Consider the following 144,179-nt stretch of genomic DNA (forward strand, 5'->3'; position numbering starts at 1 on the left):
AGTGCCCTATCTTTGTAACGGATCCCCTACTGTGCCCTCCAGCCTAGCTGTCTAGATAAATCAGAAAGCAGCCTGATGGCTAAGAAGCAGATGCTTTCTCCTGTGTGATTAGTAGTAAGCAGTCAGCTGAGATCTGTTTTCCATTTTCCCTTGCTTTATTTTTTTTTTTATGTTGAGCAATTATCTGGAGGCAAATGGATTTTTCTTAATGTACGTGCACCAGTCACCATGGCAGCTCTCAGTAAAAGTGACTAATGCAAGGACTGTGATTGGTCACCTAAAAACAGAGATTGCTGTTTTTTCCCCTGGCTGGTTGATGAGACTGTTTCTAAGATGGAGGCAAGAGCTTGTAATGTGAAGCATGAATGACCACAAGAATAGCTCTAGTTGAAGGAATAGCAGTAAAGTCTCTGTATGGGGGGAGTGAATCTTGCTGAATGGGGGAGAAAAAGACTTGCATCTCCAGAGACTGTCCCCGTTTTGGGAGGAGGCCAAAGAGATTAACCAGTGGAGGGTCAGGCTGGTGGCACTCAATGTTGAGCTGAAGTAGGAGAGAGAAAGCCCAACCTTGATTGCCGTTTTCAAGAGCAATAAATACTTGGCATTGGTAGGCACAAAAGCAATGCAGTGACAGGGCTGTACTAGAGAGCAAGCATCAGGCTATGCCTCCTTGCTGGCTTGGAAAAATCAAAGCATAGTTGAGTTGATGGGGAAAGAAGATCTGTAAAAGCGAGCAGAGATGAGCTGAATGGCTGAAAACCAGAACACAGCAGTCAATGAAACACTCTTAAGGAGATAAGGCAGGTACCTTTATAAGACTATTAGGCCAAAGCACTGCAGCCTGGCAGCAGCAGAGAGAAAGGCATCTCTAGTAATAGCTTCTGACTGCAACCATATTTTCAGTCTACTAAAATAAGAACTAGCTCGCTGCATAGTTAAATCTGAACACTTTGCAACTGATGGCTTGTTTTTGGATTTCAGAGGGCTTAGAATTTACTTCATCACTTTTCCTATGGCTTTCTCAGCTGGTAATGCAGAGGTGGTTACAGTTTCTGTGGGCTGGTAAATAGATGTTGAGTATATTTGGTCTTGTTTGCTCCGTTTTGAATAATTTAGAAAGCAGCACTACAAATGTATGTGACTGGGTTGCTGGCTTGAAGTGTGTTTAACCTCTTTCTTTGCCTCGGATGCATTGAAATGATTTGTCAAATTGTGACTTCAGATTCCACAAGAGGTTACTTTTACTTGCAAAGCCCAGAAACAGGCCAGCTGTACTACAGAACAAACCAGACGTGGCCCCGGAGATGAAGAGATTAAAATATAATTTGTAGTATTCATATTTCTCCCTAAAAGATTATCTTGGTTTATGTCTCTAATCTCACATGGAGCACATTTTAGCCTCTTCCTTCGTTCGTAACTATTAACTAGCTCCCTTGCCTTCTGTCCACGTAGGCTTGACTCTCTTACTGTATCAGTGGTACAGGATTATCTGGAACTTGTATCCCAAGCAAAGGGGGATGGAGGCAACTTTGGGTTAGGAACACTTTCCCTAGAAGATGCCTCAAAGGCAACGAGCTTAAAAGCATTGGGGGAAAAGAGGCTGATCATCAAAGGAAGCTCTGTCTTGGAGGTCAGGAGGCTTAGGGAAAAGTGAAAATTGCCTGAAGCTGATCTGAACCAGGCCTTAAAAAAATCTCATAGCTAAGCCAGAAGCAGAACTTTGTGCAGGAGCTCAGCCTACAGCGGGAAGAGACCAGAGACCTGCATCCCGGCGGTCTGAGACCTGGCGCACGGCATCGCAGGTTCTGTTCATGAATAAACCCACATAGTCAGTGGTATCTTGTGATTGGATGATGTTGAACATAGAAACTCTTTCTATATAACAAAGGGACGGGGGGAAGGGGAAGGATGATCTTAATAGCATATACAACTTGAATTGCACTTTGACTCTTTGGGAGGGTCCTCCAAAAAAAAATTAAACCAGTTCATTAACTAACAAGTCCACCTATGTGAAGGAGCAGTCCAGTTGGAGACACTACCCCCACAGGTTATGGCTTTAAAATCTTACCGGGGGAGGGTCTTGTCCCTTATGGGGGGCTCAGCCCCGCCCCCCCAAGTTCCCCCTTAATTTGCACCCTGAACTTGGGTAATACTTTTCCTCATTCGCATCCTTGTCTTTAGAAGAAAAGAATGCACAAAGGCTTAACAAAGAAACCATAGTAGCCTATTATTTATCTTGGATTACTTTGTCTGGAAAATCCTTTCTTATATGGACTTGAATAAAATATTTGCAACCCCATTGCATGGGAAATTATTAAGCGGAGATGCAGGTATTTAGATGGATGAAGAATTGACTAGGGGGTGGGGGATGACGGCAATAGATGATGATAAAAAGGGGAAACATCAAGCACGAGGGAGTTTACCAGTGAAGCTCCTTGTATTGAAGATGGAGCTGATTGTGTGCATGCGTGTTTGTGGATGCTATTGAAGGATTTTTTTTTTTTTTTAAATTGATGATCTTGGCATAAAAAGAAAGTGCAAGCTATTGGTGTCGAGGCAAAGGAGGCCTGAAACATCCTACAGGAGGAAATGGATGCTCTTACTAACCAGGCTGTCCTACTGAATTCCATTTCATTACTAATAAAGTACACGGTCATACATTTAGAGGCTGTTTTGTTCTCTGCTGATAGTAGAAATTATTAGTGGCTCTCAAATGGCTATGAGTAAAGTTAGGCTGGGAACTAGAAAAGGGTTTCTAACCACCAGAGCAATCGGGCTCTGGAACAGTTTTCCAACAGCAGCAGGGTCGAAAACCCTAACTATGGTTCTGATGAAGCTTGGCCGGGTCCATGCCTGCAGAACACATTGTCTGTGCATCTTCAGTTTTCTCCCTTCCCTCCCAGTCCACGGTCTAAATATCTGTCTAATTTGGACTCTTTGAGACAAAGGCATTGTCTTCCTGTTTGTCTGCTGAGCCTTCCTCCCACTCAGGACTATCTATAGAATATCTAGTGCGTGAAGTGTTTTAATAATTAGCCTCCAGTGTTGCTCATATCCTCCACATGTGAGAATTCAAATCCCTTCTGGGTGAATAGCTTAATGTTTCCTCTGTTATACCACACCCACCTATTTGAAATCTCATTTGCCAGGTTGACTGCCTATTCAATCTTTAAGTCCTTTCAGATGCTTTACAGTCCTTGGCCAACTTAATACTTAATCAGGGTTCTTCTGTTACTTCCTGATACACAGCATGTGCCAGGACGCCGGTAAATAAATCTACAAGGTCAGCGTCTCGGATGGAATAAATTACCATAGCTCCATTTGAAGTCAGTGGAGCTGTGGTGATTTACACAAGTGAGACCAGAGAATACAATTAATGTCCTCTCCTGCCAGTAATGGAGCTAACCTCTTTCCATGATGAGGTATTCCTATATCATGCCAATGCAGACTTTTATTAGGAGTACTGTTAGAGTGATGTTGTAGCTGTGATGGCCCAGGGATTATGCAAGAGGCAAGGATTTCTTAAGGTGATATCTTTTATTGGACCGACTGCATCGTTGGGATGGTTGGACAAGCTTTGGGATGCTGGACATTCTTCATCGGGAGTTAATTTTAAAGCAAGAGCATAACTTGCTGGATATAGTTTTGTTCTTGCTTTGGAAACTTGGGTCCTAGAAGTACAAAGGATGATGGTTTTGAACTTTTACAAAAGTAAGTGGAAAGGTATAGGATCACTCGTATGAACCAGCTCTGCTTGAACAGAAAGAAGCCAGAAACATGCCATTCTTTAGGTTTTGGAAAATCCCACCCTGATTGCCAAGGCTTTGCGAAGCCACCCTATTCTGCCATTTCTAGCTTACAGAGCTTCTCCATACCACACTCTACCCTAATTTTGACATGCCTGTTTAATTACTTCCTAGCGTAGGAGGACTTGGAAAACATGCTCCAGTTGTTGATCCAGGTGCTGATGTAGAGCACACGCCAAATCATAGAGGATACAGTCACTGACCTAAAAAAAATCACCGCATCAATGGGATGACAATGTGCTATCATTTAAAATAGCTTTTGGGGGAAGTATTTTTGCCCTTTTTATAAATGGAAGGTATTAAGGTAGGATCTGAAAGAAGGAAGGGAGGTTTGTGAGTGACGGAAGAGGAGGTATTTTCCCAGTATGGTGATGATATGAAAGAATGCATAAAGGTGAATGGCAGCATGTAAAAGGGCAGATGTGTAGGAAAACAGCTGCTAGGAGGGGATGAAGCTGCAGCATACAATTATAATAAGCATTTGAATTCCTACTGTCCTCTTCCGCATTCTTTGTTCTCAAGTCATCGACATCTGAAGCTACCGTGTCTGTTAATTCTTCAAACTGCATTTCCCAGGCTGTGGCCAAAAGTGCTTGCTGTAGCTCAGTCTCTTTAGTGGTGATATCTCCATAAATGTGCCCGGTATCTTCTTTGTGTGCTCTGTGATCTCTGCACCTAAGGCAGTAGGCAAAGGTTGGCTGGTTCCCTCTGCTGTGCGGGAGCCTCATTTGCTTATCTAGCTTACTCGGCATCCAAGTTTCAGTGAAGTTGTCTGTGTCTATTAAAGAAAGAGAATTAATGCTGACTGGCTGGGGTCACACCCTATTAAATTCTCTTCAGAGGAGATAACTGTATTCCTAGAAAGCTTTTTTTTCTTTTTTTTTCCTCTTTACTACAGTAATTTTGTTACATTCCTACTAAAGAAGATGGCAACCAGATTTATTTATTTTATTTTTAAAAGACCTTGCCAAATTGTTCTACCACTTAACATCCCTGTCAGATCTAAGCCAGTTACTGGACAACTCTTCTCCCTCCCCACCCACCCCCAGTAGTGTCACGGATGATTACAAAGGCAAGGGATATAAAAAAAAGTGATACTGCCAATAAATCTGTGCGTTAGGATTTCACAGGAGCTGCGTGTCTTCATGCAACTGATGGCAAGCTCCATGTAAAGATACAAAGCTCTTTAGTATGAATTTGCAAAAAGACTTTGACCATTTGTTTTTTGTCTTTTCAGACCCAGAAAGTTGGTTCAACAATGTCCAGCTTCACAGGCGATGCCCTCCGAGGCAGCTGCTTCTTTCTCTTTGGATTCTGGTGGTCCGTGAAATATCCCCTGATGTATCTGAACAGGAAGCTGAACACGGAGGGGCAGAGGAACCTCTGTTTCCAGCGTTTAGATGTCTTTGAAGGGACAGTCAAAGCTTTCTTTGCTCTAGCAGGTAAGGACTGTTATTGCTGCTTTCTCCAGTCACCCAATGGCCAAAAACAATTACCAGGATTGTGCCACAACTATTATCTCATTAGAGACCCCTCGGTGGCTTCGCTTTAGCATTTATACAGCAGGCTAAACTTCCTCAAGCAACTGGACATATCCTATGTCTTGCAGGCATATTCTAGCAGATAAACTTAGTGCTGTATTGAGTCAGACCAGTGCATCACAGGAGAGGTCCTGCAGATGCTGCAAAAAAACTCCATTTGGTTTCTTCATGTCTCCAGTTCTGCTTCCATATCTGTTCCTCCCTGTCCTCCTTTAGGAGTCAAATGTGTGATCCCTTGGTGTTTCTTTCTCTAGGGATCGTGGCTGAACAATTTGTCCCTGATGGTCCCCACTTGTCTCTGTACAGTGCGGAGGATCACAGCTGGGTGAAGCTTGGAAATTGGCAGTACACCACCATGTACTTCTTCTTTGGCCTCTCGGGCATCGTGGAGGTTCTCTCCTACCGACTCAAACTGCCCCTTGGGCTGGATCGTCTCTTGCTGTCTGTGGCTCTCTTTATTGAAGGTGAGTTGTTTTTTAACCAAAAAAAAAAAAAAAAAAAAAGGAATGACTGTGGCTAAAGCATAGCGGTAAAAGCTGTTGGAGACCACGTACTTTGGAAGAACACAGCTGGACGTCTCACAAGCAGCCCAAGTGGTTGGGTTACTTGCTGACTGGATGCTAAACAGCACGGGGGGCTTGTTCGAGAGGAGGAGTTGAGCAGCCTGGAGTCCAGGTTTGGTGGATGACCCCAATCCAAAATCTCAAAGCGGAATTCTGTGACGGCCGGACCCAGGCTCTTGAGGGAAAAATCTTAGTGACGCTCTCAATTTTAATATAGCTCAAAGGCTGACCTCCTGGGAAAACCTAGCAAGCTCTGGGAGGCGTTGTGTTTGTTCTAATTGGCCATACAATGTCTTTTAAGATGGAAATAGCTATTTCCCTCAACTAGCTGCTAGTCGACCCTGCATAGAACAGCAGATACGGTCCGTCCTAGTCTGTTAAGAAAAGCCAGGCTCCTTTGTGACTCCTTTATCCCAATAAGACCTCACACCAAACCATCTCGGATGCTCTGTTGGCAGGTTTCCTCTTCTGTTCGCATAACTACAACGTTGCTCTGGATCAGCACCTCCACTCCCTGCTGCTTATTGCTATATTTGGTGGAACCCTCTGTGCCTTGCTGGAAGTATGCCTGCGGGATCGCGTCGTCCTGGAAATCATCCGGACCAGTCTCTTCATCCTCCAGGGAACTTGGTTCTGGCAGGTTAGTCCTTATCCAGCACTTTGAGCTGAGCGATAGCTTGGGTAAGGGCATGGAAAGGAGGAAACTGTCACTGCTTTGGCACGGTGCAGGACTGTTCCCCCGACCCCCTTCCAACCAATGATGACCAACAGGCCCCATGGGGCAAGATGGTAGGACCCAAAGACAGAGCAGACAATCTCTGCTTCATCCTCCCAGGTTACTTGGCAAGCACACACGGACCGAGCTTGGTCAAAAGGATTGTCTAATTATATGCTGCTCTACAGCTGCAGTACTCTCCCATGAGAAACAAGCCTGGAAAGATGAATATTATCTGGCCTGTAAAGACATCGCTATCAAGGAATTGAACTGAATTTTTTAGACTGGCCTGAATTTTTAACAGCACTTGGTGCCGCAGCTGCTATATGGGATGTGTGCAGTATTGATAGCACTGGGCTTTAATCATGAGCCAGACAGCCAAAATCAGATTTTTTTTGAAGTGGATCTTCCATTTTTATAAAGCCTTTAAAGATTGCCCTTTTAATGTCTTCCATAACTGTGAAACTTGCTGGCTTTGAGAAGATTGGCTTTCACTTAGTCACCTGACTGCAGGGGCTGTCACCAACAGCCAGACCCTAACAGCCTTTTTAGGGTATCTGGCCAGAGTGAAGTTATAGCCTCGTGTGGAGGGAGCCCTGGCTTCTGGCCTCTGCTGCCAGGATTGTCTTGGTTTAGCTCTGGAGAGTTGTGGCAATAGGGACTCCTAGGGGACTGTCCTCCCCACTGGGGCCCCCTCTGGCCTGCCCAGTGGCCAGCTTCAAAAGGAGCGGGTAGGCACCCAGCCTTCCCTATTGCTCACTAACCAGGCAGCTTTCCTGAGATGGGGGAGATCCCACTGCGACAAGACGGACCTAGAACCCAGTCCGCCCGGTCTGAGAACAAGCGTTCGTGCTGCTGGGCTATTGATTATCCCCTCTTCTCTGGCTCTCGTTCAGTACTGAAACCAATGCTGCTGTCAGGTTCTGGTGGAAGCTGGTGTCTTCTTTCCAGTTTGGATCCCAGCATGAAGGAAGCATCTCTCTCAGGCTCTGAGGGTGAATAGGCATTAAGATGGCCCTGCCTGTTGGCTACTTGTAGGGGCCTCATTGAACAAACAGGCAGCTTGGATTGCTCTTCAGAGGCACTCTGGAAAATGCAGGTTCCTCACTCTGCACCTCCAGATTATGCCAGGGGTCTGGTTCCTTCCCTGGCACTGTCACGGAGGGCTGCCCCCTCTGACACTACAGCAGTTTTGCTGCCTGCCAAGTAGGAGTTGCCCGTTCCTGCTTCTGGCATCATGTTGTGATGCCTGATAAGTTTAAGAGCCACATGTGGGATCCATGTTTCCTCTCCTTGAAGTCCAGTAGCTCTAAACTACCTTTATTCTAGAAACCTACCTGATCTCCTTGTGTGGCCAAATGTCACTGGTGCCATGACTTAGAGGCTGGGAGGTGAGAGCAGAAGGAAGACAGTAAGTGGTGGCCTGAACAGGTTTGGATGGGTAGACCTCAGATCCTACTATTAAGGATCTGAAAGGTAGGTGTATTACATTCTTGGCACCCTGAGTTACAGCCCAGCATAGGAAATGGAGCCAAGCCAAGGGGAAATGCAAGAGCAGCGGTCTGATAGTGAGGCCAGTGCATTTTGCCTGTTGTCAGTGAATGTCTTGCCCCTTACTACAGTAGTCCTACTGTGAGTAAGTGAGGAGGGCAAGTGTGGAGAGTGCAAGGTGACAGAAGGCTGAATATCATCTCTCTTATTCCATCAGATTGGATTTGTGCTGCATCCACCATGGGGAGGGCCAGGCTGGGACCAGACCGACCGTGGAGTCTTTGCATTCCTCAACGTGTGCTTCTGCTGGCATTATGCAGCTGCTCTCCTCGTCGTGGCTGCCAACTTTGCTGCTTCTCACTGGTAAGTGACTGAGTGTTGGGAGATCAGGATAGGAGCACCATTTCTCTCTGGGGTTGGTTGTTAGCCATGATTTCTCAGTAGCGGATGAGTTACTTAAACTTGGTGATCTGCTGAGAAACTTGCCCGTGTTTTTTACGTGCACATAATTCTGATTTGTTGCACACTGATCTCAAGTGTACAATAGAAATGGAATAAATAAGCAACCCCGCTACTACTGCATTGCCAGCCATGAGTGTCATGATTGGACCTCCTAGTCTAATGAAACTTGCCAGTTTGGCATAACTGAATAAATTAAATGTTAATGGAGGGTGGGGAGAGAGGAGATGTTGAAGGGATCTGCTCTTGCATAGTAGTGCAAAATGGTGTTTATGACACGCATGGGAGGATTTCCAAGCTATCTGAATCCACGAAAAGTCACTTCTCTGTCTTTCTCTCAAATACAGCTACAACCAAGCATGTCAGTTAAAGCTTGAAGGCATTGATGTTGAACTTGACATTGGGTGCTGTCTACGAAAATTCAACAGACGCTCCGATCCTGTTCTCCTACCAGAGAATGGGTCGGATGAAAAGTGACTACTTGGCTGACTTTTTTTCTCTGCTTTCCTGCTAATGATCCTTGTGTCAAAGTTCTTAAGAGGAAGAGATTTTATTTGCCATTTTAAATAAAGTTGTGACTTTCTATGGGCATCTCAAAAGTAGGAGGACAGCACCCAGTGTACTTTCGTACAACTTCCCTGCTGTCTCCCTTCTAGATCTGAAAAGCGTGGCAGAGGTGTGCCCTATTTTTGCATTTAAAACACAATGCTCCATCTTGGGTTTTAAAGTTTTTCTTCTTTAAAGACCTCCTTATTACATGTGGGCATGAGGCAACTGTGCACTGGCCAAGCAGGTTCCAAATTGACCCATAAAGCTGCAAGTCCTAGATGGGTGTTTCGTTTTTTTGGGGGGTTTTTTCCACGAACTAATCCTGATACAAACTTAAGAAAAGTCCATGCATTGCACTTGAGGGGGGTTGTCACTGACTTTGGTTGATTTACAGTGTGTATTTTTTGTATGCAATTTATTATGCTGTAAGTATCTCTAACACCCAATAAAATAATTTTAAGAGTATGTAAGCACAGTTCTAGAGCTGATGGATCAAAAAGGGACAAATAATAATCTTTTAACCCAAAACGGTTCTGAAATGGAGGATTGCCCACTAGCTTTAAGGGGGGACTTCCTACTCATTTCCTAACAGAAGACTCATTCATGACGGAAGCAATGGCTTTGCTGGTAAATAGCTAAAATGAGCCCTAAAGGCAAAAGTCTACCTTAATCTACCCATCCTGAGCATGTCTGGTTCTTTCTATCTATGATTCATTACTTTTGCAAATGCAAACAGCAAGAACAGAACAGAACTGCTCTGGGGCCCGGCATCTCCCTTTCTCCTACCAGTCTTAGCCACCAGTCATCTATTGGGGGTGGCTCAAGTCAGTTTGCTCCATATGCTTCCTTCCTGATTTTATTTGGTGTTTTAAAGCCATAAGGACTAGGGTGGTGACTTGGCTGCTGCCAGATCTCCAAATCAGATTTGGTCAAAGTGAATCGGGACAGTGATCCGAATCAACAAATTGAATCGCTGTCCCTCAAATCAGCTGAATCCAAAGAGAATACTGGCCACTTCGCACAGGCCTATTAAGGACCTCCTCATGGCTGCATTTCCAGGTTAATATTACCAGGCCCCTCTCTGTGGCTTTTAACATGCTCGCCCAGAGTACAGCTGATCTTTCTACAGCATGTAACACTGCTCAAACTCTCCGTTAGCAAGACTTACCCCTAGAGCTGAGAAAAGAGGGACTCTTCAATAGCAGGTGGGTGCATACTCTACCCCTTCCAAAGAAGGTTTCTTCCACCCACAGCAACTGGTCAGTGATGAGAAACTTAGGGGTTTCTCAGGAGAAACTTAGGGGAGAAATAATTGGCAAACCTAGTCAATGCCTATTGAGCTACTTACAGTTAAAAAAATCATCCCACCACCAGCAGTCTAGCTCACCCCGAGCGTCCCCTCTAACCCACCGTTTCCCTAAACTGCCTTCAAAACACCCCTAATCCAAGCGAGACGGAAGCACGAGAGTCTGCCAGTACTTCATGAGTGCCTCACTTCCATTCTCTACTGCCCTTGACTAGAGCCAGCGCAGAAGGTAATGCACATAGGGAAGGGTGGCTCAATTAGCTTGGAGCTGTTGACACTTAGAGTTACTCCAAAGGGAGGAACCGACAACTTCAAATGGTCAGGTAACAACTTTGGCTCAAAGCATTAAAAACAAAAGCCAAGCCTTTCACTTCTTTCCTCTTGGCTAGGAATGCCATTCTGTCCTTCCAGTGAAGGACTTAGCCTCATAAACAATTGATGTAGCCATGCCACCGAGCCTGAACGCAGTTTTTTTGTATCAGAATCTGCCTTCCTTCTCCCCGGCAGGATGGGATGCTAAGGCTGTACTCTGCCACTAGTTCTTGGAGAGCTTGGGTATCCCCTCAAGTGTTGGTCCAGATGCTTGAAGTGATTGATGAATTAGGTGCAACTTACCTAAGAGCACACATCTCAATCCACAACCCATGAGGCAGCTAAACCTCTCTGAGGCAATGCAGTTTGCAAAGTCCAAAATGAACTGCAATGGATCAGACCAGATAGAGGGAAGAGAAGGAAAAAAAAGTCAGACAGTTACTTGGGAAAGAATCATACGTACTGGGCCATGGTATGTTTTCTTCTGATAAATCTTTTTCCTACAACAATACCTAAAACAACTATCCTTGCCCCACTGGCATTAAATGTGAGCCTTAATGATCTAAGGGCTTTGTTACACAATAATTTTAGGCAACTCCTGGACCTCTGAACCCCTGGATTGTCCACACATTAACACCTAATGCTAGTTTTAAGCACACTTCAGGTAACTTAAATTTATGCCACTCCCGGGCAGGTTTATCTCTCATCCATGTTATCCAGCTCATGTTCCATTAATCCGCAGCCATTCCCCACAGATGAACCTCCCAAGCTGCAGTCCTCTGGCGTCCCAAGATGCAGTGTCTCCTCCCTCATCTTCCTGTTCAGCGTGGACAAACTTTCTACCCCCGGACTCTACTGTCCTGGGAACAGGTCTTGCACCACGCTAGCTCCCCCGCCCCTGCCCCTGGGGGTGTGACTTTTCCACCCCAGGAGTGTAACCCCATGCTAACACCCTGCAAGGCACATGCCAGCTAGCCCAGTCACAGAGCATGGATGGGTCCAGGTTTGGGGTCTCGGGAGCTGGGGGAGGGAAGTGAGGAAGTGGGCTGCATTGGGTCACCGCAAGCTGGGGCTTCCTTCCTGGGGCAGAGGCAGTAAGTGCCCCAAAACGTCTCCCACCTCTCAGCCACCTCAGGAAGCACAACCAGCACCCCCCACACCCTATTCCCAACTTATTAAAATATGAGACCTTCTTTACTTTACTTCCCAACGTCTTTTTTTTTTTTTCTCTTCTTCTTTTATTCTTCAGTGGCTGACTTTCTTCATTTCACCACTCTTCCCCCACCACCATTTCCTTTTCCCCTCCCATTTCATTACTCATTCCCATCCCATGCTCCACCTCCCAGCTGCATGCTCCTGCCCCGCAACCCATCTCTCACAGCCCCCCTATAGAGGAGACAGAAAGAAGCCAGTCCTGGCTTGCCAGCCCGCTAGTGGCAACTCACAGCTGTGCAGGTGGGAGACATCAAAGGGTTTTTAGCTTTAAAGTGCGACTGCTCCAACTCAAGCTAGCAATAGCATTGACCAACATCTGAGCAGCTCGACGCGCAACAGGGAACAAGGCTTGAAGAGCGTGGTGCTAATCCCATTAAAATCTAGAGGACGGCTGTTGACTTTAGCACTCTCTGGAGTCCAGTCCGGCTCTTAAGTACTTTGGTTCTCAACAGACCCACCTGAAGTGTTAGACCATTTCTGGTATGACATCCTCATTTTTTTGGCTTTGCACTGAAATTGCTCGTTTCTTAGTACGTTTCAATTTGTCTGTACACTCTTAGCACTTTGGACCCCTTCTCTTCTCCTTCATGCCCACGTACATGCTGTTCAGTTCTTTCTATTCAGTTTGAGGCCTTCAGTATGGCTCAGAGAGTTTGCTTGCTTTCAGCCCACGGTGGTTCTGCCACTGGGGTCAGCGGGCAAAAGGTAGGCAGCTGTACCTACGTGAGGCAGGTGAAAACCATTGTCTGCTTGTTACATTAGGCAAGCCCACCTTCCTTGAAAGTATTTTGTATGCCGTATCCTATTAAGACTTAACAATCATCTATTGTGATTTGATTTTTTTTTCCTGGCAGGTTGCCTATTCTGTTTCCATGACTACAGCAAAGCTCCTCTGAATCAGCATCTCCATCCCCTGCTGTTCATTGCTATATTTGGTAGAGCCTTCTGTACCTTGCTAGAAGTGCTCATATCATACCGGAGGTCTTCAGGATCAGTTTTTCCATCCTCCGGTGGATCTTGGTTCTGGCCGATCAGTAGGTCTTTTTCAGCTGAACTATAGGTGCAGTAACGTGCAAGGATTGAGAGTAGACTGCTGCTCTGGGATTGAGTGGGATCCCCAGTCATGAGTTAGGACTTATAGTTCAATGTTTATGGGAAATATTGTTGGGAGGTGGTTAGCTCTGTTTGTCTGAAAGTCAGGCAAAAGGTAGGGCTAGTTAGACTAACTAGTTCAATGAGGCATGAGCTTATCGAGGCAGCAACCTACTTAGTCAAGTGCTGTGAAAGTAACGGTAGAAAGAGAGGGTTTTTATATAGAAGGGAACAGGACAGTGAAAATCTTGTTGGGAATCTTTCAACAAATGTAGCATAGCTTTGTAGTGATTTACTTGGCCATTGCACATGTGGACTAAATTAATCTCAAGTGTGACACTTAACTGCTGTGGGTTTTCAAGAGAGATGAGCTTAATCCATGAGGTCCTTAAATTACTTAGTTTCTCTTTAGTCAGAAAGGGATTTCTGACTGTGGACTGCTGAACAGCTGTTATTGTGTTATGGCAGGTTCTCGCTCTGAGAAGGATGGGGGCAGCATGGAAAGATGAATGATATCATTTGACTTTCAAGACACTGCTAACGGGAATTTAATTGGTGGATTCTGTTGACTGGACTGAATATTTCAAAACATAGGATGCATGTCACCCCTGCTTCCATATGGAGACATGAGTACATGCAGAGCATTGACAACACCAGGCATTAAGAAGACTTGAGTCAGACCCCCAACATCATGTGTTCTCTCTATTAACGTGTGGTTTCCTGAATCATAAGGAAGGATGTTTTTAATGTTCCCACAAAGGCAAAAATGAGAAGCCTGCTAGTTTTGAGAGGGTCTCAGATTTCTCTTAAAATCACTTGACTCCAGGATCTGGGGCTTTAAGGCAAACACCAAATACTGTGAGAATCGCAGTCTAACAATGAAAGCTGGCACCGCTGTATTTGTACTGCAGGCTGTGTAGAAAGCTCATGCGCTCTTGATTGGGCTGGGCAGGGGGAAATGTAATGAGAGCTGTCTCCATGTCAACATCCTTGCTGTTTCCTAGTGACATATGTTATATACCTTGGAGCAGAGCTCCGATCCACCCCACTCCACCCTCCAGCACTGGCTGGGCAACCCCCAGAATAAGTTCCCTCCTTTTCCGTCCCCCTCTCCCATTGTGAAGATAACACCAGGAGTAGGGCCAAGCAGCATCAGCCAACCCTGCTCTTGGCCTGTGCAGACACAGATTAACAAAGGCTGTTCACTTTGGAGAATCTTCATCTGAATTCTCATATAATAAGGGTTCAGACTGTCATAGGATCAGGCACCTTTTAAAGTGCTCTGTACCCATGCACTTGTGTTGGATCATGGCTAAAGAACACTTTCAGGGGCCAGATAAGGCAAAAATTGTCACTTCTGTCTTTGCCTTGGGTATCTATACTGCTATTGGTTCCTGAGACAGCTAGTTTAAGGCGAACTTGGGTGTGTCTACACTAGACACTTTACTGCTGAGTAGACTAGTTGACTGTGCAGTAAAGCATCACTGTCTACACATGCAGATGCTTACTATGCAGTCAATTAGTATACTGAGTGGTTAACTTGCTACTTGCAAATGAAGGTAGCAAATTAACCACACAGTAGTTAATATGCAGTAGCGCGCATGTGGATGCCAACCCCAACACCAGGGAGTCACCCTTGGCCTAGCCCCAGGGCCATGGGGATTGGAGCTTCACCAGCCCTGGGGCTCAGGCAACTCTTTGCCTGCCCCAATCTGCCCTTTAAAATCCTGCAGTGACCCTGGGAACCTATGTCACCTGCCGCCAGCCTCTGGCCACTTGGTCCTATAGCAGTGGCCCCGGGCCAGCCCCAGCAGCCTGCCTGAACCCCATCACTGACTCCCAGCTCAGCCCCACCGCCTGCCTGCCTGTCCCACACCATATCTCTCCACTGCAGGTACCTGCCCAGGCCTGGCAGACCTGGACACTCACCTGCAGCCCCTGAGGGTCATCAAGGGAACCACTCTGGAGTCATTCCCGATGCCACACACCACCTCCTGGGGAAGGAAGTACTCCCAGGAGAAGACGGTGGAGGGGATGGTGGACCTCATGGTACTGTGGGGCAAGCCCAAGGTCCTGAGACAGTTTGCTTGGAGCAGGTGCTCCAATGCTCACATCTCTGAGGGCCTGCTGGCCCAAATGCAGGAGTGTGGGCACATCAATGCCACATAAAGGTCAAGGCCCGAGGGCACAGACAGTCAGCATCACTGACCACAACTGCTGGTTGGGGCAGCCCACAGGCCCATGCCCTTTATGTAGCAGATATACCACATCCTCGTGCTCTGGGACCCTGGTCAAAGCCACACTGTGGGTCCCAGCATGGGCGGCCTGGCAGTGGTGATGAGTTGTTAGTGGGGGAAGGCCCTCAGGGTGCCAGGAGCCCATTCTGCTGTGGTCCCCACCCCCAGCATTGTCCAGCAGCTCTGGCAGCCTGGGCCACTGCCTACCGTGCTAGCTCCGGGTGTGCAGCCCCACCCAGGAGGCCTTCCTAGGACAGCCAGGCACCACACCCGTTCGCTCCTGAACCCCAGGACACCACTAGGAGCCACATGTTATTGCCGCAGTGGAGACAGACTTGGGCCACTGGGCACACCTGCCATGCCCACCCAATAAGTCAAGCTCTGCACTGGTGCCTGCCCCCAACTCTGCCCATGCCCCAGCCAAGCGCCCCCTGGCTCCCAGAGTGTCCGTCCCCCACCACCCCACTAGCATGCAGGGAAGTGGGAGGCAGTGCAAAATTTAATTGAGCAGCCTGTGCCCCCTCAGCTAGGCAGGCATGGGCCTTTCACATGTGGAGAAATGCATCGATGCTGGCAGTGATGTTGTCCTCAGCTGCAAGGGGCAGGGAACCCTCCAGGCAGTGGCAACTGTTGTGGGGAAGTGTGGGCTTGCCCACCACATTGTCAAAGCTCAGGGTCCCCTGCCAGGTTCTCAGATCTGCCTGGGGCACCATGGTCAGAGCCTTTAGCTCCCCTGGCTGCTGCAGGAGGGCAGTGCAGGGCTGGAGAAGGCTGGGAGTGCCACGAGGACCAAATCTGCTCCTAAATGGCTGCACATGTAGATGCCTGCCCAGGACAGGTTTACTCCACAGTAAATTACTGCACAGCAAATCCATATAGCATTAATTGCACATATAGATGTGCCCCTTGTGGCTAGCCATGTGGATGCAATTACATCTCAACTGCAGTGTGGATTTTTTTAGACTCTGACACAAGCTAACATAATTTTTAATGATACTACTTGAATGTATGAGTTCATTTTTGCTTTCCACGCACAGTGGCTCTGGCATGTAGGAAATCATCCTTTTTATTTAGCCATGTTGTATTCAGCTTCGCTGAAGGGAAAAATCTGCTCCCACTCAGACCCAGTCACTGCTTTTTTTACAATTTTTTTTCCTTTTCCCATTCTTTTTCATTTTCTCCCTCTCTCACAGTCTTTTTTGCTATTACTTTCAATTGCCATCATCCTTGAAACTTTCAATATCCCATTCCATGATCTAAAACAATCTGCAACCAAACAGTTAACATTTGCATGAAAGTGTCATCATTGTATTAAAGTTGAATTCCCAATTAAGTGATGTGGGTGTTGGAAAAGTTCCATTGCCTCAAGTGGTTATGAAATGGGGAATATCCAAACTACGTAGTTTACTGCTTGCCAAAGTATGCCTACGTGAGCTATAACCATGCCTTAACTTCAGTAAAAGTATTTTGGTCTGTCTGCTGGGTCAAGGCAACAATATTATGTTAGTTACACACTTGTCACATGAGAAGCTTTGTTATAGTTTATGTCCTGCAGAGTCTGTATAGAAACTAAACGCTTCAGGTGCTGATTCAATTCAGAGGAGATGTGGCCCAATTCGGTGGCCGAATCTTCAAATCTGAATCAAAACAGGAGACCAATTAAAAGGTCCAAATCAATTTGAAGCTCTCTGAATCGATTCAAAAAAGATTAGGAGAGCTTTGGCGATTTGGGCAGTCCATGCTCATAAGCAGGGGGCGGGAGAGCAGGGACTGGAAAAGGGGGAGGGGACCATAGGGGGACCCCTGCCAGGCCCCATCTCCTGCCTGCTCCCACAGTCCCCTGAGCGCCCCCTGACCTTCACCCACTCTCCCAGCCCTCCTCCCCCCCAGTGGCTGCCCCACCCACCCCAGCTCCCAGCTCTTTAAAGAAAAGGGAAAAAAAAGACCCTAACTCACCAGCTGCTGTAGCAGACTCAGGGCTTCTGGAGGCTCGTGGCAGAGCCCCCCACACAGCGTGGGGCAGTGGGGGTCAGCGGGGATCACCCCCTACCTGGCAGGAGCTGGTGAGTGTGGGGGGGTTTTTTGGGGTTTTTTTGTTTTTTTTAAGGGCCAGGAGCTGGGGCAGGCAGGGCAGCCATGGGGGGGGGGGGAGAGTGGGGAGGGCTAGGGGGCTTGTGACAGAGCTCATATGGCATGGAGCAGTGGGGGGCAGCAGGGATTGCCCCCCCCCCCACCTGGCAGCAGCTGGTGAACCCGGACTTTTTAAGAAGCCAGGAGCTGGGAGAGTGGGCAGGGCAGCTATTGAGAGCAGGTGGGGGATGGGGCCGATTCCGCTGCAGCTGAATCTCCAAATCAGATTTGGCTGAATTGATCTGGGACACTGATTTGAATCACCAAATTGAATCACTGTCCCCCAAATTGGCTGAATCCAAAGCGAATACTAGCCGCTTTGCACAGACCTAAGTTTAGCAGACATGCATTTGACTTCTCTAGATATCAGGGATGGCTTTCATAGGTAAAATAGGCAGCAGGCAGGGCAGGATGGCACCTTAGAAAATAACTGGTTCACAGAGGCATTAACTTTCATAGGCAACATCCTACTTTGCCAGATGCTAAATAAAATAGAAACTGCCACCCTCCCCTCCTCTGCAAAAAAAGTGATGCTGATACAAGTGGCTTGCTTTTATTCTGTATATGCAGGTGGATAGATTATAGCTATTTCCTCTTCATTTCATTTTTCCACAGCCATTTCCACAGCGTATTTTCATTTTGTCTAGTGCCTTCCCCAAAAAGGAGTTTTGCCCATTTTATTTTATTTTCTCCTTCACATCATCTCACCCTTTTTTGCTCTAGGACTCCTCAAGATGGATGAAAATTGGCACTGAATTTTTTCAGATTAATAGCATTGAAATGGGGTTGGAACTAAGCTAAACACGTTTCTCACCATTTTTTTACATCAAAATGCTACCTGACACTTCTCCCTATCAGGCTTCCTGCCTCAGACATTTGGTTGGAGATGCTGGTTTCTCTTGCCTTATGCATTAGTTTTTAAACACACAGTGAACATTTGCCTTGGGAACAATGTGGTTTTTCAGACTCAGCAGTTCTCACATAACTGCTAAAGAGCCAGTATGCTGAAGGATTTTTAATACAGCACTTCATAGCACAAGGTGAATTTTTTATGTGAGGCAACTGTACTATGTCTGAGATATGACTAAAACCCATCAACTCAGTAGAGCAGAAAGAGCTATAGAGGTGTTGTCAATGTTATAACAAGGTGCTCCCAGAGAAATGTCTCCATTAGCCTACAAATAAAATCCATATCCTAGATGACAGTAACCAAAGGTCCTTCTCATAGTTGCAAAGGAGAGAGGGAATACAACTGGTCAAACATCTAGGAAGTATTCAATGACCCCAATCCAAATGGATCCTAATCCTCCTAATGACCCCAGTCCAAATGGATCCTAATCCTCCAACTTTCTCCTCCTAATCCTCAGAGGAGGAGAAAGTTGAAGCATTAGGGGTTAGGATACATGAAGGTCAAAGGGAAAGGGACTTGGTGGTGGGGATGTGCTACAGACCACCATACCAAGAGGAAAAGCTAGATTTGGAGTTCTTGAGGCAGCTCTCAGAGGCTGTACGGTCTAGGGACATGGTTGTCATGGGGGACCTAAACTACTTGGACGTCTGCTGGGAGGAGCAGTCAGCCAAATCCAACCATTCACATAGGTTCTTAACCTGCGTGCAGGACCTTCACCTAACGCAGGAGGTATACAGTTCCACTAGGGGGAATGCCTGGTGTTGGCTATGGAGGAGGACCTGGTAGGGAAGCTGCAGATTCGTGGTCACCTTGGGGACAGCAACCACTAATCAATCAAATTCACCATACGGCAGAGGGTGGGTAAGATAACTAGTAGGGTGGAGTGCTTGATTTTCAGAAGGCTAACTTCAGTGTGCTTAGGAGTCTAGTTAATGATGCACTGCAGAAAAAGAGCATTGGAGAGATGGGAATCCAGGAAGGGTGCCCATTCCTAAAAGAAGAGGTCCTTCAGGCACAGAGAGAGACTATCCCAGTATGAGGGAAAAGGGGGAAGGGAGCCAAAAAACTTCCTTGTCTAAACAGGGAAATTCAGGGGAGCCTAAAGGAAAAAGAGATGGCATATAGGCGGTGGAAGCAGGGGGAAGCTACCAAGGAGGAGTATACCTACTTGGCCCGCACTTGCAAGGAGGCAGTTAGAAAGACCAAAGCAACTACAGAGCTGAGGCTGGCAACAAAAATTAAAGACAACAAAAAGTCATTTTTATTAGGCATGTAGGGAGTAAAAGGAAGGCGCAGGGCAGCATAGGACCCCTACTGAACAAGAAGGAGCAATTAGTGACAAAGAGGGGGGACAAGGCTGAACTATTCAATTAATTTTTTGCCTGTTTCTTGAACGGGGGTCAAGGTAAGTCTCCTAATGGGTTCTTAGTTAGGCATCAGAGGGACACCAGCCCACCAACTGTTGATGCTGACTTGGTGCAGAGTCACTTGGATGGACTGGATGTGTTCAGGTCGGCAGGCCTGGATGAGCTGTATCCGAGAACACTGAAGGAACTGGCCGATGTCATAGCAGAACCACTGGCACGGCGGCTCGTGGCACTCGGATCAGGTCCCAGAGGACTGGAAAGAGGCCGGTGTGGTCCCTATTTTCAAGAAGGGGAGGATGGAAGATCCGAGTAATTATAAGCCAGTCAGTCTCACATCCATCCTTGGAAAGGCCTTTGAAAAGATTATCAAGGATCATATTTGTGGGAGTCCAGTGGGAATAATAACCCAGCGGGGCAACCAGCATGGATTTGTAGCAGGTAGATCATACCTGACTAATCTGGTTTTGTTTTATAACAGGGTCACAAAATGCTTAGACACAGGAGCAGAGGTGGATGTCATTTTCTTGGACTTTAGCAAGGCCTTCGATACAGTATCTCATCTTATTCTCATGAATAAATTAAGAGGCTGTTTACATGGTCCGTGGATAGCAAATTGGTTTAGCAGTTGCACCCAGAGAGTGGTAGTAGATAGGTCGGTGTTGACCTGGATGGATGTGGGTAGTGGAGTCCCGCAGGGTTCGGTCCTTGGACCTGTACTCTTCAATATATTCATCAGTGACTTGGATGTGGGTGTGAAGTGTACTCTGTCCAAGTTTGCAGACAATACTAAATTGTGGGGTGAAATGCACACTCCGGAGGGTAGGGAATGATTGCAGGCGGACCTGGACAGTTTAGAAAAGTGGGCAGTACACAATAGGATGCAGTTCAACAAGGTCAAGTGCTACGGCGCAAAAATATCCAGCATGCCTACTGGCTGGGAAGTGACCCTCTCAGCAGCACAGAAGTGGAAAGGGATCTCAGAGTCATAGTGGACTGCAAGATGAACATGAGTTGTCAGTGTGATGAAGTCATCAGCAAAGCTAACCACACTTTATCATGCATCAGCAGAGGCGTGACGAATAGATCCAAGGAGGTGATACTTCCCCTCTATGGGGCATTGGTCAGACTGCAGTTAGAGTACTGCATCCAGTTTTGGGCACCGTACTTCAAAAAGGATGTGGATACCCTCAAGAGGGTCCAGAGGAAAGCCACTCACATAGTTAGGGCTTACAGGACAAGCCCTATGAGGAGAAACTGAGGGACCTGGACCTCTTCAGCCTCTGCAAGACAAGGCTGAGACGTGATCTTGTGGCTGCCTACAAATTCATCAGGGGGATGCAGCAAGGGATTGGAAAGGCTCTGTTCACCAGGGCGCCTCTTGGGGTAACAAAGAACAATGGTCACAAAGTGACAGAGAGCAGATTTAGGCTAGATATCAGGAAAAACTTCTTCATGGTAAGGGTTGCCAGAATCTGGAATGGGCTTCCAAGGGAGGTGGTGCTCTCCCCTGCCTCAGGGGTCTTTAAGAGCAGGCTGGACAGGCATCTGGCTGGGGTCATCTGACCCCCAGCACTCTTTCCTGCCTAGGCAGGGGGTTGGACTTGATGATCTGTGGAGGTCCCTTCTGACTCTAGCATCTATGAATGACTGGGAGTATATTAATACCCAATCCTAAGAACAATCTTGTGTGTTACAGCGATCTACCAGCGTGATTAATTTTGAAACATGAGGTAGGAAGGACTGGGGGTGTTAATGACTAAATAGCTGGAACTGGTGAGCAAATATCATTTGAGGTCCCTCTTGCGCAAGTTCTTTGACAATTGCAATCTTCAATTTTATTTTGAATTATTTATTTGATGTTTATATGCATTAGGGCCTTTCTGTACTCTAGTGCATTATAAAATTAACATGGGAATCATTCAAAGGGCTACTTGATCATGTGTATGCATTGCTTATCTGCTGTAATAAAATAAACTGCCTGTTGTACAAATAACATTGAATTTTTATCAATATCAGACAAGAACTGAGCCGTACATTATGTGGCCTGTTTTGCATCCCACCCTTTACTCAAACATTTGAAGTGTAGACAAGAAAAAACTGAATGTTGATACTTTAGATTTGGTTTGTAAAAACAGCTTAAATCTGAGAAACATGTAGTCTAACACCTTCTAACCACATCTACACACGCCTTAACTGCTGAGTAGACTAATTAGCTGCAGGGTAAAGTGTCACTGTCATACATATCAGGCTGCAGTAAACTAATTAACGCTGCAGTAAAATAGTACTGTTGGGAACAGTACTATCTTATGCCAGAGTAGTTTATTGAGATTAAATGCACATGTAGACACACTGCAGGCACAAATTGCACCTGGTCCAGGCAACAGAGGGCAAGATCCCTGCTTGCTGCCTAGTCATATGGATCTACACTTTCATCAACTTTGTCCCCCAGCCAGCCCGGATGCCACCACCTGGAGCCCAGGACTGAGTGGCCCTAATACAAAGTGTGCTACCCTAGCTCAAATTGCTGTCCCAAGTGTGCATGTAGATGCTACACCCAGCAATAGTTTACTCCAGCTCAAACTGCTCCAAAGCTTATTGCTTCAAATTTACTGCAAGTATAGATGCACCCTGTGGGCATGTCTACACATGCATTTACACCAACCTGGATTTATTGTGCAATAAGCTACTGCACAGAGGGTACATCTACACGTGCATTTATGTCACATTAAATTTACTGTGCAGTAACCAGGTTTAGGCCATCATCTACATTTGCAGACATTAAAACACAGTAATGCTGCATGGGGACCAACTTGGGACTAAAATTTATGCCCAAATTGGCATAAGTCACCATATTTACTGCACAGTCTGGGTGTGCACATGTAGATACTTTCCATACTGTAGAGCAATTTTTGGTTACTGCCCAGTAAGTTTGGTTAATGTGCAGTATATGTGCATGTGTAGATTCACCCAGTAAGGGTTTCTGGGTAGGTGTCTACAAATCCAGAGATTAGGGAGAAGATTTGCTCCTAGGTCCCTGCAGCCCTGCAATGTGCCGTGCTGCCACCAGGGGGACCTCAAGGTTCTCCCAGTGCTAGCCCAGAGACTGGCAAGGAGCACCAGGCCAGGAGACAGCTGTCTCTTGGCCCCAGGGGGGCTGCCTGCTGCTAGGGCAGGGACAATGTCCTCCTTCCCCAGCAACAGGGAGTTCCTGGCCCTGGCTCCCCAGTCAGAGGCACAAGGCTTGGAAAGAACTGCAGGGGAAGGGCAGGTCCCAGCCCCACCCTTGCAGCTCTTTCTAAACCCTGTGCCTCAGTCACATAATTGGAGCATGGGACTGGAACTGTCCTGACTGTGACAGTTCCTGGCCAGCCCAGGGCTGCATGGGGAAGTCTGCATGGACAGCCTAGAGCTGGATGGCGACTGCCTGAAACAGGACAGTCCCCAGCCACCTCCAGGCTACACCTACTTCCCCATGCAGCCCGGGGATGGCTGGGAACTGTCCTGGTCAGGGGCAAGTCCCAGCCAGCTCCAGGCTGTTTTGTGACTGCAATTGTGATTGCAGAGTGGGGGCTGGGGAGCTTGTTCCTCCTCCAGCTCCATGCTCGTGGAGCTGGGGGGGACAAGCTCTCCAGCCTGTTCCCCCCCAGCTCCACATTTGTGGAGCAGGGTGGGGAAGAAGCTCCCCAGCCCCCACCAGCAGGGAGCTCCCAGCGCCAGGTCCACAATTGTGGAGCTGCTGCTGGGAGATGCTTACCTCCCAGCCTGAGCTCAGGTGTTCCAGCTTGAGCACCTCGACTGTGGGGCTCAAGCTGGAAGATAAGGATCTCCCAGCCCCCACTGTGCAATCAGGATCTGGGAGTGGGGGGGGCTTGGAGCTCTCTGCTGCCAGGGCAGGGGGATATAGTCCTCACCGGGGCTCCCGTGGGGGAGCCCGTCCTGGCAGCAGGCAGCTACTCCCGCTGCCCGGTGGATGGCTGACCAAGAGCAGATTTGGGTCTCAGCCAGGTGTCTGCACAAGTGCTACGGTGCTGTTACTATGCTGAGTAAATTTGCTGCTTGTAGCAGAAAATTTACTCAAGGTTAGAGAGATTTACTGTGAAGTAAGTATGTGCACATGTAGACCCAGGTGCTTACTTCACAGTTAACTATGCTAATTTGCTGTTAAGCAGCTCATGTAGATGTACCCTCTGTCTCTAGAATTAGTTTGATGAGAAGGGGGAGGAGGCCCTTGCTTTTGGGTACGGATTATTAGGTGTGCCCCTAGGGGCTTACCTGATCTGGTCACTCATGGCCAGCTGCGTGAATTGTATTAGTTCACAACAAAACTTTCAGGCTGGCACAGCAGCCGCTTGCAGATATTAAAAACCAAAACAAAACCACACTTTGCAGGAAGAAACAGCACATTACTTCAACCCAACTCTGCAGCTTCTATATAGCTCAGGTACTTCAGTGGAGCTTTTTGGCAATTTTAGCTAAAGCTGATTCAATCGGCTATTAGATAAAGGCATCCAAAAACCCCCAGTAAAGTGCCCGATCTTTGCAGACATCTGGCAAGCTGGGTCCAACTAATGCACTGCCTCTTCTGGGCATGCACTGGGCTTAGTGCAGGAATGTGTGGAGTTTAAAGTTAAGCACCACTTTTCTTTTCTTTTTTTAATGTCTGCAAGCAGTCAGCCTGCTTTGTCTCTGAGCACTGGAAAGTCTCCAGCTTAAAAATCCACAAACAGGCAACGTGTGCTTTCAAGATACCCCAGGATGATGAGGCTGGCAGTCAGTAGTGACACCTGACCACATCAAGTCAACTCTTCTCTGACTCTGTCTCCATTGCTCAGGGCACTTTCTCCTTATGCTGATTAACACCCCACAATGTCATCTGAGAGATCATTTGATCAGTATGAGCCTCTTAATGTTTTGTTTGTTCACTCCAGGCATCCAGTGAGTTGCTCTCATGTTGGGCTCTTCACCAGGCCAGAACTGACGCAGTGGTCCATGTAACGCCTATCCAGCTCAGGAGAGAGTGGTACTACACCTCCCATGTCTTGCATGCAATGCTGTTTGTTAATTCAGCAAATTGGACTTGCTTTTCTTGTGTCACCATCACAGTGCTTACTCTTGTTGAGTTTGTGATTCATTGGGACCCCCAGATCCTTCTCAGCAGTGCTTCTACCAAGTGAACGCCCTCCCATTCTGTAGTTGTATGTGCAGCGCTGATTCCCTACTACGTTGGTCTCTGCTGAACTCCATCTTCCTGTCTGTTTCCCAGTTCTTGAATCCCTTTGAATTTTAATCCTGCCTTGAAAAGTATATGAGGCCTCTGCCACTTGTGTAACATCGGGACCCAAGTCATTAATAAAAATGCCCAGCACTGGACACACAAGAAGCCCCTGTGGACCCCCTCCTGCCTGTCTAGTAGGCCCATGCGAAGCGGCTAGTATTCGCTTTGGATTTGGATTCAGACAATTCGGGGGACAGCGATTCGATCTGGTGATTTGAATCACTGTCCCGAATCAATCTGGCCAAATCTAATTCGGAGATTTGGCTGCTACTGAATCAGCCATGCCCATTCTCCGCAGCCTGGCAATGGCTGCCCTGCCTACTCCGGCGCCCAGGTGCTCCCAGGTGGGGAGGGGGGGGCGAGCCCTGCTGCCCCCCACTGCCCCGCGCTGCATGGGGAGCTCTGCACAAGCCCCCCTACAGGTGCCCTGCTCAGGCCAGCTCTGGCCCTTTAAGAAAAAAAACAAAACAAAACAAAACAACTAATGAGAAAAGCCCTGCACTCATCACTCCTGCCAGCAGGGGGGCAATCCCCGCTTCCCCCCACTGCCCCACACCATGTGGGGGGCTCGTGCAAAGCTCCCCGATACCACTACAGGAGCGATGAGTCCCAGGACTTTTCTCTGTTTTTTTTCCTTAAAGGGCCGGAGCTGGCCCAGGCTGGGCATCCATGGTGGGGGTTGGGGGGCAGAGCCCCCCCATGCAGCATGGGGTAGGGGGAGCAGTGGGGATTGCCCCCCTGCCCAACAGCACCCAGTGAGCACCAGGGCTTTTCTTTAAAGCACTGGGAGCTGGGGTGGGCGGGGCATGCATGGAGGGGCTGTGATGGGGGGGTGCTGGCAGGGGTCCCCCCATGGTGCCCTCCTCCGCCCCTAGTACTTACCAGCTCGGAGTGGCCATAGCTGCCTGCTGCAGCCACCGGGGACTGCCCGAATCACCAAAGCTCTCCGAATCTTTCCCAGTGATTTGGAGAGCTCTGAATTGATTCAGACCTTTTAATTGGTCCCCTGATTTGATTCAGATTCGGAGATCTGGCCACCGAAACTGGCCAAATCTCCTCTGAATCGGATCACCACCTGAAGCTTCAACCAGCCCTACCATCTAGCATTGATCCATTTATAGTCACTCTCTACTTGTTTAATTCAACCAATATTATATCTACCTAGGATAATTGTAGCTAGACCACATTTCTTCACCTTCTAAAATAGGCCACGCAGCACTGCCTCAAATGTTTTTGTGACATTAAGGTATATTAGATCAACTACATTTCCTTTATCAACCAAGCTATTTGCCCCATCAAAAAAGGAAATGAAGTTAGTTTGACATTATTTATTCTTGATCAGTCCATGTTGGCAGCTGGTGATCACCCTCTCATCCTCCAGATATTTACAAATTGACTGATTTATAATTTGCTCTAGTAATTTCTTTGGGTAAGCAAGTCAGACTGATCCATCCATAATTCCAGGAATCCTGGTTCCCCCGCCATTTAAAGAGAAGCATCACGTTAACCCTTCTCCAGTCCTTTGGGAACTTACGCGCGTTCCAAGAATGTTTCAATGTTATTGCTGGTGGCTCCTTGATTTGTTGAGAAGCCAGCAAATATCACTGTGCCTGCTATACAAATTGGAGAAAAAATGAACTCCAGGAGGTAAAAGGACTTATTTTGAAGGCATGTAGCAAGTTCAGGCCAGAACTGGGATAAAAGCCCACAGCTGTTATCCTGTACAATTTCAGCCATTGGATCTCAACCATTTTATCATCGAGACCCACATTTTTCAAAGTAAATGAACTCTTGGCTCCACTTGTTCTTTATGCTGGAGGGCATGGGTAAAATCTTGGCTCCACTAACATTAATGGCAAACTTCCTAGCTCTTTCTGGAAGTGGAAAGGAGTTCTACAGCAATGTGGTGCTGCTAGGTAGGAGAGCAGCCATAACTGAGCACAAGAGTTTTCCTCATCTTTTAGGTCACATAATGTGTTATTACAGGTTTGGTAACTCTAAATGGAACTAGCTTCTGTGATGCCTTGCCAACTGAGCAAAGGATCTCTTCTTGTAACGTTATATATTCTCTCTGTCTGAGGCACTTCAGGGATATTATTGCAATATGTTTTAATAATATTACATCATAATATTATTGCAATCATAATATAAATGGCAGACCATGCCAGGAATATAATTGTTCCTACTGAAAGGTATGGATTTCATTGCCTGTAGGGAATAGTATGCATGTAGTTAACCATGTCGTCAGACCATGGATGAGCACTTGGTGATATGTCAAAAGTCCTACCACTGAGCTACACATGGAGCTTTCTGCCCCTCAGGCTTCTCTGAGCTTGGTGATGGCATCATTTCTTAAATTTATCCCAAACTGTTTTCCCATCTTAATGTGGATGTCCCTTTTTTTTGTTTCAAAGGCAGATGTCATGGGTCATGCCATGGCCATTGTTTCTTTTAGTCTTACATCACTGTGACTTTACCTTTTCCCTTGAACATCAGGATTGCAAATGATTCATCACAGATGGGCTTATTGTTCAGAAATCCAGCTAATGAAACAAAACAGATTGCCAGCTCCTCAACACTCTCAGCAGATCAGAACTGCATTATCTTTACCCTAAAGGGTTATATCTGACCTGTCATTCTTGATGGAAATACTTTAATACCCAGATACAGTAGGTCAGTCAGGATCTACAGGACAAGTTCACCATAGGCAGCAAAATGTTCCTAAGAAGCAACAAAAAGCTATGCGAGTTCTGTGCTGCCATGGCTGGACTGTAACCAGTGGCCAAACTAGCATGCTTAAAGCTAGCTCAAGCTCAGGTATGTCCAAACTCCACTGCTGTCATTGATGTGCTGGTACAAAGTAGACATGCCTTCACTTTCACATAGGGTACAAGACTGAACCTTTCCACCATGTTATCTTCTCCAAAACTATGGACATTTGGGGCTTATCATTCACTGGTGGCAGCAGTGGGATGGTTCCAATTGCTAATCAACTTTGGCCACTCTGGTAGTGGGTCTCTTAATGTATGCAATTATTTTTGGTTTTCTTTTGTTCATTTCATGTCCCTAACTGTCCTGATCCAGATCCACTTTCTGCTGCTCATTCCCACCCACCCTGCAGCTCTTCTAAACCGACATTTGTCTTGGTGTATAGGGGACCGACCTCCAGCTCGCACGCCACAAGTGGCACTGACAGTCTCTCTGTGTGGCACAGTGGATCAGGGTGGGAGCACAGAGCACGCTGACAGATCAGGCAGGGGCAGAAAGCAGAGCAGCAGATCAGGTAGGGAACACAGGGCAAAGCACAGAAAGCAGAGCAACAGATGAGGCAGGCAGGAGCAGTACAAGGATTCTTGCTACCCTAGGCAAACACAATTTTGCCACACTCCCACCTGGAACCTGGCAAGGGCAGGCACCAGACAGAGCCCTGGAGCAGCAGCTCAGCAGTGCCAGAGCAGCCCTGCTCACTTCTACACGTCGCCAGACTCCCAAGCAGCTCCCGAAGACCATATGAGAGATGTGTGCACAACTTCATGGTCCCGCCACCTTTAATTTGCTGCCCTAGGCAGTTGCCTGCATTGCCTGGCTATGCTGGCGCTGGGGACAGAGAGCAGGAAGCAGAGCAGCAGATGGGGCAGGGAGCACAGGGCAAGAAGCACAGGGCAAGAAGCAGAAAGAGGTTCAAAGTTGAAAGGAAGGACAGGGGAGGGAACAGAAAGCAGGGATGCAGATCGGGCAGGGGAAGGGGACCACAGTGGCACTCTCTTAGCTTGTGGCATGACTGCCAAAACATTTGGTCCCCAGTGTCTTAGCATTTAAGCACAATGACCATGGTTGAGTTTAAATGTGCTGAGGCCCAGTGGAAACACTTAAGCCTTTTTGCTTGGGATGTTTTGGAAACTTGTGAGTAATACTTGGGGCTCTCATAGAGAACTTAACAAATAATAACAATAATGGAATTGTTAATTAAGGACGTGTTGAAATTTGCACTTAAAGCACCATTACAATCTCCTTCGTTTCAGTTCAGTAAATCTGGTTTCCACATTTGGACCAGTCGCTGTGCAGAGGACAATTAGATTTTCTAGGTCACTTTCTTCCTTTTCCAGAATAAGCATTTTAATCTCTCTCTTTTAAAGTACTTTAGGTCATTTATCACATTTATTTGGCTCAAATGATCTAGGTAATGGAATAACAGAAGCTCTTACACCTTTTCACAGTTAGCTCTCATTGAAAATTCAGGCATAAGACACATTAAGGGAAACTAGATAGTAATTAATTTAAGTGATTAATGACTATTATCTAATTCTTACGGTTACAGTCAGGACCAGGTCAATTGCTCGAGTCCTCTTCACTGGCGGCATTGTGACAGAGCTAAACCAGCCAATAGCCATTTCTTGCCAGTGTTTCTGCGTGTTGCAATTCTATTGGTTGAACTGAGTTAGCAAAGTGAAATGCGTATATGTATGTATCTGGACGACTCATTGTACCGTGTTCTGTTATAGCTGAAATGGTAATAGGTTTATCCTCTGCATTGGGCACGGATTGAATAGGGACCTGTAACAGACCCATACCTATGGGTTAAACAGGGGAATCATTTGAAAGCTAAGGGCACTTGCACACGTGATGGGGTTTAGTTCCCCTAAATTGAAACGGTGAGTTTTTAATTGTGACCCACCATTTCAATTTAGGGGCTTCCATCACTGTGACAGAATGGTGATGACCTGCCGTCAGCTCACCCCCACCCCCACAGGCAGGCTCCACCGGGGGGAAAAAAAAAAGTGACAAAGGGCCTGATCCTTTCCCCACCCCCAACAGAGTCTGCCTGCTTCTTGCATGGCTGGGGGGCAAGCTGTGGGACTGGTGCTTCCCACTGTAGTGGTGGCACCCCCCCAGGACTGCCCAGGCAGGGTGCTAGCTGCGAAGATGCTGCCCCAGCTTGCAGGCAGCACCTGGCCCAGTCCGAGAGTGCACGGGGCGCTGGAAGCCCAGATGCATTTGGGGAAGCTCAGGCATGGCAGGCTGCCAGTGCCCTGTGCACTGTCCCAGCTGCCTTCCCACCTCCTGGAGCCACCCAGGAACAGGCTGGCTGGCCCCTGGGGCAGTGCAGGAAGGTGGCAGAAGGGCGGCTGGGTGTGCTGACGGCCAGAGAAGCTGGTGGGGACGGCACATAGGGTGCTGCAAGCCCACCAAGCCTGAGCTTCCAGCACCCCATGCACCATCCCCACCACCTTCTCTGGCCGCAAGACATGTACGTGTGCATGACTTTCTTATCCACAATGGGACAATTTGACCCAATCAAACTAAAATACATCCAAGGAGGACTAAGTTGCCATGCTCAAATAAATTTTAACACAGATGTCAGCTGTTGGGTTGGGAGAGTGGGGGAAAATTAAGCTCCAGTTTGGAGGCAATCCGGTAAGAGAGGTTAGGTGTCTGCATCCTCTACCCCTAGCCCCTCTCCTGTTCTCCCAGCTCTGGTGCTGTCCCAGGATAGTGGGGCTGGAAGAGAAAAGGGAAGGGGGGGAGTTTGGACTGGTGTTTGCCCAGCCTACGCTGGAGTGGAGATGGGTAGTTTGGAGCTCTCTGCAGCCATGCTCTTTTGTTAGGGCATGGCTGTAGAGTGTTTTTGAGGAGAAAATTGTGCAACAAATATAAACTTCTGTCTGTGCCTACAGTGTTAGCTTTGGTCCCTGTTGAGATGAATCCCCAAGCACCAGTGTTTGGATGTTTAAATTTTGATTAGTATTTCCACAAACGTGGTTCAGACACTTGCTTTTTTGCAATTGCTCAAGCCAACCAAACTGCTGAAGCAGTAATGCAGTTTGTGCAAGCACCATGGAAGGGAATTCATTTGAAAAAAAACTGGCCAAGTGATTATGGCAACTTTGCAGTGCAATACTTGAGCAGTTAAAATTGCAAAAAAAAAAAAATGATTTAGGAAAAGGCATATTTGCTAGCAGTGCAATTAAGGCATCTTGCTACAATGCTAGAGGTATGAGTTCAAACCATACTTTGGGCTAAAAAAATCTACTCCCAGTTTATCTATGTCTACATGGGTATCTTGTCATTTTACGCTGGGTACTCAGAGGCAGATGGGTATGGAGCGTGGTGCTATCAGGACCACTTCCCTGAATGTGTTTCCTGACATTACTGACCCACAGTAAATCAAAAGCTCTTTAAATCCCATGCTCCCGGCACACTGGAGTCTTGTAACTTTGATATATTGATAAAACTTGGATTCGTGCCAATGGATTTAATATGCCTAGAACAAAAGACCCCTGAAATAGCATATTTTTTATTCTCTTCCTGTAAGGAAATAAAATCTGTAGTCTTGGACAAAATTTGATTTTTTGATTATGACTGAAAATCAGAGGCCAATCTAACAAACAGGCCAGAGAGAGAAGTCTGGTAGCAAGAGCACAGAATAGCACTGGCATACTTAGCCATTTTAGTGCTGCCAAAAGCTAACTGCTGTTGTCTCTGCTAAAAGAGCCAATTGAATCAATGAAACGTTGATATGAACCAGGTTGGTCACAGCTGCAGAAAATGAGCACAGCTGTTTGGCAAGCTATTCTACACTGAGACAGTTGCGTGAAAACTCTCAGCTTTAGTAGTGTGATCCTTTGGGGACAAGGAGGAGACATGGAGGCAAAGGTTGTTGGATTTCTAAACAAATGCCAACTATACTGGACTTCCAAAAGCTACTTAACCATGTCAGAAGTAGAACCTACCAGTACTACATGCGTGTCCCTCCACTCTTCGGCCAGCTCCTCATCGGTCTCGCACGTCTCTTTGCTCGCCTATAAATACCCCAGCTGGTTCAGGTGTTTAAAACCTCTAACCCTACAATGAATCTGGGGTCTACCCTACTCCAGTCAAATAGTTGAGTAATTACCTTGAAGAACCTGGGCCTACATCCCTGGATAGAGTGTGAATAACTAAAGCTGGGTTAATGAATGAAAGAGATAACAATCAATCCATTTTGGCTGATGACCTCAGTAGTCTCCAAGTAGTCCAGCTCAAAACCAAGCAGCCTCAGATGGGGAGACTTGGGATTATTTCAAAGCTGTGCCATTTCAGAAGAGTGCTCTTGTACAAAAGTCTCATCTGGCTGACCGAGCGAATGAACAACAACAACAAAACTTCTATTTAAACTAAAAAGTTTGGGGTAGAATTTTCTGAGCTGAAAAACCGAACAGATAAACATGGAGAGAAGGAAAAGAATCTGGAAAATGAATCTAGATGTTGTACAAGGCACTGCTGAAGGGAAAATATTATTTGTGGGTTTCTTTCCAGAAGTTTGCCACTGGCATGCTTAAAAATGAGCCATCAGCCGCCCACGCTTGGTTATATAGAATGATCTGACAGATTATCAGGCTGAAAAAGGCGGGGAAATTCTAATTGCTAGCACTGACTGATCAGATAATGAATGTTGCCAGGAAAGAAGAGGAAATGTGCCACAAGAGCCCATCCATTTTTCTGTGTGATGTGAGGGGGTTTTGCCCCCCTCTCCCTTTAATGAAACAAAGCAGAATTTGAAGCAGATTAACGTAAGGGAGGACATCAAATATTTCCTGAGAGCCTGGCAGAGCTGAAGACATGATCTGGGGTGTGGCGGTTTGAGACAAGATCCGATGACAATAATAATATGGTTGTTGGCTCTAACAGCTCCTGCAACACTGACATTTAATTCTCAGCAACCACGCTGTTTCTGGAGCTGAACCCGAGGTTTTGGAAATTCAGTATTAAGTATCTACAAATTGTTACCACTACATATCTGTTATTATAAAATGAGTAATCGTTGGGTATCAAGGCAGTATTAAGTTCAATATTTTATCAATCATACAGCTGTTTTACTCATTTATCTTTGCTAATAATGGATATAAAAAGTAAGCCTGTTTAATGATCAAGAAGAAACAATTATTCTGCAAGTGTATTTAAGCAAAATTTGGTTGTCTCATAATTAATGTTATTAGGCATTGAAATCAGAAGCTTCACAACAGCAGCAGCAGGCCCTCGGGGTGCCATTATGCATCACAAGACAGGTTTGTTCATTATTATTATTACTGCAAAAACATTGAAGAAAAGGCCATCATCATTATGGGCTGGGTGTGGCTGTTGCCTTTCATTTTGGAGAGCTACAAGACATAGTTTAGTTCCTTTATGTAATAGATAGCTGAAGCTATACTGGTCTCCACTTCAAGGACATGCATATGTCCCAGCCCAAAGCAAAGGCACAGGTTGGTAAAAGTTACCCTTGCGCTTACTCCTATGGAGGTGAGGGCACCTGTTCAGGATGGACAGAGAAGCAGCACTTGCACTGAACAAGCTCTGCAAGCTTGGCTCCAAAATAAGCCGACACCAAGAGCTTTGTAGACTTAGCATTGGCTGGAAAAGGAACTTGGAAGTGTGAGGAAAGACATTATCGCTTGTTATTTAAGTCATTCTCTGCCCAGGTCTCCTTGTGTTTACCATCAGTACTTTCCATCTCACATGCATGTGCGCCCAGGACACTCACGAGGAGTCTTTTGATCAGTGGTACCTCTCAGGGTGAGTGAGTGTAATTGAGGTGGGGAAGGACAGCCAGGGCAGCAAACTTAGGAGCTGCTTTTGGGGGCTGAAAAAAAATTTAAAAAATGAAAAATAATTTAAAAAATAGCTGCTGCAGCTGGCTGCACCACTGCTGCCAGTAGCACGGTAATCAGTGCTGTCCTATGTGCCACTGCTGCCCAAGGCACAGACCTACCACACAAGGCCTCTGCCTGCAACCAGGGCATCCTCCTGCCTCATCGAGGGTGCAGAGCACGAGGCCGCCTCAATCTCCTCGCACTCCCTCTGCCTGCAGTTGCTGATGCCTTGCAGCTGTTCCCTGGTGTTATCAGCACTACTTATTTATAGCTACCACAGTCTACGTGATAATTAGTCAGTAGCTGGTATTCAGGTAGCATTGGGCTTTTCTGGCCTTTTCCTGCTTCAACAATAAGCTTTGCTTTCCCTGGGGCCATACTTCAGTTGTACATTGTCTTTTATAGATGACATTTTAAGGGCGAGCACTTCCCAGGATTTACACCCTCCATCCAGTCATTCCTTTAAATAACGGGCACACAAGGTGTCCGAAAGAAGGACACAGTCAGAGGGGAACACCGCATGCGAGTCCTTGTCAATATGGGCAAACTAACATAGAGAAAGCAGCTTGAGTACATGCCTCACGGAGTAATGTGTGCACCAAGCCTTGGGTCCAGGTTCTCCATTACTGAAAACCCCAATGACACCTCCTCAAGGAGCACGACTCCAGCAGACTCGTCGTCTTACCTTCATCGCCTCCTTTATCAAAGACTTCACCTAAGAAACAGAAATCCCAAGCGGTCAGTTAGTGAGGTGAGGCATTGGTCACTCTCCCCAGGACTGTTCTCTAAAGCTTGTAGGACTGATGACTGCTCTGCAACAGGGGCAAGGGTCAATGGCCTGATTTTGCTATTGGGCCGCCCCCCGTCCATGGCCACTTCACCTACCTGTCTCACCTGCCATGCCTTGTTGTGATTCAATTATGCTCTTAACTAGGCAGGAGGCTGCCCATTTAAAACCCCGATGCCTAGGGGTGATATCTGCTACAGCTGAGTGAAGCGCCGAGTGCCGATTTGTTTTGGAGGAAATTCAGCCCGATTTAGTGGCCGAATCTCTGAATCCGAATCAAATCAGGGGGCCAGTGAAAAGGTCTGAATCGATTCGGAAAAGATTTGGAGAGCTTCAGCAATTCAGGTAGTCCCCGCTGGCTGCAGCAGGGAGCTAGACCGGGACTCCATGCTGGTAAGTAGGGCGTGGGGGAGGAGGGGGGAGGGGACCATGGGGGGGACCCCTGCCAGGCCCTATCCCCTAGCCTCCCTGAGCACTCCCAACCCCCACCCACTCCCCCACATCACCGAATTGAAGCACTGTTCCCCGAATCTGAAGCGAATACTAGCTGCTTTGCACAGGCCTAATACCTGCAGCTCCAAACCTTCCCCTACACCGCAGCCCATGCCTTGCAGATGCCATCATAGGTTGTAACTGGCCTGGGAGCAAGGCTGGGCCAAACTTGGCCATGCCCAATTATGGGCCACCTGCAGACAGACCCCTTCTCACAGGGGCCTCGTTCACTCCTCCTGCTCTCACCAGGGTCCCATTCATACTGCCCATCTTGGGCCACACACCCCACCCTTGCTCCCTGAGTGACCCCTTTAGGCCATCAGGCTTAATTCCCTTCATCCTTTGGCCAGCAGGCACACAGCCTTTTGGGCCTCTCTCATGCCCTTATCTGAGTGACTGCCAGGCAATTTGCCAAATTGAGGCTGCTTTTGCCCCATGCCATCTCCAGGCCACTTCCAGACCCCCACTTCCCCCCTCACCGGGGCTCCACTCTGTCCCCTTGCTGGGGCCGGGGCTTTCTGGGATCCTCCATCCCCACCATCCCCGTAGGCTCAGGTGCCTGCCTAGACGTGCCTGGCCCACCAGTTCCAACTAAAAATCCCACCAGATGGTGGAAGCCGGGGTTTAGGTGGTCCTACCCGCCTTTCACTAGGTGATTCCTTAGCCCTGGCATTTGAGTAGTACTGCCCCACCACCAGCAGTCCCACTCAGCCATCCTTCCCCAGCAGGGTGCAATTTTAGGTCATACCCAGGACCACTGAGGCCCCCTCCCCTTTACCTCCACCTTGTTCCTGGGGCCGGAGCTCAGCAGGACAATGTTTTCTCCCCTGCTGGCTGGTCTTAAAGTGCCCTGCTTGAGCCCTGAGAGCTGTGCATTAAATGGCCACCCTAATCAGGCACCTGCCCTCTCCCTGGCTTAGCCCTTAAAGTTACAGGCACCAAAGGTGCTCTGTCACATGCTCCCAAAAAAGCCCCATTTCTTGAGCACCTGCTTTCTTATATACATGAAATCTTTCTACAGAGCACACGTCTAAATCCATTGCCCAGCCAGCCTGGCCTTCCTACCTCCTACCACGCTGGCAGTTGAATTCTTGATAACAGTAATCCCAGTACCAATGACTTTGGTATCAACAAGATAAACACCAGTAACTCAGCACCAGCAGCCCTGATGGGTCCAGCACCAGCAATTCCATCTCTCATTCAGTGCTATCAGTCTTGGCACTGAGTGTCCTGGTACCACTTACACCACACCACTTATATTAGAGCTAGACACCTCTCTCCGTGTTTTTCCTCTCACTTAAAGACATCAGTTGAATATACTGGTATCCACCTAAGTACCAAAGTCTGTTCTTGGTGCCAAGGAAGGTTGTCTTGGTTGGGGTTACCAGAGACAGCTACTGGTGCAAAGGATCTGAGGAAAGGCACTTTGTGCCCAGGAGCTTGTATACCATCTCTCCCAACTATACTGTTGGTCTGATAGAAGATATCACCCAAAAGAACCTTGCCCCTAGCTGTATCAATGCACCATCTACTAAAATTTCCTAAATGTTTTTCTGTGCCTCCACCACCCAGGAGCTATACTTTGGTGTGAAATAATTTCGTAAGTGTTCTGGGTATTTAGTCTGTTTTGGACCATGATGGGAGACCTACCATTTTCAACCCAAAATGAGGTAAGTATGTTTGATAACTGAGGGTTGAAAAATACCAAAATCAGTAGAAAGTGTGCCAGGTTCTGTACGACGTAGTTAATTAGGGCAGAGCTGGGTAGGGGGGTGAGTGCTGCGTCCCTTATACAAGCTTCTTTCTTTCTGACTTCTGCCCACATTCATTGAGGTAAAACTTTTACCAGCACATCTCTCTGCTTCTGCTCTGCACATCTGGATTGGGGCCAACCTAAAGGAACCTGTGAGACACCTTGAACTCTGTGTCAGGTAGGTGAGGAAGTAAAAATGTGGAACAGAAATCATAGGAGAAGTGCTTTTCCCCTCCCCCAATTTTTTTTTTTTTAAAGTATAAAGAAAGATGTATGCCTATTGAAAGAGCTAAGGCACTCATAAGAATAAGAATAGCTCTATTTATAAGGGAAATGGTGACATTTCAGGAGAACCAGGCCTGCGTGTATGTATGCATACATGTCCAGGCTGATTTTTAAGGAAGACATAACTTTTTTTCTGTTCTGTGACTTGTTAAAATAAAGTTAGGATTGTGTTTTGTGTGTGCTTTCTTGTCTGATGCTTTTTGTGCAATGCTTAATGTTCAGTAGACTAAGACTACTGCACATTAACATATTAGCAGAGTTTTGCTGGGCATGCCAATACACAGTAGAATTAATCTACTGCATATTAAGCAGCTAGTGTAGACACGCCCAGGGTCTAGCAGAGCTATTCTCCATGGTCAGAAACATCACCCAACTGATAAAGCATGAACTGAGTGATGACATGATGACACTAGACAGGTTTCCCATGAGTTTTGAAGTCAGGCTAATGCCTAAAATACTCAGCACTGTGACCATGCTTGGAGGAAGACAGGACTTGTATCTCTGCAGTGAGGAATTCCACAAGTGGGTGATACTAACACAACCGCATATTTGCTCTTCAGCATCCCTGGCCTTGCGGACATGCTCACTTACTTCCAGATCCAGGCTTCAGGGCAGCCTGAACATCCCATGGTGTCCTTGGCTTTGTTTATTAAAGGTTAGTAGTAATACTAAGAAAAGACTGAGCAGTTTGCATGATAGCTAAGCTATCAAATACTGATCCTGCGGTAAGGAAACGATACTTGGTGAATGTCTGAGTCCTACTATCTCAGACTACAAAGAGAGCAGATTTGCAGTCAAGTGTAATAGTATATCCATCCTGACACACTGCAATTGCTCATGCATTGTCAAGTCTCTCGGGTACCTCCCCTAAGAACATCTTTTAATTAATTATTAAGTAAATAGTAATTGTGCTATAATGATGTGGGACGATATCACATGTCCTTAGGTGTTCTCCTGTATTTTGTCTGTGGAAAACTGGGAACAGAGCAGTTGCCCAAGTATTGTTTAGTGCCAGCCCACTGCACAGCCAGGTCATGTAACTAGGCAGTACCTGCTTCGTGGTTGGTAAAGTGGGACTGATACTAATACTCATCTGCCTGCCTGCCAGAAATTGGTGATACCTGAAACCCTGTGTTTATATAATGTCTAATAAGATTCAGGATATTTTTAGATTAAATCTATTATTGTCATTCTTTTTACAGATAAGGAAAGAAAGATGGAGAGGGTTAAAAAAGTCTTGCCTAGGAAACACGACTTTGGCCTGGTGGAGATTAATAATTATGGCATATGATGGTCAGTAAATCTTTGTATAATCAGATTGTTCTTTCAGTTCTCTGCCAGGAGTAAATTATAGAAGCTGGAAAATGGAGCATTAGGGAAAACATTTTGCTTCTCTAAGCTGGGTTGAAATTTTAAGCAATCATGGTATCACACTGCACACTGCTATGAGACAGTCAGGACTTTCAGGTTTAGTAATAGTACATGAAACCACAATTTTCTAACAGTACTGTAAGGGTTCTCCTTCCATAATATCATACAGTGTTTCTCAACCTGTAGGTTGTGACATGAAAGTGGGTTGCAAGAGTATTTGAAAGGGTCATGAACAATCACAGAAAAACGTGAAAAATCACAGATTTTCTTCTTTAAAAGAGAAAAATGTGGGAAACCATAGATTTCCCCTTGCAGGCTGCCAGAGCTCCAGTCCCCTCTGAGCTACAGCCATGGCCTGAGGCAAACAGTGGTGGCAAGAGGTGGTGAGGGCAGCGCAGTCCCTCCCCCGTTACTCCTCATGCTGCTGGTGGCACGGCTGGCATAGGGATTCCTGTGGCGGCAGTGGCAGCAGCAACAAGTCTCAACACCGTGCTCTGGGTTCTGTCCGTTGGACCACAGAGGTGGCTCCTGCCTGTGCCAATCTGGCCAGGCTGCAGCCCCATGCCTGTTGTGGGGGCACAAATCTGGGGGGGCACATGCCCCCCCAATACATCACCTAGGCCCCCCCCAAACAGGTCTATGCCCTCCCCATCCCATAGATTTACATGTGGGGAGCTGCAGGAGCTGCTGTCAATGCTGCTTGGCTGCCACATACATGTGCCAGCCCTGCCCAGATCACCTGTCTCCCACTTCCCTTAGCCCCAAGCAGCTGGACCTCTGCCAGCCTGCAAGGGGAAACCTGCTGTTTCCCACGGTTTTTCTCTTTTAAAGGAGAAAAATCTGTGACTTTTACACAGTTTTCTCTGATTGCTCATGACCCTTTCATATATTCTTGCAACCCACTTTTGGGTCACAACCCACAGGTTGAGAAACATGCTGTGCATCTCTCCACCTCTCTTGGTGAAGTTTGATGCCAGTTCAGAGCTAAATGGCAGAGATGACTCTTGAACAGTTACAATGTTGTCCTTGACTGCAGGTGCCTGTCATAGTTCATAGACTTCACAGCTAAGAAGTTTGGTATGGGTTAATGGATTTAGCCAGAGCATTTTAATTACTTCCCCACTCTGTGAGGGACGGATGGGTGAAGTGTCAGGAAACTTGTTGCCTTCCTGGCATCATAAAATGATAGAGCTCTGTGTCTTGGGCTCCTTGGTGCTCCAGGTTTAAATTATTGAATCTAATCCAACCTGCATCTCCCCGTGACAGTCCGACTTACTGCACGTCTCTCTTTGTGTCACGGGTTGGGGACGCCAGTAACATTGTTATCACGTCTGCTTCCTTCTTTATGAGGAAGAGAGTCCCAGGGCATGCCACCACTTACCCAAAGATTTATTTCCCTATCAGAGGAGTTGACTTCTTCCCCTCAAACAAATCACTGTTGGATGCTACTTTCTGCTGCCCTGCTTACAGCCTTCTGACTCCTGCTCTGAAGGGTTTGGTTGCAGGCTAGAGGTTTCTCGGGTAGCCTCTAGCCTCAGGGCCCACCCCATTGCAAGGGGGCACCTCTCTGAATACTGGGCTGCAGAGGGACAAAGTGACCAAAGAAAGCCACCCACTCTAGGCTGAAGCTTATAGGGCTAGAAGGGCCTCTCAGGGCACTGAACCCAGTTTCCTATATTTGCAGGCACCTGTTATCCAAAGGGTCTGAAAAAAATCATCTGTTCCAATCCCTCTCATACGCGAGAGCCACAAAGCACATTACAAAAATAACCCAAAATGCCCTCCAGCATGTCACAGGAAAGCAGCGGGGAAGACGAGAGCACTGCCAAGGCTTGCAGCGATGAGCTAATCCTACTAAGGAAGTACATGAAATCATGGGATGAATAAATAACAAATTGGAGAAGATTACATTTATAAAACTACCAGAGGGTGGGGGGAGGAAGCACCCCGTCTTGAGTTAGTGTCAAGCTTCTGGTCTCATCAAGAGTGTTCAGGGGGCCAAAACAACTGAGGAAGAGTTTAAAGATGGTTTTCCAGGAATAAGGAAGCTCTCAATACAGTAGAGAATTGAGGGGAAAGAGCCCAACTGTCTCACAATTCATGCCCCTAGGAAACTTCCTCCCACATTTAGGGAGAGGGTAGAATAGGGACTGGAGAGAGTATTGTTCTAGGAATCAAAGAAAGAATGGAAGAACTAGCCAAGTGGGTACAAGTGCTGCCCAAGGCAGGGGGGAAACGATAGAAACCTTGGCTCCTGTCTAGACCCAAAGGAACTAAATAAATGTCTTTTCAAGAGAGTAGAAGAACATGCCCAGAGGCTCCAAGCAGCTTGGGAAGGAGACAGAGCTGCTGGATTAAAGTTAAACAAATGTAAACACTGTGCAATTAAAAGACCATAGCTGCAAGACCAAGGTGTATGGGCAAGTAGCAGTGTCTGCCGCACCAAGCAAGGGAGGTGGACAAAGATTTTTTGGAATGGTGAAAGGATTAAACTGAAGGAGGCCAAAGCCCTGGTCCCAAGGCATTATGACAGTAAACACAAAACTAAGTTGTTCAGAGACCTACAAATCCAACATGGGCTGGCAGTAGGAAGTCATTGAGCTCTGATGACATCAACAGTGGTGCTGGTGTCTTGTGGGGGTTGGAGATCCATGCAATTTTGTAGGGCACCTTTAATGAGCAATGTTCAGTTGGTTTCTAATTCAGCTAATAATAATATTAGTAACCACAGTGGTCATTACATTTGACTGGGAAAGGATGATGCAAGTAATAATTGTTCCTTTAAGAGACTTTAATCTGAACCAGTGAGAACTAGTTGTATGCGAGTCTGTTTTGCGGGGCATGTCAAGTGAAGCAATGCAGATCTCTTAGCTCTCAGACAATGAATAGCACTGATTTCTGTCATGCTCTGAGACACCAATGAATAGCACACATATAGAGTAACCCTACTGGGAGGGGTTGCATGTGCACAGACTAAGAATTATGTTTCATTAAATTGCCAGGAGCTGGTAAAAGATGTTCCTAGGTGGGAGGCTGCCCATTTAAAGCCCTGATGCCAAGGGCACAATACACGGCTCCGAACCTCTCCTTATCCATGTCCCATGCCTCACAGATGGCATCCAAAGTACTCCTAACTCCCCTGGCCCCACTGCTGAGCCACACTAGGCCACTGGCCCAAACTTTCCATTATTACTCCCTCCCTGGCTCCATTGCCAAGCTGCACTTGGCCTCATGCCCCCTCACTGGGGCCTCAACTCCCACTCTGGGCTCTAGCCCCTCACACCTTCCCCCTCCTGGGGTCACTACTCTGCCCCCTCACTGGGGTTGTGGGGCCATATGCCCCTGAGGCTTCAGGTGCCTGCTGATGTGCTGGGACCTCACTCTCAGCCTACGGCCCACTCAGGTCTTGGGTGTCTGTCAACGTGCTTGGACCTCACTCTTATCAGGCCTTGGGCCTCAGGTCCTCCTAGCCTTCATGATCTTGTCCAGGACCGGTGCTTTTCGGTCAGGGTGTGCTCCCTTAGCCTTTCCCCTCCGCGGGGTACCTGCAAGGCCAGAGGGGCTGAGGCTGCCTGGCGCCCCATACTCACCCTTCACTAGGGAGGCACAGGTGTGGCATTTCCTGGAAGCTGCCCTGCCACAAGCAGCTCCACCACACCATCCTCCCCAGCAGGGTACAGTTTTAGGTCACTCCCCAGGAGCAGTGCAGGCCAACCTGCCCTGGTCTTTCTTCTCCCCTCCAGGCCCCTCATTCCAGCACCCTAGTACAGCCTCCATCTCAGACTACACTCCTCCTATGGCCCATCTCCCTCAGACCCATGGGCAACTGGTGCCTCCAGAGTCCGGGGGGTGCACCAGATCACCCATGTGGGGGAGGCAATTGCCAAACCAGCAGCAAAACCAGAAGTGCACTTCTCCTGGGGCTCAGGACCCCACTGGGCCCCTAGGAACCTGCACCTACCCCAACCTCCAGGGGTTCCTGGGACCAGCAGCACACAGACAGACAATGTCACCTCAACACCATCCCTGCAGCAACTGCTGACTCTGCTCTGCAGGACCTGTTCTTATACTGAGGCTCTGTAGCCCACCTCCAATCAGGCGGCCTGCTGGCTGTCATGTGACCACCTGATTGGCTCTGCAATCACCTGCAGGATGCCTCACAGCCTGCACAGGCCCTTAAAGTGGCAGGCACCACAGGTGTGCAGCCACACTGTCAAGCCAAAGATTTAGTTTGCAGTCAAGGTGTATTTTTCATAGGCCAGAGATACTAAATCACAGTGTGGATTTGGGTCTGAATGTTGAGATGTAGTGGCTGAGGTCTAGTGACTTGATTTCTGGCCAATGCCCTCAGAACAAATAGTAGCACCAGTTTGAAATTGTTTCTTTTGTTAAACACTTGAGCCCATGGTGCGGATCACTCATGTCTGCAAACCCTGGGTTGTTAGAAAGACAAAGAGCACAAGAGAAGGAAAAGAATATAAAACCTTGACTGCATGTCTATGGAAATGTCTTCTTCAGTATTCAGAACGCTTTCATTTTAATGGGGTGGCAAATGGAGGAAGAATGATGGGGGAACAGGAGTGTTTCTGCCTATAAAAGAAAACTTATCGTTTTATTTTCTTCAGATTGGACTTGTGCTGGGGAGGGCCACGCTGGGATCAGACTGACCAGGACAACATTATGTTCATCACAATGTGCTTCTTCTGGCATTATCATCAAGCTGCTCCCTGTTCGGGCAACGTTAGGTAGGGGTGGGTGGGAGGACGGTTTATATGCATTAGACAGAGGGTAGTCGGCTTGTGTTGTTGACAATACTTGTTGGTGGCAGTAAAATAGATACAGAGCTGTTTCAGCTCCATGAGGCCCTGCAAGTTTTATGATGTGCTTTGAGTGTTTGCAACTTAATGACCCGCTGAGGCCAATCTCATGAGACAGGGCAGAAGAGGTAGGTTTGGTAATTATTGCCATTGAGAAAACGTTCACTGAAATGGTGAACAACAACAACAAAAAATCTGTTTTTCTCTAAATTGCCGTGTTGGAAAAATGTGTAGACTTTGACTAAATTTTGGTTGCCATAGTGCTTTGTTACGCTTGTCCAATATTGGACACCTGACTTTTCCCCTATTTTCTAAACAGAATCTTTCAAATTTTCATTTCAAAATGAATGTCATTCTTTTCATATATTATTAACATGTTTTAAACATCAAAATTAGAATGAAAAGTTGACAATTTTGAATCCAAATCAAATATTTCAGTCGACCCATGACAAAATTTTTCAGATGTTCATTTTAGAGGGCATCTTCATTTTTTGTGTGTTTGTTTTGTTTTTGTTCTATTGGTTGATTTTTTTTCTATCGATTCCCAAACTGTGGCACTTCATGCCATATGAAAAGTCTGGTTCCCACCCAGCTCTACTTATAATTAGAAAAGAGAATACAATCGAATTATTGAACTGGTTCACTGCTACCAGATGCTAAATGTATCCCAGCTGCCTTTTATATGGGTCAGTCAGCCAAACCAATACAGTATTAGGAAGATTAGGCCTGTGTGCATTGAAAAATCATTTTCTCTGTGCCTTGTGCATTGATGTGACTAAACTGATAATCATTGCTTTGGAGCTACGGTCATTTTGGGATACAATGAAAACTACCAGCAAGGAACCTCATGCTTAGTATTATTGTTTCATTTCCCTAGGCAAATGTGGTGAGATTCCAGAAATGTCTTAGCATGCAGGAGGGAATATTTTCCCACTGGGTAAATAATAGGCAAATCTTACCTATGCTGAATGAAATTCATTCTTCTGCAGGGAATTGAAAAATGCATACCTCACTCCAATAGGGTGACAGTGGGATTTAGGGGCAAAGGTTTGCTTTGTGCCAGCACTATGCAGAGGTGTGTCTCACTCCTCCGGCGGTGCTTCAGTGTTTTGTGTTTAACTGCACTTTTGTCAACATCTGTTAGCTGGCAGTTGCCTTTAGAGGAGGAAGAGAAACTTTGAGGAGACAGAGACTGAGCCCGAGAAAGTCAAGTTAGACGCTTGCTCCTATTTTATCCTAATGGATCAGATAAGGACTGCAAGGATTTTTAAGTGGAGGATTCTGTTTTTAGAGTGAAAAGACCTCCCACACGTGCCCTGCAAATATCCTGGTTGTAAGAACAAGTGAGCAGCCTTCCTCCTTCCACATCTGTTATGCATGGATCCAGATTTTGATGCATGTCCTTGGTTTGTGGGGCTGCATCTACACAAGACACTGACTGCCCGGTAGCCTGATACTGCTGTGCGTAGCATTACATGGCAACAACTGTGACATGACACTACTGCATGGTAGTATTAGGCTGCTGCACGGTAGTGTCATGAGAAGGACAATCATCGATGCTACTGCGCAGTAACTCCAGTCAGCGTCTAGTGAAGACATGGCCCACGAGTCATTTTCTGCCACTGTGCAATAGGCCTGTGCGAAGTGGCTAATATTCGCTTTGGATTCAACTGATTTGGGGAACAGTGAGTCGATTCACTGTCCTGAATCAATTCGGCTGAATCTGATTCGGAGATTTGGCTGCTGCCGAATCTCTGAATCAGCCAGGCAATGGCTGCCCTGCCCACCCCAGCTCCCAGCACTCGTTAACAAAAGAGCCCCGGTGCTCAGCGGGTGCTGCCAGGTGGGAAGGGATCCCCACTGCCCCCCACGCTGCATGGGGGGCTCTGCACACACTCCCCAACCCCCCCCCGCTGTCCCAGCTCCCCCATGTCTGCCTCGCCTGCTGCAGCTTCGGCCCTCCTTGAAGAAACAAAAAAAGAGAAAAACCCCACACTCACCATTCCTGCCAGTTGGGAGTGATCCCTGCTGCTCCGTGCCATGGGGGAGCTCTTCCAAGAGCCCCCTGAAGCCCGGAGGCCGCTGCAGGAGCGGTGAGTCCTGGGGCTTTTCCCTGTTTATTTTAAAGGGCCGGAGCCGCGGTGGGTGGGGCAGCCATGGGGGGACTCGAGGAGTGGGGAGGGCGTCGGGGGGCTCGTGCAGAGCTCCCCATGTAGCATGGGGCAGTGGGGGCAGCGGGGATCACCCCCCCGCCCGGCAGCACCCCGTGAGCACCGGGGCTTTTTTTTAAAGGGCCAGGAGCTGGGGTGGGTGGGGCAGCTGGGGGAGCAGACAGGGGTAGGGCGGGCTAGGGGAGCAGGGAGGGGCTGGGGGCTGGCAAGGGTCCCCCCATGGTCCCATCCCCACTTCTCCAGCCTTGCTTCCCCTACCCTCTTACTTACGAGCTCCGAGTCCAGCTGCAGCTCCCTGCTGCAGCCACCTGGGGCTGCCCAAATCATCGACGCTCTCCGAATCTTTTCCAGTGATTTGGAGAGCTTCGAATTGATTCGGATCTTTTAATTGGTCCCCTGATTCAATTTGGATTCGGAGATTCGACCACCTAATCAGGCCAGATCGCCTCCAAATCAAATCACCACTCAAAGCGTCGCACAGCCCTACTGTGCAATGTGGTAACTAAAGTTGCAGGTTATTGTTCCTGCCCCCTGAGTTTGCTATTGTGACTTTCAGTAAGGAGAACAAGGGAATGGCAAGCAATACACTTTCTGGGCAGAATTTTGCAGTCACTTAAAACAGTGCTGTTTCAAATACCTTCAGACAAAAACAGAATATCTTCTTGTAAATACAAGCAAACAGGCACACCATCAGGGAGCTAACATTCCCAAAGTAGCTCCACAAAGGACTTCAAATAAAAACACAGTGGGTAAGGATGCCTGCATCTGAGCTAACTTCCAATAGCCTACTGGATACAGGCATACCTCGTTTTATTGCACTTTGCTTTATTGCGCTTCGCAGATATTGCGTTTTTTTACAAATTGAAGGTTTGTGGCAACCCTGCATTGAGCAAGTCTATCGGCGCCATTTTTCCATCGGTGCCATTTTTCCAACAGCATTTGCTCACTTCGTGTCTCTGTGTCACACTTTGGTAATTCTCGCAACATTTCAAACTTTTTCATTATTATTACTATATTTGTTATGGTGATCTGTGATCTTTGATGTTACTATTGTAATTGTTTTGGGGCGCCACGAACCGCGCCCATATAAGACGGCGAACTTAATCGATAAATGTTGTGTGTGTTCTGACTGCTCCATCGACCGGCCGTTCCCCCGTCTCTCTCCCTTTCCTCAGGCCTCCCTATTCCCTGAGACACAACAATATTGAAATGAGGCCAATTAATAACCCTACAATGGCCTCTAAGTGTTCAAGTGAAAGGAAGAGTCGCACATCTCTCGCTTTAAATCAAAAGCTAGAAATGATTAAGCTTAGTGAGGAAGGCATGTCGAAAGCCGAGCCAGGCCGAAAGCTAGGCCTCTCGCGCCAAACAGTTAGCCAAGTTGTGAATGCAAAGGAAAAGTTCTTGAAGGAAATTAAAAGTGCTACTCCAGTGAACACATGAATGATAAGAAAGCGAAACAGCCTTACTGCTGATATGGAGAAAGTTTTAGTGGTCTGGATAGAAGATCAAACCAGCCACAACATTCCCTTAAGCCAAAGCCTAATCCAGAGCAAGGCCCTAACTCTCTTCAATTCTGTGAAGGCTGAGAGAGGTGAGGAAGCTGCAGAAGAAAAGTTTAAAGCTAGCAGAGGTTGGTTCATGAGGTTTAAGGAAAGAAGCCATCTCCATAACATAAAAGTGCAAGGTGAAGCAGCAAGTGCTGATGTAGAAGCTGCAGCAAGTTATCCAGAAGATCTAGCTAAGATAATTGTTTTTTTTAGACATAATGCTATTGCACACTTAATAGACTATAGTATAGTGTAAACATAACTTCTATATGCACTGGGAAACCAAAAAATTTGTGCGACTGGCTTTATTGCGATATTCGCTTTATTGCAGTGGTCTGGAACCAAACCCGCCATATCACCGAGGTATGCCTGTATAAGCCTCTGGCAGAAGACAAGCACAGCGTAATTAGGATGCTCGGGAATACTAGATGGGATCGAGGCAAACTAATTAAAGCTACAATTCTGTCTCTTCAACAAGGTAGATGCGGCATAAAATAAGAGTGCATAACATAAAACCTTCAGCTTGAGGCAAGTAATAAAATGCTATGCAAGGCATCAGCTTCATAAACTCAAAATCCATTGGTCAGAAGTCAATAGCAGAAATTCAGTTCGCCGCCACTCACGAAAGAGAACTGCAGCTGAGTACAACTGTCTTGTCCATGACCTGTTGAAACCCTACAGCATAGAGGCAGTGATGCTCCAGATGCTGAAGTTGAAAAGAGAAGTGAGAACATTAAGTCAAAAGGCTAAACCAGATGACAGGTGGAGAGCAAACGTGGAGATTTCCAAAAGAATACAACATAAAAGATATGGGAAGGCAACATGAGCTTCTCCAATTTATTATCTGATCCTGAGCATAAACAGAATGATGAAAAGGTGCCAAAGAGATGATTTGGACAAACAGAGATTGATTAGAGGAGGTGTCTTGAAATGGCTGACTGCACAAGGGAATGGTAAATGCGTGGGCACCAGTGAACCTGAGCTCTACCTAGACACCTGCTTCAATATCTGGAGAGTCTAGATCCTGTCTGTAGAGACTGACTCAAGTCTCAGCTAGTTCAGCATGACCACCGGCCCCATAGAAGAGGGCCGACCAATGAGCATTGTTAATTTTCATGTTATACTAACTATCAAGCTTGGAGGTTTGGATAATTCCTTATTTGATGAGTGGAAAAACTTCCTAATTGAAAACTTAGAGCAGTGGCGGGCAGTCTTGTTGGAAGACATGTCATAAATTAAGGCCTTCACCCTCCCCAAGTGCCGCTCCAATTCCCTTCCCCTACCTGCTGTGCTTTCTACTCCCTGCCCTATCTCCCCCTCCTCAATTTGCTGCGTGCCACACACAGGCTGACCCTGCCACAGGTTGCCCACCCTGACTTAGAGACTGGTGAAAATCTGGCTACGCGGTGAAGACGGGCGATGTCTCACTGAGCCTAAGGCCAAGGCGCCATTCCAGATTGTCTAGTCTGACCTCTGGCTTGTGTTACATGGAAGCATTTCTCCCATTTCATTCCACATCAAGCCCACAGTCAATCTTGCTGCTTCCCAATAACGCCCAACAGGGGAAGTTGGAGGACAAATCCTGACTGCTTTTAAAATGGACCTTGATCCCACTATGAGGGGAAACCCATGATGTCATTGCTTGCAAAAGGATTCAGGTTTGCAGGAGCTCACTTCTAGCTTGCTTGGCTAGCACGAGCTGTGCAGAAGCAGGCACAGGCACAGGCCCAGGCCCCAGCCAGGAGTGCACAACCTGTCTGGGAAGCTGAAGAGATGCTTATGCAGTTTTCCTGCTCTGGGCCCCATGCTAGTGTGACCACACTGCTGGCAGTCTTCAACCCTCCATAGCCAGCCTAGTTCATTGAATTCAGGTTTGTCTTGAAGTCACAGCAGTGTAACACGCTTCGCCCTGTCAGGATTAAGTGTTCAAAAAGTTTTGATCCAGAAAAACAGCTTTAACGCAGCTCTTTGCAATTCTGTTGTGATCATTCATGCATAGAAACAGCTAGAAAACATGCAAACAATTCACACCATCCTCTTGCATATTTTTCCAGTTACTGGGGAAACCCAACATTTCTCCTTTTGGTTAAAGAGACTTGTAAATCTGTGGTGTGGTGTAGTGTGGTGTGTTTGGAAGGTTTTTCCCCTCTAAAATAGACCAGATCGATAAAATTATTTTACACAGATCCTTCCTTTATAGGTGTTTTGTGAGAAGGCTGGATGAAAATCCCATTTTTCTTCTGCAGCCTCACTGAAGAAACATCCTTCACTGTATCTACTGTCAGCATCCACATCTGGTAGAGAAAATGGAAAAGTAAATCTTGGTCTCAGCAGTAGAGAAGAAGCAAGCGTAATGGTGCAGCCAGCACAGGTAAATCTTTTATACTGTAAAAGGGAATCAAAGCCTTGGGTTGGCACTGGGAGAGGACTGGGGAGGATCAGAGTATGTTCAGCCATCTTCAGCAAGGGAACACAGTGCAGAGATTTTGGAAACAGTAACTTTGACAAGACTGTTCTTCCTTTGCATGGAGGTGGAGTGGATGCCCTGGGAGAAGGAAAATCTCTGGGGAAAGATCATTTCAGTGCAACCAGTACTGCTTATTCAGTCTACTGGTTTCACTTGCTTACACTCAGGCCTCAGCCAAGCATGTGGGGTCTGAGGTTGAGAGCTTCATAAGGCCAGCTGCCCAACTGGACAGAACAGGAGTCCATCCAGGTAACTAGCTGCTGCCCCGCAGTGATGATCACTTGGTGCATCAGAGGCCAGAGCAAGAAGCCACTGTAGGCAGGGATGAGGTTGCTGCCATGTTCCATAATTGTTAGAGCTTGGCTTAAACCCTGGAAATGAGGTTTTATCTCCCCACCAATATTCTTCTTACTCCTAGGAACTACTGAGACTCTGGATGCTCTTGTTTATCCATATAAATAGCCAAGAGGTTTCTTAGCACCTGGGGTGAAGTGCTGATCCTGAGGAACCCTGTTCTCTTACCTTGTTCCCTCCCCCAGCTGCCTCTACCCTCATCCCGTAACACAGGGGTGGGCAAAAGCCGGCCAACCAGGCCATTCTGTCTGGCTCGCGGGGCCCCTGAAAGTTTTAGAAAATTGGTATTTATTTGCTCCTGGCTGCCTGTCAAAGATGACAGGAGCCAGGGTCAGTAGAACCCACAGGAAGCCAGCGGCAGGACCCAGCAGCAAGGCCTGCCCAGCCCCACCCTACCCCCACACCCAACCAGAAGCCCCCTGCCTAGCACCAGAGTGGAAAATGCGGCCCTCAACAGCTTGCCAAAACTCGGTAAGTGGCCCGTCACCTGAAATAATCACCTGCCCCTTCCTTAACATCTAATTAGTGTGGCTGTAGAAGACAGCTTCTTCTACCCCATGTACTAGGCACAGGTTTAACCCTGACCAGCCTGGATGGTTTTGATCTGGGCCTTAATTGAGTTTTAACACCTCACCTGGCCCTAGGGAACAGAGTTGTTTCTCTCTAGTGTTTGTAACCTTGCTGCATCTCATAAGAGCTCTAGGGACCTCCCAGGACATGGACTCTCCTCCTCTCTCCTTCCAGCTCCCAGGGGTCCCAAAGGAGATAGGATGTCTTACCAGAGAAAGTCTGAAAATTATACCTAGCAGACCTCTCTCATCATTGGGGCCTGGAGAGTAGGGGAAGGGAGCCTCCCCTTTCTCTCCTCCACAAGGATATGACCTATTGAAATGTATTGCTTACAGTCTACTATGCAATTAGAGCATCCAGAATCTCGAGACCTATCAATCAGATTATTCCATTGCTTTTAAGACTTCTTTAGCAGGCTTCGCTCATGAAAAAGAGCCATCTTCAAAGCTAGAACTTTGAATGAGAAGCCAGGCTTCCCAGAATTAATGTCTAACATCATGTTTTTAGAAATGGCAGAAGCATAGACAAAGGTGTGAAGTGGAAGAAGAGCAGTGTACCTTGCCCTGATCTGCCTCACAAGACTAGGGGGAAGGTGCGACGAGAATTCCCTGCTGAGATTTCCTGCCCTGGCATCCTCCTTGTACCCAGAGACTCTAAAGATGTTCATTTATCTTCCCAAGGATGAGCCTTAGAAACGGGGTCTAGCACCAGGTGTGGGATTCCTCCTGCCAAGCCACACTGTGGAGAAGACAATTATTTTTCATCTACAGATGCTCAGCTCTGGAAATACTGGCTGCAGCCTCTTCTCCCTGCTTTCCTGGCAGACCACTGTGAGTGCTGAAAAGCAAAAGCCACAACAAAAAGCACCATCATCAAAACGGAAGAGGGAGGGTAGAGGGGGAACCACCTGATATACAGCCTACTTTTGGCTAGATTTCCTCTAGTGGCTTCTTTCAGGATGAATGTTTCGCTTGACTAAGATTTGCTATACATGTCCCGAGGGCTAACTACAGCTCCAAATGAAGACAAGGGAACTGCAGCCTGATATTTGATATCCTTTCACACATTGAGCTCCCTAAAGAGCTGATGAACTGAGAAGCAAAGCAGTCACTGAGGCTGCAGACAAGGGAACCAGCCCATCCCTCTGTCTCATCAACATCCTTCAAACGATCTTCTCTCGGCAGGTATTCTCTTTGAAGCTGCTTCCTTCAGGCCTTTGCAGCATTTCTTGAGAGTTGTAAGACCCAGGTGGGGGTTCTCTGATAACAACATCCAACTGCAAACACTTTCTTTTCCTTTTTGGGGGGAGCTTCTCAAGTCTGTAGACAACTCCTCCATGCACAACACCCTAGCCCTAACTCACTATGAGGGGTCAATCAGGGTGGTTCATCTTCTGAAGGAGCTGGCTCAAAAAAATGGGAGGTAACAAGGGAACTTATTCTGAATGTTAAGTAGCAAGTTCTGGATGCCGGGTTTAGGGAAGCTTGCCATCAATACTGAGATGATATGTCTCCCTGCAAAAAGAATACACCCGAATTCCTCCAAATGACTCAAGGAGGGGTGCCCAGAGAGGAGATCGGGGGTATAATCCGACTCATGCTGTGGGCCATCAAGGTCATGTCTCCATTTCCAGTAGATGGTTCTTCAGATACACTGGGTGTCTGTATATAACTGGTTAGAAGGCAGAAAACATTCTGCCCTGCTCAGAGAAGTAACCTTGTTTGTGCCCTGGACAGAAGCTTTTTTTCCTTGCCATTTCCACTCAAAAGGAAAGTTGGGGGGCACCTTGCTCAACAAACTATAGTCCAGATGAGCTTGTCTGTTGGTGCATCAGAGGCCTTGTTCACAGGCTCCTGAAGGGTGCGTTTTACTGGGATTTACGGCCCACAGAGCAGGATTGTGGCAGGAACGTACACGCAACTTCAGCACTGGTAAGAGCGGCGGCTCAGGGAAATCTATGATGTAGAGCTCATGAGAGCTTATCAGTGCAATTTGCATTTGTAGATTTGCACTTCCAAAGTGGCCTCCACAGCCAGGACTTCTCATAACATGCAGTTAATCAGTTCCTCCTTTTTTCTCACCAAAACTGTGTGGCCTACTCCCCACCTCGGGACACTTGGAGCTTGATAGTCTCTTTATAAAACATTGGTCCCATGTGTTATCAAATATACTACTTTGAACAAACCAGGGCTACATCATCCTGCTCACCACAGTCTTCCTGATACGATAGGAAGTGACAGCAGCGTCCTTCTGGTTCAGGACAGATATCCAAGGAAGGCAGACATACCCAAACTAGGTGTAAACTGAGCCTGCAGAGGAACAACACTGTGGATGAGGTAACCATGCAAAGCCTTAGGTATGTCACTTATTGCCACCTGCTGTGGTCCTTATCTTCTTAAAAAATGTCAAGTACATTCATGAAAGATCCTGTTTTCCCTCATTTCTAGGGTTCAGCAGTTTCATCTGGCTGTGTCTGCAGTAAAACTGTTGCTGGCCACTCTGGAGTCATTATTGAAGGAGAGACTTGATATGAGAAATGGCTCTGGTATCATATAACAAAAGGGGGTGTTGCTTAGGCTCATCTTGGTCTTCTGTGCATTTCCGACTGCCAATGTATAGCTTGGAGCCCCAGACAAGTTTCACTCTCTGCTGTTCACATTGATTGCAGCCAAGCAAACAGTGCGCCAAAGTCAGTGCAATCCAAGCGCAGTGATGGCTCTGCAAGTTAGTTTGTCCCACAAGATGGCCCAGAGCTGGATGGAGAGACAGTGCAGGATGCGTCATGCTTTTGCTGGTTGATGGGGTCTACCAGGTGGGCCATTGTGTGCTTGAGCAGGCATGGTTACCATATGGCCTTTGCTTTCAGCCAGGCACTGTGCTCTGCTTACTGCTGATTTCCAGCCCATTATTGCTTTCTGAGGGTTTGAGATATTTTTATGCATCCCAAAAAACTCTGACTTCAGCATTTAACTCCACTTATCCTTCACATTCTATTTGTTACACTTTATTACTAATTTGCCCTGTTGCTGTGTGTCACAAGGAAGGACTCTCTCCCAAGCCATCTGCTTCCAATATTTGAGCCTGACAATGAAATCCTAAATACTGAATTTGTGCCATTGCAGTTACTGCCACGGGCAAGAGGCTGATGCCAAGTACTGGCTTATGCCTGCTTTGCAGACTAAGAGGTTAGATGGGAAGCTCAGGGGTTCTTGTAGGCCAGGGCACCAGCGGCAACGAGCTTGCTGCCAAAGGATTGAAAGCAAACCATGTGGCTTTGCTGCCTGTAGTCAGTACATACAAATGCTACAAGGCTGGTGGGTAGGGGAAAGCATGTCAACAGAGTTGAGGGACTGTTGTGCTCCTGCCTGCAGAAAATACCGCATCATTTGATTTTAACACTGGGTTGTATGGTACCAATATGGGGGTGGGGGGAAGCGAGGCCTGGATCAGCCCAACCATAGAAGTGTGTTCCTTACAATATGATGCTACACAGCTGCTCTCTTCATCATTGCCTTCAAATTCATCAGTGCTCACTGGAAAGGACTGAATAATGGGAGAATCACTTGCTTGAGGGTACAGTAACACGCTCTGGTCTGCACTAGTGACCCAATGTACCTAGGGGCTGATACAGTAGTCCAACAAGAGGGGTCTATCCCCACTTTAACAGTCACTGTAGCCCATTCCATGCACGCACACTCATATCCAGAGGAAAATCTAACCCCTGAAGTACGCGTGCTAGTTGCTTAATGCAAACAACTGAAATGGGAAAGGAAACAAATTAACAAATTGCTTCCTGTGGGATGATGCCCTGTAGGATTGTGCGTGCAGAGAACACTTTGTCTAACACAATGGCTTAACTGCACTGGCACCAGCAAAATGGAAATGCAACCCAGCTGCAGTCATCAGTCAAATAAATCAAATGACAGGGTAGAGGATGTCAGCTAGACTCCAACAACAGGGCAGAGCTACAATGACCCAGGTGCATCAAGTAGGAGTCCAGGCCTGGTCTGTTCCCATACAGACACGGAGGGATCCTAAAACCACTGGGAAGTTTTACAGAGAAAAATGTGTGTTTCTCAGTAGGTCAGTGTCTCAGTAGTCATATAGCTGTGCTGGAATTGAATACAGAGGACAGGCAAGTATGCACATGGGAATGGTGCCTATAGCTATTAATTCCTGGCAGCTGGACTAACCAGAAGAATAGACGCACCAGAGAACTGATATGGTGAAATCAGTGACACACAATCCTCTGCTTCCCTCCCTAATAAAGCCACTGAGGAATCAAGAAGGTGAGTCTCATTTGGTTTCCCAAGCCTCCCTGCCCAGTGTTTAAACAAAGGATTTGGGGGGGTTAGTTGCATTCTTACTCTCAATTTAAATTTTAAGAGGCAGCCCAGCCTAGCCAAGATAGGATCAGCAACTGCAGTGATTACAAACCTAATGCAAAGCCACTGATCATTATCAGGGCCCCATTGCACCAAGCCTCGTGTACATCTGCAATAAGCACTGCCTGCCACAAAGAACAAAAAGAGGGGGGAAAAAGATGCAGGCAGGAGGATGAGAGCCATACCTTGCTGATGGCTTTCCTACCCCCAGCTGTCAAGCAGCATATAGAGGGTAGAGGAGTTGGGTATCTGGGTGGTTTGTCTATGAAGTGCAGGCACTCTGGGTTCAGTCTGTTCTTCCTGCGTATCAACATGAGCAGCAATGATCCTGTAGGTCCAGTTCTGGCTGCGACAGCCTTTGGTGGCAAAGTAGAAGTTAACCACACTGCTGGAGAGGCACAGTGAGACTGCAGTCCAGCTTGCTCTTCCAGTCTTTCACAGTGACAGTAAGCAAAATCCCAGCACAAAGCATTTGCTCCTGAAGGCAGCAAGCAGGCTTCATAAGTAGTGCTCCAGCAACTTCTTCATCGGTATTTAATAAAGTCAAGTCATATTTGTAGCACGTGGGCATTGTGATGCTGAGTGTGATATACTTGCCTAAGCAGAAATAAAAATATTAGAGGAAGGGGAAGCCCATGCAATCATCATATCCGTTTAACTTCTGAAGGCTACTTATCTGGAAATGGAAAGTCTCTTGGCCATGCAAGCAAGTAGAGGCTTTCAGAATGTGTACATCTAATCGATCAGGCCAGCTGTCATGTCCCCTAGTGCTGGTCAGGAATGGGTGTCAAACCCCTCAGGCTGGAAGTGGATCGGACCAAATTCTTCTGCTCCCTCCCCACCCCCCAAAGTGACTGGTACAAAACTGCTTTCTTGTGTTTTGTGCAGTTTGAAGCGTTGAAAAGCCCATTCTCCTTAAGCCACAGACTAGTTTCCCCAAGAGAAAGGTCTTAATACTCCATTACCACCAAGGTCAGAGTCTGTGGCTGGCTGATGCCTGGATCAATAGTAGATTTTTAATGTAGATCTTTAAAACAAACAAAAATATACACAAGTGTTTTCAATCCTGAAGTTTAAATCCATTTTAGCCAACTGGTTTCTGAGCACTTGGGCATTAAAACATTCATTCAGATTTAGGTCCAATGTATTTGCTTTAGGATTCTAATCAGATTAAGCCTGAACTCCCAAATTAGGACCCAGAATGCCTCTCTGATCTGAAATTAACAGTGGAGATGCAGGTCCTCCACCCAGAAAACCAAAGGCAGGGTTTTAGGTTTGTTGTAATGTCATTTAAATGAACTTCTGTTAATCAAACTCCTTCCCAAGTAGTTGTGACAAGCCAAGAGAAGGCTTTCTAGGACACCATCTGTTCTTTCCTGCAGGCACTGAATAATTTACCCAGAATGTGGCAGTTCCAGTAGACTGAAGAGTGCACATCCGAGGCTGGGCAAGTTGTACACAATCACATTTCTCGTGTGGTTTTACTTTTTACTTTGCCTCTTGCCCACCTTTGCGCCATAGTACCTGTTGGATGCTGCAATAACTCTCGGCAATCCTGCATCTTAGCCTTGGAAATAAAATGCAAAAGGCAACAACTCCAGTTATTTCAGCATGATGGAGGAGAGGGAGAATTCATGCTTGAAGTCACCATTCAGAGGGAAGGACAAGGACAGCTGTTAGCTCTGTAGGTCATTAGTTTAACTATTTTGGAAAGACAAATTTAGAATGCCTATCAATTTGTTCCCTTTCCTAAAATATTGCAGATTGAAGGGTACGCATGATTGAAGGCTCCCTTGATTTCACCACACTAGTGCATGCAACAAAGCCAAGTCACTGCATTTTAAAATTCTGCTAGCTAGAAATGGTGGGTGGGTGCCCAGACAGCCAGAACGATTTGCTTTAGCTGTGCAGCTCTGGCATGGTTCCTTTTGAGGGACCAGGCCAGTCTGCCTCCATCCACAGTGATTTTGGCATTTCAAAACTGGTTGCAATGCCTCCCTGGAAGTCACCAGCCTATGAATAGCTGTGGCTCAGGGACTGAGCACCTGGTCATGTCGAACAGCTGGCTATACAAAGCCCCAATTGCTGGTTTTATCTCATCTCCTCCTCTCCGCAAGTGTTGACAGGGCCTGGAAATACTGCAGAAAGCTTTGGCTAGAGAGGAACAATCCTCTACAACAAGCAGCTAGGAAGAGCACTGAACTCTAGTCCTTGGAAGAGGATGGGGGTGAGGATTCAGAGCTGAAGATGCATTAGGGAAAAGGAAGAAACAGGCCCCATGGCTTGCAAAGGGCATAGGGGAAGCCCAAGTGGGCCCAGCAGTAAAGAGAGGAACCATTCTGGAAGTTAACGTGTTTATTGATGTGTTTAACTTTGTACATTCCCCACAGACCACATTAAGGAGTTTGCAGGTAAATCTGTGCATAGTGGGAAGAGACATGGAAGGGGGAAAGAAAAGAAAAAGTCACAGGAAAAAAAAAAGAAAAAAAAAATACATCACAGGTTACCAGAACCTCCAGATTGAAGAAAAAAAAAAAGCTGTGAGCATTAACACCAATTATACAAGCGCTACAAAGACATGATGGTGACTGGAAAACACCCCATTGCTCTCTACAGTTTTCGGTCAAATAGGCAGTATCCCTTTCCTATTCTCCCCCCTGTTTAGAGTGAACTCCGTGTACTTTTGTTCCCCAATGCTGAGTATTGCACCAGCCATTCTTCTAGGCCTGGGAATAAAAAGTAGAGAGATGGCCCAACATCACTGGAGAGAAAGACCAGAAGGCTCCAAAACCAGCATCTATAGCCTACTTACCATGTTGGTGGTGGGGAGGTGGGAGCTGGGGAAAGTTACAGATAGTGGCAAGAGGGGCTGGTGAGCACTGAAGGAGGCTGGTTAGATCCTCTGGTGGAGGGATTTAAAATTCAGTACCAAGGACTCGATTCAGAAGGGGAATGTGCAGACCCCAGAACGCACAAGCCACATCCTAACACTCCACTCGGGTGCTTATTAATGGAGATGGCAATAGCTTTGTAACTCAGCTGCTAGGGAGTCTAGGATCCTAGGAACTGTGATGCAGGGGTGGGCGCAGAGCACTGGCATCTGGGGATTCTTCATAAAGCTTTTTCCCCCTTAATCACACTTGTACTGCTCTGAACCCTATTTAATCTCTTTGCAACTTCCAGCAAAATTCAGTTAAAAAAAAAAAAAAAAAAAAAAAAAAGGAATACTGCTTTATATATAAAAGCCAGAATGACTGAAGAGCCACAAGTGCCTCCTTTATACAATGTGGGTTGGTACAAAGGCCTTCAATATACAAGGGATCTATCAGAAATAAAAATCAACATCTCCCATTATATATATAGAGCTCGTATCAGATGACGGTACAACAAAACTGGGATTTTCAGAGTATTTTTTTTAAAAAAAGAAAAACTACATCTCAGTCAAATATCTGCAATAGATCCATTTTTCCCCCATTTAAAGATTTATATATCATCATATTGTTATATTATCATTTCTTCACCCATTTAAAAGAATGGAAATTGCAACTCTACAGTAGTAATTATAGTCTTAATGATCCAGGAGTTTTGAATGTAAGATGAAGTCCTCTTGAAGCAACTGTTGGTCAGTAGTTGATCCAAAACACTGGACCATTTTGGCCCTTTCTGCCCTGCCCCTCTTCCAGTCAGGGCTGCTGCATCTTCACATCCTTTAAATCTGCATCTGCTCCAAGTATTTGTAAGTTGGGTTCTCATAGCCATGGTTCTGCATCTTGCTCAGATGCCGCTCCTCTGGAGTAAGCATGGGGTCAACCTTCAAAAGACAAGACACCGACCAGACAATGGAATCAAAGAATCATATAGTCTCACATACAACATGCAACTTTCCCCCTGCAAACAAGCTGCTCGAAGTGGCAGCGTGCATTATACGTGAGAAATACATTTAGAGCAATTTCTGCCACTTACCAGGCAAAAACAAAAGTAAAATCTGCAGATGACACACAGGAGCACAACAAGAAGCAGGCTACTCAGTTACTTCCTACAAGGAACAATCTTTTTTCCTTCATTCTATCTTTTAAAATGAAGGGGCATATTTTATTCTGGGGTGTGTTGTATGTGGGAAGATGCAGCAACTTCCAGGTTCCCCTAATCTGAGTAGTTGTAATAGTCCAGAGACAGACACTGGTTCCATAGGCAGCAAGATACAAACAGAAATACCAGTAGCCACTGGAAACAGCCTGCTTATCATTCCTGAAAAGTGACATGATACTGAAAAACCCCTCATTGTTCTGCAGAAAGGCTGCCTGCTGGCTCCTGCAGGCACAACACTGCCACGGGCTATTCCTGCTTCCACATCCCACACATTGGATCACCATGCCTCAACAGTTGCTAAGTTACCCAAAGGGTGAGTTGCTATAGAGTCACTCTTGCTTATTACCTTGCTCAAGACTTAAGACATGAAAGCTCATTTAATGCTAAATCCCCTCTTCAGACAGAAAAGGAAGCTTAGCCAAAATCCTTGTGATAAGTGCAGTCGACAAGTCTCAGGACAACACACAAATGATAAACAGCTATGTGGAAATATAGCAGCAAGGATCTCAGCATCCACAGGGTTCAGTCTCCTCTAGCTGAAAGGAATGCAATTAATGGCTCTGCAGCAGCCACTGGTGCAGCGTGCATGTGTTTTTAAAGAAGGCAAGCAAATGCAAGTTGATACCATCGTGCTAGGTTATGTTCCAGGAGCTCTCACCTCCACAATCCCATGGCTGATTGTCCCATACTGCCTCTTCCTCAGCATCACCAAGCTGATGACAATGACAGTGGCTATGGCAACTGCAATCACCAACAGACCAATGAGGGCACTGCTGCTGAAACTGAAGTCATCACGAAAGGAACCAAGGGAACCGTCATCATCCTGCAGGGAGAGAGGAGGGGTGAGCAGGAGGGAGAGACTTGGAAATTAAAGCAGGAAATATAACCCCAGGAGGCGGCCGCCACTAAGGTCTTCAGCCATCTGTGATGTGGATGCATGACTGATTGATTCCACATGGCAGCTTGAATATTTAACATCTCCCTGTCTTGGAGAAAAAAAAAAAAAAACAAACACACAGATTGTTTCTTCATTTACAACTGCTAGAAGATGCTCTCCCACAAGAGCCTTCTAAAATAAAAGGTCTGTATCCCTACATAATACTGGTAACAACTTGGAACTGGGGTTCTGTGGAGGAATTCAGTATAGTACCATGCTCTGCAAGACTTCAGCACAGGTTTGCAATTTGCCACACTCTGGAGAAGACTCAGAATTAAATGGATACACAGGAGCACTAATGCTGAAATTAATTTTAGAATTCATCAGCCAGTCTGAGCGGCCCAATACGTACCGGCTCCTCCACCAGTCCTCCAACTCGCTCTGCATTGAAAATCATTTCCTTCACATCAAGGGTTTCATCAATTACCTGAAAATAGGCAAAAGCCTTTTACACAAGGAGCCAGAGAAATCGGGATGTTCTGAGGGAGCAAAGCACTAACCATTGCAAAGTCACATTTGCCACAGCACTTGTTTCGCACTGACATCGGTCAGTTAACAATAAGTTATTCTAGAAGTATGCGGCCCATCAAAACTGTGTACCCTGTAATTTGTGGGATTCTAAAGTGGGCAAAACTTAGGCATACATACAAAAAAATGTATGGTGTAGAGGGTACATGAAGGACATCCTGGTGAACTCCGACTAGAGAAGACCAAAGAATCAAAATGGCACCTATTTATTGCTGTAGACTCCATTCTCCCAAAGCACTACGCTTTGATATAGCACCGTTTTATCTATATCTACCTCATGTGAATCTCTCAGGAGTCCTCAATCCACAATACCTTTTGAAACTATTAACTGGAACTACCACAGGTTAAGTAGCTGATACTCCTACTAATAACTCAGATTATCCAAAAGACTACAGGATGGTAGGACCATCAGGAATACTGAAGAAAGTCAAGACTGTTTGCTTCCCCCACCTGAAGCCTCTAATTCAGCTGCAGGCATTTGCTTTGAGTGCAACAATTTTGTGAAGCAAATGTAAATGCTGACTTTAAAATGAGCTTAAAAGGTTAACCTCCAGAGCCGATTTCACCCAGGAAGGAGCACAAGGGACCTGCAACTAGAAGTCAGCTCAACGTCGACACTCCAGTTAAAGCTACAAGCCATTTACTGTGAGCTCTGCTGTACACCAAATCCTACCTGCCATTCAAAATGGGGGGGCAGAACCACCAGCTTCATAACAGACAGACTGAAACCAAAAGGTGGAACAGCATGGCACTCAGTGTATTTGGTGCTCTAGTGAGAGGCCACCTAAGAAGGGTAGGTCTCCAGTGCAGGTGTTACCATCTTTCAGAGGGATCTGTTTTCTACCTAGGAAAGCTATTGCAGAACAAAACACTTCAACAAGTCAGTCAACTGCTGACTATTGGGCTCTCTCCCTCCCTCAGCCTCCCACCTTTCTGATGCTAGTCGGTATTAGGAGCTTGCAATAATCAGAACGCTGCAACTCCTCTGCACCATACGGATAATGAACACGCTGACATTTAGAAAGTAGGAAAGAAGCTGCTCACGTTAATTAGTCTCAGTTAGGTTTTTCTTCAGAAAACAAAGGCAGAGGACTCACCACATTTTCATCCACTTTGTTCTTGCTATTAATCACTTTTTCCTCAGCCCCAATCAGCCCATCCAGGTCAGCTATGCCAGAACCTGCACCAAAAGGAGTTGAGCATTTTGTTAGATGAAGAAGAGGCCACTAGAGGCTTTAGTGGCATCTAGGAAGAATAACCTACTCTCTCAGCAGTGCTGTCACTCCTACTGCAATTCATAACATTTTGCTGTTTACTAAACCCTCTTTGTGCTAGATTCAGTAGGGGAGTTCATGTGCAAAGCCAGAATGACAAATGATCTGGGGGTTTCCTGGTCAATGAAGGCAAATGAGGTGGCTCTGATGACAGTGGAGAAGGCTCACCAGGATGCGCTGAATGTATATCCAGAGCAACTGGAGTGCTGTTATGAGAAGGGAGTTGGGAACATTTACATCTCCTCTCTGCTTGCCGCCCATGGTTATCACCATAACTCCATATAACATGACCCCACGAGGACCAAACATTCCTTCTCTCCACTGAACCTGCACAGAGGGAGCACTTATAGTAGGCAGGGTCAGCAAGAGCCCTTTCAAACAAACAACCCCCTCTCCAAAACCTGAACGAAAACATACACGCACGCACCCACACCCACACCCACGTGTCAGAAAGTGCCTCAGGAACCAGAGAGCCTCAAGGTTACCCAGCACAGCCCTGTGACAAGCCATGAGTCACGTCTCCATGTCTGGCACAGGCCCAAAAACCAACAGATCCCAGGGCAAAGGAGGAAAGTGTCAAACTAGCCCTTGCACTAGCATGCTTCTTAGCCATCTCAAGGCTGAAAACTAGCACAGGCTGAAGAGGAGACTATCAATTAGCAAAAGGCTCCTCTGCATAAACTGTTTTGATCTGGAGCTTTTATAAATAGATCAGATCAATAACAGAAAAGGCTGATGCAACACACACACCGACCTACACAGCACGAAACAAGCTGAGAAATGATGAAGCTTCCCGATACCAGCATATGCAAAACACTGTCCTTCACAATGCCTGTGCCCTCCCAAAGCAAAAGCAGGGGAACAAGGAGTCAGTTGTCCGCTGAGCCTCTTCTTCAAAGGGGCACGTGTAGGGAAACTACGTGTGGCACTTAACGTTTCATAATTGACTGCACACAACCTCTCTGCTGTTGCTGATCTTGTAGCTCGGTTAAGACAGTATGTTAACTGCTGCTGAAATCATTGCAGGTTCTTTGATTAAGTGAGAGGAAAGGGTAGTTGGCGGCTCCAGGGCGACTTCTCACTGCGACAGGCTTTTACTGCTCAAAAATGCCAAAGGAACGAATGTCTCACTCCAACTCCTCCAGAAAGGAGCAGCTTGGTTTTTATTACAGCCCTATCCCCATCAGCTTCTTTGGAGACTGGCATTCACATTCCAGACACGGCTGAGGTGGGGAGTCAGACTCCCACAAGCTGCCTAGGCAGGTTATGTTATTACCGTGAAAGTCAATGATTTAGAGCTTCTGGAGACTATGCAGAAACAACTTCTAGAGACCAGCCCATCAGCTTCTGGCCTGTGGCTGCTTTACCCCATTCCCAGGAGACAGCCTGCTAGCACAGTCTCCAGAGCAGGGTGTTCAGCTGCTGCGGCGTGTCCTGCCATTTGTTAGAGTGTCATAGCCCGAGTTTCTGGGAGCGCACCAGTCCAGCTGTTCAGATTATACGCCTCCCCAGAATACAGCTGCTTTTATGTCATATGCTGAAACAGAAGCAATGTTGAGCCCAATTCTCTGCCACTGGAGGCAATGGGAGCTTTGCTATTTATTTAAATGGGCACAGAACCAGGCTTGTATTTAAGCTTCTTAAAACGAGCATGGTTGTTGCCAGAATCAAAACTTCATCCCAATCTGTCCAGAGATCTGCTGGGATCAGCTGCACATTGTTCCACAGCAGGGATAAAGCTCACATCCAGCAGAAGGCAGAGAAAAGTTCATAAAAAATTATCAGGCCATCCAACCTCCCGTGGGATACAAGACTGATGTGTGGGCTGAATAAGCCTGATCCCAAGGAGCTGCAGCCTCTGCTTGTCAGCATGAAGCAAATTTGGAACCAGAGGTAGGCTGAAGCAATGGGGACAAGTTCTCGCATGTGGCATTAGTACCAATAAACTGCCACGGTGCCCATGCACTTGGCAGGAATCCTACCAGCCTCTCACTGCTACTGCAAGCGGGTCTAGGCTAGCAATCAACTTGCATTCGATTCCACATCTGAAAGTACCTGCCAAACCCATTTGTTTAATGTCAAGAATTCTCCGATTCCCCGCCCCACCAATCCCAGACTAGTCAGTTCCTCTTCAGCCAGAGATGCCTCTGCTACACATATCACAAGTGAGCTACAAATAGCAATGGATGAACTGTGAGAACTATCTAGTGTAAAGAAATCCTGTATGCAAGAAGGGGGAAGTGCAGAGGATACTAGAAAGCAAAGACATGAATTGCTCATGTGGGTGTTACTAGTAGGTCTCATTAAGCACCCTGATGGGTATTAGTTTGGAAATAAAGCAAGTTTGTTCTGGTGCTCCCTCACTTCTTGGTTAGGGCTGACATTAGGTAGGAGGCACAACAGATGCTATCGTACACAAGGGAGAGTCTGTAGATTATTTACCGCCAATGCTGTCAAACTTGTTTTTAGCATTGGTACAAACAAAGCAATAAACACTGCTACCCAATTCCCAGAAGGAGCACTAAGCCCGAGTTTATTCTGGGGGCAAAGGAACTGATCTTTGCACCCTGGGACACCTTGCCAGCCTATGGAGACTGAGAGGAATGCTAAGAAATCACTGAGGCGGCCAAATGAGCTGGTTTTGTTAGCAGAACAAGGCACGTGGCTACATCAGCCCTGCTGATCTACATGGAGGCGGGAGGTGAAAATAAAGGTGAGAGTATGAAACTAAAAATGAAGCTACCAAACACAGAGAAGGTGGAAGAGTGAGAGAAAGCACTTAGGAGGGAGCAGCTTAGAACCAACCTTTTTTCATTGGATGGTACAAATCCGGCTGAGGATCTAGCAGGAGGGAAAACAAAAACAAAAATAGCAGAAAAAGGAGATTAAGAGAGAAAGGAAAAAAGGCTTGTGCATGATTTGCGCCTCAGACCCTTGACAAAGCTTGTATTCACAGCTTTGAGCGGAGAAGGCTGTTCAACTGCTTGTTTGTTTTTAAATAAATCAAAAACCACACACCACAGCAAGCTGTCAGTGCCCCTTGTTAAAAAAAAATACTTGTTGCAGTTTACAGCAACAAGGTTATAGTTGCATTGGAGCATCTGAGTTAGGAAGACTAGGAATTATAAATTCCAGCTTCCAGACAAAAAAAAAAAAAAAGAAAAAAAAAAATCAAGAATTTAGTGCTCACTGCAAAGTGAAATTAAATCAGATTCCAGAAAGGGCTAAAGGTATTATGAAGTCAAGAACAGTAGTGATTAGACATGGCAAATTACTAGCTGCATTGCCTGTTCCAGACTGACAGAACATCTCCTAATAATATGGGCAGCTAAGGATCCAGGAGCTTGCTTATTCCCTTTTTACATGACATAGGCAGCTTTGAAAATAGATCCCATGGCTAATTCTACATCGTTGGCACAACTGCTTCAATCCCGAATGGCCCCCAGGGGTTAGACCCCTTGGGTGTTGTGTGGGCTGGGACACTGGTTCTGACTAGAGGCACACACATTTCCTGAAGTGAAATCATGCTCTCTGCTCTACGTACCTTCGCTTTCAGGCAAGGCTGGGAAGGTTTTCACCTGGAATGGGCGGAAAGGTTTGCCCTCCTGGAGGGGAATCTCTTCGCTTTCCTCAGAGCTCACTCGGACGTCTACCGGGGACTCTGAGATGGAAGATGTGAACTGGTCCATGTCCGCACGTTGCTCCTGCAGCAGCTCATCTAAAGGAAAAACAAGGGGCCAAGCAGGAGAGAGAAAATGAGGAGAAAAACGTTTCAAGGGGGTTCATGGGAGGGGCAGAAAGAGGCAGATCTTTCAAGCCAAGTTGGTCTGGGATAGGGGCACAAGCAAAGCTGACTTGGGGCAGTCAGATTTGTGAAAGCTGGATGGTGTGTTTATGCCAAAGCAGGGTCCCATCCTGGGCTGTCAAAGGTATTGGCTGGATAAGCAGGTGAAATTATGGCTGGCTGACTGCTTCCTTAAGGCAGACAAATACACTTGTATTCACAAATCTCCTTTTTCCGCACATGAAGTAACAAAAAAGGAGACTGGAGTGAGACACGTGCCTTTGTTACTGTGGAATTTTTGTATTCTCCTTGTGTGTGTAGTTTTTCAAGGCCAGCAAGCCAGCAGGCCCAGATTATGACCATAATCTAGCTGGACATCATGTACATATAGCAAAAGCCAGAGAACTTTTACCTTAAAAAAAAGGCAAGCCCAACCACCTCTGGCTGGACTGGAGTATTTCTTAGACTACAATATTTCTGGGCATGCTGCATTGAAAACAGTGGGCTTTCCATCTTTTAGACTTTCCTAATACATCAGCATCTACACCAGCACAGAAATACTAACCAATCTCATCCTGGATTTCTTCAGCCACATATGGTACCTTGTAGAGCAGAGATAGGCTTTGATTCATCCTCTCTTCAATCACATGGAGATGCGTCATCACCTGCCAACACAGAGGAAGGGCTGAGGTAAGGGCTGTCAACAACCAGCATTTCTGTGCTAATATTTTAATAAAACAGGACCACAGAGTTCACTTTAAGAGATCCAAATCTGGGGCCCCAGAGCCATCAAATCTAAACACTATGACTATGGCACTTTCTTATCCATCTCATGCTTCACAGGAAGGCAACCTTAGCATAAAGCTTTTGTACTTTGATCTGTAGGTGGACTCAGCCTTCTTCTGGCAGCACAGATGATGCTTCATATTTAGTAGCGACTAGAGTTCACGCGTCATTTTGTGCAACTGCTGTTTGCAGTAACATGAAATGAAACCCTGCCGCTCCCCACTACTAAAGAGTGCCTAGAGATTCAACACATGGGCTGAACTTATGTGCAAGTCCAAAGGTTGGAGAGAAGTTTTACAAGCCAAGTCAGAGCAGGGTTCTGATTATGCCAATGCCTTGTATACAATAGTTTACCACACTGGAGCTTTGAGCTGCTCCACCCCAACAGTGGAGCTGACTATTAATAAGCACGTGTGACTAGAAAACAGGTGGTGTTAATTAGCCAGCCGTATTTTCAAACACCACCTAAATTAGGACATACTGACATCACAACTAGTCTGTACACAAGGTGCCTGGCTATTCGCTGTGACCCAATGCACAACCCCAGACAGCCGTTTGCTGCCCTTATTTAAGGGTTAGGATTGTGCATTTAACATAGCTTCAACCCACCCATCGCTGCCAGGCATTACATAGTTGGTAACCCCAAGCTCTAGCTGCAGAGGGTGCTGCACGAGCATAGATTGTGCAGATGAGGGAATCCATTAACATGGATGACCAAACGTTGGAGAAAACTAATGAGTTGAATGGACCTACTTGTATAGTCTGAAGCGATTCTGACCTTTAAAAGCAAGGATGAAAGCAATTTAATTTCACAAGTGGCAGCTTGTCAATCAAGCTAATCGATTGAGGAGCTTAAAGTGCATCTGAAAAGTAAAGTGAATGGAAATTGAACTGTACCACCCACGTTCCTCACATGTCAATTTGTTGACATTGCAGCTTTCAGGATGAATTAAAGGCTGTTCAGGATTTAACTTAAGCACACAGTTTGCACACCCGCTCTGTTCCAGTGCTGCCAAAGCCCCAACAGGGTCAGGATGGACTATGTTTGATGCACTGAGCTGTCTTTGTGAAGACTGTACTGGGTGCTCTCTGTTAGGAGCCAACCACAAGTCAAAGGAGCACTGCCATCGCTATCCAGTCCTGCCTCAGATGTGTAGATGAACAGAAGGAGGCAGACTGAAGGCAGGAAGAAGGGAGGACAAGAGCTAGCCAGCACCTAGAATCTACATCTCATGCTTGAAACCAGGTACCCCAAGAAACTCCAGCAAACAGAAACATCATAAATACCAAAAAGCAGTCTACATGACAACTGCTGTCGTGCTTTATCCCTCAGAATATGAGATGGAGCTGCAGTCCCCAGTTCTAGGCTCACTCTGATTTTTGCCTTGCCTCCTTGAAGCAGAGGCTCCTCTGATTTTTTCCCTGCTTCCGTGTTGCTTACCGATTACCAGGGATCCTGGCTTTCTCCGTTTGAGATAGCAAATTCTCCGATTAAAAGCTGCCAAATCTGTGATTAAAATGAGTGGGCAGGACCTGGCACAGCAGGGCAGAGTGAGTCCAGGCAGAAAAGCTCGTTGCTGCCACCCTGGCAAGGCACACCCCTGCCCACTTGGCAGCAGCAAGGGGCACAACTCCACACCACTACCTCTGGTGCTGGCAGACAGGCAGGGGGACAGCTTGCCAGGGCAGTACGGGGCCTGCAGTGGCAAGGAGCTTCCCTACCTGGCCTCACTGCGACAGGTCCAGCCCGCTTGGCCAAGATCCCTGCCGATTACAGTATTGGGGAAAAACAAATACATTTTTTTCTTCAGTGCCCGGTCCTTTCCTCTGTCTGCTTGGCAGCACCACATACATCTCATTTTATTATCTTCCCATTACAGCCAGTTCCCTTTTGTTTGTATGAGTCTTTTATATATATTAGGGAAAAAAGGCATTTTAGAAAGCAAAAACACAGCACAGTCCAGCGGCTAATGCACCTGACTGGGACTTGAGACTGGGGCTCTGGTTCCTGATCTCACAGGCTGCTGGTGGACGTTAAAAAGCAGCGCTTTAAGCTTAGCATATTCCTGCACTGAGCCCAGCACATGCTCAGAAGAGATACAGCATTAGTTGGACCCAGCTCACCAAACATCTGTATTGACTGGGTGCTTCAGTGGGGGTTTTTTGGCACTTTTATTCAACAGTTGATGGTATCAGCTTTAGCTAAAAGCACCAACTACGCCTCACTGATGCACCCAATGTGTACAGATGCTGTGGAGCCCAGTCCAAGTAACACTCTGCTGCTTCCTATAAAGCACATTTTTGTTTCGGTTTTTTTTTTTTAAATGTCTGCAAGCAACCGTAATGACCACTGGAAAGCTGCAAAGACTAACAAGGTAGCTATTTCCCTTTCTACCTGTTGTCTGGTTCTAGCCAGTGCAAGCTTTAAGATGGCCTCTGCTCTGATAAGCACATAAAGTGTTTAGCAGATGTCATCTCTGATCTTGGTTGGGTCTTTAAGTATTACTGTAGCAATTTTAGGGCATAAAAATGGAAATGTGCAACCACAGGAGGAGGAGAGGGCTAAAGGGTAAATGTAGCATCTGAAACACCTTTCAGAAGAATTGAACTGGCCAGATACAGTGTTCCCTTGAGCCAGCATGTTTAGATGTTCTTCCAAGCTGAGGGGAAAAAAGAAAATTAGCCACTGGGTCTCCAGGGATGAAATGTGATGCAAACATGCAATACGCTCTTATTCAAAAGTGGAGGGTTTAACACAGCCAAGAACAGTGGCCAACTTCTTGGCAAGAGTTAAAATCTCCTACTCATTGGAAGCTAGGGAGAAAACTGGCAAATGCAAGCCTACTTAACAAAATCCACAACGTAGTATAGTGCATCCAAAGCCTAAGTGCTCAGGAGACTCAGGGAAAATGTAAACAGTGTGCTGGGGGGGAAAAAAAAAAATGGAAGCTTGTCCCTTGCATCTGCTCAAGGAATGACCAAATCCCAAGCAAGTCACATAGGTGCAGCACAAAAAGACGCACTGCTGATGAGCCAGGTCTAAAATCCTATTCAGATTGAGAATAATAGCATAGCTGTGATAGACATCATCGCTACTGCAGGCAGCTCCAGGGTAGTAACTGAATATCAAGTATTTAACATTCAGGAAGTGGTAAGGAAAAGTTGTAAGGAGAGCGTCTCTGGCAACAAGCAACATGCATACAGAACAGCTAATGAAATTCCCCGTTTAAAGCAAGGACATGTCAAGTTGCTACAGTATTCAGCTTCTGCCAAATCAGAGCGAACAGGATTGTGAAGCTCTTCTAGAGCCGCTCCTGAAGTGAAAAGGCTCCCAGGACAGCAACACTTACATACCTGAGATTTCATCTGCGCAGCCTTTTCTGGGTCAACTGCCAGGACATGTTGGTAATGGCGGATGGTGTGCAGACGGTCCTTGTTCTCAGCCCGGACGTAACGCTTCAGAGCTTGCAGGATGCGGTGAGGCTGCAGGATTTAGGAGTAGTTAAAATCCAACTCCTTACTCCAGAAACTAAACCCTGTACAACAATTGCACTGAAATACAGCACTTGCAAAGTCTACTCTGCTTGATAGATCCTGGAAGCAGCACACCTATGTAGATCTCTCTGGTAATCCTCTTTTACAGCAAGTGCACTAGACAGACTACTATACTTCACAAACGAATGTGGCATTAACCAAGTGCAGCTTCCTGCATAACAAGCAGAGTCTGCAAATCTTCAATACAAGTTACCAAGACCTGTGCCAGGAGTCTGCCTTGCCAATACCCTCAGCCCTGTCACAAGGCTCACTCCACAACAAAGCCTTCTCCCCCTCCCCACCTCTACAGCGCAGAATGCTCCAAGGAAACTCACCCGAGGGGGCTCCGCTTGCAGGGCAGCTAAATAATTCTCCAGGGCAATGCGACGTCGGTCATTCAACATGGCTTCTACGCGCGCCAGGTGAGTCTCCACGAGCTGCTGCTTTTCACTGGCTGCCTCTTTCTCTAGAGATTTAACCATCGCCTGGAAGTGCTGGAATGGGGAGGCAAGGAGTTTTTATAAGGTTGCTTCAGTGCTCTAGCAAAAAGGATGAATTCTACAAGAATGCCTACTTCTGCAGATCCAATTCCTTTGGACAAGCAAGATGGGCAGGGTATGTGGGAGAGGCCCAAAGGCATTTTATGGTAGGGGAGAAGGACATTATAACAGAGAATCAATACAGATTTAATATATGCTGTTTAAGTAATAGTTACAATCAGACTTTCAAACTCAATTTACAGTCATTTTAAAGTGCTCGGAAAGCAAATAGTTCTGAAGGCAGAGTACAGAGTTAAGTCAGGAGGTGCAGACTGTATTCTTAGCTCTCCTGAGGCCTTAAGATCACCACCAACTCATTTTTATACAGTGATGACACCACCATTACCCTCTACCCCAATATGGCTATTAACTTGTGTTCTGAAAGACAAGGAGATCAGATGGAAGGCACTTTAATCAGAGTACCTGGGGAGCTCACCTATAGAAGCTGTAGACTACACGTGTAGATAACATCAAAATAGAGCAGAGGACAAAAATGTATTTATTTTGGTCTTAGAGTGAATCCTAAAAGCCAGTTTTGTACCAGCTGAAGACAGCCAAATGTTTGGAGATACTGCCCTCAACAGAAATCTTATTCTAGGTGCACATTCCTTAAGCCTGCACTGAGAGCTCGCACTTAACAGAGGAAGGAGTCCAGCACTCGAACAAGTTTTATTTTCAGCCTTATAGGTTCTCTATAGCTTTGCACAATTGGCCCCCAACACACTAGAGAAATTCTGGGTTACAGGACTACAAGGCCATTTGTCAGTGCAGTTGAACAAAACAGATGCCTGAAGTCTAAAGTTCCCTTCTGGCTGAGCTGCTGATAAGCTGGTGGGCAGTTTCATTTCCTGCTACCAGAGGGCGGATAAAAACTGGCACTAACTCCAGCTTCAAGAATAAGAGCCAGTGGATTCCAGCCTCACGTTCTTGGGCACCATCCAAGCAGGGGCAGGGCTGGCTTTTCAACATTTAGGGCTTCCGGCTCAGGACACCAGCCTCTTTGTCTGCCTCACTCAGGTGGACACTGAAGCTGCTGAGAACAAGAAACTTTTTGGATCCTTTGATTCTTACCTGGATGAGGGTTTGTCTCTCTGCCTTGGGGAGATTCTTGGCTTGACGCTCCGCTTCCTCCCATTCCTTTTTCACCTGAGTAAAGGGAAAGGGAGCTCACATTAATAAGGTTCAAATTTACTTTGGGGCTACCCTACAGGCACAGAAAACCAGCTTTATCAGAAGGCCTGTAATCACAACCAGATGTTTCAAATTCAAGGTCCATACTTGGCAATTAACCCTGCAGAACAGAATGTTTATTGCTCCTGATAACCGTCTTTCCCAGCACATGGGGGAGAAGAGGGGGATAAAAGTACAACCACAAAACCATCGGGCCTTGGTGCAAGACCACCAGGGAAGCCAGGTCCAAAGGGAGGAGTAGTTGGCCAAACAACGCAATCAGCCACTGTGCATGTCAGGGCAACAAGCTCACCCTGTCCATGCGGTTGTGATGTCGGACTTCTAGCTGCTCCTTTGCTTTCTGGAAGCGGGCGTGCTCATTGTCATCTGCTGGGGTTTCGAAGTAGACATCCACATCATCAGTGGGTACAGGAGTAGGGGGAACTGCAGAGAGAGCACAAGGGATTCAGACACTTTCTACCATCTGGGCTTCACCTGCATTAGGTGCCAGGAGTGGGGAGGGAGAGGAGTTTTCATGCCTGCAGAATGGACCCTCTGTTAAATAGACCTTGGTGATCTACTACCCATCAGGAGTCCATTTTGATATTAAGCTATTAATTTTGCTTCAGTTACATCATTCCAGATGCACAGGAAAGCACCAGGGCAACCAGAGCCCAGATAGTCTTCACATTAAATCTGAGGAAAGTATGGTTCAGCTCCACAAAGACGACTGCTGCCTAAACTGCAGAACAAAGAACTTACTCTCCCTTCCCTTCACACCTTTTTTTCCTGCCTAAACATGATGTTTTGTGCATTAGTTGCTGGCTGACAAACCTGCCACATAAGCCAGGAGACCTGGTTAGAAAAGCCACACCACACAAAGCTGTTGTTCAGGGATCCATGCAATCTCATGGACTGAGGGATCGGACAGCAAGCCTATCACCTGTACCAAGTATGACAACAGGACTAACAAGCGGTGAGGTTAGACAAGAAAGCACTTTGAGGATGCCAACCAAGATGAGTTCACTCATCCAATTGATTGGAAGGCTCCGACTTCCCTAAAGCATTCAAACGTGGCAAAAAGAAAGTTACAATCCACCGATGTTTACATGTACAAAAGTTCACTATATCTGTGACAGCGGCCTTTGTGCTGGTGTAGTACGACTCCGCAGACTATGGAGACAAGTTTGTTTCTGCACTGGCCAGATTTTAGAAGAGCCCTAGTATCAGGTCACACATTCAAAGGCCTTTTGAAAAAACAAGGGACTATGACAAGCATTGTGGCCCCTGTATGAATTTATCACACAGCCTTAAGTGCACATGGGGGGCAAGAGGTAAATGGAGAAGACCAGTTAACCCCTACTTAAAGTGAGCCAAAAAAATTCAAAACCTGCCTGTCTTATGATATAGGCAACAGGGACTTTCATTAAGCATCTTATCTCAATTAAGGCGAGTCTCAGAATCAATGCAGGCTACACTTCATTCTGTACTGTAGCATTAATATTAGACTGGAGATCTGTCCCAGCATGTACCTAAACCCACAGCACTTGAGTACTTCTCTTCCTCATCAAATTAAGCATAACAAAGGCTAGGCTAGGTACAGTCGTGTGAAAAAGGCACCAAATACTGATCCATTTTGGGCCTGCTCACAGCATCTTTGACCCAGGCATTGACAGAGACCTCCATATCCCTCTCCAAATCCCTCTGGGACAGGACAAACTTTTGTACAAAAGCCTCCTGACATCCGCATCTTTATTTCACCACTTTGGTCAGATCAGCCCAATCGAAAGCACTTGCATGAAGCCTATTTTGTAAACAGGATTATGGCTGTATAGACCAACTGCCAAGCCCCAGATAACACAAAAAGCCTTTCAGAAGGCTTTAACAGCAGCTGAAGTGGAAGTGCTGGAATTCAACAATAAGATTAATAAGGAGGTTAAAATGTTTTTGGGTAGCTTTATCATCAGCATAAAAGCCAGCTGAAGCTAGTGCCAAAAACCTCAAGCTATCAAACGCAGGATTGAGTCACGGTTCATATTTCTAATGGAGCCGAAGACAGGAATTAGAATTCTGCAGCGGCTTCACCAGGGATTTCTCCAAAAGGCACCAATAAGAAACAGCCTCCTCCCAGCAGAACTGACCAACAGCATGCATTTCAGGATTGATCAGTCAAACCCACGGATAATACTCTGACTGGAGAAGACAAAGTTTCCCTCCCAGGGCAGCTGGGAAAGCAGCCAGCTGGGTGAATGAACCAAGAAAGCAGTCTCATACCAAGAGAGAGTTTAAAGACATTTCCCAGTTCTCCACTGCAGACCTGGAGAGGGATAATTGAGTCCTGTGTTAATTAAAGTCGCAAGCCAAGGGGCGAGCAGAGACCATGTATGTTGACCAGCCAGTTTCCCCTAGAAAGGAAGCTAAGTCTATAAAGCTAGAGAAACAGAGACAAGAGGACTGCTGCAAAAAGGACAGAGGGAAGTGCTTCAAACACCAGAACCAACAGGATGGGCTACACACGCATCCTCACTTGGCCTACGCAAGGAGATGATGACACCAAAAGCCAGACAGGACAGTGGCTTGCTGCAAAAGGGCCAGTGGGAGGCAGGACTTACTTATCTTTTTACACACAGCCATACAATATTCCTCTGACTCAAAATTGTTCCTGTTGCCTCCGCAGCCTCCATATATAAAGCGAATGCATTTTCTCTTGTTAGGGTCGAAGTACCAACGAGGCATCATAGCCCGGCAGGGACCTGTCATCGCCTCCTGGGAGCAGACAACTGTGTGGAGATGGGTTAGAACATCAGCTCATGAGGAGTACATGCTTGATCGAGGTGATTTAATAAGTCAGTGGTGGCTCTAGGTCAGACTGTTCACTGGGTACTCGTGTTGGCTTAGGGAGTCATTACTACACTCTGGAGCGTGCTTTTTAAAGGGCTATATTGGAATACCCTTCAGTGTTCGTGAAGCAGTTACCACAGCAGCCCAGTGAAGTGCTGCTGTTAGGAAACACTGGAGCAGATGTCTCAGCACAGAGCCACCCCTTGTAGAGCAGAGAACTGGGGTAAAACAAGTTCCTCTGGCTATGCTTTGAGTGTTCCAGTAGTGGAGAGTATCTATTACTGAAAACACTTTAGGCAACAGATAAAACAAGGTCCGTGGAGGCAGCCTGAGATACCCCAAAAAGGGAGGCCTTTACAAACCTGATACCTTTAGAGAGGAACAGATATAACAGCAACTGAAAATACAAACTAAACCCCTGGGAATGTGTTTAGTGTGGGGATCGCAGCAGCTGGATTTGAGAGTTCTGGGAAACCCAAGCACTCTAAATAGTAAAGTGCACAACAGGGGTATTTTCAATGGCCCTGGACACCATCGCAGCAAGCATTCAGCATATTATATAGTTGCAGGATTGCAGAACTCTAGGTTGTATAGCAGATAACAGTTTGAATGCTTAGGGAGAGAACCAGTCATTTATGCTAGACATCCTCTTTTCTGAAGCACTGTAGAAGGAAACAAAATGGGCATCCCTGGAACAGATGCTCTCAAAAGCCAGCAAGATACATTGATCTCCTTGTTCCAAGTCTATTTTAACATCTGCAGATCTTCGACAGCCCTGCACATACAATCTAGGCCCTGTTTCAGTGAGTGAAATTATCTGCAGCATGCTGGCATTTTACCAGCAAGAAGAATTTTACCCGCAAGATGCAAGAACTGCTGGCAATGATTCAGTGATTTGTAGTTAATTGAATTTCACTCTCAACCCCCTCCTTCTGCGGACACTTATACACTTCAAAATATAGGACGATCTACAGCATGGAAGCACAACAGCCAGTCAGCAGATGCTCCTCTGCAATAGCACCTGCTGTCTGACAAGAGCAATGGCAAATATTTAGACAAATATAGAAGTGACGTCGGCTGTAATGGGTTCAGTTTCCTTTAGCAAAGAGACAAGACTTTTACGCTAAGGCTGGGGTATGTAAAACAGAAAGGGGACAAGCAGATTCAAGTGAATTTTTGATCTTGCGTAAGGTAAGGAAGCCAGATGCTCAGCTTAAAGTCCAGCCCAATTTTAACTCCCTGACATCCATGTAATAAAAAGGAAGACAAACCAAACCAACATTGGTCACTCAAAGCTAAAGAGAGATTCCAATTGGAAGAGTGCCACAGGCTGGTTTACAGGCTTTTCTAAAATTAGGCTATGCAAATATTGTCTTCTGGCTCAATACTACACCTTGATGGAGGTACTCATCCTATGCACCAGTCACCATCAGTTTTGCTGGCAGTGAGCCCAGCTGTCTGGTAGCATACGGCCCATACTCTAGCGAGTTAACATCACCTTCAGTACTTGTAAGGTAGGCATCATCAGCTGTTCTTTGTTTGCTGACCTATTTGGCAAATAAGGCCAAAGTGGCACATATTGGATGGGTCAAAAGCACCATTAACAACACAGATGGCAAGGTCCATTAACAGCGGATGAGTATAGCTTCAGTGCATCAGGGATGTGACAGGCTGACAACTGACTTACCTTTCACATCACTGATGATTTCCTTTTCAGAAAGAGACTTGTCACTGCTGGGTTCCGTGGGGGTCTCTTCATTGTAATCATCCACTTTATAACTGTCGTAATAGTAATCACGATCTTCCACCACTTCCTCCTCCTCCTCCCCTTCCTCATCTTCCTCCTCATCTTCCTCCACAGCTGTTCCTGTGAAGTCTTCTACATCTGCCTCAGTAGGGAACTCACTAAAGGGAGACAATTAGAAGGGAGAGTTAAAGCTAATCACTTTGCAGCCAACCTTTGATGTATAAGAATAATGATTCTCTTTTCATCTCTTTTAGAGCCACTAGAGATGGGAGAATGAAAGTACAGATTGTTGATCATCCAGTCAACTGCAGCTACAGGAGTTCTCTCATTACAGCTACACCTGCTATTATAGTCATAGCCTCTTTAAGCCTCTAGCTCAATGGGGTTTTACAACATTTTCCCCATCGGCTTCATTTCACTAAGCTGAGAACTGCGGCTTCTGAAGCCAGGCATCTCTGGTCACAGCCAGGCAGTAATTTTTTTTTTTTTTGTTTTTTTGTTTTACTGGCTATGGATTGAGATGGTAGCAGCAAATCACTTGGCTCTGTACTAATTTTTAAAGAGGGTAGCAAAGCCATTTGTCCTCAGGAATGAGCGACTTCTCCACATCCATGATGCTCCCCCTGTGAAACCAGAAGCAAAGAAATTCCCTCCTTCATCCTCCTGGCAAGGGAAACTGGTAGCATTAAGCCAATAGCCTCACTACATCCATGTTAATCTTGCAAGGCAATCAGAAACCCTACCTTTTGTAAAGGTCATAGTCTTCATCTTCATCCTCATCTTCTTCCTCTTCCTCTTTGGAAAGGGCTTCGTCAACAATTTTGGTCTGAGGGCAACACACGTACTCTGTACCATGGAACTGGTCTACTCCACAAGGAAGCAGCATGCCATAACTGTGCAGGATCATCCCCTCTGTCAGACATGCCTGAAAGGGAAGCCATAGTCAAGTTAGTTTTCTCTTAAAATAGCACATTTGTAAAGCATCACATTTTGCTTAAGGCTAAAGAAGTCTTCACCAATCATGCAATTCCAGTAACACTACCAATAGTGTAGGGTTTACCATACACAAGATATTTTAATCCTGGTGTCACAGAGCCTTACACAAACAGTGCAGAAAAGTGGGTAAAAATTTTGTAGCATAGGTACAATCTGAGAGAGGTCTTACAATCACACAACACAATATTCCTTGCTGTTGATGACCTGAACTGCTCAACAATTGCTAATGTGTTTTAAGCTAGTGTTCAGTTCTGGGAAAATAACCGGACTCTGAGTGCCAAATAATTCAAGCTGTTTCATGCCAAAGAGGCAGCACTTCAAAATAACATTTGTGTGTTGGTTTTTTTTTTAGTCAGTCATTTCATTAACTTTCTCTCTGTAAATAGAAGTATGTGCATAATTGCTTAAATGGGCTTTGCGTTAAGTTTATTTTTACATGCTGTGGCTAAAAAATCTAATTGGACGATTCGGGACAGTCAAAATGTGAATAGCAAGTAGAAACATTAACAGCACATTTATTTTAAACTGAGGAAGTATACGGTTTTATGGCTGCACAAATGAATGAAATAATGAAACCTTTATTATATACACGAACTCTTTTGTATCCTTTTTGCTTTGTTACATTATGGATGCAAGAAAGATCCAGGTTTGTTATCTGGATGAACTTTCCAACTCCATGTCCAAAGGCAAACAACTTTTAACTCTCTATGTACTTAAGGCTGGCTAGGAAGGAGGCCAAATTTAAAAAAGGTGCTCTGCTGGCACCAATTTCTACAATAGCTGGGCAGCAATGGGATGTCAGCCTCAATGCTAAGTGGTATCTAAAGCCTATACTAACAATACTGCATGCGCTCTGTAGTCATCAACATGATTCCATCATTATCAGTTGAAGTGAGTGTGCATTGATTTTAAATACTTATTTTTCCACAGTTAACCAAAGACAACAGGATACATTTTTTCTTGCAAATGAAGAGGGGGTTTATTCAAGACAGGCTTGCAATTCCAACCTCTCCAGCAGTAGCTGCCACACAAAATAACATCTCCCTACAACTCCAATTCTTACCCCTGGGAATGGTAGCCTGGGAAACCAGAGTCTAGTCCCCAAATTGTGCTTCAGCTGGGATCATGACTATGGATAAGTCCCCTGGGCTGACATTTCCCAAGATAAATCTACATGCATTGTTTAAGTCCCCAACACATTTCTGAAATTTTAGCTTTAGCCTCATGCAGAATTTGTAAAACGAGGATAAGAGTGCTTTAACATATTTAACTTCTATACCTCTGTAAAACAGACACCGAGTTGTTCAGGAACTCTGTAACAAAGACAAAGTAGCCAAGACTGATATACCCATATACAGATGTTGTTCTGGTCACATTAGCCAATTACCTCTTTGGCCACAGTGTGCCAGTGCTGGTGACTTTCACACACTTCCATCCGTTCCTTGTGGAAGAATCTGCACTTCTCTGGAACTAGAAGGACATCGCTTACAAACTCACCCACTGCAAAACAAGAAGTTGCCATCAATAACAATTCATGTCCCTTTAGATTCATTCTTGACCTTCAAACTCAAGAGAAGACTAGCATTAAAATCTTCAAAACGAGAGATTTGGTTTTTTACTCCACTAGGTATCTGCATGGTGCTGCACAAACTTTAAAGTTCAGGTATACATCAATAGCCACCTCTGGAGAGCTACTCTAATACAACAAGGTCTACAAAGCTCAGAATTTAGGTCTACGTAGTAAAAACCTAGCAGACTAACCAAAGTAGTACTACTAAAAGCTTGAACAGAAGCTGAATGCAAACTTGGAAAGAAAGAAGTTACAAAGTGCAGTAACAAAGTTGCATGCAGATCTTTGGTCTGAAAGCACTGTTTGTATGGTATTCTGTAAAAAAGGTCATCATCTAATTCCTACGTGAGCTTGCATTACATGCAAGAAGGTAGCTTTGGGCCACCAGTATTTCAAAAGCCAGCATATTTGCTGTATGAGCATTTTCCATGGTTGTAGGGCATTACTAGCCATTTTCTGCTTATGTCAGGAAATACATAAGCTCCTAGCTCACTTCATTGCATCAGTTTTGAGACAGTTTGGGGGTAAGATGAAAAACAATTTTTGCTTCAGTTGTTCAAATACTTGCTACCCATACGCTAGATCCAGGGGTAAATGCAAGTCATCCATGGCTAAAGCATTTCTTCAGCTGGATACTCCAAGAGAAATGTCAAAGGTTGGAAAATAAAAGCCCTGTAAGCCCATACAACTATGTAAAGCAGATATCGGACTCTGACATACAAATCCCATCTACAAACTGAACAGTACGTCTCTGATAGCCCTGGCTACAAACTTCTGCCCTGTAACAAAGTCACTCTGCTTGATCAACTTAAACCCTACTAATGCAAATGGCTGAACACATCCTACTAAATATCTACTACAGCTCAGTGTAGCAACATTAAAATGACACACAAAAAAAACCCAAGACTCTCTCCAATGCAAACACCACCTTTTATGTCAAAGCCAGGGCATTCATATTCTAACTGCAAAGTAACGTCGCCCCACAAACTCCAGAATTATTTTAGGTAGCCTTGGAGATTCAGGCAAACACTTTCAGTAAGTTTAGTCAGAAAGGTGACCAAATCTCCTAACCAAACTAGAACATCTTAAACCCAGATGTTCTGAGGCAGCAAACCCAGGCTAAGTTAAAAACACACCCTCATTTCTACAGACTGATCGGTGTGTCTATGACTCAGGTGTGTACTTGGTAGCAGTGCTGGTCTGAGACAAAGACATCCAAAAAACTAGAACTCTTGGTTCCAAAATGATACCTCTTATCATTTTGGAACCAAGAGTTTGTTGCATCTCAACTCATGACTGACACCCACAAGATCAAATTTAGGCAACTTTGTTTTTTGTTTGACTGGCTAACAGAGGGAAAAGCACTTCAAAGGACAAGCTGGTCTTTTACTTGGAGGTCTAGGGAGTAGGAGCATTTGTCCCAGCCACCTTGAATGTGTCCTCTGCAGACAATCTCAGTAGTTCAACACACAAACTTTTGCCAAGCCCATACAATTGATGCCAAAGATGCCGATGTCTCAAGCATTACTTCTTCTGTGCATGAAGTCAAAACAGAGTTTGTGGATGAAGTTACCTGCCAACTAATGAGGGCAACAGTCAAGCAATTACAGACAACCGTTCATCCCCACCTCTCATCTCTCGTCACACCAGTACAAAAGTTCTCTCCTCTTCTGCAAGATGGACCCCATTTAGAGGAACAGACCAGCACATACTGCAAGTAAGTATATGGCACATTCCCTCCCCAACCCCCCATCCCTGATCAATGCTTACAAAGCTCTCTCCTTTCAGAGATCAGCCAGCCACATCAGGCATTTCCATGCTGTCTAACAACTTAGCCAGAACTGTCAGCAGTTTGCCTTTTCACACTTCACCAGACTCAGTCCTGCTCCCAGCATCCTATTGTTAAATTTATTTTACAGTTCATTGAAGGTGCTAATGGGTTCTCCTCATCCCCCTCCCCCCCCTCCACTTTTAGAAACAAAAAGCTTCATTGACAGTGGGGGAAAAAAAAGGTTGAATATCATCTGGTGGAGAGATCCTGTCTGAAGATGAACTGAGGATTAATGCAGCATGGAAGAGACAAGCAGCAAAGGGAACACAAAAGTACTTTGTGCAATGAGCACAATAAATGCTTTGATAGGAGGAAAAATCATACCTTTCCACCATTGCTGCAGTTCACCTGTTTACAACAAGTAATTCAGCAACTGATCACCAGTGCTGACAGGTAAAGTTAATAGGGAGAGGTTTTATTCACATGCAGACACCCCATCGTCTGCAACCAGGAATATTTGAAAACTGAAGTTCCCTTATGAGCCAAGTCCCCGTTGTCAAAGCAACTTAAAGATACTGCACATGGTTAAAGAGTTTTTTGAAGTTTCCTTTCAGGTAAGCACCACTGTGGGGCGCTGCCTTTGCTGTTTCTGCAGAGTCCAGCGTGAGCAAAATGGCACCTGGCACGTTTGTGCGAGCCAGCAGAAACAGGGCAGCACAGCTTAAGGACCACAGCTTGTAGTTACAGGCAGTTTTTAGGAAGGAGAGCCCTGACTTTCCTTATCTTTGACCAATGTACCCAGCATACCAAGCATTTACTCTTCTGTACCTCAGCTTCCCAAGCTGTAAAGAGCTGACAGCAACGGAGCCCTAGTTGATAGGAAGGCATTAATGTTGTTAACTTCTGTGAAATGCTTTGAGATGCTCCAGTGGAAGGGCTGTACAGAATGTAAAAGCCCATCAATCCACTTTTCCGCTCTCACTCAAGTTGCATTCAGTCCTCAGAAAGGTCCACAAATGGAGGCGCTGCAGAGAGAACTGTTCTCGCAGCACTTCCTATGAAGCGCTCCCCACTCCACCCCCAGGCATTTTGGAGAATGCTCTGCACAACAACACAACACGGGATTTGTTTTAAAAAGCTATGCAAATCTGCTCAAGCAGAGAACCGACAAGGGATTTGACTAGCTCAGTCTCCCTTCGCCACTGCCAGAGCTGTCTGTGATGGGCTTGAGCTGGTGTTCACAATGCACAGGTCAGAAGTCCCTGCTGTAAACAAGCAGGCCGTTTATCTGGGTGCACCGATTCAATAAACCCAGTGTAATCTTATCATGTCTAATGATCGCTGGCAGTTAACACTAGACACATTTTGGGATCCCACTTGGGGGAAGAGGAGCCATTTGAAACCACTAGGTATAAATATAGTCAGTCTAGGAAAAAGAGAGATGTCAAATCTAAAACAGGGAACATGATCATACTGAGAACCTGCGTTTCTGAAGTACCAAAATATTAAACCTTTGCAGAGAGAGGATCAATGTACTAAATCCCTAGGTCTATGATACTCTAACACAATAGCCTTTAAGTTATTTGACAGTTGCAGAGAGAATATGGATTTCTCTCTCATGTCAGTCACCATTATTCCTACGTAGCTGTAATCAAGCTGTTGATCTGCCGAAGCGGGGTTGTGTAGGGTGCCACCTTCTAGAAATCGGTATTTTACAGGAATTTAGAGAAGTGGTCTCTCAAGCGAAAGAAACCTTTAAGAGGCTGGCTCCTTTCCAAGCAACCAGCCTGGGTATCAGGATCTATTAGACAACCCCCTCCCCCTCCCCGGGAAAAAGAGTTCTTGCTCCTTTGAGACCCACTTCATGGTACAGACTTACCCAGACACTTGTAGGGCACAACAATGTGAGTGTGATCCTTGCACTGCTTTTTGCCTTTCCTACACCAATCGTCAATGCTGACCGGTTGGTTGGCTTCTACCACGTTTGTAATCTGAAGCTCTGGATAGATCTGTTTATTAACAACAACAAAAACCAAAACAAAAAAACCTTTATTAGAAAGGAGTCAAAGCTACTCCTACCAAGACCATGACACAGGACATGTAAGGGGGTCTCTGAGCAGGGAAGACACAAGCAGGCTCTCTAACTCCAAACAACATAATGAAGTGTTAGATTATCTTTAACCCACCTATTTTGTATAATGTATTAATACGATAGCTATGTTGTGCTCAAGTTCTCCTGAAGTCTAGACACAGGCTTATATTTAGGTTAGTGCTATGTGAACCAGATGCAGTACCAGTTATATCAGCCTTGTAAAATAGTCATGCCAGTATTCGAGCCTAGACATGGTCTGCTGTTCCACCCTTATGCTTAAAGCCAAATAGCCAAATGATATTTTACTTGCTTGTCAACAATCCCTCATTCCAGATGAACAGGAAAACAGATCTCACAAGGCTAACGTGCTGAAGTACAAAGAGCATATTGCAATGAGATCAGGAGTTTGCAACAGGAAAAAAAAAAAAAAAAAAAAAAAAGCTTTCAAATACTGCCAAGGTTTACAAGACAGCATTTTTGTAATATTCTAGCAGCTTTGTGCCCGCCTGAACATAATGCCAATGATAATACAACTACACTTTAAATATTTAGATTAGGTATGGAATGCTGTCAGAACTCTCCACTCCGCACGTACAAAAAAGTCAGCATAATGTGTGCTGGTTTGGTTAGGAAGCTTAGAGGTGAGGATGGTCAAAGATGCTCAAGTCCCTCTGAACTGTAATGGGTCATAGGCATGCAACTCCCTTGAGGACTCCTAGCCTAAAGTCAATTACTGTATACACCTCAATCTTCTTTAGGGAAAGGGATCCAACACTTTCTCCCTCTTCCCCCCCCCCGCAACATTTTATCTTAGTCTTTTTGGGCTTTAGCTACACACCCAACAGCAAAACAGGATGTCATGCATTGGTAAAAGAGCCAGATTGCTGGAGTGCTTGTCCTCAAACACATGCAGAAGCATGTGAAAACGAGACCTGATCAGATAGAAGAGTAAAATCCCCGTTTTCCGGCATTCTACTAGCCGGCATACTCTATTAACCGGCACCGTGCCACCGCCACTGTACCACTGCCACCCACCACTCTGCACCGCTGCATGCAGCCCCCACACCATCCACTACCCCGTGCTGCTGCATGCAAGCCCCACCTCCAGCTCCGGTATTTTTAGATAACCGGCACCAGGCATTCCCCACTCATGCCGGATAACAGGGATTTTACTGTGTGAGCTAAAACTTTGCAATTTCTTTCCAGAGAAGAGCCGCCTCACCTCCTGACAGTATTGCAGAATCTCCTCCTTTCGTCCAAAGCAGCTTTTGGTCCCAGAAGTATCAGGCTCCCATTTCCCAGTCTGGATATTCACATGCATATTTAGCTTACCACAGAACATGGCAATTTGAGGCTCAGCCACAGCAAACCCTGTTCCAGCGTTGGCTGCAAGTGCCTATAAAGAAAAAGCCAAGGTTACATTTTACTCCATGAACCAGAGTCCATTCGGAACGGGTCACAGCAGGACTGTTTCAGCCCTTCAAGACAGTAGATCAAGTTATTAGCCCAGGCTACTGAAGGAATCTATTACCAAGTGAACACGTCTAGAAAGGTGATTTTAACCTTCTCCCTTGAAGATGATGAGAGCATATCATGTTTTTCAACCAAATTGTTTATTTTCAGGTCTTACCACCTTCCTCCTCCTCCTCTGCCACAGCAGTTTACAACAGTCATTTACATTTGCAGATGCTGGCGCACACCTCTAGAAAGATTAGAGCTCACCTCCAAACCATAACTTTGGGAGGGAGAGTCACATTCTTTCCCATGTTAACCACTATGAACCAGAGGACTGAACAATGACCTTGAAACCCATCCAACAACCACACTGGTTAGTGTAGAGCCCAATAAAGCCACCCAGTGAATAAGGCCGGCTCAGGTTTTAAAGAGTCTGTTTCTCAAGACTACTCTGGGAGAGAGAGTGGGACAAGGAAGAATTGGGATCTAATTTCTGAAGTAAAAACACCCCCCAAAAGCCATTCCTAATGAAAATGCACAGGAGAAGAGTAACTGTTGAAATGTACTCTGCAAACCCTGCTATCCTCCCTCTTCTACCACAGCCTGATGGTATTTGTATTGGCAGCACCTTCTGATGCAAATGCCATAAACTATGCCACCAACCACCAACTGACCCTAGAGTCGTACAACTGGCATCCCGCAGTACAGACATCTTCTAGTCATGTAACAGATTTATGAATGAAATGAAAGATTAGACCCCTTCTGTTCTCAACTCCTGCTGCTGCCTAGGAAGGGAGATAAATGGACTCAGACAACAGGGTTTTTGTTAAATCAGACCAGGGGCATACCAGGAGTTTAACAGCCTGCTTATTTTTACTAGCTTCTAGAAAACAGGCGTTTTGTACTCCTTTTCAGCAGACGGAGTACAAAATCCACTTTTCACTCTAAAGCCATTCCAAATTTTGCAAGGCAATGGAGATTTGTTGCAACATTTCAGGCCAAGGGTCCAAGCAGCAGCTAGACATGGAGATTTTGAAGCATCTCCGCCCAAGCGCTTCTTTCCTAGCAGACACCGATCTTTTTAGCAAGACCAGTGGCCTTGCAGACCCAACCCTCCAAACACTTGCATACTACTGCACATCCAGTTTGTCCCCATTGCCTGCAGATGTTTATTAGGTACATAAACAGGAGTGTGCTTAAAGCTAATAATCATGGATTTGACTGGGCCACAATGCACTGGTCGCCCTGTTAACATCCATAGTCCAGTGACTGAACAATGCCGGGTATAAATGTTTCTGATCTTGCTATGCCTTTGACCAAGTCCCAAGACTGTTTTAGTTTTTAATTTACTTGCAGCGGACAAGCGGCTGCTCTGTCCAGAGTTGGCTGGTACAAACCAACGAACTGCTATTTATAGCAAATCCTATTTGCCATTACACACGAGATAGGCCATAGGCCCAAAAATGAAATCAGTACCAAAAACAAACTGGAACTCCAGGTCCCAGCTCGGCTCCAGACCCTGAGGAATGGAGACAGTTTAAAAGCGGGGGCGGGCAATTATTTTGGGCAAAGGGCCACTTACTGAGTTTTGCCAAGCCATCGAGGGCCACATAACAGGCAGCCAGGAGCAGGTGAATATTAATTTTCCTCAATTTTTGAGGGGCCCCGCAAGCTGGACAATGGCCTGGCGGGCTGCATCCGGCCTGCATTTTGCCTGCCCCTGGCTTAAAGTGAAGTCATTTCCAGTGTCGTTTCTTCTCAGGCTAAGGAGTCAGGCTTGAAGATGTCCCCCTCCTTCCCCTTTCCCCCTCACTTGACTACTCTGTCCTCTAGGAGGGGGGGGGCACAAGAGATGGCAAGCCTTGAGGAAGAGAAACACCACATGCTTTGCTTCTCACTATTCCAGAGCAGTGAAGAGCCAGGTCAAAGGAACAGTATTGTTGCTTAGGAAAAAGGGTTGGACAAAGTCAGCAAGGTCCCTTGTGGGGACAGTCCGACAGGACCACAGGCATCAGTGCAATAGGTCCAGGGAGAAGATTTCTTCCGTACCCCAGCCCAGTGCTGGGGAGGAGCATACATCTCATGTCTAGGAGGTCAGAGTGCTGCCCACATGCCTTAGCTGAACAAGGTCAGCTCTCATGGAACAAAGCTCTTTTATAGCACTCTCACGAGGCATCAGATAAATCATGCATGACAGCAAGATCCAGGTTTATGTATTTCATCCATCACTGTAGCACTCCTTTCCAGGAGACCAAACAGAGGTCCATATCCTACAGTCCATCAGCGAATGGATATAAGATCAAGTCCTCTTACAGGGAGGATACCAGAGAATACATTTGATCGGGCTATATGGAAAATTTGGAAATAGATGAATCCAAAACAAACATCAGACTGAGGAATCACCAATGACTAAAAGAAGGCTTCCTTTTTTTTTTTTTTTTTTAAATAGAAAACCAACTCTGGAAAGTCCTGAGCCTCCTTACTTACAACATCCTTTGTTCCCTTAAACCAGGGTGTTTTCCCACTTGCTGTATAAATGGGAGGAGAGGACTTGCCCCAAGTATTACAAATCAAAACCCCCCATAGAACTCTTACCCTCCCTCCAGCGTCCTGGTGAGGAAGACAAGTTCCTTCCAAGACTGAGACTTCTTCAAAAAACAAAAAGAGAAGTTCCCAAACCCACTGAACTACCAAAGTCACAACACTGTGATTATACACAACTTCAAAATGCCAAATCCCTGGAGTACTAGACCAACATGTCCAAGAGTCTGCAAACAGAGACCCGTTTACTCCTCCTACAGAAAGATACCATGAAGGTTCCCAGTTGCTGAGATCATGGTAGCCCAGTGAATTAGGAACTGCATAATGGCATACTATGCTCTGGAAAATCTCCCTCGTCCATATAAGAAAAAGGGAATTTTACATAGGTAAAACACAGTAAACCACTGGGCTGGACCGGCTTGGAAAGGGACAAATAGCAGAAGTCCAAGATAACGATAAGAAGTCCCCACAACTCCCTCCCCCTTCTCTATATACTTCCCCAACTATTGTTATGGCACCGTAAGAACTGATACAGCTTTGGAGACATCCCCTACCTGCCTGGCTAGGGGTCAGCTGCTCACAGGGCTAGCCTGTCAGTTCCCATTATTCCGCAGTGGTGCAATAAGCCCATGTGCACGTAAACGCATTATTAATCAAACTCCTTTTTCTAACTTTGGGTGAAAGAATTTGTATCCGAGTACAACCAAGACACAATCCTCAACTCAAATGTAAAGCTTCCACCTCTTGCTGCAGTAAAGAGTTTACTATGAACAACCAACAGACTTACAGGAGCACGGTTATAGCTGAGACTTACACAGTTTAAGTCTCAGATGCCGTAATAGGCAGCCAAATCCACTGCCTTATGGCTTATAAGCTTAAGTAGCTCTATCTGGTCTCATCCTGGCACCAGTGGTTTCCTTCAGGACACAGGACTTAACACGTGCTGTAGGAATTTAAATGGACTAGACATTAAGGAAAACCAAAACCAGAACCCCTTCCAGTTGGTGATCAGGCTGCCAAGCAGACCCAAGGATTCAGAATCAGGTGACAGAAGAGCAGTTAGAGCCAAAAAAAATGTGAGAGGGGATGCAAAATGAATGCTGGCATGAACATATGCTATACTGCATAAAAACAGGACGTAGTACTTGGCCTGCGCTTGGCTGGGAGGACTTGGCAGTCATTAGAACAGGCCAGTCTCAGCACACTCCTTTGAGGAAGGCTCTTTCAAATACAAGTTCACTAGGTGCACACTGGAGGAACTGAGTGCCTGCAGATGCAGGGTACCGCCTGGATAGGCAGAAATATCTAGGAAGAAAAACATCCGTTCAAAACAGCTTCTGCATGAGCACGAACCTTTCCCAACCCAGTCACACGGCTCCTGCAACCCAAGGCCACGCTGCGTTTAAATACTTCTTGCCATCGGTGATTATTTTTGCTGTCTTTTTGGCTTACAGCCTCAGCGCTAGGGAAAGGTATCTTTCCTTTCTGGATTGTTCAAATAGTTCACATATCAGTGGAGTGCTGTTGCCATAGCTACTTGAAGGTTCAAAACCTTAATTCACAGCTGAACAAACACCCTAAGCACTTGCTCAAAAAAAGTTAATTTCATCACTTCACAGATCACACAGGTGGTTCAATAAGTTAATGAACTTGGGTGATATGTAAAGGTTGGCTTAAACGCAGTCTTCCGCTCCTAGCAACAGTCTTCACAGACATGGCTTGAGTGATGGGCTCCTGTTTATCACTAGTTACACTGAACCCCCAGATTCAGAGAAGCTAACTAGTTATCTCAGCTTTGGCAACTCATCCAAATTGAGATTGGATTTACTAATTAGATCCACAGTAAAGTGTCACTGTCTACATGTGCACCAGTATTAGGGCACTGAAAATTAACTGACTCTACAGTAAGATGTGCTGTCCCTGACGGTATTAGCTTACGGTGAAGTGATTTACTCCACCGAAACGCATACGTAGGTGGTGACTGGGGCTCAAAAGGTACTGAAGTGCAGGGGCTACCAGCCACCTAGGCCTACAACGTAGCATCTTTGTGCCCTAGCTAGTCCCTCCGCTGCCACCACCCAGAGCCCAGGGCTCACCCTCTGGGCATCCTGCCAGCCCAAGGCCGATCCACCCTGGCTCAAACCACTGTGGTCCTAGGTGCACGTGTACAGTGCACCTGGGAGCAGTCTTCTCTGGCATGAAGTATGCCAGAGTTAATCATGTCACCTTAATGGCACATGTAGATGCACTCAATGAGAACAAGAATGCCTTCAACAGAAATACCAGCAAACATAATTTAAGAAAAATTCACCAGTTCTGCTTTCTGTACTGGAGAGCAAATTGAAAACACATTTTCCTCAAGGCTTCCTTACGTTAAAAGGCAGCATCCATTTTTATTAGTACCGGTAACTCACTTAGTAGATCTTCCAAAGAGCAGGCAGCTTTCACAAAGAAAGGCAAGCCATGCAGCGAGCTTGGTCCAGTCTTACACAGCCTGGGAGAAAATTTAATTACTGTTCTCCCACTAGGAGAATAGAACGAAGAATCTGTAACACACGACTTATGCAAATCTTTCCGATAAGGTGGGGCTAACAGCTGTTCTCACCCATACAGCTTGCTGTCTAGTTTCTGATACATTTTGGAAAAGATTTCTCTTCCCTTTTCCATATAGCTGTATAACCCACTTTTAAAAGCATTTCCAATTAGCTTTCTACATGTTCAGTCCATAACAACTACCAGCATCTCTGACTGATCAATTTTGCTCAAGTCCATGGATTTAGTTTCTTGATATTCCTATGAACCGAGCTAAACATCATTATATCCATTTTACAGTCCAGGACCTAGAAGCTCAGAGGCAAACAGTTGGATTAATGGGCAGTCAAGAAGGCAGGGGCAGAGCCAGAAACAAATATTTCCCCTAAACCCCATGCATTAGAGCAGCCATACAAAAGCAGCCATCTCTTCCAGTTCAACTTCAGTATCCATAAACTGACAAATTATTCCATCAGGCTGACATACAAGTTAGTTTGCAATAAGTGCTTTATACGTTATAAGATCAAACAGCTGAGAAAGGCATGAGCTCTTCAAGTGTGCGTTATGAAGAATAACCTGCCCCCACAGGGGCAAAGTCTCTTCCCAGCCTGTCACTTAATGGTTGATTTATAACCCTGAAGCAGAAAGGGTTTAGAGCTCTAATGGACAAGTGGATGTTGACATAGATACCCACTCCTCTGACTCCATCTAAACTCTTCCTCATTCAAGGCACTGGTGCCAGCCGGTTAATTAGGTAATGCGTAAAACTAGTTTGTCTACATTAAATTTTAAAATGTTTTGTTCTGGAATTTCAGCAAGGCCCTTTATGAGAACCAGCACATGGGGTGCCTAGTAGGGGTGTGCGAAACGGGCCGTAATCGATTCAGATTTGGCCTGAAAAATCGGGGACAGGGATTAGATTAATTGATTCGGATCAGTGTTCTGATTTGATTCCGCTGAATCCAACTCCGAAGATTTGATGCCAATTTAGAGAATCAGAGATTTGGCCATAGATACAGCTTCATATGTTTTTCTACATACTTTGAGGTACCAGGCACGGCTCACGAATGCTGCGATGGCCGGGCAGATGGAGCGTCCCACAGGAGGATGATCCCCCCCCTCCTGTATGCTTGGCACTGTATGCTTGGCAGTGGACCCACTTCCAGGTCCGCTGCTGAGTGCACTGGGGGCCTCTCCTGGCACGGTGATCAGTCGTGGGGGGACCCCAGGTGCCCTCCCCAGACTTAGGAGGCACCAGTCACCAAGCTGGGGGGGGGGGAGGGCCCTGCGTGCTTCCTGGCCAACCTGGAAGTGGACTGAAGTGCTTCTGGTCCACTTCCAGGTCTACCACCGAGCATGTTGGGGACCACCCCCCACTCCACCCGCCCCACCAGCTCAGCCTTCACAAGCCACCAGGCACCTTGAGGTATGTAGAAAAACCATTTAAACCTGTGCCTATGTCTGAATTGGCAAAGCTTTCCAAATCTCTACGAATCGATTCAGAGAGATTAAAGGGTCTCTGGATTTGATTTGGAAATGTAGTCGCTGAATCGGGCCAAATCGAATCAGGGACCGAAGCTTTGCACAGCCCTACTGCCTAGTCAATAACCGCTGCAGAGTAACTCTATCGTATTCCTTTGCTGCATGAAAAAAGCCCTGAGCTGCTCACACCTCCAAATCATTTGTTTCCATTCTCAGGTCCTTTCTAGTTCTGTCAAATCCCCAGGTAGGTAAACAGAAATAAAAACACTGTTCACAATCGCACACATGCTTTCGATCCCTCTATTACTTTCCGATGAGTAAGGATATCACACTTCAGTAGCCTACATTTCAGAACTGGTTTCCAACAGCCTCCATTTCAGGCCTAAAAGACACTTAGATGTTACTAGCTTCTTTCTGGTGGAGGAAAGTATCAGGGATCGAATCTTTTAAGATGCACAGAAGTGGGTAAGATGGAACAGAAAAAGAATCCTGATAAAACTGACATATTCCTAAAGACTGGAAGTTAGCATGCTTCATGCCACTTCCACCACTTTGCTAGAAGCAACGTCCTCTTCAACCCAACGCGTTGGCGTTACACAGCTGAAGGGAGACAGTCGGTGCTGCTCACACAGGGACTGCAAAGGGCAGCTTTTGGGTGTGCTGTTACAAAACAAGCCTTTCAAACCCTTCCTCTAATCATCTTGTTCTTTAAAGAGACAGTTTAATCAATCTTCCAACGGCATCATTAATTTAAAATGAAATGAAATGGGAGCCTCACGAAGTGCCGTAGAGACCCAGGTGGAGACTGAAAAGCTGCAGCGGCCTGATTTCACTCTTTTATTCACATGTTACACCTTGGCAGAAAAGGGAAAGGTTTTATAAACAGGAATTGGCCTTTTGCATGTTTTGCAGTTGCCAGCAGGGCTCAGCTGCAGGAAATTATTCCGATTCCCAGGGCCAGGAAAGGGTGGAAGAAATCAGCAGCTTGGGAGATCTCCACATGGAGCTGACACCCATTTCAGCCAGCTGTAATTTGCAGATGTGCTTTTGCTCCCTAACTACTGGATGCCTCTGGCAGCAAATACTTCAAGCTGCAAGGAATGCCACTGCCACCCGTGCTCTCTTTCCAGGGAAAGGGTCAAGAGAGGGTAGGAAATTCTGATCCCCAGGACAAACAGAGATAAGATATCCAACAGCATGAGCTCTCCTCAGGGGAACAAGCATGGCATCACTCCTCATTAAAAAGCTTTCTTTTTTCATCTTTTGGCCTCTATGGCAGAGGTCTCCGGCCTTTTTAGGTTGGAGATCACTTTTGGAATTCAAAAGGAACCAAAGAGCCATCTGCCCCTCCCCCAACCGCAGATTGAGGCCCCAGCCCTAGCCTCGCTCCCTTCCTCACCACTGGGGCCTCAATCTTCCCCCCACAATAGCAGGGAGGTAGGGAATGGGGCAGGGGCAGGCCCTGCACAGCCGGCGTGGGATGGGACAGGGTCGCAAGTGGCTCATCCAGGGAGTGCGGGGATGGCGGGGGGGGCGTGTGCCCCTGGATCTGCTGGTGGGGTGGGACAGGGCAGTGCCAGTTCTTCCCAGCTGGGCTGTGGCAGCAGCACTGGGAGCAAGGCCATTGGGGGGGGTGGGAGGGGGTTGACATAGCCACGCCAACCACTGCTCCCAGCGCTGACACCACCCACCCCGAGCACAAACATGGGCCAGGCCCACTGAGAACAGCCTGGTGCAGCCTTCCAGCTGCAGCCTGCCCTCCCCTCACTCCTGTCAGCCCCGCCCCCCCAAGTCTGGGGGGGCGTGGGGGGGACGAGACACAGGCTGCACCCGGCTGTTCTCGCAGGGCCTGGCCCACGCTCACGCTTCATACAGGCAGTACCGGGACTGATGGTTAGGCCTCCCCCCCAGGGTGGCTTCACTCTCAGTGTCACCACAGCCTGGCCACGAGCCAGTGGCACGCTGGCTCCAGCCCACCCTGCCCCACGTGCAGATTCAGGGGCATGCGCCTCTCCATGCTCTCCCGGGCTGCATGCCCCCCTCCCCACACCTCCCTGACAAGCTGTTCGCAGCTCTGTCCCCTGCCCCACACCAACTGTGCAGGGCCTGCACCTGGCCCCTGCCCCATTCCCTACTTTGGAGCTGCTGTAGCTGCCAGTGCTGCCCTCTGTTGCAGGGACACATGCCCCCCCCACTGTGCACAGACGGGAGGCAACTGCCACTGCAGGCTGGGCTTTATGCCCTGGGCCCTATTGCATGTGTCACCTGGGCCTCCACCCCATCCCTCCCCCACTGACTGACCTGCTGGGCTGGGGAGAGGGGAAGGGGCATGCATGCACTCAGCCCCCCCAACCCAGGATCAAATTCAAGAGGCTTGACCACTTGGTGACCACTGCTCTATGGTAATTCCCAAACTAAGCCCACCTTCTGAATGTCTTCCAAGTGAAGTTCCATTAGTCTAAAGTCACCTACCTACATAGTAATGAAGTTTGATGTCAAACTTCAGTTTCACACACAAATTACTTATGTTAATGAGAAGATGTTGTCTGCACTACTTCGTATAGATTATATTCCTTTAAGCCCAGATGGTGCAAACAGGAAGTATGAGAACGAGCAGTAATGTAAAGGGCTTTTATATAGCTATATTACTAGCACTTCATATCAGTGAGGCATGTAGTTAGACGGACATGAAATCTTTCAATCTCCAGCGGTCTCTTGAAGATGAGGTGTGGTGTGGACATAGTCACAGCATGACTAGCTCTACCACCAGCCTGTGTTTGACAAAGCACAGATAAAAACGTCAAACAAGGGGACTTTCAATTTAGGTTAATCTATGAAAGTGCCCATCTACCCTACCCATTGCTCTGGCCATGTTTCAAACGCCCCCACTATTCAGAAAATGATTTCTATAACTGTACCAGTGGAAAGTAAAACCTTCTGAGGCCTTTGTCTTTTCCATGGGCTTCAATGTACAGAGAGTTTAGGGAGTGTGGGAAAAGGCAAAGAGTATTAGTTCCTTTTTTACATTTAAAATGTCAGACTTTGCAGGCAGGTCTGAGAATTTCTTCATCTTGATAGCAAGGTCACTGGAGTTTCCCCTTTGGGAAAGTTATTGTGCTCAGTTTAAGAGGAGGAGCCTAGAGTTTCCTCTAGCAAAAGCAATACACCTATAAGAAGTCAAATTCATCATGCTCTGGTTTTTCAGAGAGGCTAAACGTTACACTGTCTCCACAACTATCTTCTCATCTGACTAGATTTGTCAGCAGGTCAAAGACTTTATTCCAGCAAAAACAGAGCCACAGGAAGGTAACAGGAGAACCTGGATTCATTTTTCATGTTACCCAAAGATTTGTTCATGTAGCATACTGCTTTCCAAGATATAATCTGTGGCATATATTAAAGAAAATCATTGTTTCTACAATATATACAGTTCAAACAGCACTTGGATTTGAATTCAGTGTAGAAGTGCCAGAGTGCATTTATCAAAGCTATGCTGTCATATTCTGTATTTGCAGCGCAGCTCAATTGGGAGTTGGATTTCCTACGTCTAATATTTAGTAGATTCTGTCTTTATGCACATGCTTTTAGTATAACAGTACTTTATTATAAAGTGACTTGATCTGGTAAGGAAATGGTTCAAATTAATTAACAAAATCGACAGGAAACCGCTGTGCTTTTGAAACATTTAGCATTAGAGCAAGTGACCTGGCAAATTCAAATTTAAGAAAGCAATTACAAATAAAAAAGTGCTTTGACAACAGACACCTGGAATCTGGCGTCACTAAGCAGCCTACTGGTCCAACCAGCCCAGTACCATTCCTCTGGAAGTGGCCTATAACCTATATTTCAGGGAATTAAGTCCCCCACCCCAGTCTACTTTGTACTTCCATACTTGGAAAAAGGAATCCCAATACAGATGTGATGAGCCAAAGCACAAGATACAATTACACTACGTCCTGGCCCTCAATTATCCTTTATTCTCCAGTGTTATCCTGCTCTAAATATATGCAACAGATAAGACTATGTAAAGTTGAACTTCCTCCCTTTGTTTCAAGCTTACCTGCTACCAACCAAGTGACACTCCTTGCTCCAAGGGACAGCTGACGACTGGAGATTTTTCTAGTAAATCTAAGTTACAAAGTCCAGCCTCTAGCATCTGTATGCTGCTGAGCAAAGCGGATCATAAATTACAGGGGCTTGAACGGCCGCATATCACAGACTAATGGGCATTGAGGTTGCTCAGCTTCTCAGGAGCTGTGCGACGCTTTGCTGGAATGGCGCTGTGCGAGCAGATAGTTTCCTGTTTGGAATGGCAGCATGCACCACAACCGTCTGGTCGGCACAGGGATAAGGAGGAGGCCACCTCTTCCACAGTTTTTTAGGTTTTAGCTTTTGTGATGCAGTGTCAATACCCCAGAATCTATCACGGCTGGATTCCTTTAATTATGAAGCAAACAATTTGCAGGCAGCAATACTGCTGACTGAAACCAGAGTGCACATTTCACCACTACAGATCATGCTGCCCGGTGCAGCGCTTGCCCTTCCAACTGAAGCACAGATCCTGCAAAGCAAGCCACAGACCAGTCAGTTAAAACAGATTTTCGATTCCAGACTAGAATCCAGCACAAAGGAGTGGCCACAACTGCAGCCTTTCCTGCCCTGATGTAATATCTTCCTCATGCCTGGATATTAAATGAACTCATTTAGATGCACTAGGGAATTCTAGCAGCTCCTTGGAAGCAAAAATGAAATCAGATGCCTTATCAGCAAAACCAAAAAGATCTAGTCACAGAAAAGTGATTCTTACAGGCTCAGGTATTCACTTGTAATTAAAGTAAAACAATGCATGTATAATTTTTTAATCACATGCACACTCTATACCCTGCCATTTCACCTCTTCTTTAGTCACACTGACTTGTCAGCTGTTGGTATGCCGATTCTCAGTAAACAACTTGCAAATTATGGTGTTTCTGCCTTCCACATGTCGGGAGTGCACAGGGTCCTCTGTTCCCAAGGAGACTGGTCCTTGATGAGATTAGATCAGAACTGGAAAATAGAAGCCTGTTTGGTGAAAGTCTCAGCATGATTGATTTGAGATTTTAATCCGAGGCATTTAGAAACAGAAGACCTGGGCTGACAGTGGGCCCAAACCCTTCCAGGTCACTCCAGAACAGCCTTTAAGCACCCACACGGCTGAAAAATACAATCACATTCATCACCTGTGAAATGGCAGCTTAGGATAGGCTGGTATTCAGGAAGCCCAAAAGGTTTTAAAAATCAGAAAGCAGGGAAAAACCCACCGAGTTCATGCTTGAGAATTCCTGAATGCAAAAAGTCCCTCATTTTTAGAAGGATTTTGGATTTATAAAACTTCTAGTAAAACACAGGCTGAACTTTCAGTTTGTGCTTCAAATTGCATTTCATGCTTTTATTTTTCCTTAGCAGCTCTTCCTGCCTTTATTTAGTTGCTAGGTGGCTTGAACCCAGCCAGGCTAATTAATGCCTGACGCAGCAGGCAGTAAATCTAGACTAGCAGCTCATCCTAGCTTTATTACCCCCACCCCCAACACACACACACACTTTTTTTTAAATGGCTGATAATTACAATAATGCACATGGGCAGGGGGCCAAGACAGGAAGAATTATTGTCTGCAGGCAGATCTGGTGTGAGCCGATAATGCTGGCTTGTATTTGCTTTTGAATTGAAATGGCACAGATCACAGCAAAATTATCTTTGGCTTGCTTTAACTTGCTGGAAGAGGTGGAGTTTTCCTTTATCTGCTCCTCCCCAAGATCTGTGATGAGGAATATAGCACAAACTACAAACTGGAATCAAGTGCAGGAGCTGCAACCACAGCTTCGGTGCAATTTAAAACACAGACTCCACTCCATTGCTGACCCCACCCTAGGTTATTTTTATGTACCCCCAGTTCCTGCAGCTATATTAAACAGGAGCTGTTTCTGCTCCCTGCTCTGCCTTTCAATGGCAAATGAGACTCAAAGGTTTAGAAAAGCCTTTGGTTCTTGGGGAATCATTTCACTCTGGAGTTTGTGTAAATTGGAAGCTGTGGAGCAGCTTATTTCTCCACCCGCTCCATAAAAACTGAGCACATGAGTCACTGGGCAGATAATCTCCCATCAGGCATCTGCACTCTGGAACGGCAAAGCGGCAAAGCAATACTGTAAGCAGGGCAGACGCTAGTCTCAGCCAGCGGCAGACCTCAATACATCTGTGGTTCAGCCTAAGGTTAGCTACGTGACACAGGCTGTATAAGAAAGTTCCTTCTGCATCCTTTTTTCTTCCCCTAGAGAAGGTCAAAGTTCAGAACAACTCAACTGGAACCTTCCTCGAACAAAATGTTACTGCATTTGGAAAGGCTTCTGGCTGAATTTTGCGGCAGGTCTTGCAGGCTTTCAGAGCTGATGTTTAGGTAGAGGGCAACTAGGAGGACTGGTGAGATTTTTAAATCAGATCTACTCAAGAATATAGCGTGAAGACAGCATTATTGATATGCCCAGCTGCTTCCAAAAGGCACTCAGCTGTTACAAGTTTCCTTCATGTTGTCCTGTTGACTTCTTTTAAATAATCTTGATGGCTTGTTCTGCTGAAGGTTTGCTATGTTTCATTTTTAACCTATAGGGAAGTTAAGTCACATGCTGCATGTAGGTAAAAAGAGATCTGTTTTATTTATTGCTGGGCTGAAAGAAGGTATACAAATCAAATGACTTGTCCAAGGTCACAATCAGAGGTTCACCTGGGGTTTGTCCCCACCCCCTCCTCATTTCACCAAGCTGTGTAGTTACAGAATCCTGCACAGCAGGACTAATTATTGCTTTCCTACAACTGTGACCTGGGTATCTGCTCTACGGGGGCCAGACATCCCATTCTCTCTGCGTGCATCTCAGAAGATATTAGCTCTCTCGTATATCAAGGGCTTGCTAAGGCAAAAATTGTTGGCATGGGGGCTCACATTTTTTTTTTTTTTTTTTTTTTTTAGAGATTCCCTCTAGAAAAAAAAATAAAGGGTCTCACCAGAGAGGGGGTCTGGAGGTTATTCTGTAAAACACTGCACCACGTGGCTTAAACAACTATTCACCCCTCCATTTTAACACAACAGTAATTTGAGATGTCATGTGTTTAGTCTGCTTAATAAGTGTGCACAACTATCTCCTCCATGGTAAGAAAACATGTTTTAACCCTCTACCACCTCAGGAGCAGATTACACATGGTATGTGGTTTATGGTTGTTTGAAGCTAAAGCTGAAGTTTCAAAAACCAAAGCATCGCTCAAAACCCAAGCATATTGATAGAAACCTTGTTATTCAAGGTGAACATTTCGACCTCTTGTGCAATAGAATAGGGTGCAATGGAAGACAAGATACTTTGGGGGATATACAGGCATGTGGTTTGGGTCATGAGGCAAGATAATATTCCCTTTCAACACCAGTTGTACATTAATTAGTGTCTTTAAAAAAAAAAGGTGTGGGGGGGCACTCGGGGAAGGAGTTAAGACATTCTGGACACTTTACAGAACAAAACCAAAACAAAACAAAAAACCTGTTCATGCCCCAAAAGCCTTGGTTTAAAATGACAACCTTTACAGACCAAGGATACAATATATGCAAGAGAGCAAAGACATGGGGGTGGAAAGGCACTGGTTTACCAAAGCATGAACATGTGGTTACTCACACATCCTACCAATTAAAGTCTTGTGGGTATTTCCTCTAACAACAGTGGGTTTTTTTGTTTGCTTTTAGGGGTTTTTTTCTGGAAAGCAAGGGTAAAACCCTGAAGAAGCCAATGGGTACCTGAGCATTTGGGGTGCATAAAGCAGTATGTAGGGAGATCTGAAGGCAAATGAAAGGACTGCAGATTATATCCATACCTGAGCAGTTTTTATTCAAACCATTTGCAAGCTCAAAGCAAACCTCCAATAAACTTACTTGGTGCCTAGGCCAGATAGCTTTGTGCCTAGATTGCAATTGTTTTGGAATGTGATCCCAAATCCTGGATCTGAGGCCAGAAGTTCTGTAATTAGGTTAAAGCATCAATTCCCTCCAGCATGCAGAGATGGCTCCTGAAGCCTTTTTGCTTTCAGGTCCTGTAGATCCCTTCTCTTTGTACCCTCTTCCAGAATTGCAAATATTCTTGGACAGGTTTTTTAAATGAACTAATCCTTGGCACAAGCATTCAAATACAGTACTTTAGAAGTCAAAACGCCTCAAGGTATCTTAGTCCAAAGCATCAGGATCTATATAGATTTAAAAGAGCAGCAATGAGTGTATAAAGCATCAGCTTTCCAAGCTAAGCTAATAACATTCTCCTAAAGGTTGGAAGCCTACTGCTTAAGCATAGGGGCACTTTTGATCTCTGCTCACAGCCCTTAAACTCTGTTAAACATATTTTTGATCCAGACCAAAATTAAAACACATTACCAAAAAAGATCTGTGAACTGAAAACAGCAGAACAATTTCCTAGACAGTGTTGTATTTATTTATATTTCAGTCTTTAAAAGTTCTATTAAAAGCATAGGTTAATTGTATAAAATTACAGGCCTGTGAAAATAGCCAGCAGCTGGTAGATGTCACAGAGAATGATGGTCTTTTATAGCAATAGCTCTTATTCTATATTCAGTTTGGAGATGTTCTGAACCAGAACTAAGGCTTAAACTGAGAACCTCTCACTACAATTATTTATTCTGGTCACTGTTTAAGCCTGATGCAAATTGTCATTTGGAAACAACCTTGCATTGCTACTCCTACTGAACCCTTTGACCTCAGGAACCTTCAACGCCTAAGCACCATGGTGACAATGCTTTAGAAATGCATCCATCAGCTATTTCTAGGTTGTCATAATGATTCAGCATGACTTGGCTTCCAAAGCACGGAAGGCAATGGAATCTTCATATTAAGAAAAGCAGGGACATGATGTTTCAGGACCCGTTAAGGGCGACTTTCGTCAGGAGTTCTTATTATGCAAGGATGAAACAACATTGTGAAAGTTACCAATTCAGCACAGCCTTAGCTATTTACACAGAATCAGCTGTTCCAAGCACAGGAGAAACTGGTCAGCTAGCCTTCCATGCTGCAGAGAGTTCAAGTGAGCTTTAGTTAAAGCGCCCCCGCTGCTATTTTGAAGCACGGGGACACTGATATATGAGAGGTGGAGGCTGGCTGGAGTACAATAATTGCTGTGCTCCACCAAACCCTGTTAATAGAATCTGTTCCGATGCGTCTCACAGCTCACGTACAGGCACCCATATAGTCCAGTAAAATGAATTAAAGCCAAGGATTTACCCATCTCCCCTTGCAACTTCTGGAATGGAGATGTGAAACTTCAATCAAGTAGCAATCAGAGTTTGATTAAGAAGCCAGAGATCATGCAAAACTAGCACCTGTTCTGCAATCTCAAGCACTTTCTCCAGGCCGTTGGAGAGAAGGGTTGCAGTTGAACCAACCTTTATCCAGGGCCTTTTCCTTGGACAATGCAGCCATATTTGTCCAGTCAAGCTCTGGCCAGACATTCAAACCACTTCTGGTGTGCTCCTGCACCCTATGGACTATCTAAAGATGCCAACAAGAGTTTCTGCCACCATGGCAAAACACTGATACAATCTTCTAAGCAGTAGCTTGTTCCCTTGGGTATCAACGGTGCAAGAGTGAACTTACTGTTTTCTCCACATTCAACCCAATAACCAGAGGAACAAGACCAGAAAGTTCACACAAGCGTGAAGCCTAGAGCCATTTAAGGCATGTTCAGAAAAACGTATGGCACACTGAACATTGTTAGCTTTTTCCCCCAACTGGTGCAAACAAGTTGCTACAGTTTCAGTCTGCCTTGTACGCTTCAATACAAACTTTTCTCCAAACTCAGAAGAGGTGCAAGATGAACACAGCACAAAGGGCTTCTTTCTAGTGAAAAGTGAATGGCCTTGGTGTGGCTATGCTTACGTATTCAGTAAGAACAGCAACTGGTGCTTTGCCCGGTCCTGAGTCGATATGAAAAATGGACTGATGATCTGCGCAGCAGTTCACAGCCATGTCTTATTTCCTTTTCCACTACTTGGGAGATATTCTAGTGATCATGGTCAACATCACCCTCCTCTAATGGAAAGTGGAATCCCAAAAGAAATGCAACTGCATTCGGTTTTTAAGGTATATTCAGCACAAAAAGCCAATTTGATGGTAACTGGCATACAGAGAAGAAAGATGGTAAGCATTAGTTTTTCGTTGAGTAAATACATCTACTTTTGATTACTTTCTTCAGTGTTTATGTATGCAAAAGTTACTTTGATGGGTTCTAGCTGGATGCAATCACATCACATTTTTCTACAACCGGCAATCGCAATTGACTGATTTTCACTAGCCACAATTCCATCCCACAAAGGACAGAGCAAGGGACAGGAGAGGAGGCTTCTCCCAAGACAGGTTACCAGCTAGAACTCCATTCAGAATTTAGGATCTTAACTGGAACTTGAGGGAGGGGAGAAAAATCTGTGATCTAATCTAGAAATGTAAATCAAGCTAGTTTTGAGGCTGTCGATTTTAGAAGCATGGATTTAATTTTTGCACATATTTCTACAGCATCTAATAATGGAGCTGCTGGCTCTGTGGCAATATAGATATGAAAAGGAAAGTGTGCTCACTGGTGGACTACAATCATTCAAGCTACCTCTTGCTTTAGAGTAAGCAGCTAAGGGCAAGTTTAGAGTTAGAAACCACCAAAGCTGAAGTATCCCCCACTCCACTTTTTGTAAGCAGAGTTGTCATGGGAAAAGGGTGAACGAAAACTTGACAATAACTTCAAATTGTCACCATAAACTACTCTAAGTTAGCAGTGACTTTTCCCCCAAAGCATTAATTTGTCACCCGGTGCTTGTTAGTCATTAAAATGCCATGCTGTGCTAGACCAGGATTCTGAAATTCAAATGGATTCCTGAAATAGATCTCTACTTAGTCTAACTGCTTAATGCTATTAGGAAATTAAGTAGTAATTTATAGTACACAGCAAAGCTGGTTCAGATCAGACCCCCTTTCTTAATTTTGCTCAGCCTCATTAGCTGAACACTTTTGCAAATGGCCTTGTTATTATTGCAATACAAATGTGATCCAAGTAACATATTTACTGTTTGCCCTTTTTATTGTGCCCAGCTGCTTTAAAAACATACCGAGTTTTACCGCTCTCATATTTGATGAGCCTTGTGGATTGTGGCATTGCTGGGTGGATTTGAAACAAACCCTTTAGTTTCTGGTAAGAGTGCTTTCAATGAGTCAGCTTTTTTACATAAAGTCTTCCTGGTTCAAGAGGAGAGTGCACAGCACAAGCTCTGAAACTTCACTTCCCCATGGTTTCTTTGTGAGACCCTCCCCACTCCTGCATTTAGATTCTGTTCCTGAACTGTAAGCATTTCATGCAAATATACTTCTTTTGCTAGCAAGCTGGTGGTGGAAGTGGTTAGCTACTTCAGCTGATTACTGGTGGAAGCACAATTTCTGGTGAAAGCTTGCAAGAAACCTGAATCTTTGTAAAGCCTTTGAGCCACCAGAGCATTGGGTCTCAACCTTCTTAGACTCAAGACCCCTTGGAAAGTGTGTCATCTCATAGTTTTCACTCAACTGTTGACTACAGAAAGGCAATAGAGGAACCCTTCTGTTGCAAAGAAATGGGACAGACCACAGCAGGTCAGAATGATTTTTACACTCTGGACACCTATTTGAAATCCCTGGGTTTATCTTGCGAATCATGTTTGTATACCTAACTGTGCTAACATTGCAGGGCACCCTCTGGGACCTTTGAAAAGATCTCATAGCACCCTGGTTGAGAAATACAGAACTAGAATTTGGCTTTAGTGACTTTAAAGCTTGAAGTACAAAGGTGGAAGAGGCTGTCAATTTTTCTGCAACAGTAAATAAAGTAATACAAACAGCTATTTCCAAGGGGGAGTTAATCCACTGTGATCTGAAGCCACACTCTAAGCAGCCAAGAAGCCTTAGCCCTAGAAAACATATTTTGGAGGCTACTTAAAAGCACTTTTAAAACTCCATGGTCACGTGGGAGTGCTCATCTAACCAGCACCTGGTCTTGTCATCCAGCTACAAAGATGCTGATTTCCAGGCTTCAGGTCTTAGAGATCCTAAAGATATGAAGTATTAGTCTCAAAAAGGGGGAGACTGCATTTCATCACATCCCCTCCAAAATAAAATAAAAATACAATTAAAATATAAACTAAATCCTATTTCTGAAGTAAACAGAGGGAGTGGTTTTCCTGGGAAAATTTTATTTGGCCATGCAGTTGATTCTTGCCAAAAGTAAGGCTTCCACAGAAGGTACATAAAGGGGCTAGAAATAGTTTTGTCACTTGAGAAAATCCACATCACTTGAAACCAGTTACTTCCATCCAGAAGGGTTGAAATTTAAGAAGCTGTTCAATGTGCAATACTCACACTTTAAATTTTGTTGCATTTAAAAGCAGAACCAGGCACCACCAGAAGTGCTGACTTAGCATACAAATCCCATCAACAGGATGTTGATTGCAAGGCAGATTGATCTGAGTATTGATGCAATAGGTCACTTCAGCCTATGGCTAGGAAAATGGTGAATGGTTGCAATAGAAATATTTCAAAGTCAAGGGATGGAAACGTTGCATAAAACTGACTTATTTCCAGTTACGGCCCCCAGGGAGGCTTTTTTTGATTAGCTGACTGTAGACATGGCTTACTGCTGTTTGTTATATTTCAGACACATTCCTGAATATGTCTGTCTCTCACAACCATAAGGATTAATCTGTGCTGAAATCAAGGGAATCATTGCAGTGGATTAGCCCCCGGAACGCATTCAAATTGCACGCTTCTCATGATAACAGATTTGACACTTGAGATGTGGCAACCCACACTGCAGCCTGAATACACAGCACCCCACAAGACAGCTCAGAGCATGACACTAGTGTCTTGTAGACTTCCAGTAACCCTCAACAGGTCAAAATCAAAGTCCGGTCCAAAACCTCCCTCTCCCCCAAATTAGTACCACTAGATGCCGGGTTTGGCATCAGCTACTGCTTGGCATCTTAAGAAAGAGAACCGTTATTCTGGTCAGGACCCAACAAGTCCCACAGCTGCTATTCTGACCTTACATAGCTCCATATTTACATTCACTGATCATCCCAACCTGATGGCCAAAAGGTCTCTATCAGCAGTCAGATTAACATCTCCAGGAACAGGTTTTTTCTCAGTTTGACCCAAAGGGCATGACCAAGAAGTTTAAAATGATCAATATGCAACACCTGGAACCACAGCCTCAGCCCAGACCTTCCTCCTTCCCTCCCCTTGACTTCGTGCAAGTGACCTCAGCATCTGTCCAGGCACAGCAAATATCACTCCACTTCAAATACCTACTTAAGAGTGATAAGTTTATACTCACGGACCCCAAGTGTTTCCTCCTGCAGTTGTGTAGTATATTCTGCAATCATATTTTGGTGGCGGTACTTGTACAGTTTGCAAATTATCTAGGAATCTATATGAAAGATGTGTATATGTTAGAAGCTTTCCAACCAGCGAAAGGTTGTAACAGGACAATCTCTTTATTTACTTCCTTATTTCATGCTTCTAATGATGCGTTGCATTTTCCCTTCAGTGTTAATAAAAGCTACTCTAATCCTCTTTGCATCACATTTAATACACTCTGTAATGACAAAGGTAAATTGCTAAATGAATGCTGCTCTAACCTCATTAGAGACCGAACAGTATTTGAAAAATGGATCCCAGAGCACAGGCAGATAGATCTTCATTTCATTCCAGAGCAGGTGTCAGAAGGTATTTTACCCCAATAGTCTTTTTGCTTCATCTGAGAGTTTTAACTGAAAAGGTAAACACAGATGGCTGAAAAAGGGTAAATACCCTGCAAGAACTGGGGAGAGGGAGGAAAAAATTATATTATAGGCAAATAAATACATACTCATATATATACTACACCTACAGAAGGCATTGTTTTCCTAAGTAAGAACTATGTATAGGTCTGTGTGAAAGTTTAGATGCAAACAGCTGTATGTATTACACTTTTCTCAGATAGTTAACCTACCTACCAGCTGTAGCTGAATGCCGATTGTCCTTAGTTATATGACCAAATAAGATTCACTCACTTGTCTGCTGCGAAGCCGAACAGCAAAAGACGATGACTAAAATCATAAGCCACCTACATAGTGGAGAATTATGGTTTAACTTTGTGCAAGTGTCTTCAGAAGTAGACGAAAAAAAGGAAAAACATGGAGCTGCACCGAGGACACCAGAGCTACCCCATTAAGTCATAACTTCTTACTGCCCCCAACTGCTGAAATGGATGGGGTCCCCTGACCACAAGTCAGGGATGTCTGCAGAACAATCCTTTCCGAAGTGAGCAGGTCAGCTTGTGTTCATCTTTCTTTGATAACCAGGACTATGTTCTCCAATATGCAATACCAGTGTCCTTGAAATGTGTCAGACGCCTCTTCTGGAAGCACTGCACACAATATACAGTGGCATGCGTGTGGCGTCAGAAATGCTGCGTGTTCTGTCCTCTTGTCCTGAAACAACTGAATTAACATCTCAAAACTGCCATACAGGAAGTGTCCCACAGGACTGCACTTCCAAATATAGCAGCCTACCATCAACTCAATTCCCAGGCATGGAGCAAGTTGCAGGTTTGCCTGGCACCAAAGAACTAATCAAGCCAAGATTTTCAGCTGTGCCTTTGAATCTCCTTTTGTCTATGTGGAAGGTTTAATGTTCAAACAATCATTACGAGGAGGGGAAAGAAGTTATTTTAGAGTCTTAACAGCCCAGCTGCACAGGACGAGATGAACTGCACCCGAGAGTGCTGAAAGAACTGGTCAACGTCATTGCACAACCCACAGCAAAACTATTTGAGAACTCACGGTGCTCGGGAGAGGTTCCAGAAGACTGGACAAGGGTCAATGTGGTGCCTATCTACAAGAAAGGAAGGAAGGCAGATCTAGGGAAGTGCAGGCCAATCAGTTTGACCTCAATCCCAGGGGAACAGGGGGGTGATCAAAGGACCCATTAGCAATAGGCTAACAGGAGACAACATTCTTGTAGACTTTGTTGCAGGCAGGTCTACATTCATGTAGACTTCCATGGCTTTGCTGCAGGCAGGTCATGCCTGACCAACCTCATTTCCTTCTATGATCAGGTAACATGCTGTCTGGATAAAGGAGATGAGGTTGAAGTCATATACTTGGATTTCAAAAAAGCCTTTGACTTGGTCTCCCATGATGTGCTCATGATAGAAGTGGGGAACTGTGGCCTCGATAACCTCAATAAAGGCTCGGTGGTGCTACGCTTACTAGTAGCGCAACTGAAAGAGACCTGGGGGTCATGATAGACAGGGGGTGGGCAAAATGCGGCCCAGGGGCCGGATGTGGCCCACCAGGCCATTTTATCTGGCCTGCAGGGCCCCTTAAAATTTAGAAAGTTAATATTAATCTTCCCCTGGCTGCCTGTCACGCGGCCCTCAATGGCTTGCCAAAACTCAGTAAGCAGCTCTCCACCTGAAATAATTGCCCGCCCGTGATAGACCATAGAATGAACATGAGCCACCAAAGCAATGCCATAGCCAGAAAAGCAAACAAAGCACTAGCAACTATCTACTGATACCTCTAAAACAAAACTAAGGATGTCATCTTCCCGCTTTACTCAGCCTTGGTGAGGCTGCAGCTGGAGTACTGTGTCCAGTTCTGGGCACCATGCTTCAGGAAGGATGGAAAGGCTTGAGAGGGTCCAAAGGAAGGCTATGCACATGGTTGGCAGTATGGATAGCAGGCCATACGATGAGAAGCTGATAGATGGGTCCATTCAGCCTGGAGAAGAGAAGACTCAGAAGGGAACTTGGTCACAGCCTATAAGTTTATAAGGGACGCACATCAGGGACTGGGAGAACGTCTGTACGCCAGGGCTCCCCAGGGGAAGACTAGGGCTAAGTCATACATTTCTAGAAGATGGCTTTAGATTAGACATAAGGAAAAACTTCTTTACAACTCAAGTGTGCAAGGTCTGGAATAGACTCTCCCCAGAGGTGGTACAATCACCTACTCTCGATATCTTCAAAAAAAACATCTGGACCCTTGCGCCTTGCTGGGATCATCTGACCCCAGCAGTCTTTCCTGCCTGATGATGGAGAAGTCACTTCCAGCCCCAAACAACAATAACAACATCTATGAAAATCCAGCTCTTTCTGGCTGGCTTCCATAATGCTGCATTGAAGCTGAACGAAGTGCCTGTCAGAGCAAGGTAAGGACAGAAAAGTACTTAAAGGACATCAGGTGACTGAGGCCTATTCTTGGTTCCTTAACCTGAGGGGAAGAAAATGTTCTAAAGTAACCCAGGCATTTAAGGGAACATTTCAAAGATGGAACTAATCTAAAGTCACTGCTATTTTCTCATGTACAGTAATGAAGCCAAGCAGATATTAGTTGCTCACAAGAATCCAAGTGTAAAGTTATTACTTACCAACTCAAGTACATTTTGAGCCATTGAGCACAATGAGCTTCTCTACAATGAAAGAGACTGATAAGAGCAAGAGCATGCAGTTAAAGGCTATGGGGCTTAAACAAACTGCATGCTGCGATTTAGAAGGCTAGAGCTCTAGAAAGCCTGCTGTGGGCAGTGCTGGGCTGGAGCAATGCAGGACGCCGTACCGCATCAGGGCTATGCTCTGGCAGGCAATCCATCTTGTGCTTTTGTTACTTGTAATTGCTTCCAAGAACGTGGCTGTTGCCCTAAACAAAATAGGCACATGCTGACTCCAGTTGTTGCTGAGCAAGGATTGATGCAATTTGAACAAGACAGCAGGGGTCACAGGGAGGAGGGAGGGGGTGATGCTAGCAACAGTTAAAAAGATTATAATATTTTAACTTTACGTACTACTCAATAACATGACTCTAATACTCACTCCTTGAAAACCTGACCACCTACTAAGGCAAGGCTGATGAGGTAGAGGTTCTCACTATCCATGGACAGAGGCCCAGCAACTAGCAAGCTGCCATTCCTAGACCCTGCTTGGGAGCTTTCACTTCTCATATCAGCCAAGGCAAGGAAGTGCAGGAAAGCCTCTTCCAACCTCTGCAGATGCTGAAACAACAGATGCTTCCTCTCCTCACTCGCTCAGTCTTACCACTCCCTACTTCCTTTCCAGCTGCTGAATTGGCTTCCCTATACCATTTCCCCAGAATCCATTTCAAGCCTTCTTTTGCAGTGTCTGCCTCTGGCTCTCTGCAAGTAGCAGCTAAGTAAAAAGCATGCAATTTTGGTCAGCTATGCTGCTGCCCACATGGCTTGGATAGGACATTCATGCTGACCAGAGTCTGTGCACTTTCTTTGACTCGGCCCCATTTAAAAAGCATACCAACCCCCAAGATCGATACATTTGATTTTGGGGGCAGTAAGGATTTTGGTCACACCGATGTGTTTCAGGAGCTGGCTCCAGTCCCTGGCCATCACGGTCAGAGATGGATGCTAGTATGCCAGGTGCAGACTGGGAGGCAGCACTGCCTTGGGTAGCGCATGGAAGCTCAGCTGCACAGCAAAGCAGAAAGCCCAGTACTTTAGATTTACTGTTTAAGTGACAAGAACCGACTTCCTTCTAATCTTTAGGGAACGCTTCCTCCTTGTCATGAGGAGGGGTTAATTCAAACCCCACAGCACATTAGGCCATTTGTCATCTTTATTTAGATGCCTGTCAATCGTTACTCGGGTCTGGGAGCCAAGACCAGCCTGGTCCCTTCCTGAGCAGTAATGGTTTTTTTAGTTCATCTAATCTCAGCGTATGAACTTTCCATTTCCTTTCTGCTAGAGGAAAGCAGCAGACATGCAACTGTGTGGGGGTGGGATTCTTTATAACTCCCCTCCCCTCCCCAAGAGCTTGGTTCTGTCCAAGTTTGTCACTTGGGTTAACATGCATAATTTGGATCCTGACATCTTTCCATTCTCTTCAATTTCTCACCATGCATGCAGTCTTGCTGTGAGAAATGGACCAGACGTCATACTCAATTTCAGTAGCAGGAGCTTCCATAAATTAAGCAAAGAAAGCCTCACGTCCAACTGCAGATATAACTCACTGGAAACTCAAACTGCAGGCCCGAATCAACATTTTGCATTTAATCTCTTTGACAGGAATACTTAACAGATTTCCTTTAGTCCGCCCCTCTCTACTTCAGGCCACAATTTATCCATTTTTCTAAACTGTATTAAATCATAAAGATTTAGTTGCCAGAAAGTGGTTTTAAGGCAACCTTTTCCCAATTCATGTTTTAGGGTAACAAGTCCAGATGAAAAGCCAACTATTTAAATCAGACTTGGCAACCCAGTACATAGAAGCCTAAAGCAAAAAGAGACTTTACTAGATGCTGCCATACATCCAAGCAAAGACCAGCTTCTGTTGTGAAATATGTAATTCCAAATCCGCTTGAAATCTTACATGGATGCATGTTTATTGTAACAGATGGCATCAGCAAGGTTTTTCCTTTTTGTTGCTGTCACTTCACACTATGCAGTAACATCATAATTAGTGGGATTCATCAACTCAAAATCTGAAACACAAAAGGGATGAAGCTACTGGCAGGCAATGGGATCTAAAAATAAAACAAGAAAAATCTAAGGAAGTGCCTAAAGACTGTATTTTAAAATGCACAAGCATGGCTTTTGATTTAGGCATCTATGCACTGATCTGAATGTAGGACAGATATCTTTAAAATGATCAAAACATCTAACTGACCTCAAATAATTTAGTTTTTTGCTAGAGCCTTCTGAAAGCTTCTACCTATTATGGAACATGATTCTTCAAGGCTCTCACCCTAGTTCTACCAGTGTTTTATGAAGTGACGAGTTGAATACCAGCAACAGAAAAACCATATAGACAAATACAGTATTCATTAACATCCTCCAAATCAACCTTTGTATCAGACCTTTCTCTACTGTGATGGCAGAAAAGCTCTCACTGGCACTTTTTGAGGAATATAAAGAATAAAGGAATAGAAATGGCCCAAGTCACGATGTTAGCGATGGCAAGCGAAAGCAAGACTAAGGAGAAGGGAAAAGGGTATTGATTTATCCACATTTTTTGCATTAAGCTTTCCTTACATTGCAGGCTGACATCTTGACCAAGCTCTTGGCCAGTGGATCTCAACAGTGGCTCAACATTACAGCCAAGTGCCTGCAAACAAAAACTATGGATCTACCATAATTCCAGAAAGAAAAGGAGTTGCTTTTTCACCTGCCTCAGTAATAGCCTCGCCTGGGCCACAGATAGCAAAGTTATCCTCTGAGCACTGTAACATGTTTATAGGAGGGATGGGACTTAAATTGGTCACTGTGGTTGAGCCAGTCTGGGCTACTAATGCAGAAGCCTGGATGGATCCCATCCACACTATCCATTTTTAAATGTACTGCACCTGTGCCAGTGCTGGGGCTGGACCCAGCTGAACCTGGAAAACTCTGGGAAGAATCATTGGGGTTCTTTCTGCTCCTTCCATCCCAATGTCTTATAAGAAAAGTTAAAACTTGCATCCAACTGTACAATGAAAAGCCAGGAAATTAAGTTGTCTCAAGCACCTGCTTATTCACAAGAAATAACCTCCTGGGAGACATCAGCAACTCAAAACATCCTCGGGTTGATTATGAAAACAGAGTCCTCCCCTATACATGTATTTTTTAAGTTATTTTTGAATCATCACATCGTATTTAACCTGAATTGTTTTTGTTGATTCACACACTCGAGGAATGTTGTCAAGATGCCTTTAATGCATGCGATTAAACCGTTAAGCAATTTTTATATATAAATGGGGAAATAATACATTTCTAGTTCATGCACTGCAAAAAATTATCTATTCCAAACCAGCCCCACATGAACCAACATATTTTACCAAAGGCAGTCTTATCAAATCACTTGTTTGCTTATTTAACGCTGACTCAACTAACATGCAGCACTTGCAGTTAGAACAAGCAGTAAAACTTTACCGGTTCAAAATTGAGTAGGAAGTTATCCACAAACACTATCAGTTCTCATTTATTTGTGCAGTAATTTGTTGCTCAGCAATCTCCAAAACTAAGGCAGCAAATGGGAATGAATGTTTCTTCTTTCACAGTCCATACCAAAAAAAAAGATGTTGCAAAATCTACTTTTAATTTATTTTAAGTTTATGATTTGTTAAATAAACTACTTCAATCTGTAAGGCAGTTATCCTTGCAGTTGGCTCACCCAGTTCCTGGTAGATGAACAAAAATCTCAGTGGTTTATTTTTTGTCAGTTTGCCAAAAAGAGATCACCATCTGATCTCTTTGCTAGATGGACAGAAGAAATTCATCTTAAAACATCATGCCTGGTTTCTGCTTTATCTTACAGGCAGCATATCTGGAGTCTGCTCAACTACAAGAGGACTTTCAAGATCATTTCCCTCCCTCAAGGCACACAGGTTAGATGAACTTAATGCTATTAGGCTTCCAATTTCACGACAAGTGAAAAAGCAAATAAAATTTGGTTCCAGCCTTTAGATGGTGCATTTCAAAGTAAGTAACATTTGACTCCTGCACCAAGCAAAAATAAGCAGCACAAAGCTAAAGGGGCAACACCTGTTTGACTTCCTGTAATTTAAAAAGCAGAAATATTATCACTGATAACACTGAGAAACTGATTGCTAGCAAGCACACTCTTGGCAGGAGACTGCCTTTTAAAACAGAAAGCACATATTCCTCCATTGAACAGGTGGATATATTCTTCCTTCTACGAAGCAGATATAAAATGTCCACTGCAATGCTTGGAAAGGAACCATTGGTAAGCAGCTTAGCTGCACCCGTTACTCATTGGGTGGACACCTGATTATGCAATACTCTTTAGGCTACATTTTCCTGCTAGATGAGTTTAACTCCATTTGCCGAACACTAGTATTTTAGACACACACCAAGTAAAAAAAAGTTAACCAACTCAAACATTAACTTACTGTGGAGCAGGTATTATAAAATGGAAGGTACAAGAAGTTTGGCAAGACAAAGCTGTAATGACTTCATCTAGTTTCCTCCAATTTTTAGACTTCATCTAGTTTCCTCTGATTTTACTTATGTAAGGTTGAACTATAGCCGGAAGACTTAAGAGTAGAAAGAATACAAACCCTAATCATTCAATAAAGAAACAGTCTGCTATATTGTCCTGCACCCCACACTCCATAAGTCTCAGTGGCAATCATTTAGGGACAGGACTTGATTTTTATTTTTTTGGGAGATGGAGAGGGAGACTTGCATGTATTGTTACTCATGCGCATGATCTGCCTACAGAATTAACTTAAGGTTTCATATTATCCTGACATATATGCAAGAAACAGTAAATTAAGTTACACTTTGAGGTTAGTAAGAGTATCAATTTGGGATAAAATTAAACTAAGAAAGGAAAAAAAGTGAAAGAACTGCTTGGAAAAAAAAAATCCTGATTTTCGTGGGAGACTAAGTCTCAAGGGAAGCAGTACAAATCCCTTCACTTCATTTGAGGATTGCAGTGGAAGTCCCACTAGAAGACAGGCCATGAAGAGCTAGAGATGGAGAAGACTGCAGGTATACCCTGAGCAAATGTCTAGACTAAGACTAAAGGTGTAGTTTTGACATGTGCAAAGGTTAAAACCAGTTAAGATACTTTATTGTATTTGCCTATGCATGTACTCCAGCCAAAGTTAAGAAACATTTTAGCTAGCACACTGCATAAAAGGTACATTTCAACAATTGTTTAAGGGCTAATTCAGTGCAGAACATTCAAATCCACTGCACTGTGGGAAAGAAGAGTGTCGTACAGGATTTGGTAATAAACCTCCCTCTTTCCATTACTAGAGGGACTCTGCCAACTCACACAAGTCCTGTTTCTATCTTGCAACCACTGCAACTAATATTAAAGTGCAAGATTATACCTTTATCTCTTATTTTCAGTTTATATTGTGAACTGGACAGCTGGGGGAATTATCTGTTTTCTTCTTTATCTGAGGCTTTCCCAGCAGTGGGAAGATCTTATTTACATTTGAAAAAACAGAAAGGCTGAGCCTAAAAACTAAGGAGATAGACAGGGACACACTCAGGGAGGAGAGACAGTTGAAACTTTTAAAAAACTGACTAGCTTTTCAGCTGATAGCAAAGCAAACCAGGGGAGGGGATCCATGCTTTGCCTATGAAAAACTGGTCACTATGAGCTAATGAGAAGTTGCTGATGTGCTAGAAGTAGACATCTGCCTGTCTCGCAAGACAACAGAATTAAACTGAGCGAGACATCCACTCACTGAATGTAATCCTTGCTTGGAAAAAAAAAAGAAAAAAAAAAGCAAAGCTGTAGTGACCTCTCCAGGGTACAAAAGCCTGGGCAGTGTATATGGAAACACTGAGCTGTCCACGCAGCAGTGACCCCCTCTCAGCCTTGCTGGTTTAATCTAAAGCAAAGTATGCTTGGAACCAGCTTGGCTGCAGGAGCTGCTGGAGCAAAGGAGATCATCCATCTGCCTGTCGGAGCTTTGCTCTTAGACTGGCTGCTGACCAGGGTTAAAGCGCCCGGTCTACCCTATCATGGAGTGGACTCAAGTAAAAATATAGAATGATTCACAAATTTGCATCTCACTACAACATACAATTAGAGCCAACTGCTTTGTTGTTGTGATGGTGATGATGATGATGAAGAAAAGCTGGAGAATGTACAGTCCTCTTGAGTTTAAGTTACACTGATCTAGAATCAAAATCTAAGGATTGCCCAAATTGTAGCATGTGTTTTTACAAATAACCAGAAGTTCTACCCGCAAAACATTTAGCCTGTAAGCTTTAGACAGGACTTTGCCTGGAGACCACACCAGGAGGCAGGTCTCCAACTGGAAGAGATTCTTAGACCTTAAGCTTTTCTCAGACTATTGGGTACTGAAGGAGGGAAAAGGGGAAATGCAAGTGCTCAGGCCCTACTATGGCTCTGTTCAGGTTTAAGGAATTCTACATAATTAGGACAGCATGTATATGAAGAGTGAATATACAGCATATGGCCTTGCATACCCACGTGTCAGGTGCACCCCACCTTTAAGGCTTTGGAAAGGCTTTATATGACATTGTCTATAAATAAATGATAAGCATTAGGGTGCATTATAAACCCTCCTGGGAAACTAATTTCCCCCCCCCCCCCGCACAAAAACAATTAATCTCCACATTGTCAAAACTGTTATTTCACTAGACTTATTTCCTGCGCCTTCAACTGGAAATTTCCCTCAAGCATAGTAATTGTTCTTTTGTTTGATGCAACAGAAGAGTCACTGAGATCTGCAGGAATGGTAGAATACATTTAGATTGGAAAATGCCCCTGTAAGCGTACTGCAAAAATTAATGACAAGCTACAGTTATGCCTCAAAGCAATCTGTTTTATACCTCACCCAAAGTCCTAGTTATTCAGAATGGATCTGGGTAAGCATTCAAGACAGCTATATAAAAAGGCCATTAAAAGCCAATCTAATTTTAAAAATCGTATTAAGCTTGCATTACCTCAGACTTGATTATATAAAAGGTCAAATGATGAAACAGAAGCCTCACATCTTAGAGAAGTTTATAGTCAGAGTAAAGATTAAATTTTTTGTTCCAAGCTTGACATCCATTATCCATTTGAAAATCTGGTAGCAGGCGTCACAAGCAAAAGCCACGAGCTAAGACACAAACCTAAAATACATGTCACTGTGGAAAGTAAGCCACCACTTGCTGCCAGAAGTCAATGAACTGACTCAAAGTTTAATACTCCAATTCATTTGGAAGAGACACCGTCAAAACGCTATCTGCCATACGCGTGCAGTGGGGGTGGAGAGGAGCTTGACAGAACAGTTTTTTTAGACAAACACTTCCTAAGAGGCACGCCACACATTGGAAAGAAAAGCAAATTGTAGCTAAGCAGATTAGTGGGTGTTCTAGGGACAGGGACTGGTAGCTAAGATAATGAAGTGAAAGAAAATCCACCTAATGGGACCATGCCAAGCCAACTCAACTAATGAGCACAGCCATTGACATGCATTTTCCTTTTTCCAAGGAGCAGTTTGAACTGCATTATCTCCTAATAAAATTGGTATGTTCTGAATCTTTATCAGAAGCCACCTGGCCTTCAGGCTTACAGTGATGAATGCTATAAAGATGCACGGCGGTGTAACAAGCAGCAACCATTCCACTTGGTGCTTTTTGAAACATTAGTGAAGAACCCACCAACCCTTTTAAACCTTATCTACACTAAAACTTCATATCCAAAATTTTCTGCTGGCGATAGGAAGAGTGAATGCAGTGGTATAAATTGGGACAAAGATTAACCCTACTTAGAATAGGTTCAAGTGGCACAAAAACACACAAGCCCCCTCTACGCTTACAGCATCCACTGCTGCTACTAGTGGCAGATTGCAGGTCTTGGCGGAGACCAGCAGCTTTCAACAATTTAGGATGCAAGGCACTCCTGGTTTGGCTGGAACTACTTCTCACCCCCCCCAAAAAACCACCAGTTCTTCATTTTCACTCTTTTCTGAGTACAGAAAAATAACTGGACAATTCTTCTGTTGCAAAGAACTCAGTGCACAACAGATCCACATATTTTTAACAATATGAATTGCTGTTTGAAATTTCTAGTTTTATCTTGTGAATCGCACTGGCACACTTAACAGTGCTAAGGAGGTGGCACCCTGGAAAGGATCTCAAGGCATCCTGGCTGAGAACCGCTGGCACAGACCTCAGAATAAGATTCAAGGTCGGTGTTTTCTGCGAAAGGAAGGAGCTGCCTCTTTCTACAACTCATGCTGGTTCTCAGGCAGAGCCCAGCTTCCAGAAGGATATGTAGAAGCAGCTGAGCTTGTTTCGGATATGAGAGAGGAAGTGGCCTACAGTTCAACTAATCCCTTGCACCTGTCCAAAGCTCTGCTAACAACCAGAGAGAAATAGTGATGGCTCTCTATCAGCAAGCCAATGCCAAGTAATCTGATCTGGGCTTTCGCTGGAATCCCTCGGGCCAGCCTCGGTTACCTTCTGAGTAAAGCAAGCTTCAGGGCAAGTTTTTCAGAATCATTCACTGCCGTCACCGTATTACATTACCTTTTCCAGCAGGGGTAGGCAACCCACGGCGCGGGTGCCACAGTGCGGCACCCGAAGGCATTTTGCTTGGCGTGCACGCCTGTGGGTGGGTGGCAAGGAAGGGGCTGGGACTACATGGCAACAAGGACCGGGCCCCTTGTCGCTTCCCCACCACGCCAACATCTTACAAGTTGAAGTCACGGGTGTTTTTGCCACTCTGCCCCAAAATGCTATCACCGCTGGTTTTACAGGGTAAATAACACCATGCAAAACAGGTGAATTGCCATTAACTTGCAGGGGGGAGGGAAGGTCAGTGGAGCAAGCCTACAGGACCTCTACGAAGCACTTCCCCTCTCCAAGAAACAGGCTGGTTCGCAATGACACGGCAGCCCACAGCCTCAGCGCCACTTCCCCAAGCTCTGCACCTCAATGGGAAACCAAGCGACTCCCAACCGGACTGGCACTGCGTAGACACCAGCCACGAGCCCTGTGCGCCACCTCAGCCGTGCGGAGCTGGAGCAGCGATTTAGCTGTGCTTCTCCCTGCGCAAGCACTGGAGGATCCGCAGGCACTTCCCGGCGGGGCCTGGGCACAAACCCTTGTGCCAGGGAGCGTCTTCCCCACCGCCGAGATCGGGGGGAGAAGCCGGCCCCTTTGTCTCTACCTGGCGGGGCGGCTGCGCCCGCACGGGGTCGAGCGGGGTCGCCTGTGGTGCCCGGTGCCTCCCGGCCTCGAGGAAGCCGCGGAGCCGCCCGGGAGGCAGGAGCGATCCTCCCCCGGATCCCGCGGGAAGACGGCGCGGGGGCTCCACGGAGCGGCCCCTCAGCGCGGGCGAGGGGCAGCGCCCGCCGGGGGAACGAGGGAGCGCTGCTCCGGCCTACCTCAATGTAGCCAGCCGCGGTGGCCGCGGGCCCCGTAAGGCCGAGTAGCAGCAGCAGGCGCAGGCGCAGGCGCAGCCCGGTACCCATCGCCGCCATCCTCCGCTGCCCAGGAGCTACTGCAGCCGCGGCTCCCTCCGCGCGGCGACACGGAGCTGCCTCACCGGGCCTCGCCCCCCGGCCGGCCCCGCAGCCAATGGCGGAGAGGAGGGCCGGCGCCGCCCCGCCCCTAGCGCCCGCCGCCACCAATAGCAAGCGCGGGGGATGGCGTGGCCCCGCCCCCACCTCTCAGGGGACGCCCCCTAGGGGCGGAGCGTCCGCCCGCCGCCGCCAATCGGAGCCCGCCCGTTCGCAGCCAATCGCGGGTGAGGACTGGCTGCGCTCGTGCCTGGGCGGCGGACACCTGTCCCGGGCGCGGCGCGGGTCTCGCCTCCGGGGAAGGACGGCGCGTGACGTCATGAGGGCGTTGCGGGACGTCATTACGTGACGACAGAGGCGGCTGGGGCAGAGTAAAGGGGGGCAGCCGGTATCACGGGACCTTTTGTATTGCTACGGACCCTGTAGCGCACTAGCAGGGACGCTGCGTACACACGTGCGTCTGAGTGGTTTGCGTCCAGCCCTTGTGAAGGGTCTGCAGGGGCGCTGCACAGACGGGGGCCTGCTGCAGGTGGGTGCTGGTGGCAGGTGAGGGTAAAGCCGGTATCTTTTATTAGGCCAAATACAGTACCCAAAGAGCCCTGTCGTGCCACACGTAGGTATCCATGTGTGTATGAAGGGGTGTAGGTTGCCACCGTGTTGGTCAGACATAGGCTTCTTTGCCATTGCCATCCAGGAAGAGCACGTGCCAACTGCAGACACTTCTTCAGCCTGACCAAGCTTGTAAAGAAGAATTTTTCCAGCTATTTGAGCGGGTCTAAAAGGAGATACCGGATTTACCCCAGGAACCTTGCTTGTATGGAGGCATTTATACTTTTCACATTTGATTGATGTTTCTGACCTTGGGGGGTTCTTCCCATTGTCTCACTTACTGAAACCAGCTCTAGGACAGCGTCTCCTCAATTTCACCGTCGGGGCCTCAGCGTTGCCGTGTCTCAGTTGTGGGTATTTCCGAGGCTCTGCTTTAAAACCAGCCTCATTTACCTTGACAGTATCCCTCTAAGTGATTTTACTATGTAGTCATTTGTAAAGCACTTGAGCCCTTCCTGAACAAGCACATTACAAACCATGTATAGGTTACTGTTGTTTTTGTTGCAGTTGTTTAGAGGAGAGAGTAAAGTCTTGTAAGCTAAATCCTGACTGCTGAATTCAATGGCAAAGCTCCCTTTGATTTCGCTGGTACCAAGCTATCACCCCAAATGCTTAGAGGATACCATGATCTAACACAGATATATATCTCAAATGGATCAGAGTCACTGCACATGCAGTAAAGACTGTTTAAAACACGTACATATTAAGTCCATGGAATACATAAAAGAAATATCTTGTATAATCTTAACATTTTATTCTCCATTATTTTTATAGTCAGATACACAAAAGTGCAATGACATCACATAAAAAATACCTGCATCCTTTAATGTTGACATCCTTTATACATTCTTACAAGTGATATTTTTTCTGAAATGGATGAACAGAAGATAGCTGAAGTGTTGCAAATGCGGGTAAATCTATACTATAGATCAATAAGCAGCCCGGTTTTAATTAAAATGGCCAACTGGTCCGCTAGTCACTTATTATAGTCTCATTTTTTACAGTACTTGAAAACCTTTAAATCTCTTTTACTGCACTCCTCTGTCATCTGTAATTTTCTTTTAAATTCAGCCAAACTGAATTGGAAACTTGATTAAATAAGTTCTTTAAACATACACTTGAACATATATATATATAAACATGCAATGGGAGTATATTTGAGGCAACTGAACACACTTTCACTTCCATGTTTCCCTTTTAAAAAGCTATTATATTTTCCATATTTCCCCTAGCTCCAGAGGCACATACTGTTTACGTAAGCCTTTGATACTGAAAGGTATTGTAAAATGCTATTTAAATTAATTAGCTAGTAATACTTAGCATTTATATACCCTGTTATGGACATTAATTAGCTAATTTGCAGAAACCCACATTGAGTAGATTTTGCAGGTGATGAAAAGAAGGCATTTTCAAGCGTCCTTTAATTTAGGTACCATATTTTGGCCATTTTTAAAGCTCAATTTTCAGGGTGCTTCAGATATTGAAGTTAACAGAAGGGGCCATTTCTCAGCACCATAGGAAGTCAAGCTGCAGATGTCCAAGATGGGCACCCAAATTTTGGAGTACCTTAGCTAGTGGTCTCTGATATTTTAGGTCCAATTTGTTCAAGGGTCAATGGTGTCAATATCGGTGATCAGAACTTGGGCACTTGTAGTGTACAGTACCATTTTCAGTCTGCTGGAGCATCCATATGGCTTCTCCAGAATGACAGCAGTGTAGTGGCTGAAGACGCAAATGCAGCAGCATTTGTGCATGCAGCTGTAACTGGCCCATAATTGGGTTTCTTTGGAATATTTGTATTGGATGACAAAGTCTTGGGTAGGACACCCAAGGCGATCCTAACATTTTTGTAGGGTACTTTCTATAACTACCACCTTGAAGGTAACCAGAGATAAGTAGCCCTTAGTTTTAATTTCTCACCTCGGCTTTCTCCTCAGTGCCAGCAAGGAGTTAAGAGCTAATGTCCTAAAGTGGAACTTGTACTTAGTTATCTGGTCCAGAAACAAACAGTAGCAGTTCTGCTGGTATATTATCACCTATACGCAATAACCCCCCACCCCACAAAAGAACCAGAAGGCAGGTCAAATTTAGGACAAAATCCTTTTAAAATAGAGATAAAACAAAACCAGAATGAAACAGAAATAAAACTGAGTATGAAAAGGAAATTCTGCTCTTCCATGAGCAGTTGCAGAGTTCCAGGTATTGCTGTATGAGGTGGGGCCAGATTTTAGGGATCTGTTCCCTTTGAAGGTCAAGGTATACAGGGATTTCCCAAGTGTTCAGGACAGGAGTAAGTCATGGAAGGAGTAGAGAGGTCATGGAGCAGCTACTAGAGTAATCCATCAATCATTACTCCTTCTGGAATGGGGTTCAGAAGCAGTGGGTCTCATGGATCCTACAATGCCTGTAGATTGACTTCTAAGGCCAAGCACAGAGGATTTTTTTTCTTTAACCTCTACAGAATCTCTGCACCATGCCTTGCTCTTTGGCCTTGGTGAAGGGGAAGGATTTTAGCTCAAAAAACAATAAAAACAGATTTTGACAGGAGGTACGATAAATTGATGCTTTGGTATCACAAGACCAGGTATCCATCTGGCAACCTAATTAAAAAGGAATGAAGTGTAACATTTTGTGTATGACATGTCCTGTAAAAACAAAAAAAACCGCCCTGGTTCTGGAGCTCCTAGGAGAGAGAGAATCTTTAAAATAAGCTCTTGCTTGAAAAACAATGCTGTTTGGGCACATACTTTCCAAAGTTCCTTGTTACATAATTATGAATAGTCTTTCTTTACAAGCAGTTTTGACAACCCAATCACCTTTTGAGCCTGCTTTGCTAAGCCCCTGTTCGGTGAAGATTTTGATGAATGTTTTTGAATTTACCAGGAAGGCACGTGTGAAGGAACCTTAGATCTTCAAAAGCTCCGAATCAGTATTCTCAGCAAGCCCAGATATGAAGGAGGGGTAGCAGGTATCATCAGGATCAACCCATGCGGAACGCTGTTGGAAAAACTGTTTGCTCTTCAGTATGCCCTCTTAATAGCAGTGAAGGTATCAGCATGGGTTTTAGCATTTGCCACTAACCAAAAGATGTATGCAGGGACCATGGGGGATTTGTACATTCTAGCTAGACAAAGCCAGTGCAGATATAGTAGCATGGCATCTGCTACTATCACACCTTTGTTTTGCTGTGTAGACATAAGCCAAAATATAGTCACCTGTTAGCAGCTGCCTACACACAGCAGTGCCACTGAGACCTCTGGGGTGCTAACTGCTGCAGCCTCTATTGCAACACAGCCTCCTGTCTCCAAGCCCTGTCTTTACAGCAGATCTTGTGGGCAGCTCCTTAGAAGACAGCTTGCAGCTGTCTTCTGTGCTAGGGGAATTTCTTCCAGCCGGATCCAAGGTTTCTAGGCCCCCTTTTTCCTGCTCTGTCCCTTTTACCTGAACAACTTTTTTTTTTTTAAATGAAAAACCTTTGTGTGTTTGTTTCCTATGTGTATAATATTTCAAATGAATCTTTTCTGTAAAGTACAAATGGTGAATGTGTGCAGCTGTTTACAGGGAAGGGAAGAGGTTACTAGTGTCTGGAAACATCTGGCCTGGAGGCATGTTAATGCAATTCAGCTGATAAAGAAGGGGAACAGGAGAGAGTGAGCAGCCTGTCATTGGCTCCAATAAAGTAATGGCAGCAGCAAGCTGTGCAAAAAAGCATTTGTCAAGCTCAAACCTGGAAAATGAGTTCACAGAAATCAGAAAGACCTTGAATAGTCTCTCTACTGCCTTAAACACTGAAACTGAAAGGACATAATTGAACTAGCCTTCACATAGTAATGTTATGTGGGTATTTTAATTAAAATCTTGATTGAAGATTTAAATGGTAGATTATGTCATTTGTAATAGTGCTGAATGATAGATCCATACAAGCTAAACATTTCAGAAATACGGCCAAGCCGAGTCCAATTTCAGAAGCTAAAACACAAGCTGAACAAGGAGCATTTATGGATCTAAAGATTCTTGCAGCTCAGTCCTTTAAGCAGCTTTGCAAAGATGCTAGGTAAAAGAGACTTTTACTGGAATTTTCTCTTTACTTTGTCACATTCTTCTGAGAGAGGCAACTAGAGTAGAAGTAAAGATAAATGGGGAAAGCCTTTTGTCTTTCACCTTCAGTCCTGCATCCAGGCTCCAGGTACATTCACAACATTCTCAGCTGATCCAGTTACAAGAAATATGGCTGAGTTGTGTCCAACGTGGTGTCTGTATTCAAAACCCAACAGTCAAATGAGTGTCCAAGCCTCTTTGGCCTTCTCTGCACTGCAGATTCTGCTAGCAAAATTCAGAGTGTGTCCATATTCAAAGCTCCTTTGCAGTGACAAAACCTTCATTTCTGCCAGCAAAGTAACACCACTTCTGCTAAGCGGAGTAAAGAATCTGTCACCATCAGGCGGCTGGCAGTTGTGTTTAGACACTCCCACCCCTTCTGCTACCTGTAATCATCCCTCTGGCAAGCTGGTGCCTTCCCAGTGTGTGCTTCACACTGGTGCAGCTGCTGCAGTTCAGCGACTTGAAGTGTGCAGATCTGCACACGCTCTGAGCTTCTGTCCACAGAGGCTGGTGAGTATCGGCATTCGTAGGAAATGTGGGGAGTGGGATAGTGCCACAGCAGGAGGTACAGTGCCTGGAGGACAGGAAAACAGCATGCACAAGAAAGCCTTCTAGGAGAAAGGAAGACTAGCTAAACGGGTTACTCCAGCTTGTAGCAATGTTATGCGTTGCTCCTAGAGGAGACCATGCATTATCCTAACATGAGTCAAATATGCTCATCTGCCACAACTCACTATTCATCATGTTGCGTGTGGGTACAAGACAACAGACAACCATGCCATGATTTGGTTTCAAGGCTGGTTAAGAGGTTTGGTTCAGACAGAATATGTTAATCGACTGTTCTTTGCTGTTTTTTAGCAATGTTCTGTTCTCTCAGCCTTCCTTTGCCATATTAAGCAAATCAATCTCTTTTAGTCTTCTCTGTTAAAATAAGTGGAGTCCTTTGTGGTTCGGTGGTAAATTCCTTGTCTACCACACAGGAGACTTGGGCTCAGTTCCCAGACACTTATACAACTACCGCCATAGAGGCACTGAACATCTGGACTCAGTCTGGTCTTTGGATTCTGTCTCGGTGACCTAAAGGGAGGGTGGAAGGTCTGGGCAGCCGCCACTCCTCCAAAGATTCCTGCCCAGGCATATGAATTGGGTGACCCTCAAGCATACACCATGATCCAAGAGGACTGATGGCTGCTATCTGTAAAATAAGTTCTCCATTCCCCTTACTCTCTTAGCAGCCCTTCTCTGTACCTGTCCTAGGCCACACCTGTGTGCAGTATTCCACATAGTCTCAGAGGACTTTGTACAATGGCATGAAAGTTTCCCCACCTCTACTGGAGAGGCTCTCCTGATGCATTCTGAGATTTCTTTTTCCTTTTTAGTCATCCTGTGATCAACTGCATCAGGCATTTCTGAATGTGGAGCTCTTAGCTTACAGCAGAAATGCTGCCAAAGGAGCGGGTTGTAAAGTATGATTTCAGGGACACAACTCTCAGCTTATAGGGAATGCCAAGCTGCCCCAAGGTCAGAGGGGCAAAATAAAAGATGAGGAGATCTTGAAAATCGTGAAAGATGGTGCAAAGCTGACGGCTAAATAAATTAAGGAAAGAAAAGCAGCTGTTAGGAGGATATGGAGAAGTGCAGGGAGTGAGAGGTGACAGACAGGAAATGAAAATACCTGCGTAATGTAAGTGGGATGGAGTTGTGCCTTGAAGGCGAAAATGAGTAACTTGAATATGATGGGGCAGACGAGAGGGAAGCCAGTGCTGGCATCTGAGGAGGGGAAGTGATATGGCAAAGTAGCAAACAGCTGTATTAGACAGTATAAAATAGCCTTTCCAGTAGTAGATGTGGTAGACAGTACAGGAAAGAATGACTTTTCCTGTCCCTACTCATACGCGTGTTTAATGGAGCCTGGAGAAATATATCTTGTATTATCTTAAGGTTTCCTGGCACCTAAAGGCAGCTTCTCTATTTCTTCATTCTACAGATAAAAATGTGCCATTAATCCGGGTTTCATGATATAAGGCAGGTATTTTAATTAAAATCTTTTTTTTTAAAGATTTAAATTATGGCTTATGCTATCTGGTATATTGATGGATTATGATCAGATCTTGTCTTACATTGTACAATAAGACTTTTATAAAAGTAACCGTGGTGTTACTCCTATGCTTCCCCAAGAACCCTCCCAAAATACACGTTAAAAGAAAGACAAATAGAGGGATTTTGCTTTTGGATCTGGCTGAGGAAATTCAGGAATGAAGGGTGATACACTTGTCTTGCAAAGTGTTTTGTGTTAGGCATTATCTTCTCTTGATTAGTAGAAGCATGGCTAATATTTTAATATGGAGAACAGTGCAGCCCATCTGAGTACCCTTGGCATCCTTATTTAACATTCTGAAAACAATGAAAATCTAAAATTTTCCCAACATCCAGTTTCAGGGCAAGAACAGTCATTACCGAGACCTTCATGTGACAATTTACTTGTTTAGGAAACAAGGTATCTCAGGACAAAGAAGTGACTTTAAAATTATATGAGGATTCCCTAACTGAAACAAGATAAATGGCACTTTTATATAGTTTATTATCCAGGAACGGAAATGCTTTTCTGCATGTGTGCGTGGAGTGAAGATGATACCATGCTTATAGGACTAGGGCTCCCAATTGCCAACTTAGTGAAGAATGCCCTTTGATTGCCTTGGAGCGTCTGGTTTCAGAATTTCTGGGGATGCCTTTACATTGCCGTGATGTCTTCTGTCTTTGAAATGGACTGTGCACCTTTGGCATTGGCAGGATCATAATGCAGAACAGGTCTTGATACGCTTTCAAAAAGCTATCACAAGTACTCTATCCAATACAGACAGGCAAGGGAGTAGATCAAGAAATGGACTCTCTGGCCACATCCAGACAAGCGTAGCCATGCAGTATGTGGCACCGTAGACATGTCTGCAGTGCCACATACTGCACGTTCAGCTGTTCTCTGTGCTGAAAGGGGGGGATATCCAGAGGTCAAGAAAACCCACACAAAAAAAATGTGGAGCAGTGCATATAGAGGCAGCACGTGCAGTTCAGAACTGGAGCCTGGTCAGCTAGAGTCACGCTCCAGCTGGTGGCCAGGCTCCAAGCAGCAGGATTGGTGCTGCAGCCTTGGGAGACCCCCAGGAGCCAGGGTAAGGCTGGCCTTACCCAGTGCTGGCCCCAGCTTTCCCTACCCCACTCGGGGTAACCTGACACGTTCCAGAGCGTGCATGGCACAAGTGTTCCCCGGGGAAAATTCATGTGCTGCCGCTAGCTGTCCCCAGGAAATCAAACATCAACACTAGTGTGCATGCAGCCTCTGAGATCAGTCTGCACTGCAAGCAGTACCAACCAGCCTCCTTCTTTTATGGATCACAGTGTTGAGAGACAGATTAGGCCTGCCCTGTATGCAAGTCTACCAGGTAGAAAAATACATCCCTGTAACCTTCCTGCTATTAGTTGAATCGTAAAGAGGCAGGCATCATTTAGTTCCTAAATCATGTAGAAACAATGACTTAAAAAATCAGCACGATCAACTGAATTGCTCATCTTTCCAAATGAGATAAATTGAATGATACCCAACTTATCGAAGCATGTTTCATATCAGACCTTAAAACCAAACCCAAACCTATTTTCTATGGACATTGAAATGGCAATGGCCCTTCTTGAAGGCAGAATATTCCTTTCTGTCCTTGGACAACATTTCCCATCCCCTTCTCACTTCTGCCTGTCAGGTTCACTCAAGAGAAGGTTTCATTTCAGTGGTGTTGAATACCATTACTTTGTCAGGTTCCTTGGAATGAAAGGGCCAAATTCAAATTTGATGTAAGCAAGTGTAATTCCACAGTTAGTGCAGTTGCATCTATTTACATTAGATCTGAATACGCCTCAAATATGTCACATACCTGTAAGATATTACAGTGGGGTTGTTAGTAACAATTATAGATAAACTGTGAAGGATAAACATTGATGCAAGCTAGTGATTTTAGAGGGGAAGTTTGAACTTTATTCACCTACATTTATTATTTTGCCCTCTGCGGTAAAGGAAACCTGAAACTGAATATCAAAAATTACTTGTATCGCTCGCAAACTGAGGAAGTGATCTAATTCATAACTGCATTCTTCATTTAGTATTCATTGTTGGATTAAAAGTGAAATCACCTTAACAAATGACATGGCAAATGAGGAATATGAAAAACCTTAGGACTTGTCCTGCTGGCAAAGAGGTAAAATCATTTACAAGAGCTCTAGGTAACTGCAATAAAAAGAAAAATACACAAATGATTCCTTTCCCACTGTCTCCTTTGAAAAAAGCCTAGGTCTGATTCAGAGCACATTCAGTCAGACATTATGGAATAACCTGTACTAACAAGCTCTTCTACAGCCCATTGAAATTGCCCTTTTGTTCTTTATCATTTGTTTGTGCAGTTAGTCAGTTCACAAGAAGCAGGGTGTTGTTAAGTGCTAATGTATGACACACAGGAGCACAGAAAGTCATTTAAAGAAGTCCAGCAGCCATTACATACATGACACTGGAAAGTATTACGTGTTACTAGGTATTGTTCTTTGCATCCATACTTGTTACTTGAGGCCAAATTTTTCTGTCTCATATAAAGCCGGTGCAGCTCCACTACTGAAATTACTCCTGATTCAGTCTCCACTGAGAGCAGAATCAGTGCCTGCAGCTCAGACTGTGCTGTCTAGACAGTCATCATCAAGCTGTAGTTCCTGTTACAATTATCATTTATTTGGTAACCTTGATAGACTTACGGAGCTCTCCCATTTAAATTCATCCATACTGAATACACAGTAATACTTGTACTGATGGGGAACCCGAGGGTACAGAGATGTTAAGTATCTTAAACACAAAGTAATACCATGAAGATCAGAACCCAGAAGTCCTTTTAAGCAGGTATCATGGGGTTTATACAGATGTTTGCCATGGTCTTGCACTGGGATAGTTAGTAGGCCTGTGCGAATAGGGAAGTACTTGATTCAGATCCGGCCGATTCAGAGGACAGTGATTCGATTCGGAGATTCGGATCACTGTCCTGAATCGATTCAGCAGAATCAGCTTCGGAAGGCTTGGCACTGATTTAGAAAGATTGGGTGATACAGATCGGCCGGGGAGAGGCAGGTACAGCTGGGTGGCTCCTCCGGCTGTGCCTGCCTCTCCCCGGGCAGGAGGGAGCCACGGGAGAAGCCCCCATGGCTACCCTGCCCAGCCTCAGCCTAGTCCTGGCACTTAAAAAAAAAAAAAAAAAAAAAAATACCACACACAAAAAAATCCTGCACTTAGCAGGGGCTCTGGGGGCTCTGGGGCCTCCTCGCAGCCCCCCACGCAGCCCCTACTCCCCAATCTTCCCCCCCAGCCCCACCCTGATGGCTGCCTCACCCAGCCCAGCATCCTGACAATTTAAAAAAAGAAAAAGAAAGAAAAAAGAAACAAGGCCCCACACTCACTGGCTCTGGCAGCGGGGCCTCGTGGCTGACATGCGGAGCAGCCTCAGCACCAGAACAGCACGCGGTGCTCTGTCAAGTCACCCTGCACCTGCGCCATGGGGCAGCTGCCATGCGGTGCCAGGCGGTGGGGGGGCAATCCCCACTGTCCCCGCACTGGGCGGGGGGTTCTGCCACGAGCCCTCAGAGGCTGCTGCAGCTGCTGATTGCAAGGCTTTTATTTTTTTCTTTTTAAAGTGCTGGAGGCTGGGCCAGGCGGGGGATGGGGCCCGGCAGGGCAGCCATGAGAGCTTCTCCCCGGCTGTGCCTGCCTCTGCCCCAGTGGGGGGAGCCACAGGAGCTCTGCCCTGCTGCCGCTTGCCCAGCGGCGTGGAGTGGGGTGCACTGTAGGCGCAGCTCGCTCTGGGCGACAGCAGGGCAGAGCCCCTGCTCCAAGCTCTGTCGTGTTTGCATCCATGTTCTCCCACCCCCCTCCTTCAATTTAAAGGTCCGAATCGATTCAAAGCTCTCCAAATCTTTCAGAAAAGATTCAAAGAGTTTGATGATTCGGGCAGTCCCTGCTGGCTGCAGCATGGAGCTGGACCTGACTCTGAGCTGGTAAGTAGTGGGTGGGGGAGGGGAACATATGGGGACCCCTGCCAGCCCCCCCTGCTCCCCCAGCACCCGCCCGCTCCCCCAGCTCTGCCATGGGTGCCCTGCCCACCCCAGCTCGGTACTTTGAAGAAAAGCCCCGGTGCTCATCTGGTGTTGCCAGGCGGGGGGGGTGACCTCCGCTGCCCCATGCTGCATGGGGGGCTCTGCCATGACCCCCCAGACCCCCAAAAGGTGCCCCACCTGGGCCAGCTCCAGCCCTTTTAAGAAAAAAAACAAGAAAAGCCCTGGGACTCACCGCTCCTAGAGCGGCCTCGGGGCTTCAGGGGGCTTGTGCAGAGCCCCCCACATGGCAGGGAGCAATGGGGAGCAGCAGGGATTGCCCCCCTGCTGGCATAAGCAGTAAGCCTGGAGGTTTTTTGGGGGGGTTCTTAAAGGGCCAGAGCTTGCCTAGATGGGGCAGCCATGGGGGGGCTGGGGGCTTGTGCAGAGCCCCCCACACAGCATGGGGCAGTGGGGGGCAGCACCCGCTGAGTCGGGGCTTTTTTTTAACGAGCAGTCAGTAAAGTATTCCACAGGCAATTTGTTTTAGTGAATCTTTTTCCAGGATTGGGACCTGTATTTTTTACATATTGTGCTCTGGATTTAGGCTGCGGTCTGGCAGTATTATTTATATAGTCACTCACTGGAGAATAGCTCCTGTTTTGGGGTTCTTTCCTGTGTGGTAAAAAATAGCAGCTATCCAAAGGATACAAAAAAGCAGCATTTAACATTCTTCAAATCCAAAAAATGCTGAAAAAGAAATCAGAATGCATGTTCTCTCTGTTACATGCTGTGCAGGTATTTATAAGTTTGAATATTAGGTATATGTTGAAAAAAGTGTTTCCTGAGAAGAAAGTGAAGCAGGCAATGAAGAACTGGGACACCCGAGTGGGAGATGGATTTTGATGTTTCTAAGGGAAGGACCAGGTTGCCTACAGCTTCCATTCACCCTGTGCAGTAGCTGAACGGGGGGAACGGCCCACTTAGCTTCCTGCTTGAACGATGGTGTCCCAGAAGATGAGTCATCCTCACGGAGAGCGCAGCTCCACCAAAGCCCTCTCCTGCAGTTTACTTCTTGCTGCTGCGCCTGTCTTGAAATGAGCTGACTGTAAATGGACTCTGTTTTTGCTGTCTGGGTTGTTTGTTAAAATATTACTTTGCAGCGTTCCTCAGTATAAAAAGGGACACAAAAACCTCATGCCTCCAAAAGTATCAGCTCACTAGAGGTTGCAGGTCCTATTTTCCCAGCAGGCATGGAACACAACTGCACCAAGACAAGCAATACTGGGAACTGGCATTTTAACAGATATCAATAAATACTACATTTGAAAAAACTGAATTGCAAGGATTATTGTGATCCTAAGTTTTTCTGACTCGTCTCAGCTATTTGTTTGACTCCCCGAGGTCTGCACTGAGATATAGCTGGCTGGTTATATTATATAAAGAGTGCTTCATTGGGGTTTGAGTTTTTCCTTTAAAATGGAAATAGCTGGTACTTAATTCCTCATTTGGGATTTAACAGCTGAATCTAAAATATGCAACTCTGATAGAAAAAGATACTTCACAAAGCCTTGTGGTGCAGATAATGAATGGAACATTTGCTACGGGAGTACGGGTTCTTTCGGTCAGTCAGACATCTTCATTTACCTCCAATGTAAGAATTTTTGTGAAAATACACTTACTCAAATCTCTGTCAAACATACATCCTGGTGCAATCTTAGTGGCATGTAAGTGAGGAAAGAATTGGATAGCTAGTCCCTAAAAACTTGAAAATAAAAGACAGCATTCAGTTTAAATATGAAAAGATATTCTCTTGGCTATTGCAACTATCTCCTTTTACTCTTGTTAAAAGAAGTCAGTCTAACCACTAAGAACATAAGAACTGCCATTTACTAGGTCAGATTATAGGTCCATCTGGCATCACACAGTGTCGCACAGTGGGAGTGAGTGTGTCGCACAGTGGCAACGAATGAATGCTGATAGGAGGAGTGAACTAGCATGACCAGGACTTTTTTCCAGGGTTTCTCTCTCACTTGCAGCCTCCAGCATTTAAGATCTAGGAAATTCAGATTCAGAAGCTGTACCCCTAACTCCCATGCTCAATAGCTACTGATGCATCTTTCCTCCAAGAATCTGTACAATCTTTTTTTTTAATTTGGCTAAACTGTCAGCGTCAACATCCGGTGGCAACAAGTTCCACGTTGGTATTAAAAAAACAACAACTTCCTTTTGTTAGTTTTAAACTTACCACCTACCATTTTCATTTTGTGACTTAGCAAATAGACAGTAAATAATACATCCCTATTTACTTTCTCCTCACCATTTAGTATTTGTAAACTGTGATGGTGGACCTGTAGGTGCTTGCCACTTTAAGGGCCTGAGCAGGCTATGAGGCAGCCTGTGGGTGACAGGAGAGCCAATCAGGTGGTCACATGACAGCCAGCAGGCCGCCTGATTGGAGCAGGGCTGTGCAGCCCCAGCATAAGAACAGGCCCTGAGGCGCACAGCTAGTAGTTGCTGCTGGAGTAACAGTTTGTGGCTGGAGTACTGCTGCTCTCAGAAGTATCCTGGCCATCTAGGGTAGGAACTATAGGGATGGAGGAGGTTCCTGGGGGCATCCCAAGCCTTAGGGAGAAGACTTTGGGCATAGGGAAGAGTGAAGCCAGCCTTGCAAAAAGGGGCTTAGAGTTGTGGGCCTACACAAGGGCTAGGCAAAGCCCTGATTAGAACTGGCAGGGGTGAGGCCAGAGGCTCAGGTGAGCCCAGTGGGGGGAAGGGCTGCCTCATCTAAAATCTCTGGGGCTTGAGGCGCCCAGGAGAGTTGATGGATTTATGGTGTGGACCCCTGTGGAGCAGAGAAATCACCTGCTGCCAGACTGACTCTCTGAACAAGGTTGCAAGTGGCCTAGAGCCGAAAGGGCAATTGAGCCTACTGTGAGGGGCAGGCCAGGGCTGCAGAAACCGATCTGGTACCCTGACTCTTTTGGAGGTACGGTCAGAGCCTAGAAAAGGCTGCAGGTCCCCTCTCTGGGGGGTGACATCACAGCTGAAAGCAGGTAGGGGTCAGCCAGTATGCAGGCTGCTATGAAGGAGGCTGAAGTTCAGCCTCTGGACAGGAGGCATCTTATAAGGGGTTGGAGTGAGTTGGGCCAGGGGCTGATGACGTGTGTTGAGCAAAAGGCTGCAATGGAGTGGCCAAGGCTGAGCCCAGATATGAGATTCAGAGGCCTGGAGGGGAGAAAAAAAACCGGGACAGGTAGGCCTGCAGTAGTCCTGGGGAATGACCAAAGACTACACCCTGCTGGGGCGGATGGTGTGGTGGGTTTGCCTGTGGTGGGGCAGTCTCCAGGAAATGCCACACCAGTGCCTCCCTAGTGAAAGGCAAGTCTGTAGGATCCTAAGTATCCTCATTTTCATCGATATCATTAGGAATTCAGGATGTTCACTTCCTCACATGATGAAGACCTAAGTACAGTTAGTTAGTTTATGTAGATTCCTTATACCTACTACTTTCTGTCTTCTGGAAACTGTTTTGGTCCTATGTCTGTATATAACCCTTCAAACACAATACAATCTTCCACACATACAGAATAATTTCAATCATATGTATGCTTCTAGAGGGTTTATTCTGTGTCAGGATAGCATGGACTATATAGAACATTAACTTATGAAAAGAAATAGCAAAGTTGATATTAGCTTATAGTGGGCATTTAACATAATACGTTACTCAGTTACAAAAATATAAATACTGTGATTTCTTACCTGGATAGCATCACTGCATGCTTATAGATGGGGTAGAGATCCTAAGCTGGGGCCAGTGAACACTTGGCACAGATGGTAAAGAGAGAGCCAAAAAACAGAGGGCCCCCGACAGGATAGATTATGGGTGGCTTCAATCATGGTGGCTATTTCCAATGGACAAGAGGTCATTTTGGCAACTGGACGTTGTCTCTTTCCATGACTATACTTCCTACACCATGATCTGTGAGTTGATGAGGTGTGGTTGAAATACCACTATGGTGAAACTGCTCCATCTCAATACTGTCCTTCATGCCAGCCAACCTCACAGGTCAAGGTAAGCCCTTTTAAACTGCACGTTCAAAGCTTCCGTAACGCAGAGCTGGATCTGGAGCAAGTTCTCTGTCTCAGTCTAAGTCCTTGATCTTGCCATAACTTCTGCTAGCACGCAAAGTACAAAGTGCTGTTGACATCAAAGGGACCTAAGATTAGATCCCATGGATAAGGTCAGAACCTAAATGCATGAAGCATGCCTTTATCTAAAAAACAACTAATAATGTGAGTATTCCCTTAAAGAGTTACTCTCCTTATGGGAAAAAATGAATATTGCAAACAGTCAAAGCTCTTTTGCCTCTCATCTGTTTTTGAGGGTTTTTTTTTTTTAGTTATTTATTATCAAGGCTCAGTTCTTCCATGACTTAGAGTAGGGGTTCTCAATCTCCGGGCTGCGGCCTGGTGTTGGGCTGTGGCAGATAGGCTGCTGGTCCACAGCACAGTTGGCTGCCGGACTGGAAGTGGCTGTGGACCAGCAGACTGTGGCCCCCCAGAGCTGGGTGGAGAGGCTGAGGCTCCTTCCACAGGGCTCACAGCAGCATAGAGTTTGGCCCCCACCCCTGTGTGGGGGGTATTCTTATCTGTTTTCCAGCCATACACTCTGGACACGGTCAGCTGTGATTGCTGGGCTGTGGTTTGCCAGGCCGTGGCCACTGCTGGGCCACAGCATAAAAATTTTGGGAACCCCTGACTTAGAGATTATCTGGCATCAACATGCTGGATCTAAAAAAAATCCAGCTGATCAACCTCATGGTATCTGAAATCCAAATGTGCAGTACTTGCATCTGCTAACCTTTCTTCTGGACATGGCTCATTGTATGTATACATACAGTGGACCCAGGACAAAAGTTTAACTCATAATGCTGAATTTGACACGTCACAGGAAGTATTGTGATGGGGTTCTGTGATATTGCTAACATGGGATTATTACTTTTCTGCAGAATCAAACACAAAGAGATCGAGGATGGGCAGGAGAGAGAGGGTATTTAAAAAACACCCACATCTTTGATATTGGCAAAGGAAACCTTGACAAATAATAACCAGAATAGTTTATTTTTCTATAAACAGTTTCTCTTTTCCCCTCAGTATGGACTTTCTTTCCTCAATTACAAAGAAAAAGAAAACAGACATGCATACTAAATTGTGCTGCTTACTGTTTCTCAAATATTTGCCCCTAGGTTTTCAACAATTACACTGAAAGCCCATACATCTGCTGAATTATATGGGTCACCAGATGGTAATGTACAGTCACAGCCTACTATCTTCTGTGTAGAAGTGGGGTCTTTTATTTCAGATCAATCAAATTGTCAAATGTTGAAAAACAAACTTGATGAAGGAATATGAAGTGACAGTGATTTTTATGACAATTAGACCCATTTGGTGTATGCTAAATGAATGATGTAAGGTAGTTCAGGTCTAAATTAAGCAGGTGGTATACTTTTACTATGTTGGGCATCTTGTATTTAAATGAAAACAGCGTTTTGTACAATGATGAATTTCCCTTATAGTTTCTGCAAGCTAGACATTGCACTAGAAAGTATGAGTGTGAAAATAAGGAGGACTGGAAACAAAGTAAAATGGACAAATTGCTTTTTATTTTCAAAGCCAAGTAAAATGTTAACAAAAAAAACCAAGACAGACAGAAGGGCTGAGAAGTAAATCAGATTTTAAGCATTCCTCAGTTTTAATAAGCTAAGGCATTATTATTAATAAAATGAAAGTTATTTTGAAAAACATACATGGGGCTGATCCTGTTGGTCCTATTGACCTAGAACTCTGGGAATCCTGTGTATAGATGGCCTCCGGTATTTCTAAACTTTTAAATCTGATTAGGTGGTAGACAAAGGGCACGTCTGCTTGAGGCGTTACTGCGTAGTGGTTACTGTGCATTTATTTGGTACTTGCGTATGCAAGTAGCAAATCAATGCACAGTAACTGGAGCTACTACGCAGGAGCAGTGGTGAACGCCTTTTAAGTCACGCTGCTGCTCAGTAGCGTCTTGGCATGGCTTTTGCCACACAATACTACTGCACAGTAATATTCAGCTACTGCACAGTCAGCATCTTGTGTAGACACACCCAAAGGCAACAAAATACCCCAAGAAGAATGTAAACCTGGACCAAGTTAATCACCTTTATCAAATGCAATTAAATTAATTTCTTCATAGAGCTGGTGCACAGCAGCTCCATTCTGTACACAAGGTCTCTATTCACATTGCTTTAATAGGAGTGTTTTTCCATAAGACTGCAGAATCAAGCCTGTGCCTTATATAAACATCATACTAACATTTTCTCTACAATAACCTATAGAGCATATCCACTTAACATTTATCCTCTGAGAAAAGCTGAACTCTCTGGCCAGTCAAGTACAGCTTGCACTAATAAAGAGATTAGGCTATAATCTGACAGATACAGCTCCAGTGAACTCACTGACAATGAACTTGCTTACACAAAGTATAGACTTGGCCTTAGATGCATCAGTTCCTCTGTTTTAGTTCAAATCTATGGAAGATTAATCAGAGTAAGAGAGAGCATAATCTTGTTCCAATGTGAATAACTTGCAGGAAAATGCTACAAAATATATCTGTGCTACATGGACTAAGAAAAATATTTTACTTATTATCCTAACACATAGAATGTGAATTGGTATAACATACAGGGATGGGTTCAGTTCAACCCTCCTTAGGGAAAAATTGCTGGTTTTAACTCAGTGTGTTCTTACAGAAGTGTCCTTGGGTCTTGGGCTATCTGATGAAACTATCTGTAAAAGGTCTACTGTCCCTTGCTCCCTCTGAGACTTTCGTGGCTGCCTCAAACTCCTCGGCTAAGAGGTAGGATTTCAGAGTGCAGGGGGAAACCTAGGTAATCACAGTGCCAAAGGCAGCAGTCATTCCCTCAGCTGCACTGTGTCTCCCTGCAGCGAACCCTAAATAAATGGGAAGTTGGTGTGAAGAGCTGGAAGACAGAAGCAGTTTGCACTTACCCGAAGATGCTTCCTGGGAATTCCAGTGGGGGTGACTAGCGGGCTGTGAGCTGCACATCTATCAGCTAGAGGGAGGAGTAAAGGGGAGTCCCACACTTCAGCTTCTGTGGGCATCTATACACGTGCATCGGGGCTGCTCCGATGTGCTGTAACGACAGCGCATTTCAGCAGACTCAATTAATCCTTAATTGAGTCTGCTGGAGCATAGTAACTATTGTGCTCCAGCAGACACCAGTGTCATGTGTATTGGTGTCCCTGTGCTGAAAAATGGCAACGGGTGCTTTAACTAAAGCTTGTTCAACAGACTTTAGTTAAAAGTGCTGCTGCTGCCATTTTTCAGCATGGGGATGCTAATACTCATGACACCCCGGGTGCTTTAATTAAAGCGGCTCTTGGAGCTGCTCTAATTAAAAAGCTCCTCCCCTGCCTCCAGAAGCACATATATAAACGCCCTACATCAGGGACTAATGCCACAGGAGGTGGTCTTGTTTCCTCGAGAGGTTGTAGAGAATGAGAGTATAACCAGGTTCAAAAAGGAATTAGATTCTTGGAGGACAGGGATGTATCTTCTGACATCCTTAAATCAATGATGGTTGACGTAAGATAGGGTGGGACGGGACAGATCCCCCCTCATCTCACTCGTATAATCTTCTAGAGCATGTACTACCTGCCACTGTTGGAAACAGGCCTATTTGTCACACAAGGAGAGTGGGCCTAGGTTTAGCGCAAAATACAGGCCCCTCTCAGCTGCTAGAGGAAGGCTATTAATGTACATGTTCGTTCACTTGCTCTACCAGTGTCATGTGCCATCACCTACTTACACTGCCCCTTTGCTGTCTACATTGGACAGGCCGGGCAATCCCCATGTGAAAGAATGAATGAATGCTGATTTGACATCAGTTCCAGAAAGACACACAAGTCTGTAGCAAAACATTTTAACCTCCCTGGACAATCCATCACTAACCTTAACTGTAGCTGTTTTAGCCAGTGACACTGAAAAAAGAACTTGAATGGGAAAATGAGGAACAAAAAATAATCCAATGACTGGATTGTATCAAGTATCTCTAAATTAAGACTATGGATTTTTATCCCATTATCTAGATTAGTTTTTATAACCACTGTGAGCCTTAATGAATTAACTGCTTTGCCTTTCTCTCTTCTACCCACCTTGTCTCTCCCAGGGGTGCCCCTGGCTTATCCACGTTCTTCCCTATCCGTTGTATTCAAATCACTGTTTTTCTTTAGCTCCACTTCCCTTAATGGCATTTGACGAAGTAAGCTATTGCTTAGAAAAGCTTATACATCTCTAATTTAGTTTGCCTATAAGGTGCCAATTTACCCTGCCTGCTGCCTGACTTCAGACTGACATGGCATAACCACCTCCCTCCCCTAAATGTACAAATAATTCCATGGGACAGATCATTAACTAAAACACAGGAATAGGAGTGCAAGTTATTGGTTAATAGCTGAGGTGCCAAGGGACAATGCTGACCAGAAAAATCTGGCTAGCACCTACTGTCCCTTAAATGCATCTAAGGAGACAGTGGATGCCACCCATTTAAACTCTGCTCAAGGCAGTCAGTCAGTGTGTAATCATCACAGAGCCATGCGATAGTATCCTCAGTGGCCATGTGCAGTTCCCGTAGTCCACCGCTGAACTTAGCCAGCAGGCAATCATCGACAATATGCAACATGGTGTGTGTTTTGCCACAGCTACAGTTTGGGCTGTCATGAAGACTCAATGGCTCCATTCAAGTGACATGCATGGAAAGGCAGCCCTGGGGTCATTTGGGTTCCTTCTGACCCACTTCCCTTTTCTGGCCCTGGAAGATGCAGGAGGACATTAACCAAAAGGCTGTGGGACTTTGGGGGACTAGAGAGGGTGTCAGGGGCAGGGTAGTGCAATAGGTGTACCAGTTGTCTGACTCACTATGGCACTTATGTGCTAACACAGGACAGAAGGTTATATATACTTCAGGAGGATTGCAGAGGTGTGAGGTAGCTCAATATGCTCAGGTGAAACAGAACCACTGCCCCCTCCCCGGGAGATGAACATAGCATAATACAATAGCTCTGAGAGGTGCAAATGGCCCCATTTATCTTAAAGTGTGTTCTTTTCCCTCCTTTACTTTACCCCCAGTTGTGAAATACCAATTTTGAAAACAATTTTGACATAGCTGGGAGTCTTAGAGCAATTTGAATATTAAAATCAGGTCCCACAAAGCAGGGACATCTGTAACTGAGGAAGGTGTGGACTCAAAAGCTGCAAAAAAAATATACCCTGCCACTGTTGTGGTATGCCAAGATTCAAAAGAAATTCACTGGCTGCATCCATACTGTACATTCAGGCATTTAGTGAGCTGCTACCTTGCAGCACAGGTTTTTTGTTTTTTTTTACCCCTAGGTTGGAGATGCAGGGGTCCAAAAAACTTGCACAGAAAAAAGTGGAGTGGCACACATGGAGGCGGCACATACCACCCAAAACTGGAGCCTGGGTGGCCGGAGCCACACTTCAGCTGCTGGCCAGGCTCCCAGCTCCAGAAGTGACATGGCTGCAGCTGCCCAGCCCCCAGGATCCAAGGTAAGGCTGCTGGGGTCCACACAATTGCTGGCCCCAGCCTCCCCTACCCCACTCAGGTAACCTGCTATGTGGCTGAGCGTGTGGCATAGGCATTCCCTGGGGACAACCAGCAACAGCACAAGGTGTCCTGCTGCTAGGTGTCCCCGAAAACCAAACATCTGTGCTCATCTGGACGTGGCCTCTATGTGCAAGTATTTAAGAAAGTCTCATAATATTGAAGGCCAAATACTGGGAGGGCTTTGATCAAACAACCTGACTGCAGCAACCCAAATTTGAACCCCAAACTTAACCCCCGTTCCTGCTGTAATATGTTTCCAATTTTACTATGCGTATCAATGTTGGAGCACTTTGAAATGTCAGCTATTAAACCAGAAATATTGGTTTCATAGCAAGATTTTCAGAAGGAACCTTGCAAAATACAGGCAGAGAGCATTTAATGTGCTGCAGGAGACACAAGCACTGTGAGCTGGAACTGCAGTAGGTAGTTTATTGTAAGCCTGAACAGCCATAAACTGCAGTCTCAGGTTCACATTAACAAATCCTAAATTCCTTCACTGTTTGCAGGCCAGGGTTACAAAAGTTCAAGGCAACAATTGAACAATTCCATAATTCTGGAAAAATGCATAACTGGATCAGAACTGAAGGTGAAAGAATGGATAATGAACTGCATTGCATATCTGTTTCTTTGGGGAAACCCCCCCCCTTTTGGGTCCTCAGCCTTCAATGCAAACCTGGCCAAATCTCTGTACATGCTTATATTATGCAGCCTTTGGATGCATCTGAGTGACAGGAAATGAGCTCTGATGATATTAAATCAGTACACATTTCCTAAAAATCAGAGCATTGAGAGACTCACTCAAGGGGTGGAAACAAACACTGAACAAAGACATCAAAGAACAAGACTGGGTTAAAATAATGGCCCAAATTCCTTCTGGTTTAATCCATTATTAGTATCCCAGGGACAGAGATTAAGGGCATGTCTACACAGTGAAGTCACTATGCCAGGCTGCTGTCTCTCAGACATGCTGTGCTGCTCTGTGTGAACTGCTGCCTAAAATGGAAGCAGTGTACCTATGTCCAGAGAGATTCAGTGCACAGTGACAGCCCAATTAGCCTGACCAGTGCTAATTAATCTACGAAAGCTGCTGTGTGAATGGACCTACACAGTTTGAGGCAGCCCATGTGGTGCATCTCAGCCTGTTTGGGGGAGTCACTGCCTGGCATAGGAAGTTCACATGTAGGCAGGGCTTAAAATGTGTTATCAGTCTTCTCTGATGCTTTGGTGGCACACTCCTGAGCCTGCCTCCCCTGGCTGCTCTTACCCAACTCAGAAAGGCAGAAGTGGAGCTGCTCTGCAGGTGTACCTCTGTGGCTGCTCTTGGCCTTTCATCTCCCACATACATGAAAGCAGCCCCTGGCAATGCACCTGGAGTCACATTTCTGGGCTTGCTGTAGGTGAGTAACAGCAGATTGGCAAGGTGTGCCTCCCAGGATGCTTGGAAGATGTGGTGTTTGCGAGCCCTTAGAGGCTAAGCTCTGAACCTGTATCCTCTGTACACTTGCCCAGGTTGGTTATGGCCGTCTGTCTTGGCTGATCTACCCTGGGTGTTCTTGGCATGTCCTCTGCAACCCCAGATATTTTCTTTTTTTTGGGCACTGTTTGGTGGGAGTTTCCCTCCACCTACCCAGTGGCATACCCACCATGGCTGCTGTGGCTTCATTCTCCACACATCCCAAATACATCCACCTTTTTTCAGAAGTCAAAAGCTGCTGAACTCAGTGGTCAACCTGCACAATTAGAATATCAGAAAAATAGGGCTGCAAGAGATCTCAGAAGCTCATCTATTGCAACTCCCTGATAAAGGCAGAAACACTCCTGTCTGAAATATTCCACCCAAGTGATTGCCTGACTTGCATTTCAAAACTTCCAAGAACTGCGTTCCCAAAAAGGATGACTAGATTACAGGAGGTTGTTATAAAATTAATTTAATGTAATACTTTCTATTTTTTCTAAGGCACTTGTTTTCAAAGGCATTTAGACATCTGTCTGTACCTAGGACAAAATATAACTCTCACCCTCTTTGTTGTTTCAAAATATCCCTTTCCTTTAACTAATCACTAAGATAAACACTTCTCTTCTACCAAGACCAGTATCCTTTTGAAGGACATATCCAAAGAATAATTCTATGTATGTCTTTTGAATATAATCCATAATGACGCCTAAATCAATAGGGCTCCATGCTGGTGCAGGCATGGAATGAATTGCAGGGTAAGCGTAATTCAAACTTGAAGCTGTGATCTGAATAGCCTGTAGTATACATGCCATTGGCTACATTGCTAAATCTTGCAATATTTGGTGCTTTTCTTAAAGTCCCAGTTCCTGGAATTATATGACTAGATGGCCAATGTGACTGGAGAGCTGCTGGCCATTATCTTTGAAAAATTGCGGTGACTGGGAAAGATCCTGGATGATTGGAAAAGAGCAAATATAGTGCCCATCTTTAAGAAAGTGAACGGACAGGGACAACCGAGGCCTATGTCCAGCCTCCCACCCCTGCCACCTTCAGGGCCGGGCCTGCTTCCCCTTTCCTGTCCTTTGCCAGGGGGCCCACGTCACACAGACCACCCTCCCTGCCAGCGTTTCAGAGCTGGGCCAGGCTGGGCCCGGTGAGCCCCTCCCTGCCCGTCCCCACCCACAGTCTGAACACTCTTGGAGCACTCTAATTGGTTGCCAAGACAGTCAGTCAGAGTGCGAATAAGGCATTACAGACAGACAGACTAAGGCATTTATAATATTAGCATGTTACTGTTTATACTGGTGGTTTGGGTTGCAACTATAAAGGGCAGTTATGGAGGTCCCATTAGTGCCTGCAAGGCACACAACTGCCTTGATCTGTGCCAGGGGCAGGTTCAAGGCCTGAGTTTTTGTTGAGCCCAGAGAGGGGCAGGGTGCAGGAGCACAACGAGATAGAGGCCCAGCACCAGAGGGCGGAGAGGGGGCCCAGTGATTGAATGTAATAGATTGAAGCTAATGCTACCAAAACACCTGCAAAGCTTGGCTTGTGGTGTAGGGGAGGAATGGAGCCACACAATTTGCCCTTCAGGCTATAAGTGCCCTGCAGGGGCACTGCCAGGCCAAGAAAGCCTATTTAGCACAAAGGCTGCTTGAGACTAGCAGGGTCTGGGAGGGATCCATTGATGACTTGCGTGGATTCAGGCTCTCTCTAAGGCCTGTGGGCAACTTCCCTTACTTTAGCTCAATAACAACGTGTGGCAGGATAGCAGTTAAGGGAGGGCCACATTAGAGACAGAGCCTGGCTGGAGTCACACGGCCACCAAGGGGGCTTCATGGCCACCCCTGGGGCTTGACTCTACCACATACAACAAGAAGCAATGGTCTCAAGTTGCAGCAAGGGAAGGTGGGTATTAGGAGAAACTTTCTCACTAGGAGGGTAGTAAAACACTGGAATAGGTTACCCAGAGAGATTGTGGAATCTCCAACCTTGGATGTTTTTTAAGACCTAGCTAGACAAAGCCTTGGCTGGGATAATCTAGTTGGAGATTTTCCTGCTTTGAGCAGGGGGTTGGACTAGATGTGACCTCCTGGGGTCCCTTCCAGCTCTCATTTTCTATGAATCGTCATCTTAAAGTAAGCTTCTAGCCCATGTGATTGTGGAAAAATCCTTAAAACATAATCTCTCAAGGCTCTAAGCCAGAAGGCAACTAAAATTACCTCATTTTTAATCTCTCTTTATGGAGCTCAATTCATGATTTTTATTAGTGGAGTGGTGTTAGCAGCACTGCACATGATCGAATTCTGAAGTCCTTTAGCGAGACAATCATTACCTCATGGGGTTTTTGCATTAATAAAGCTTTATCTATAATTGTTAACTATTGATTAAATGCTGGTTAAACTCTGAATGTAACCATGACACTGCAGTGTGAAGCTGGGATAGGTAGCACTAGCTGCACTGATACCTCTAGTCAGGAGAATAAATGGCCTTTCATAGGAGAGGAGACTGGAAGAGCTTGGCTTATTTAGTCCAGAAAAACGAAGGCAGGGACAGGATATGCTTAGTGTCTACAAATGTATCAGCAGAGGAGGAGGGGGAATGCCAGGGAAGGAAAAGAACTATTTAAGCTAAAGGACAATGTTGGCACAAGAACAAATGGGCATAAATTGGTTATGAATAAATTTAGAAGAGGATTTGTAACCATCGGAGTAACGAGTTTCTAAAACAGCCTTCCAAAAGAATGAGCGGGGGGCAAAAAACCCTAAGGAATCAGACACTTTTTAGGAAGGAGGTTGAACAGTTTATGAAAGTGATGATATGGAAGTCAAGTGAATGTGTCTATGATCCTAGATGGAATTTCCAGTCATCCTAAAATGTCAAATTTCCTTTTCTGGATTGAATTTGTTGGAATTTATCATTCTGCAAAACAGTCAACATATCTGTTTTGCCCAGATTCAGGTGAAAACAAAATGTTACATTATTGGATTGTACCTTATATAGAAATTCCATTTTTCAAGACAGTCTACTAAAAGTCCAGTGCAAACAAATCCTAAGTCACAAAGCCCTCAAATGTGGGCCCTAAGAAATGTAGTTCCAACTAGTTACATAACAGTAACTGATTGAAAAACATAGCCATGGTACCCCTCTGCTTCCTCCATAACGAAAAAAAAAAATAGAAATCATATAACCAAAAATCCCTACTTTTCCTTATGGTCCAACAAAAGCTGCTTTCTTTCAACTCTGCTTTACATCATCTGATTGGCACTCTTCTGTGAAGAATCAACAAAAGGGCATCTACCACTGAGTGAAACACTTGGAAGGACTTCTAAAAACTTCCTAGAAAATTAATTTAGTAGGCATTTTCATATAAATAATCCAAATACCATAAAGTTCTAAGCACTAAAATATCTAGCTGTAATAAATATTACACTAACTAAAGCGATCCCGTTAATTCAGCTTGCTTATTTGTAACATTCAGAAACTTGATCATTATGTTTCATTTCTGGCCTTTTGCTTCTCTAGGGTCCTGAGTTATTAATGGAGCTGAAACAAACATGGCTCGTTTGTTTACTTCATTGTTTGCAGACAAACTTCATCAACTGATGTCACTGAGTACTGTTTCAGCAAAATGGAAAAAACCCTCAAAACAGAGTTGTGGCTTTTAGAAAATAGCTGTCATCAGCACTGAAGTAAGCAAACCTACAGTGTGCCGATATAAAAATCAGCCAACAAGGTCCCAATATTTGTGAAGAAAAAAAAGTTTCTTGGGTAAGGGCCTAACTTAAATATTTAAAATTAAATGTTCTAATTTAAAAACAGTCCCAGGAAGAATTGAGTTGACCTGTAATTAAGATTGAATTCAATCTGTCTATTGAAGCTTTTGGTAAAAAGCTCTTTTTACTAAAAAAAACCCAAAAAAACAAAAAAAAAATGTCCTTATTACTCTCTTATTTATTATTTGCGCAGTGATGACACCTAAAAGCCTTGTTCCTGGTCCAGGATTACACTGTTCTAAGGGCTTTACAAACACATAACAAAAATATGATCCTTCCTCCAAAAGCTTTAGTTTGAGTAGTCTATGGCCATGGACACACATACATCAGGAGCTGTTTCAAAAAGGAAGTTGCAGATTAGCAGTGGGCAGCACAACAGTTGTGTATGGAGCGGGTAGTGATACAAATGCAGTAAAACTGCTCTAACTTTAACCTTTGATAAAGCAGTGTAAAAGCTAAGCTATTTCGCTATGTTGGACTCATTCCAAGATTGTTCATATGTAAAAGTGGATGTGATAGTAGTCTTCAATATCTGAAGGGCTGCCATAAAGAAGAGGGAGGACACTTTTTCTCTTGTGCTGAAGAGTAGGACATGAACCAATGGCTTGAAAATAAAGCAAAGTAGACTTAGATTGGATATTGGGGGGCGTGTCTACACATGCATTTGATGTGGGACCAGATTACTTGCGAGTAAACACTCCTGGGCAGGAGTCTATGTATGCAGGGACATAGGAGCAGATTTGCTGCTCCTAGCAACAAACTGCTTCTGTATCCTGGGGCTGTGCAATGCACCCCTGCAACCAGAGGCCATGTTTAAAAGCCAGCCCTGCTCCCTGCTCCCCTGTGTTTCTGGCCAGAAGCGGTGTGCTGAGCATGGGGGCAGCACTTGGCAGCTCTCCTGCTGCAGCTTCTGCCTCCCCATGCCATGGCTGTTCCAGCCCCTGTCCCTGACACCCAGGTCCCATGGCTCCTGTTGGCCCACTGCCGGCTGGCTCACAGCTGTCTGGGCCCCCACATGCAGTGACCACTGCCCCGGTTCCACTGTGCTGTCGCAGGGCTGCTGCCTCCACACAGCACCCACCTGAATCCTGTTCTGCTGGCCAGACCCCGGCAGGGACACCAATGATGGGCTCCAGGACACTATAGCCAGGGCCATCCTTACCCTCCAGCCCTGCCACCTCTGGGCCTGCCAGGCTAGCTAGGACTGGTGGCTGCAGGTTATCCAGCATACCTGGGAAGACGAGCAGTGGTTAGAGGTGTTCCACATGACCCGAGCCTCCTTGCTGGACAGGCTGGAGCAGCTCTGCTTGCACCTGGGGCAGCAGCACACCACCATGTGGCAGCCCCTCCCTGCAGATACCTGGCTGGCCGTCACATGCCTGCCAGCCTCCGCCATGTTAGCCACCCCTTCAGTGTAGGCAAGGCAACTATGGGAGGCCATTCTGGAGGTGTGTGGCACCCTCCAGGACATTCTGGGGCACACCATGGTGTGTGCACGGCACCCTGGAAGTAGTGGCAGGGTTCTCTGCCCTGGGATTCCCCCAGTGCATTGGGGACCTGGACAGGACCCACATCCCCATCACCTGCCCACCCCATGGTGACCGCCCCTATTACGGCTGGCAGGGTTTCCACTCTATTGTGCTCTAGGCCATCCTCAACTACTACAGTGTCTTCACTAATGTGAGAACTAGCTGGGCAGGCAGTGCCCACAACATCTGCATGTTTCAAAACTCCCCCCTACCAGCCCTGGTGAAGAGTGGGTGCTTTGCACCCAGGGTGCTGGACCTCTAGCTGGGCACTGTAGTGGTCTTGCCCCTCATCATCGGGAAAGTGCCCAGAAGCCACTGGAGGCTGGTCCTCCAAAGAGATGCTCTGGCAGGTGGCCAGAATGTCTCTATGGCTGCTGTGTTTCCCTGCTGCTCTAGCACACTGCCTCAGTGTGCTGGAGAAAATACAAGTGGGACATGGCTTGCAGCAGCAGGTGGCAAGCCCTTGGGGCGCTCATGGCCAGTGGCAGGCAAAGCTCCCCAGCAGTGCACGGCTATGGCTAAGTCTTGGGAGCTGCATGTACGTGGGGTTTGTG

At 45.6% G+C, this 144,179-nt stretch overlaps 2 protein-coding genes across 5 annotated transcripts in view; one reads left to right on the forward strand and one right to left on the reverse strand.

Annotated features, from left to right (window-relative positions):
* Positions 1–9,556, forward strand: part of LOC149853418 (transmembrane protein 45B-like) — a 9,896-nt gene extending 340 nt beyond the window's left edge. The window contains exons 2-6 of the mRNA XM_090027321.1: positions 5,044–5,248; positions 5,602–5,811; positions 6,369–6,550; positions 8,334–8,479; positions 8,923–9,556. Of these exons, the coding sequence (XP_089883447.1) occupies positions 5,065–5,248; positions 5,602–5,811; positions 6,369–6,550; positions 8,334–8,479; positions 8,923–9,052 (852 nt within the window). The 5' untranslated portion in view covers positions 5,044–5,064 and the 3' untranslated portion in view covers positions 9,053–9,556. The remainder of the gene's footprint in view (positions 1–5,043; positions 5,249–5,601; positions 5,812–6,368; positions 6,551–8,333; positions 8,480–8,922) is intronic.
* A 47,378-nt stretch (positions 9,557–56,934) lies between these two features.
* On the reverse strand, positions 56,935–116,373 carry APLP2 (amyloid beta precursor like protein 2). 4 transcript variants are annotated; one of them, XM_090027580.1, is made up of 18 exons: positions 116,223–116,373; positions 83,478–83,651; positions 82,043–82,172; positions 78,210–78,322; positions 76,570–76,751; positions 75,767–75,984; positions 73,851–74,018; positions 71,552–71,682; positions 71,140–71,214; positions 69,865–70,023; positions 69,350–69,478; positions 65,775–65,874; positions 64,970–65,143; positions 64,231–64,266; positions 61,249–61,331; positions 59,976–60,050; positions 59,345–59,509; positions 56,935–58,408 (listed from the first exon to the last, which is right to left on the reverse strand). In XM_090027580.1, the coding sequence occupies exons 1-18, from the start codon at positions 116,316–116,318 to the stop codon at positions 58,307–58,309; spliced, it is 2,310 nt and encodes a 769-aa protein (XP_089883706.1). In that variant the 5' UTR covers positions 116,319–116,373; the 3' UTR covers positions 56,935–58,306. The 4 variants fall into 4 exon arrangements, with proteins under 4 accessions (XP_089883706.1, XP_089883703.1, XP_089883705.1 ...); XM_090027577.1 differs by lacking the exon at positions 64,231–64,266; XM_090027579.1 differs by lacking the exons at positions 64,231–64,266; positions 73,851–74,018.
* Between the last annotated feature and the right edge of the window lie 27,806 nt (positions 116,374–144,179).

Source organism: Crocodylus siamensis, chromosome 14, assembly GCF_052110815.1.
Source record: "Crocodylus siamensis isolate JL-2025a chromosome 14, ASM5211081v1, whole genome shotgun sequence".
Classification (NCBI taxonomy): Eukaryota; Metazoa; Chordata; order Crocodylia; family Crocodylidae; genus Crocodylus; species Crocodylus siamensis.

Coding starts and splice junctions, on each gene's coding strand:
- APLP2 (XM_090027580.1), bottom strand. CDS start 116,318: ATGGCGGCGATGGGTACCGGGCTGCGCCTGCGCCTGCGCCTGCTGCTG. Junction 71,683..73,850: donor GGCTGTGTGTAAAAAGATAA/GTAAGTCCTGCC, acceptor CTCTCTCTGCAG/TTCCCCCTACTCCTGTACCC. Junction 65,875..69,349: donor CTGCGCAGATGAAATCTCAG/GTATGTAAGTGT, acceptor CTGTGTTGGCAG/GTGATGACGCATCTCCATGT.